The sequence below is a fragment of the Caenorhabditis remanei genome, chromosome III (assembly GCF_010183535.1).
Source record: "Caenorhabditis remanei strain PX506 chromosome III, whole genome shotgun sequence".
NCBI lineage: Eukaryota > Metazoa > Nematoda > Chromadorea > Rhabditida > Rhabditidae > Caenorhabditis > Caenorhabditis remanei.
The window spans coordinates 60,187-178,116 of record NC_071330.1 but is presented as its reverse complement, the minus strand read 5'-3'; the positions used below and the strand labels follow the sequence as shown (position 1 = coordinate 178,116).

Genomic DNA, 117,930 nt, shown 5'->3' with positions numbered 1-117,930 from the left:
GCGATTGTTGATGATAGACAAGTCACGATTTACCTGTGCCACGCGGGCCACGGGAAATGCAAGCAGGAACGAGGAAAGAAGAGACGACGCTTTGCCGACCGTCTCTCCCTCTCTTTTCCGTATTTCATTCCCCTATGCTTTATCAGTGTTTCTGTCTCAGAAGACGTCACTTTGAGAATTTTGAAAAAAAAAGACGGGCATCAAGTGGTGAAAATTTCTGATCTTTTGGTCCAAATTTGAAGAAAATTGGTGCAGTAGGAAGGGCGGTAGGATCGGCGACAGACAGACAAACAGACAGCCGTTTGCGTTTGTTAATAGTAAAGATTTATGAGTTTCTCAAAAAACGTGAAAGCTTCTTTATGCTTTTCTAATTCAAAACCCTAATAACAAAAGAGATGGATATGAACCATTTTATTTAAAATTGAGTAAAAAATAACCAAGACAGGAGAAAAAACAAATATAAATGCACCAGAAACAATTTAATAAAGAATAAAACTAAGAAATTATATTAAGTTTTCTGATAATTAACCAAAAATGTTTTTCTTTGTAATGACCGAGAGACCCTGCAACTCTTCAACTATTGTCATCTTGCTTCTATGTTCCATAGTAATGTGTTGAACACATTCATCAACAAGTCCTTCCATTCCGTGTTTGTCAGCAAGTAGAAGAACTTCGTTGAAAGTCAAATGAGTTTCACGTCGAAGTAGCTGCTCGATGATACGGAAAATGGATGGCATCGACAAGTAATCGGCAAGTTCAAGAATACCATCGTAGAACTCTTCTGAAAAAGATTTATTCAAACAAAAGAATAGATAATGATTGAGTTTACCTGAAGGAAGAATTACATTTGGATGGATCATGGCTAGAAGTCTTGCGAACACTTCATAACGTACAGTCGGCATTGAGATGACTTCCATTGAATACTCTTTAAATTTTGAAGAGAGCAGACGTTTGAAATAATCCGAATGAATCTTGAGAATCTGCAAAAAATAGAAGTTTATGTGTTTCGAAAAAACTTAAAAACCTACATGAGAATTCACGTTCAAATGATAATTTTCAATTTCCAACGTGACATCCGTATCGTCGCGAGCGAAGAATTGAGTATCAATACCCAAACATCGACTAGCCAGACAATAAGGTTGAAGTGCCATCTCATATTTTAACTTATATCTGACAGAACCACCACGCCAGTACAAATCCGAAACCGCACCAATTTGTCTTGACACCAAATTGATATCAGATGTCAGCTCAACTGCATACTTGTGAGACGGCGTTGTCATCTGCGCGTCGAGAAGTGAGACAGTGATGCATCCGGTGAATCCATCCACTTCTTTTTCCGCCAGCTTCTTCCAATCAAATGCCCACGTCAAGTATACACAATCGACTAGTTTCGTGGATATAGCCAATTCGTGACTATACGACACCGTCCTGAAAAATATGGTTTTGTTTCACACTTTATCAAACCCGTCTTACCAATTCAATCCACATTTTTCTTGAGGCTCAAAAACAATGGTTCTCAGTAGATCGTTAAACTCACTACTGTATTCCACAGCTTGATTGTCCATTTACGTCGATCTAAAGTTTCTGAAAAACTTTTAACTCTTTTGAATATAGAAAGTAACCATAATAGCAAATACTAATCACAGAATGAATACTTTTAGAAACAAACATTAAATCAAATATTACTATAAATGGATTCATTCATTAAAAACGTTATACAAAACATAAAGAGAGACTTAGATGAAGAAAGAGATCTTAAAACCAGTAATGTTCATGAATAAATTAAGCATTTTGGATTTCCAGATATTTTCCAAGAATCTTTTTCGAACAACCAGCCGACAGAAGCTTGATGCTTTCCATGTTCTTCATTCTCTGCAGATGGTCCTTGGTACTGATGTAAGACAGACAATGGTCCACCAGTTCATCCAATCGATGCTTATCAGCAAATGTCAGGACTTGGTAGAAGTTGAGATGCGTTCCACGGAGAATCATCTGAGTGATGATACGGGAAGCTGCTGGCATCGACAACTGGTTGGCAAGTTCAAGGATGCTATCATAGAATTCTTCTGAAAAGAATTGTGTAGAGAGGGGATGCAGAAGAAGCAAGTTTACCTGAAGGAAGAATTGCATTTGGGGAAATCATTGACACAAGTCTAGCAAATGCTTCATAGCGAACTCCAGGAAGATTGAGGGTTGGCAAGAAAACGTCCATCACATACGCAGCTAGCTTATTCGAGAAGTATTTTGAGTGAAATTTGAGGAACTGAAAAAAGGAAGCTTAATCGTTTTACTTTTTATCTCAAACGAACCTGAGAATTCAAATGTAGCTGAAATCTTTCGACGTTAAGTGTGAGATCCGAATCTGCACTTTGGTTGAATTGAGTATCGATCTCAAGACAACGACTCAGCAAGCTGAAGGACTGGAGCGTCACTTCATAGTTCAATCCACATCTCTGCCATGTGCTGTGTTGTTGCAATTCAGCAACGGAACCAATCCGTCTTGTAAGTGATTTCACATCACGGGTGACCTCGAAGACATACTTCTGATGTACAGTTGCCATGTTCTTCTGTCGAACCGATACGATGATGCATCCTGTGAATCCATCAACACCTTTTTTCTCGAGCTCATCCCAATCAAACATCCACGTCAAGTAACTGCTTTCTTCAAGTCTTAGAGCCATTTCCAACTCGTGAGTGTATGACACTTTCCTGAAAATAAGACAATTAATTTTTGACTTAACCTAGACACTTTCTTACAATCTCAATTCTTTGTCAACCTGATCTTCAAAATCTCGGTTTTCCTTTAGATGAATTTCTCCAATATCGTTCTCAAAGTGGAACTGGTTTTCTATTTTTGGTTCTTGGTTTTCCATCTTTGGTATTTTGATAACCTAAATTTTTGGAGGAATTAAGTGTTTACCTAGGTACAAACAAAACGGAAGCGAGTAACGTTCGATTAAAGATGAAATTTGGACTAACTAGGGAAGGCCTCCAGGTGACAATGGAGTTAATTTCAATTTTTTTTGCAATTTCGGCGTGTTCAAAAGATAACATTTCTCTGTTTTTCCGAACTTTGACATTGTTTTTCTCGAATACCAGGCCTCGAGGAAAGAAACTGAATATACATTTGGAATCAACGTTTTCTCAGCTTTCTAATGATATAGGTCCCGCTCCATAACTCCACGGTCACTCGGAGGCCTTTCCTAGTAAGCTGAACTCTAGTTTCAGTGAAAACACTGAACAGTTTATGGGACTATTCACGAGGTAGCAAAAACAGTGTTCTTGTTACTGCTATCTTGTGAATAGTCTCATTAGGCCAGAAAGTTTATTTAAAAATATTTTTTTCTTTGTTTAATCTATCAAAAAAAAACCCACATAAAACAGATTCTCTTCACACTTTCTATTTGTATTTTTTGAATAGTCTGAACCAATGATTACAGCAAAGCTAGATGCAAAATTCTGGTAACCACGTAATCCAGCCAATCAGAAACTACAAACAAAAAACATTCGTAGAAGCTATTTCACATGTTCCTTCTCTTTTGATATTTCAAAAAAAAGTAATGAAATAACAAAAGCCTGCTGCCTTCCTTGGACGTGGTAGCCGTTTCTAAGGCTCCCTCTCCGGAGTCGAACCCTTATTCTCCGTTACCCGTAACAACCATGGTAGTCCAATGAACTACCATCTAGTTGAAAGGGCAGACACCCTTTTCGGATAGAGTCGATCGAAACCGACAGTAAACTGCTTTATTCAGAGTCAACAAACAACGTCCGAAAACGTTTGGTCTGTTCTAATAATTGCACCCCGCCTTACGTTGGGGCTTAGTTGCATGTATTAGCTCCAGTATTTCCGCAGTTATCCATATAGGATTCCGAACAAGGTGATATCTGCTCTAATGAGCCGTACGCAATTTCATTGATGAATCAAAGCATGCATGGCTTAATCTTTTACTTGAGCATATCGCGCTGACAGAATCAATCAGGTATTACGCAGACAAAAGTCTTGCGAGAAAGGTTTCCATGCCCATGGCCTTGCTTTCCGGTGCTCGGCATTTTCATGGCGACACTTTCTTTGCGAAGGTTTGACAATCGTTTATTCTCGTAAACTCTTCCCACGTAAGAGAGACCGATACCGCAACAACATTTCGTACTGAAACAGTAGAGATGCAAAAACGAAACCTTCCATTGGTGATCCTCAAACCGCAGTAATCAGACCTACGCAACTTCCAGAATCGCCGCAGTGATGATCTGAACTCGCTACCGCAAGCACGCCACCACCGCTCTTCATTCGGGTTTAAACGTAGCGGGCCGTGCCCACAGTCGATGTACATAAGCACACCGACCACAGACACAGACTCGAGACGCACGCGCCTCTTACCGACTACCACCCCCCTGACACATATAGGTCTTATCGGGGGGGGGACAACTATGCGCAGAGGGGTATGCCAATGTCCGCGACCACAGGGAGGGGAAAGACGTATGCAGTACGGGAACGCCACTTTTTCGGGAACAAAGCGGAGACACCCCCCCCCCCCCCGAAAAAGAAATTTTCGGGACAAAGCGGAGACACCCCCAAAATTTTTTCGGGAACAAAGCGGAGACACCCCCCTCCCCGAAAAAATTTTTTTCGGGAACAAAGCGGAGACACCCCCCCCCCCCCCGAAAAAAAACAGGAAAACTAGTTTTCATCATACATAAGAGAAAACGATTTTATGAACTTTTCTGCCAAAAAATACTTTTTCGAATTTTTCGAAAAAAAATTTCACTTTCTTCGTAAAATTTTCAATATTTTTTCTCTTGTTCAAAGACGCATTTTTAGCTTTCATTAGCTAGTTTAGTGATTGAAAGTGTCTTTCGAGCACCCCCGAGAAAAAAAAAGTTGTCTATAGCGGTCTGGGCGATGGGATACTGGTCGGTAGTGGTCCATACGATTCGTGGTCTCTCGATAGCTGTCGGTGTAGGTCTATGTGATGTGGGAAGTCTCGAAAGCAGTCGCCACCGGTTGAATCAAGTATATGGCTCTGTAGCAGTGAAATTCTCAATAAAGTTTGCTAAGATTCAATGCTTTTAAAAAACTAAGTTTGTTTTGAACTTTTAAACACCTTTTTATGTAAAAAAAACATCGTCTGCAGCTACGAAAGTTTTATAAAATTTGATTTCGCACAAATGGGGAAACGGGAAAAAGAAAAGCAAGAGAGTTTTACGAACGATTAAAATAGTTGGTGCTAAATAGTTATAGTGACAGTTTTTAGTATATAAAGAAAAACAGAGATCCTGGCCATTGGTGCAATTAATAAGCATGGTTGGCGACGAAGAGGGATTGAGATGCTGCGGCGTCAGCTGAAGCGTCTCCAGTGTATTTTCCTACTGAAGCAAGAGAGTTGACTTGAGCACGATGAAGAAGCACTTCTTGGGCGGCAGCGATGTTCTCGTCCTTTCCAGCCCATTTGGCAAGGCATGATGCTTGAAGAGCACGACCGTATGAGAAGGTTAGAGCCCATGGCTTCTTTCCGGAGACCTGAAAGATATAGACGCATTTTTGTTATCGGCAATAGAAGAATTCACAACATTTTCAAAGAACCTAGAAATTTACACGGATGATATACCATTACTGGGATTAACTAGATTGTTATCATAAGAAAGAAAACGAGAAATTAAAATGGCGGTCTAATACACGTCCGTTTTTCAAGCCAACCGATAGAACGTTATTTTGAGAACAACCAGTGGAAGCGGTCAACCGTAATAGAGCGCATTCACAAAATAATAGAGAACACTTTTACCTGGTTGATAGCATTCAAATTTTTTGTAGCATCTTCCTCGGATTGTCCTCCTGACAAGAAGACAACTCCTGGCACTGCAGATGGAACTCCACGTTGAAGAGCAGTGACAGTGGCCAATCCGATATCAGCATTTGATGGTTTCTCACCGGTGAATGACTGTCCAGATGTGACCATGTTTGGCTTGAGAAGAGTCCCCTCAAGGAAAACGTGGTGCTCGTTGAGAGCATGGTAGACGTACGAAAGAACGGTCTCGGTGATCTTTTGTCCACGAGCCAAATCGTGTTCTCCGTCAGGAAGGATCTGAAAAAAACATATTTAATCAGTTGTTATAATGTGTTATAGTTTACCTCCGGCTCAACAATTGGGACCAACCCGTTTTGTTGGCAGATCGATGCATAGCGAGCCAACACCTGAGCGACCTCCTTCAGAGCAGTGACCGATGGAGTGGTGGATGAGATCTTGTGAACACATCTCCACTTGGCGAACTGTGCGCCATCCTTTTTGTATTGGGCACAACGAGCGTTCAAGTCATCCAATCCTTGGGTGGTACCCTCTCCAATAGTTCCAGCCAATGGGATAACACCCTTATCAACCTTGATTCCTGGAATGATTCCTTGCTCCTGGAGCAGAGCAGTGAATGGCTTTCCGTCGTCGGTCTTTTGGTAGAAGGTCTCGTGAAACATAATCACACCAGAGATGTACTTGTTAAGATCAGCTCCGGCGGTGAAGAGAAGTTGACGGTACTTGCGACGGTTTTCCTCGTTATTCTCAAGTCCGATGCTGGTGAGACGCTTTTCCATAGATCCGGTTGACTCGTCAGCGGCTAAAAATACTCCTTTCTTTTTTTGTATTCTTTTATAATTAAAGCGTTGGCCCAATTCGTCTTAACCCTATGGTTTTATCTAATTTTTTGTAGAGCGCATTCGTACTTCTCGATTATGATACTAATTTAATTTGAGGCAAGCACTTAATTTTCGCATTCGATAAGCGCATTTTCAAAAAAACGACATAAGCAATTGGCTCATAATTCAGATTTCAACTCACCGAGGATTCCCTTTCCTGGAGAGACAATGGCATTGGCGATAGAGCGAAGCTCATCCTCCTGAGCCTTGGTCAAGTATTGCGAGTAGGAAGCCATCGTTTTTGAAAAAAAGTATTACCTGAAAGTAATTCAAATAATATTGAGAATCATAAACGAGAAATCTCTCGAAAAGTACATAAAGTATCATGCATGAAGAATTTTGCCAAAAAACTAGTCGAAATAGACTGGCAAAAAGAGCCGCCCAAGTGTCCAACAAAAAAATTGTTTTGCTCTCTCTTTTTCTCTCTTTCTCACTGATAAAATTGAGAAATGGCGGAGAAGAAGGAGCCGGAGCACGAGAGCTCCCCTGCCGGAGGGGAGTTTTCTCTAGCACTCTCTCTGCTGCCCTATGGACCAGAAGAATCAATACGGAAAAGTGGAAAAAATGAGAGAAGCGAGAAGGGGCCAGGACGGCACGTTTACGTGATTTGCAGAAGACTTTGTGAGAAGCGAAAAGTGAGAAGAGGAGGAGGGGAAGGGGTCCTGATGGAGTCAAAAACAAGTGATAGATTGAAATAATAAGTGAAGTGAAATCGCTCAGAGAGATATATATATATATAGAACTTTTCATCGTATAAGTTGGTCGGCACAAGATCTGGTTCTTTGGGTTCTGATTGATTTATGCTATACAATGTAGAGAAGAGAGTTACTTCGAAGATGTGAGTTAAATTGGCAAGACGGGCACAAAAAGACATTTGCCACGAAAACATTGATAACCTAATACAACTACGGTTGAATTGACATAAAATATTGGGAAAACAACATACATATTATTCAAAACCTCACGTTGACTACATTTTCAAACAACATGATTCATTGTGCAGCTTCACGAGTAAAGATTCACTAAGTCAGAAAGCGTTAAATGATACAAAAGTAATACAAGAGCAATTCAATTCTCATGATTTAGATTTTTGAAATAAAATTGAAATTATCTTGTGGTTCAATTTAGGCAGCAAATTCTGATTATATTCCCAAGTTGTTTAGCCATCACTGGCAAATCTCAAAACTCTTACAAAAACTGAGAAATAAAAAAACAAGCCAGCATGATGCAAAATCACGGAGAATGAGAAAAAGAAGTCGACGACAGAAAAGTGAATGTGATGTGCCTCGAAAGTGAGTTAAGGAAAAAGAGGATGCATGATGCAATAGAATGGGAGGAGTTTCCTCGGAAGATTATGAAATTGGTTCTCGCTTTCTTCTTGAAATTTGATTTTCCTGGAATGGGATTAGATATTCGGAAGCATTGATAGAAGGATTAGTAGAGCTATGCTATGCTTACTAGAGAATAGTCTAAACTGGCCGTTGAGTTCAGATACGAGACCTGGGAGAATCGAGAAACAACCGAATTCTGATGGGAAATCAAATTTTAAAAGTTTCTAAATGGCCTTCAGAATCCAGATATTCTTGTCTGAAAAGGTCTGGTCAGGAATCTTATGGAGAGCATTAAAAATAGTGACTACAAATCGGTGCACAGGTTGGCAAAAAATACAGATTTCGTTATAACACAATTTTCAGGGAAACAGTTGCCATCAAATAGAAAGTAACTTGACACTTGTCTAGCTCAAGTCGGAACGTTTCAATCTCACGTGAAATACTTGTGAAATCATGTTGACCAAACTCATTGGCAGTTGTTCCCCCTCTTTCTGTTGAAATGCCCCCGTTTCTCCCTGTCAGAGAAAGAGACGCAGAGAAAAGTTCAGAGAAAAGAGAGTGTTTTATTGTTTGAAGAAGTAGAGAAAAGAAAAAGAGGGAAGTTGAGGCAAAGGGAAAACAGTTTTGAGCAGAAAAAAGGAGGAAAAATGAAGGAAAATCTTAGGGTGTTCAAAAGGCGGTTCTCTCGACTCGACTCGAGTCCTCTGTCCGAGTTGTGCCTGGATTTCGATTGTTGTCGAGAAGAAGTAGAGAGTGCGTAGAGCCTATTGAAGAGGAAGAACGTGTTGAAGAGGAAGAGACGCATAAGACAAAGATGATTAGTTGGAGAACCAATAGCAGAAGTGACACCACTGCACACCCGTTTAGTAGCACTATTCTGGAATTATTACTGATGCTTACAATTAGTTGAAAAATATTGAACCTAATTCCTTTTTTTTTCGTGAACAAATTAGTTCAAAATGGGGTACAGCATCGGTCAAAAAGATATGGACTTTGGCCTTTTTTAGTTGAGATTGTGAAATTATACAGATTAAAAGTAGAGCTTCATTTTTGTAGTTGACAATTTTTTTGTACCCGCACTCCCTAGAGAGTTATGGTTACTTTGAAACGACATTTCAAAAACCGTATTTTGCATTGAAATTGATAAAAGATTTGAAAGAGGAATAACTTTGTCGATACGTAACTTGCTGCTAAGGAGTGTCCGTACAAAAAAGGTGTCAACTACAAAAATGGAGCTTCATATTTGATCTTTATGATTCATTAAAAACTTACTGGGTGTGACAAATAGAATTACCATGACACACTCTCAAAGCTGGACAATTTCAACTGAAAACGGCCAAAGTTCATATTTTTTTAACAGGTACTGTCAAATACAAAAAATATTTTACTGTCCAAACAAAAATCTTGCCCTATTAAAATTGAGATTATGCGACAATCAGAAAATTCTTGAAACACTTTCCAAATCTATATTTATTTTTAATATGGAAAATTGCAATAGCTTAAAATTTTTGTAAGATGTTATATATTTCACTGCCTTGTGCACCCCAACAAACCCTATCTCAATAGTAGATCCGGCCGTTTCAAAACTTTTAAGTTCGTTGAAAATTGTTGAGATTCGATCTGAAGTGAATAGCTCGCTCGATATTGATAATATACATATTCTGAAATCAATTGTCTTGCTTTGGAAGCAGTGTTAATCTTACCCCTGCCCTATTATTGCGGCCAACATCATTTGAGAGTTGTTTTGTGTTGAAACAAAGAGTGAGAATATTGCAACGATCACAACAAAAACAAAAATAATCGTCTCTTTCAGGCCGTATGCGTACATTTCTGAACTTTCGGATCTGAAATAAAAACAATAAAAATATTCTGAGAATAAATTACACAGTTTTCAAAACTTACAAATTTTTTTCCCCGGTCAAGTTTGCCTGCGCCATAAAAACACCAACTGTCAATGTTGCCAGTGCAAATAATACCGTTCCCAATGAAACCGATATCGCTGTCAATGATTTCTCAATCCTTTTCGCCAATAAGAAAATATTGAAAACAGTTACAGTCAGCGTGACAGCTGATAAAACCACAGTCGCAAAGTAAATGAAACATGCGATAATCAAATTGATCACAAATTTCTCATCAGTCGTCTTTGGCGGAGATTGGAGCACATGTTCCATGGAAATTTTGTAGAATAAGTCGTACATTGCATTAAACCACAATACTATGCCAATGGAATTGAACATGATATGAAGAAATTGAGCAGATCGTCGGAGTGATGAAGGGAAGAGTGGCCAAAAACCAAAAAAAGAACTAATTATTTGAAAGAACGCAGGAAGTATTGTAGACAGAGCATTTTGGATGGATAGAGTTCTGACTGCTTCAGTTGCAAGGGAAGAATCCGATACTTCAGGTTTTGTGACGGGATGAGTCTAGAAAGTATTGAAGTATGTTGGAGAAGATTTAAAACCCAATAATTCGAAATATAAAGTGGTTACTAAGCTTCAGTGGGCTAATTTTACATTCTTATAAAACTGTATCTAAAAATTTACTAACAACTATACTTGCCAGGGACTATACCAAAATCAACTTTATGTTGATCCAGGTTTGGAACATCAAAGAAAAACTTTTAAAATTGAAACAGTTTCAGAAAAAGTTTCTTGAAAATAATGACCAACTAAAATTTGGGGTGAGCAAGTGTTTTCCAGTTTAAAAAAACATTTCTGCAAACAACTACCTCCCAATTCCTCCTGTCTGTCAGAAATGCGGTGGCAGTTATTGCAATGGCTGCTAGTAGTTGAAGACATGGTAGAAGACAATATATTATCATGGCTGGTCGCCTCTTGCTTCGTCCTTTTCTGGAAAATGGTTGATTTTATGATGAGAAAAGGTTTTTGTAGGATCATGGTTGACTTTTTGCACATCATCGTACACGAACTTTATTTTGTGAAAGTGTTTATGAACGTTTGCATTAATTTAATATTTGAATAACGTTCACACTGTAATTCATATTCTTAATTTAATAATCAATTGAATAAAAATCTCACCCAATTTTCTGTTTTTCTTTAAAATTAATCATTAATTAATTAATTAATTAATCTTCTATCAAACTTCACTAACTTCATATTCGATGCCATAATTGGCCGTGAACTATTGACAGAAGTTGGTGTCTGCGCCGCGGTGTGCGGCTCTTCTGACTCATCCAGAAACTTGAATTGGTCATAAATCTGAATATATATTTGCATTTGTTTGTACAACGTGTCTCGTTTCAATACATTTGTCATTGTTGGCTTACCGTTTCAAGCGCATTTTCTCCGAATGTATCGAAACGACGGGATGTTGGACGACTACTCTGAATAGGAAAAAGAATATCAAGGATTTTTTAAAAGAATCCAATACCTCTCCCACTGAATTGTTATTTGCTTGTTTTTGAAATGTTTTAATCGGTTTAACACGTGGAATTGCTTGACCAATATAAGGGGGCGGAGCCGGCCGAGAAACTTGCTCAATTTCTTCCTTTCGTCGGATGTATCGGATCTGATATATTTAACTTTTCGAATTCAAAATTTTCAAAAACTGACCGTATCAGATGTTTCCATATTGGTGTGAGATTTGCGCATTATATGAGTTGTACTCGAGTCGGGCGAGTATTTCTTGTTTTCGATCTCTTGGCTCATTTTGGTGCCTTCATGATTGGAAAGTTAGATTGAGTAAAGAGAAGAGATGTATTGAGGTTGTATTAGGATACGTTCGATTACACTGAAAAATTAGAAAGTTTAAGTAAAAAAAAAGAGGGAGAAGTATCAATTAGGAAGATGGCAAAGTTTATCTCATTCAAACGTTCAAAATTATTTATTTAATTTCCTTTAAAAACGCATTCGGTTAGAAGAAAGATTGGTCGGCATTTAAACACACTGACGCAGTAACTTTATTTTTCGTTTAAAGGGAAAAGTTATAAGACCTTGTTACACAGTCATATACCCATATTTGAAAATAATGTAAATCATCGAGCTATATTCCTGTAGTTGACTATGTTTTTGCGATCAATGTCTAGAGAGCACAAGAACATGATTTCTCGAGTTTTTTATTTCAGCAGAAAGTTAATTTTTTTTATTTGTTGAACGTTAAATATACAGAAAAGTGAGGAAAACTGGAAATTAATAATGAGAAGAGCATAATGAAATCTTGCATTGGGAAGAGGGAGAGAGAACAGAGTAACTATATATAGTTATCCACATCGGGTTATGTTATTTACAAGAAGGGACATAAATTCGGAGGGATTTTACTGTGAATTTTAGTTTAAATTCAAAAACCACAAATATTTTCTTAAATTGATCTTTCTACAAAATTTGAGGCACATAATTTTGTATTTTCAAAGTAGGCCAGTTTCAACGGAAATCACTAATATGATTTTGGCTATTTTTCCAAAAAAAAATCAGAAAACATCTCCCAATCATTGAAATACATTTTTTAAATAACTGGAAAAACAAAAAAGGACACCTAACTAAAAAAGTTCGATTGAAAAATGGAATCCAATATAGCTGTTCTGTTCTTTTTTTTCGTATGTCCTAAACAAGACAAAAAAGTGTCCGTTGCTTACTTTTCCTCTTTCTCTTTCGTGTAAATAGATCGATTCCGGACGGAATATAAGAGTGATCGAAAAGACAAACAAATGGGGGGTCCTATTGGTATGTGCTTCTTCTTCAAAGTAGGTGCGACCCCGCAGGTGTTTCCGCGAGGATTAGGTGACAAACTGTGTAAGCGATATTCTGGATTTGGGAGAGAGTTTCTCCTATACAAAAACATTATGCACTGAAAATCTTGAATACAAAAAGTTAAAGGACAAAAGGAAAATAAATTATAAAAAGTGCAATTCAACTACCGAAAGAGAACTGTGTTAGAGTACTAAAATACTGAAATTGAGAAGATTGATATTCAGACAATACGAGGTACAGAACTTTTGAATCGCAGACATTAAAACATCCAGAAACCCGTTTCCTATGTCTGAACTAGAGAAACCGATAGAATTAAACTTTCTCAAAAAGTGACAAGATTGCAACACAGGAATGAAGCTTCCATCTTCTCCGTCTACTTTTTTTTCTCATTCAATCATCTCAATCGTAAATTGTGTCTCCTTTCCGAAAACGACAACTTTCATAAAATCTTCTAGACTACACAGACACACCAAATAAAAAAGTTCTTGGTAAGTTATTGTAATAGTTTAATAGTTGGTGAAAAAGGGGGACATAACTAGAAAAGGAAAGACAAGTTCACTCCTTCCCCTGCTTCCCCGCAACATTCAGCCGCCCAGATTACGGTATTATTGCATCGTCCTCAATTCCGAATATGTCTGCGTCTCGTGGATTCATATTATATTTTGTCAATGCACGATTTGCATTTTGCGACCACCAGACGACCGATTATAACGCTTTTCAGAGTAATGGAGGCAAGAGAGATAGAGAAAGAGAATAACGAATTGAAATCGTGGATGACGATGCTGTGAGGTGAATTTTTGAAAAGTGAAAACTTCCAGAGTTTCGATTGGATTATTTTATAATATGCAATGAGTAACAGTAAATGAGACGTCTTGCATTTTATTTTGAAAATAGAGGGAACAAGGTTAATTGAAGAAATACAAATCATATACGAGTGCTCAATTTAGTTGCAATCTGGTTGTCTTGTCTAACACGCATTTAATCATTGAGAATATTTGTAATTTTTTTGCTAAAAAGACTCCATGAACTTGACATTTTCATAATTTATTTTAAAATAAAACTTTTGAAGGTAACTGTAGCTGTCTAAACGGAAGCAAGTTTTCACAACTTTGAGAGGATGTCGTGGTATCACTGATTGTCCCACTAAATAAATTTTTAGTGAATCATGCTGGTCAAAAGTAAAATTATATTTTTGTAGTTGACAAAGTTTTTGTACAGACACTCTCTAGAGAGTTATGGTCCTTTAAAATGCCAGCAAAAAAGTTTTCAACTACAAAAATGAAGTTTTAATGTTGATATACATCATTCATTAAAAACTTATTTACGGATAACATGGATTAAAATTTATGATAAAATTGGGCTGGATTGGACTGAGTTACGGTTTCCGAATGAGTGCTAACTTAGTTTCTTAGAAAATTAAAAATGGATTCTCCGCTTGGTGAAACCTGAGAGAGCGTCACTAAAACTTTCAAATTAAAAAGTGTCTAAAAGCTTTTTTGGTAGTCATGTCGAGTACTATCTAATTTTTTAACATCAATTGAAAGCTGAGTCTCACAACCCGGGTCATTCTTATGACAGTGAAACAACGGTTGTTAAATTTACGCAACAGCTTTTTGACTTTCGGTTTTTATTCATCAGATTTCTCTCCATTCACTTCACACATTGGGTATCAGATCCTTCACCTTCTCAGTTTTATCGCTTCTCTACATCACTCATTTCCTCTTTTTTGTGCTCCCTTTTAAAATAAAAGTAATTAGAGCTCTTCAGAGGAAATGTGACGAAGAAGAAACGAAGAAGTGTCTACTATTCTCTTTCCTCTTCCTCTAATTAGTGTCATTTTCCATTTCCACGTTGTGTAGTCCCACTTTTGATTATGATGTGTTTCTGAACTGCCGTGTAAGAAATCTAGGAATAAATATAGAACCCATTAAGAGTTGGCACATTGGGAGGATAAACAGTTTTTCAAAAAGTCCAGATAAGACCTTTCATTAATTGTTTAAAATTTGTTGTACTAACTTTTCTAAATAGTTAATAATTACAAACTTTGAAATTCTTCTTGTTATTCGTCTTGTTTTGCCAATAATTCTTCTTGTTTTGCCGATATGTAACACTTTAGAAAATGTCTGTATAACAGTAATGTACATTAAAACATAATCCTTTTAAAAATTGACTTTAGAAAACTAACCAACAGCAAGCTAAATGATCAGCTAAGTTATTGGTCGAACAAAATTATCTACACTGAATTTTTTGATATCCATTTAGCTGTAATACTAATTTGACAAATCTGAAGATTGTTCTGTGTACTTCCTTCTATTATTTTCAGTCCATCATCAAATAAATACGACTCCTCGTCCCTCAAAATCTTCTGTCTTCTCCATCCCGTTCCCCCGTTTCCTTTCGAAAATCCAATTCCGAAATTCTGAGGAAAAAGGAAGAAAGTCAAGTCTTCTCCCTTCTTTTTTTCTCCGTACATATATTTGTATCCAAAAGAAAATAGAAGACTCTCTTCTTCTTCTTTTTTTCGGAAGAAACCAACGGACTGGACCCTACCAATTTGTGGTGCCAAAAAGAAACAAAATTGATTTTCTGCCTTGTTTTTAGACATTATACAATTTCTTTTCGCTCTTTTCGTTTGACTGTTACCAGAAGTTTTTTTTCTAAAAAAGCAACTTACAGAGGTTTTTGAATACATAAGTTCCTATAAAGTGTTCAACAAAAACCAGAATAGACCGAAGTGCATATTTTAGTTTAAAAGCATGTCTTTTAATAATTCATGCGTCTTGCTTTGGAATCCTAGATGCTATAAAACATCCAATGAAATTTTGAGTTTTTTTTCTCACAAACACACAAAAAATATTATTTTTGAAGTTCCCACACTTGTGATTATTCATTCTGTCCACCTTCCCTCTCACTACCTTCTTGGCGTCAACTTTCATTTACTTTTATTTTTTTATTCCATTGATTGGAATAGAATGAATAGATATATCGGGGAAATGTATTATTTTATAACTAAACGGTTTTTCTACCTACACAATCAACAGATATTTTTTTTCCGTTTAAGTAAAGCACACTGTACAAAAATATTTTTCAAGCGGAATTGAAATCAAGTTTTTCATTATATCGTAGAATTTAAGAAATTCTTTTAGAAGCTCTGATCTCTCTTTCTTTTCTCGTAAAAATCAAAAATTCCGTACTCATTTCTGCGCCTCCCCTCTCTTCTCCCGATACACCATTTTTCTTCAACATTCAGTGGTGAAGACCAAAACGTAAAATCTGCTATTTTCACTAGGATATCTTCTTCGTCTGCTTTTTCGGCACTTCCCGCCCATCTTTCCTCTTTTTGCTTCGTGAGCTCTCTTTCTTCTGCTCTCTTCCTTTTTGCGGCCTTCTTTGGTTTCCCCGGGGAACACGAGAAGAAGAAGAAGAATAAGAAGAGAGAGGATCTTTTTATTTTTCTTTCTGTTTTGTTGTACTTGATATTTTAGGTTTGAAGAAGGGAACACGGGAATTAAACCTTAAGCTCTCATGGCTGAACGGAGCCTATAATAACATTGTTTTATTTTTTGTTTCTGTAAAAAAAAATTCCAATATAAGAAAATATATTAATAGTATTGATGACAACAAAAATCTATTAAAATTAGACGATTTCGGATGCAAAAAAAGCTTTAAAAAAGGCTATGAAGCCTAGTTTCTTCGAAAGGTTCTAAGGTTTTCGGCATCACTTTGAAACGCATTGTAGTTGAGTTTCTGCCTCAAAAAATTGAAAAAGCCTGCTTATTTTGCTGGTTTACCTTTTGGCAACCCAAAATATGAATCTGTTAACAATTCACGTTTGAAACATGAATGTTTCTAAAACCTCCTGAATAAAACTCTTTAATAGAGCGACTGACTCTATTGAAAAGGCAAAACAGTTTTAGAAAGCCACTCTACTTTTTACTGGGTCGCCCTTTTATCATAAAGATTACAGTACATATTCATTCAGATCATCTAAACTTGGACCCCTCTAAAAAAATGGGATAATGAAATCTACTTCAATCGTTTTATGTGTTCTTGTCTCAACAGTTGGAACACTTCTGAGAAGTTTAGATGAAGAGAGTCATGAGTGGTGAGAGTTTCTGAGCTCAGCATTATCCTCATTCTTTCATTTCAGCTTATTCAATTGCCCAAAACGAACACGAAATGTCAGTGTTCCGAAGACGGAAAAAGCATGTATGGGAGACGACGCAATTATTGGTTTGTGAGGACTAGAGATAATAACTGGTTTGTTTTTTTCTCCAGCTCAAATATTGGATGGATACAATAAATTGGATCTTCCTGGGGGTGGACACGTCGAGGTTTCTATTGAGGTAAGATTCTTTCGATGCGTCATTGATAGATTTTATTGGCTTCCGATATACCCTTTTAAAAAATTCTACGACATTAAGAGGAACTCGGTCACTGAATTCCTAGTTTCAGGCATCCTCAAATCATACATATATTTTTTACGAAAAATGGAATTTTGAACTGATAGTCATGATGACTAATTACTATCTCGAAATTTCAGATCTGGGTTCAAGAAGTCTCAAAAATTATCGAGATCACATCTGAGTTTGAACTGGACATATATGTGACAGAACGATGGACAGACCCGTCACTCGCTTATGCTCATCTGAATCCGTGTAAAAGGTACCTATCTCTGAGTGAAATTATCAAAATGTCTTAATTTTTCAGCAACATGTCAGTAGACGGCGCAACAATTCTTAACAAGATCTGGAATCCTCATGCGTGTTTTGTTAACAGCAAACTCGCGAATATCCACGAGTCGCCGTTCAAAAACATATTTCTGCAAATCTATAGTAATGGGTCAATATGGCACAACTACCGTATCAAGTTGACGGGTCCTTGCTCAAGTACTTTGCGGTGAGCTTTTGATGTCCGTGTATTATTGTTGATGATAGAACCAATCACTTTTGAGCAATTATAAAACGTGAAATACCTAAAACAAGTAATATCAGATTTTGAGAAAGTGAAAAGATTCTGAACTCAGTGTTACTTTTTTCAAATCAACTATTTTTGTATGAGTTAAATCATTTAGTCTTGTCAAAAACCGGGCAGGTCCGACTTGGCTCGATTTTTGATGGGCACTCACTTTTTACCAAATTTTTTTTTAATTCAGAGAAAAAGTGCTTAAATCATCATACATATTATCCTCTTGGTTAAATTTAAAACTTTTAGACGAAAACTTGACTTTTTCAAAAAACAATTTCAAAAAATTCAAATTTTGGTTCAAAACGGGCCGAGAAGAATTTTGGTTTCGGTCCGGCCCGGCCCGGCACGTGATAAGTTTGAAATGTCATCAATTTGGTTTCAGAACGTTTCAAGTTTTTCACTATCCATCAAAGTATTTTTTAGAACCTTCCCAATTGATCAACAAAGATGTATGCTATTCTACGAAAGTTTTACCCACAATAGCGATCAAGTGAAAATGGACTGGATAACTACTGTACCACCAATAACAATTCTCAAAGGAAATATAACATTGCCTGATTATGTTCTGGTTGATTTTTCAGCGAGTAGCGAGTTGAGAGTAAGTTTTCTTAATATTGATTTTAGAAAAAGCTTTTTATCTCTTGTTCCAGCTTTACCCACCAGGTATATTCAACGAACTAATCGCCACGTTTACCTTCCAACGACTATACGGTTTTTATATTCTCCAAGTCTATGTTCCTGCCTACATTTCTGTATTCATCTCATGGGTATCATTCACGTTGGGTGCTGAACAAATACCATCAAGGACTACTGTAGGAGTTAATTCTTTGCTGGCACTGACGTAAATACTTTTAAAAACCTTTGAATACAAAAAAGGAGCTAAAGTATTGCAGATTCCAATTTGGAGCAGTCGTTAACAATCTACCAAAAACTTCTGATGTCAAAGCTATAGATGTCTGGATATTGAGTTCTATGGCATTCATTTTTGCGTCATTGATAGAATTGGCTGTAGTTGGGTACTTATCAAGAGATGGTCAACATGGATCTATAAAGTTAGTATTTTTGGGAAAAAAAGTATATTATTTTTAATTTTGCAGGTTTTCACGGTGTCGCTGCTCATGGTTATGTATGAACTGTAAAGATTGGACAGCGCTTAAAATTGATCAGGTATTCGATTTATTTTAATATTTTAATTAATTGCAGGAAGCGAGGTTTCGGCCTGTATTTGAAGAAATATTTTAAAAGCTGAGAAAGAAAATTCACGGTTATCTAAAAATTTGAGAGTTTGAAAACTGCTCCGTTTAATTTTTTGCTAAAAATATGAAAACTTTTGGTTTGCTACCTTTTATTAAATAAAAAAAGAATATAACATGTTGACGTTGTCAGAATTTGAACACACTTAGAACACGCCTAGGTTTAATAAAACCCAGTCAATTCTTAGAAAATTAAAATCTTTTTCAAATAACCTTTTTAATGAATTTGATTTCAAAAGTTTAGTTCTCAAAAACTAAACCATCAAATCAATATTTCCAGATGTCCTCTATCGTATTTCCTGTCAGCTTTTTCGCATTCAATATCTGGTACTGGTTCATATTTCTCGGGTACGTGTTTTCACATTTTCTTCTTTCCGTCTATTTCAGATGAACCCCTGGCACCCTTTAGAAACAAATGTCTTGTTGGCATGTCCAAAGTCTTTCCAAACATGTCCCCGTTTCTTTTCTCTTTACAGTTTTCTTTTCTCCAAAAATGTGTCATCTGATGAAACATCGACATGAAGCATGTGTAGAGGAAACCATCCAAAACATAAGAGTATGAACTCCTTGCTATACTTTTGGGTCATTTTTTGATTTTTTGAGTTTCTTTTCTGTGTTTCGCGCGCTTTTCCTTACTTGGTTATCTTCATGTGTTTATGGAATAATGGTGAAATTACATTCTTTAAAAAAAATCTCTTTAACAAAACCTTCCATTTGATTTTAAATCTGTTATTGAATTTTTGGTGACATTTCCCAAATTTGAATTTGCAATTTTAGATCTCATAAAAGTTTCGAAAAATTTATAACTGCAGAAACGAAACCTAGATAGAGAAATTTATTGAAACTCCATGACAATTTATACAAAATGACCGTTATTCCCTTGTCAATGCTTTTTAAACTTTAACTCCTGTAAAAAAAATGAACAGACGGAGATCCTGTCGCTGATACAATAAACATTTTCCTAACATAAAATATTCAACAAAATTCAAATTATTTGTATTTTTCAGCAAACTGTTGGTTAGAACGATCTGAACGTGTCCTTTGTCCACTTTCTCTCCACTTCTCTTGTGTTCTTGTCCATGTCCACTCTGTTTCAACATACTATTTCTCTATATCTATCGCTTATTCCACACCACACTTTTATCGGACGAAACAGTCACATCACCCGCACCGCTTCTATTCTGCTTCTTGTGCACTTCTATTCTTCGGGCAAGGCTTTTATCATTTTTATTTATAAGACAACAGTTTTAATATAATTCAACCTTCAGGTGGAAAGACTGTTCTATTGCACTAGTGTTTATTTACACTCGTTCAGTGGAGCACGGTTTCCTTTTTTTTTGGTTTAGTAGTCAAAATTTTTATAAATCATAAAACGTTAAGTTACAGCTGCAAATGCGCTCTACCGGCATTTCTCCGTTAGAGCGCAATTGTGTTTGAGCTTTCAGCATTTAATATGTGGTAAACACTGTTTTTTTTTCAGGAAAGTTACTCGGACGCACAATTGGTGAAATATGATCGGAATAATTTAATGTTATTATTTATTTGTATGTTTTTGAGTTTTCTTTTGACTTGCAATAAAAAATTGTATTCTGTCGTAACCGAGTGATTTTTATCATCCGAAAAAACTAATTCAACGCCTATATTTACAGAATCGCTCAAAATATTAGAAACATTTGTTTTTCTTAGTGGGAAAATGATGCATTTTGAAAGTGTGTGTGTCGTAATTGGTTGTATCCTTACAAGTTTTGCAAGATTTTTAAGAGATTAAGTCTAAAACTTCCTTTTTGTAGTTGACAACTTTTTTGTTCGGGCACTTGTTCCGGCAAGTTACATACCAATTTTAGTGAAAAACAAAGAAATTTAGGAACTGATCACTTTGGTGTTCTATAACATAGCGTGTGAACCAATTGAAATGTTTGAATCGGTTCTGGCGAACCCAGTGATCTTTGTCATTTCTCCAGTTTTGTACCTTCTCAAAAATCTCTATTTAGGTATAAACTTTTAAAGTATGCATGACATTTCACTCCACTGTACCTCTCGAAAAGTAACAGCTGTTTGGATTACTCGTGGTTTTTCTCAAGTTGATACTTTCGAAACGTTCAAACCACTGAAAATTCCAAATTAGACATATGTAGAAAATTCGTCACTTCTATGAAGTGGATATATTTGAAAAGGTAAGAGCTTCGGTTCAACCGAACTGGTATCATCAGCATCTTTTTCACTTTTTCAGTCACCGGTCGCTTGCGGTTATAGTCTGTGTGGCCGTTCTGGTGGATGGTAGGGATAGATATGAGGCGGCCTATGAGAATTTGGAAATTTTGATTATTTGTTTGTATATACGTGTATTTCACAGTAGAGACCAAACATATCCCGGTTATTCAGTGATTCAAAATAAGGTTATTAAAAAAATCATAAGTTAAAACCCCTTACCTGTTAAAATGTTATTTTTTCTACTCTTCGAATAGCGAACTACGTAACAATTCAATTCCATTTTTTGCCACAGAATAAATAGAAAATAAAATTTACAAAAAAAACCGGTTATATAAACTTCATCAAAGAACCTATAAAAAATGGGGACCTCATGAAATCGAAGTGTATTTTTTTCGAAAAAATATGAAAAGATGATTCCCTCGCGAGCGAAAATTCGATTCATCGCCACAACAATAGCACACGCTGTTGCTCTTCTGAAGACCATTTTGGATGACGTCCTCCTGTGAGTTCAGAATACGAGACCAGAACATGATTTCTTGAATAAAAAATTTTTTCTGGAAATTTATGTTACGCTTCTCCTAAAACCTCGTGACTTTATTTATTTCTCACCGGTGTCCTGAATTTGAGAAAACGATCCCCAGGGGCCACTTTTGTCGGTCTTTTTGAAATATTCGACGTAAAATTTACAAAGCACTTTGCTCCCAAGGGCCTACGGGGAGGCTCCAGAAATCACCTGTTAGAAAACACAAAAACATTTGCAGTGTTGAACGAGAATTTGTGAGTGATCCGAATGTTCTTTTAAAAAAACTAGTCACAAACGTCCAAAAGAATGTTTGCATCGGTATAGGTGCTCACATAAATTTGGCATCATAGTAACCACAGGTGAATTTCAATTATATTGAAAAGCTCTCTTCATCCATTTATATCTGTTTCCATCACGTGTTCTCTGGTTGATATTGAAAATCCATGTTCCTTTCTTACTTTTCCTCAAATGAAAAATGCATTGACGCCAAAAAGATGCCTACCCAAAAAAGACAACAGTTGTGTTTTTTCATCTCTTAATTGTTGTCTCATTCTCTCCCTTTTCTTTTTTTGATTAAATGAGGGACGTATGCAATTTTCACTTTTCTCTACTGGACCAGCTCAAAACCAGAAATCCAGCATAAAGAAAACAATGAATGAGTAATCTAGCATATTTAGTGTTGATTTTTCATATATAGATGGTGTTCTTTATATCTAATTAGTCTTCTCTTGATTGTTCGCTTCAAATGAACCCAATTCTCATCACAAAAACGAAGTTTTCGTACTGTCAAAACTACAGTAACCAGCCCAAATCACCTATTTTTGATCTGCTGCTTCAAACTATCAGAACGTTTTAGATTCTCCTCTCAGACAATGTCTCTGACCAGAGAATTCCTTTTATGCTGCTATCCGAGTCAGATGTTCTAGACGGGATGGGATAGGAGAAAGCAGATGTTTTCCGGAGAACAAAAAGCAAGAAAAAACAAAACTGAGAAGATGGACTCAGGTCTTCGAAGGAAATTGTCTAGAATAAAAATTAAAAGTCAGTTTTCCTATTTGGTTAAGTTGTCCTTTTTATGTCAAAACTATGAAACATGTCAAACTAATCAAATTGAAAATACAACTTATCTGGCTATCCTTGTGTTTTAAATTACAGAATCTCATATTTGACATTTAATCCTTATAAATGAGTTAAAATTCGAAATCGAATGTTGTATCACTAGAAATGGTTAAAAGATGACAAACATTATTTTTGTTAAGTTTTAAAAATGACTGAAACCGAGAAAGATTTTGGTTACGATAGTTCTAGGATTTCACGTTTGGTATTTGTGTTTTTTCAACTAAGAAACAAAAAATTACCGAATATAACCCTCCAAATTTTAATTTCCTCTAAAAAAGGTTGGAACCAATTAGTCAGAGTCCTCACCATTGTCTGACCCACCCCATTCTCTCTGCTACTTGTCAAATTGAGCTCTATCTCCCTCTCTCTTTTTTCGTGTTTGAAGCAAGTTTCAATGAATTATTTATGTTTGGATTGTCGTCTTCTCGATTCTCTTTCTTTATTCCTTTTTGTTTTTGTATTCTTTGAGAATGTTCCACTTTTTTGTCTTGGTTCGAAGTTTTTTCTACATTTCTGTTTTTTTTCCAATCATTCGAAATGTATGGTTAGAAAGTCACCGGTCTCTGTGAGTGTGTTTGTCATTTCCCTAGAGTTTTATCTATCTTTTTTTCCGAGTTTCCCCTTTTTTGAGGTGCGGTGTGTAAAAATAGGAAACAGGGATGTATAGACGAAGAGAGCATCAATCTTCAGAAGACCAGACATGTACCAGATTTTTAGCATTCTTGAGAATACTTTCAAAAAGCTAGGAGAGTCGAGCTGTATAGTTTTTGAATCATGCGCTGAACAAGTTATTTCATATTTTTTAACTGATAAAACTTTTATAGGAATTTCCATACTTGTCAAACTCCGGAAGGTCCCAAAGGCTCGGGCCGGGCCGGAGGAAAATTCAGGAGGTCCGGAAATGAGCAGGAGGTCCGGAAATGAACATTTTTTCAATTTTTCATCGAAAATGCAAATTTTTTAAATGATTTTTCAGGATTATTCAGAACCATAGTCGAAAAGTTGACTTTTTTGTGTGACCTATTGTGTTGTAGTCCACTGAACTCATTCAATATTTTTAAGTTTCTCCTCGCAAATACAACTTCCATCTATTCAGGTGACAACTTTCTTCCAATTTTATTCCCCAGAGATAATAATATTTCACGCTGTTTTTCTTCTTTCTTTTTAAAGAGATAGGAGTAGAAATAAGATTACAGAAACATTTATCTTCCGGGTAGACTCCATGTACATTTCAGTTATTTTTTCTTGATAGTAGCGCAACTAAAACCTGACTAAAACCATCCTTTTATAAAGACACGTTCGATTCCCATCACCATCTTAGCACTTTCCTAATCTGCGTGAGCTCTCTTGATTTATGAGCTCTTGATGAGCCGGGCACATCTAGAAAGTTTCGCTATATATGCAAATTAGTGGTTGTGGAAGTTCTCTTCCCAAGTCCATTTCATTTTTTTTTCATTCCTCGTTTTGCTTGTCTCAAAAAATTATACTATTCTTCCTGGGATCACTTTTAAATAATTTATCAGCCGGAATTACCCGGATCTAGATATCCTATTTCGTTTTTAAAACTTTGCTCTGTTGCTTTTTAACAGGTTTTAGAGAAACCGACTAATCTTCAAAATCAATCATTTTGTTAGTTTTGCCCACTAAACACCTTTGCTATTTGCATTTTTAGAATAATATTTAATTTTCAAGGGACTAAAATCTAGGGTGATCTCTCGATCCCTTACCAATGGTTTCCGTTTGATTAATAATTACAATGGAATAAAAATGGGAGTAGGTGGATTGTGGGAATCGAACATGTTTTTATGTTTTTTTGTCAATGCAATTTGATATTATGGAATGGTGGGTAGAAAGAAATGAAAATAATATTTCATAAAGAATTACTCGGAGTTTTGTTTACTAGTATCCGGTAGTCTATAGCAGAAAGTTCTTCAGAACATCCTGTCAAAATTGTTATGTTTTCTGTCATTCATGAGTTCTCGCACCAATTTTAAAAGCTTTTCAACCTCATTTCATATACTTTTACTTTATGCGGAAAAACAAAACAACGAGTCTAAAAAATAAGAGGAAGTGAAGGCATATACCGAGAGAATACACCACGTGTAGAATTGAAAAAACGAGGAAATTCATTATCTCTACATATTTCATTTGAAAAAAAACTGCATCATAATAATGTCTAAAGGTGAAAGTAAGTTAGATTCGATTGTTTCGACTTAGAATACCGTAAATACTGTATTATAACTGCATGCCGGTATATTTTTCAACTGCCTCTCAAAATAATTTTGTGATTTAAGAAACTCCTTGGAGTTAAACGGAAAACACCTTTTTGTGCGTTCTATTTTATGATCTAAAAGTAACTATGTATGCTGCTTTTAATCAGAACAAAGAAAATACACAGGAATAATCATATTCTTGGATTCTGAGTATAGATGGAGTGCCGTTATAATACAGTTTTTAGAAAGACATCATTTATTATAGCAGTCATGTCCCTCAGACAAATGTAGATTCAAAGTGTCTTCGACTTTTAAATTTAGATTCAAAAAGTTTTCAACTTTTTGTTTTCCCGCCGCAGATCTTAGACACCAATACTCCTCCCGTGATGCTTTTTTATCGTGATCTCCTCATAACCACCAATCGTTTTGTTTCTTGATTTTCATATATCTACTTTTCTCTTCTCCTGTCTTAATATTCCCTGTGTCAGATCTCCTTTCTCCAGATTCTTTCCCTCTAGGGGATTGTTCGTCTCGGGGAAAGCGGTGAGCAGCAAGAAGGAAAGACCAAGATTAGACATACATCATCTATGCATGAATGATGACCCGCCCCTCTTTTTCACCCAAAAAGTAACACTTCGGGGATAGGAGGGACTGGCGCATTTTATAGTTTGTTTGAAAAAAGCTTTTAGAACGACATCGGGTGACTGCCTTCGACAGGACCTAGTTTGGACAATGTTCGGACTCCGCAACATTTTCCAGTCCTCACCTAAGGCACATAGCTATTCCGGATTATATATATATATATATATATATATATATTCCTATCCCTAAAACTACAGTAACCCAGATAACATTTCCATCAACCCTCGATTTTAGACACCATACCAATGCATGCCTATTTCCGCAACCCTATCAATAAGCCGAAATATTTCATCTAAAAATAAAATAATTTTGCGCACGTTTTCTCCTCCCTCTCAATCTTTTAACTAGTTAGGCTTATTTCATGTTTGTTATGAGTTCACCCACTAAAATAGGGTCTTCATTATTTGATCTCAGATTTCGGGTTTTTAATCTTTCAATATTGTTTTGTTGATTTTCAACATATTAATTTTGTAAAGTATAACCGTTAATTATGAATCTCGATGTTTGAGTTCTGATAGAAACGGATGATTCTCTGGGTTCATTTGTCGTATTTCACGTTTTAAAATCAGATCTGTCTCTCTTTTCTTGAAATATCCTGAATTTTCCTATTGTTGGTTTGGTTACAGTACTGACATGCCAGAGTTATTTTTCCTCTAAACTTCCCAACACCAATAGTTTGTTTATTTCAAACATTTTTGTTGATCTCTTGCTGCTCATCCCCATTCCTGTGTCCCCACAGAAGAACATACTGCCCACTTCAACAAAAAGTTGAGTTTGTCAGTAAAAGTGAATTAAATTACTCGCATCCCAGAGCCAAAAATCAGAACTAGAGTGAACTTTTTTTCGAACAAGCTTGACTAGACTTTTGGAATGCGTTTTGTAAAAATATGACATTCGGGCATGTGGTTGGATTTTTTTAATTTACCTTTTTGAAATAGAGATTATCAAAAACATGGAGAATTGGAAAATGAGAGGTCAGTATTCACAAAATCAAAATTTTAGATCTTAGAATCTGTGGAACAAGGCTATCAGAAGTATAAACCATGACTGCAAAGGTTTAGGGTTTTTGTTGATAAAAGTTTAGAAACAATTGTTCAAGGAATGTTGAACCTCGTTTCAATTTACTATTAGATTGTACCTTGAGGTATTGACATTCGTAATATATCTGATCATATGGAAATCTGTATATCCGGACATTACAAAATAAACTTTGATAATTTTGAAAATATTCAAAAATCAACATCTTTTTCTCTTAGTCATCTCATCTGAATAAAAAAACAATTAGCCTAATGTACTACTCCCTCTTGATTACACTTGTTGTTTGGTCTTTCTCCTCTTTTGTCCTTTTTATTGTACCATAATTTGTAAAGTACCCTCTTTCATCTTTTCTCTCAATCCATCATCCAATTTGTGTCCGTTCCTATTTGTGTTTACCTTCCGTTTTCATCACAGACGCTTTATTTTTGGGTTTTGGAGAGAGAGGGTAGTCATTATTATGTTTTTTTGGGTTTCTTTTTTTATGCCTTCCGATGAAAAATCGTATAGTTTTTGTAGATTGTAGGTATCTTTTAACTTTCTATTTTCCTATTTTCATTCTCAAATTTTAAATTTCATACCTTCCAGGGGCGTTATTGGCGTCATCGGTTTAGAAAAGTAATCTCAGCTTTTGTTACAGTGTTTCCGTGTCGAATTTGGTTTTTTTAATCGAAATTTCTGTACCAGTTCACCAAAAAAGTTTGTTGAAAATTCCACAAAAAGATGAGTCGAAATAAAAAAGTAGTAAGCGTTTTCCCTTTTTTCTTCCACATGAATGATTCGAAACTAGAGAATCGAGAGTGGAAGCATTTTTTAGGGTCAAACTTTTCTTTAAAATCTAAACTTTTCTGAAACACAAGGGCATTTGAAAATAACACGAAAAAGATGCAATCTTTCCAACCTCCATAGAGTTTATGCAAATTTTTATGTAAAAAAACATGCATATGACCAGGGGGCGGCTGCGAGCATTTCCGCGTTCATTTTTGTTTGTCTTCGGGAAAATGTGTGTATTTTTTTATTGAGTTCATACTATAAATAGGGGATAGTTCAAAAAAAAACCCCTCCACCTCAGTAGGGCCCCCACGTTGAAAACAACCATTTTTATCGGATTTGTTCATTAGGTTAATGCTATAAATAGTGTTTGTGTGTTCAAACTGAAGACTTCTTTCAGTCGGAAACTAAGATATTTCAAAAGCGGTATAGTTTATGTGAAAAAAAAACTCAAGTTGGCTTCTACATTTAAGTTTTCCGAATAGTCCGTTTTGAAAGTTTTCCACTGTTTCTGTTCTCTCCTCCAAAAACTAATGACTTCTGTCATAATAAAAACGTTTTTTTTCTTCTACTCATCATCTTTTCTCTTTTCTTCATCTTTTTTTTTCGGCGGTGCCAATCAGAGTATCCATATTAGGTTCCGTTTCTCTTTTTTCTTCTATCTGTGTTATGCTCTTTTCTCTCCGTACTCTATTCACTTCTTCCCACCCTCACATATCTTTTTTTTCTTTTCTTCTGTTCCGAATATTTTCTAGAAAAAAACTTGCGGGAGAAAGGGAGCAGGAGAGTAATTGTATCCAAGTACACCTGACACCCGCGACGTTATTGTTGTCAATCACTTTGTCACATTCTTTTTTCTTTTGTTGCGTTTTGAGATGTCAGTGAGTAAGAATTTGGGTTCAAAGGTTGAACCTTCAAGTTTCTAGAATTTTTGAATTTGGGAAATTCCAACTAAACGAATGTTTGTACCTGTTCTGAAAATAAAACTTGTGTAGCTCAAAAAAGATTGAAATAATTCTGTATTCAGTATCCAGTATCCAGTATCCAGTTTTTAAATTTAAAACAGTGTATTCAATTACTACCATCGAAAAGGGGCGGAGTTACTTAACTCAAAAATTCACATTGTAAGACTAGGCGTAATATTATTTGAAACCTTGAACGAACAATTTCAAACATATTTGAAGTTTTTGAAAATACTTCATTATAAAAATTAATCTTTCATGCTTCGAATCGATATCGAAATGCTTACTCAAAGCATGTATTTTTAGAAAAAAAACAGCATTTTCCGGAAAAAAATGTTAAAGTCTAATTTTTCAAGTGTTGAAGTTTTTTTGGACAAGTGCATACATCTTGAGATCCCAACTTTTCTTCCAATTTTTTAAACAGAAGTTTCCAAAAAAACTCTCTATTGACAAACGTATCTACGTTCTCTATTGTCATTATTCCGGTCACTCCCCCACCTAACCATCCGGACCCTTTTTTGCACCCTCTCTTCCTCCTACGTTCTTTGTACTCGTGCAGTGTGTAAATGCAATTCTGGAAGGCATGTGTATGTATGTCTGGTGTTATTCAAAATAGAAATTTCGAACAATTTTCAGAATACTCTTCCAAGAACTTGTTCTCTATCGAATTAAACTTCCTTATTTAAGAAAAAGTTAGAGAGTATTTTAACTTCCTGATTTTTTATTCCGTCTTTTATTATAAAATTCTGAGAAAATTTTTGACAAACCTGCAATTTCTTGTCGAAAAAGTCTAGTTTTCGATTTTGTTGCTTTGTTATTATTATTACCAAAAAAAGATTCAAGAACCTTTTCAAAGAAACCAATCGTCATACCTATGATTGGTTCTAATCACAAGTGTTATGAACTTTTGAAGTTCTACAAATTAGCTTGCAAATCATACTCTAAGTAATTGAAATTTTGCTGTTCAGACTCGTGTATACGTTTGGTTTTCTGTTTAACATACATAAATATTGTTAAGATGACGATGATTACAAGTTTTAAAACATATCATAAACTCGAGTCAAAAATGCGGCAATTTCGTTTTAAAACACTTCAGAGAGTAACTATTTTAGTAAGTTTTCACTCGTCAGGTTTTAGAATTTCTGTTTTTTCTTTTTTTTTTCTAGATTCAAATTGCCTAGTTTTGAAGCTTTTCAGTTACAACTCTCTTTGGCATCCGGGTCTCATCTTGAAATATTCATCACAAATTTTACTACTCTTATCTTTGTTAAATCCCCCCACAATTTCGCTGGAAAAAATCAAAAAGCTCTCCATCAAAATCAAACCAAACACCGTATCATAAAATTCCTACGTTCTTACTAGAGGAACTTTGATGTGAATGTCTAAATAGCCAGTTCACCGCCCCCAATTTCTTTGCTCTTCTACATTTCTCAATTAATTTACGTCCTAGAATGACGTTTAGCATTTTGCAGAGTAAAAAATTAAAAATAGTTCATTGTGAAACTTCATAGTTTAATTTAAGTGAAGCGTCAGAAAACATCAGAACGTTTTATTTTTAAAGCATTCGATTCTCTTTCTACCAATGCAATCATTAAGTTATCTATTATCTTCAAATGCTATTTCATAGCTAGACAGGTGCTTCCGTCTTTGGACCTCAAAGCACAAAAGAAGCGGAGCCTAGTGGTAAGAAAGATCAAGTATTTAATGTTCCGAAATTTATTAATATTTCAATTATACAAAACTTCAAATCTGTAAACTTTTGTTTTATTATCATTTGAAATCAATTATATTTTCAAAAAATTGTCGAAAATCTTCTAGATTTAAGTTAATGGATATTTCAAACAAATTATATCTAAATTAGACATTATATTACTATTTTTTCGGGATTTATTCCTGGATCCACCCAATTCCGTGCAAACCAAAAAACCTTACGTCACAAAAAACTTTTACCAAAAAAACGCATTAATTGTCATCTTCATTCTCTGCTCTATTGTTCTTCTCACTTTCATCTCTTGTTCAATTATCCTCCTCCCTTCTTCCTTTTCTCTGCTCCCATTTTTTCGACTCGTCTAGTTGAAAAAAAGGAAGAAGCTATTAAAATGAGATGGGGTCGCTACAAAGAGGAGCACTTTTGCTTTCTTACCCTCTCTGCTTATAAACTTTGAACTTGTTCCGAAGAAGTCAAAAAAGTATGCGACATGAAGAACGCTTTTGCAGAAAAATAAAGAATGCAGAATTTTTATTTGACAATTTTTTTACTTTTGAAAAAAGTTGCCTTTCTTTTGAAACCCTACCACAATATAAATAAAAATAAAGAATTTCGATTATTTAATCTACACTCCGATTTTTAAAATGCTGAAAAGTTTGATTTTTTGTATGTAGTATTTTATGTTTCTAGAACTGCAATAATCTGTTAGTAAACGTTTTTTTTAATTTCAAGAATACCTAGCGTTTTTTTCCTCCGAAAAAAGTTTGTCTCAAGATATAAGCAATCCCGTTCTCTCTATTTTTTTTTTTTTAATAGGTCAAATTACAAACATACATACCAACAAATAGTTGTCATGTCTATCTCTTGTGGACTCACCTGCAAAAAAGTTTTTAAACTTTTGGGAAGCGATTTTTGAAAAAAAAAAAAGAAAGGTCTGCAGTTTTTGTGCTCTCCCATTGTTCTGAAATTCCCATAGAATTCTAATTTTCAAATCACTCTTTTTTAATTTTGGGTGGGTTGAATGAAGGTGCACTTTTTCCAAGTCTCGAATTCGTACCCAAAGATTTATTCTTTGAACTTGCTCGCTGCCGAAACCCATAATTTATGAACAATTTTTGAAAAATAAAAAATAATTTACGACTTTCCCATTTCGTGCGTCTAGGCGGCACCATTTCATCTTCGTTTTTACTACTTATTCGTTTTTTCCTTCTTACTTGACGTCTGTCGTAAAACTTTTACTCTTATGAAATATAAACATTTATGTTTTCGTCTGTTTGTGTGCCCTCCAGAAGACATGAATCTCCTTTTTCCGGTCCCTTCTCCCCCATAATGTAGACCATTAGTACATGAAGGATTAACGACTAGACCTTAGACCCCCCCCCCCTATACACGATTTTTACTAAGATTTTATTTTTCGTTTGTAAAAAAGTTGTGTTATCTTATCGTTTTCTTAAACTGGAAATTGTTTAATGAGGCGGGATACAGCAGTTGAAAAACAATGAACCGGAAGCAATCTTTGAATTTTTGAATGCCAGAACGAAACAACTTATTTGAGAAGTCGCTTTGAACATCAAAGTTAAATTCTTAAAATGTGATGTTTCTGAAAGAGTCAGTGTTCATTTTTTTGTTCAATATTTTTGTAACACCTATTTGTAATTTTGCTTTTCTGGCCCTGGTTTTTGAACTAATTTTCTATGCGTAAGATAGCTACTGTTTCCCTCAATTTCAGTTTCAGCTGTTTTCTTTATCTACGTATTCATTCATTCATTTCTGATACCACCTGTTCATAGTCTACTATCCGTCCATTCATCAGCTGACTGACTAAAATAACGAAGTATCAAAGAACTTCTCATAATTTAGAACTTTCTAAATGTGGATATCGTAATTTTTCGTTCGTTCTGTTATTTGTAAATTACAACACATCAAAGAACATATTGTAATTATCGTGACGGTTTCTTAAAATCTGAAAAAAGTTATATTTTTTAAAGAATTCGCCCACCTCCACCTCATCTAACTCTAAAACATATGCTCGCAACTTCCGTCAACAATGTATTTTCCAGGAGTATCGAAAGAATTTTTAGGCATTAAGTGGGTATCATAAGTTATAAAATAACATTTTGAAATGCTTTTAGATTTTTGATATTTTAGAAAAGTTTTTTTTTGAAATTTAGATTGGTTAGTTTCTGTTTAAAGGTTTACAATCTCATATTTGAGGTTTTGGGAAGAAAAAGAGCTTCAAATGACTTGACTTTGACTATTCGGATATTGTAAAGACTAGTTTTTCAATTTGTTACAACAAAAACTAAGCACAAAAAATGGCTCATAGGCGTAACAACACTTTATTATAAAACTCTTTTTTCTTAACTGAAGAATGTTGTCTGTCGTCTTGACCTGTTCTCTCTCAAAAACATGTCACCTCCTAATGTTTTTGCAGAAGCTATTTTCTCACCTACTTATATAATTCGTTCCTGTCAAGTTGTCATTGCGAAACATCGTTTAACTTTGAAATGCCTCGTTTTTCTCCTATTTTGCTCTCTTCCTTTTTTGAGTGGGCACCTGGAACACACTTATGTATACTTTTTTACTCAGGCATCTAGATTTTTAGGAAGTCACATAATGTGGAAAATCTTTGAAATCTTTTTGTCGAAAATGTGAATCGGTATTTTAAAATGTTATGTTTTTTACCAACCATTTTCTGTTTTGTCAGCGTTCATCTCCTTTTCGGTTTTCTAAACTCAGCACCTTATATTTCTAATTCCAGGAATGCTCTGAACAAACTATGTGCACACAGGATTTACCGTTGTTCGATTTGGAGAACAACAGTACCATTTTCTTCTTTGATCAGCTTATAGCTTTTAATCAGTGAGTTTCAATTGAAAGTTTTCAAATACAAAATGTTTCAAAATTTTCAGAGTCTACACAGTACTCCATCGTTATCTATGTCTACTTGTGTGTTTTTTCGGTGTCCTTCTCAACAGTCTTCATTTCTATGTGTTAACGTGAGTTTTTCGACAAATTGTTCATTTATAGAACTAGCTTGAGCTAGAACGTTTCAAAATTCAAAATTTATAACTTTCAGAAGGAAAACAATGCGAGTATACATAATAAACGCTCTACTGTGTGCCATGTCAATATGTGATATTATCACAATGACTTCCTACTTTATCTATATTCTACGTTTCCGAATATTTGACTCTCCATCCACTACAATTGGCTATTCATATCCTTGGCTGATATTTCTGATAACTCATGTGACGTCATCAATCGCTCTTCATACAACTTCACTATATCTGTCTGTAATTATGGCCTATATCCGATGGACAGCGTTGGATCGATTAGATGCAAAGTGGATTAATCATGGAGCATTAAAACAGATTTTAATCTTTACTGCATTAATTGTCTCTATTATTTCGATTCCTACAGTAATGGTACACAAAATTGTACCGGTTATGGAAGTGCTAGGAGTCAATGAAACGGATGCAGTTGGTGGAGGACTTAAGGTATATTTTTGTTGCAAATGTTTTCAAGACGTGACTTATTTGAAAAATGTTTTTAACAATTTTTTGCTCATTATAGCTCGAAGGTCTGTACACCGTCCAACTCGATGAAACGAAGATAAACGGATGTGCACTCTTTCGCGTGAATCTTTGGATTACAGGAGTTATGTTCAAGGTGAGATTTTTTAGATATTAGTTGTTGTTATTACGTGTTGAGTATATTGTTTTTCACTGAAAATCACCTTCAGATCATATCATAAGTTAATATTAATCAAACTTGTCCCGGGCCGAATTCGGAATTTTTCTCGGCCCTGGGTTTGAAATTCAACCTTTTTTGAACTAAATTTTGAACTAAACTTTGAAACTTTTTGAAATTTTTTGAATTTTCCGAAAATTTCGAATTTTTGATTATACCACAGAATTTAATCAAAGCTAGTTATGTATCAAGAAATTAAATTTTTTAGATATTCAAAAAATTTGGTAAAAATAGATACTTTTTCTTCGATCCTAGGTGGGCCGACAGGCCGAGGCGAGCCGATCCGGGCCGGGCCAAAATATGACAAGTTTAATATTAATATTTTCAGGCTCTGCCTTGCCTTCTAATCCTCTGGTTCACAATTGCTCTAATTTACAAACTGATTCAAATGAGCGAGAAAAGAAAAATTCTACGAGGAGAAAAAAGGGAAAAAGAGGAATTTCAACTATTGGCAACTTCATCAACACCAACGAATACAACAAGAGATGAACCGTCACCGTGAGTTATTTACAATGATTGCTCTATGAAACTACTGAAATATTTTCAGAAGGATTCGAAAAGTTTCGCAATGTCGTAATGTCTCCATCGACCGAACGACTCTAATGCTTATCATAATGTTGGTCGTTTTTCTATGCACTGAAATGCCACAAGGTCTGCTGGCGATACTGTCAGCTATTTATCCGACACATGTCCATACAATGATTTATGTCAATGTTGGAGAGGTGAGATTTTGAGATTGCAATTTTTGTCATTCTCAGTTTGAAGATAATAGGATTTAATACATAAAGAATGTTTCCAGGTTCTCGATTTGATGTCTCTCATCAACTGCCTTACATCATTCATTGTCTACTGTGTGATGAGTACTACGTACAGAGCCACAGTAAAATCTGTTTTGTGTCGTCCCAGTAATCGAGGAACTGTTTTCAAAAATACCCATCTTCTGCTCAATTCCTATAGAATACAGGTCTCTTAGAATCTCATTTGTCTCTATTTTTGTCTGGTCTTTTTTCTTGGTATTTTATTTCAAATTTTCAAAATTTGGCAATAAATTCATTGATTGGTTAGTTTTCTTTTTTTTTGATAGTCAGGATATTTGGAAAGTTTGTATTTTCTGTTGTGGGTTCGGCACATTTTTGCTGAAACTTTAAAGTGCCTTGATAACACGATATTCAGAACGGTCCGCAATTATTTCATTAAAATTTCCTAATTTTTTGATTTTCTAAAGCAAATCCAAAGTATTTTTAAGACAATAGTTCCTTAACTTTCCAGAAAATTTCCACATACAAATGGTCTTTGTTGCATTATCTCCCGTGTTAAAATCCATAATTTCCATTTCCCTGGAGTTGGTTAAATTTTCAGAGCTAGAACACCAGCAAATTGCCCAATAGTTTTTTTGCAGTTATTTCTCGGAAATCTATCTGTTATCTGAATATCATTCTCGTAGTTATGCCCTAAGCGTGATTCAAAAAGTCCGAAATTTTTAAACCCTTAGTCACATGGTTCTGCAAAAGAACAACATCATACTAGTTCATAGAATATGGAAAAAATTATATAGAATTTAAAATCGGAATAACTGGAAAATTTTTGCGGAGGAGGAGGGAAAAGTTACTAATTATTTACCTAAATTAGTTAGTTGATGACTTCCTGAGAATAGGAGGACAATACGCAAGTTGGTAATTTCAGACTAGTTTGAAAATTTCTTAAAAACTTAAAACTTTTTTGAGATAATGTTTTGCAGATTCATGTTTTTTCGCTTGAGTTTTTATTTTAAATACAGATAAGTTTACTACCCAAAACTTTTCGGATCAATTCTGAAAGTTTGAACAACAAGAACTTCAATTACAAAATCGTAGACAGCCAAGTATCTCAAATAAACAAGTTCCTTAAAATAAAGGTCTGAAACAGACACAGATAGTTCTTTAAGTCACCGGCAAGGGTTTTTATTGGTGTTTCAAATGTTTTTTATCCTAAAGTGTGCAGATTTGTTACAGAAGTCGAATTCGTAGAACAAACGCATCATGACTGTAGGCTATTCTGACTTGTAAGCCTAAAAACCACCTTTATCTGTGGTTATCGAAAACTGACACGATCTCTCTGGAACAGATAATCTGAAGTTTCGAATTTCAAGGTTTCAAGATGAGAGACCGTAATCTTCTTAGAAAAAGAGTCACCAAAGATTGTTAGCAGCGCCATGGGCTAAACCATACTAAGCTAGAAAGGTTTTCGGTTATTCCTTGGCCGAGAATAGCATTTCCTCAAAAAATGTATGAAAACCCAATTTCCCATATGTGAATAACTGCCCTTTTCCTCTATCCATTTCCAAAAACCGCTATCAATGGTAACCATCTCTAGCGACCTTTTGCTATCCATCTATCCTTAGCTATCGTAAGGGTTTCATCTCTCTTTTTCCTCTTCCCGATTGTCGTCGGATCGTTGCGTCAAATAGGAGGAGGAACTGAGCGAGGGACAGCGCCATGGATGCCGTAATCGTTTTTCGGAAGAATAAGAAGAGGATTCAACTAGGTTAAATCGAGAGTTGCGCAATCCCCATCTCCTCGTCTCTCTTCTCCCTCGTTCTTGGTTTCTAATACATAATAATGTTTATTTTCAACCCCCGAACTATTCGGCTATTCCGACGGCTACGATTGCGTGCTTCTCATCTTTTCCTTCATCCCGACCTGTTGGCCCCATTTCCCCGTCTCTCCCGGATCATCCGGAGAATTGAATAGGGATCACGTCATACGTCAAGGTATCTCGGCTTGTTATCTGTTCGTCGCGATTCAGAGTTTTCACATTTTCAATTCGCTAGTTGTTCTGGAGTTGAAAGTTTCAGTTTCTCTTTTTTTCTATGTAGAAACTCCATGAATATCTCCGCTCGGTAATAATTTCCGGGAAAATGTCTTGCAGATCTTATATTTATTGTGAGAGTTTACTTACCTCATCAGTGCTAGTATTTTTTGACTTATTTTTTCAAAAAGTTTATTCCCTCCATTTTTCTTACACGAATGCCAAATTTGAGTATTGATGCCGCTTTCTCGCGAAGGGTCATTTGATTGAAAAAGTGCAACATATCTCTCAGCAAGATAATGACCGGTTTTAGGGTTGCGCGATTTTGGCCGAAAAGTGACGGAGTGTTGTCGAGTAAAGGGGCTAAATGTTTGTGGTCATAGGATTTTCATGAGAGATAGATAGGGAGGTGGTTTTTTGACAAGATAAAGTATCAAAGTATACATAAAATTAGTAAATGTGATCATTATGCCAACTTGCATATGTCAGCCCATGTAAAGTTAAATGGCTAAAAAACTAAGAAAAATAACTATTTTCTGATAAAATCCAATACCGTCTGCTCAAGAACAAGTATATAAAGAGTCCAAACCTAAAAAACTAGGAATCTTTGATAAAACCGACATTAAAATTTGGTCGCAGGGTTACAGGCTTACGCAGTTTGCTCTAAACACAAATTAGTAGCTGGAACGTATCACATGACTGCTTACTCATCCGGATCATTAACTGTTAAAAAAATACTTATTCAAAGAACATCAAAAACCTGTTTCAAAAATTATCGAACCTGCAATCATATGGTTTACCCTTTGCCGCAATCATGTGTTCACTTGCAAAATATTTGTTTTTTTAATCGTTTTCCAAAAATCAATCTGTAGAACCCCTTTTCCTACTTATTAGCACTAATATTTTATCTGTCTCCTTTTTAATGTTTTGTTGTTTCTGACCTACCGTAGTCTTTTCTTCTGAACTTCACCTATCTTTCAAGTGGTGATGCAAGACTCCAAAAATAACCAACTTCGGTATTCTCCCGGACAGGTTAACTCCATGCAAACTAGCTTTTCGCATATCAGATTACTATCAGATTTGTAGCGTCGTTGTTTTTCGAATTTGCTAAGTGGAAGATTTTGAGGAGACTTATATGAGTAATCTCTAATAACGGAGGGTCAATCGAGCTCTGACGTTTACGATGGCTAACGAAATATCTAGCGAATATCCTAGTTTCGCAATGGAATGTTTTGTGTGAATGCTCAAACCTCAAGTAAGATTAGAAGCGTCGATGTGGGATCATTTGAAATCTTTCGATTTATCCTTTCCTTAAAATTGTTTTCATTTTAGTTTGTGATGTGCGGTTTCAATTTTTCTCATTTTTAGAAATGGGTTTTATGTGAAGTATTGTAAGTTTGAGGATTTCAAAACTTCTAGAATGATCTATACCTATTTTTCGGTTGAAATTCAAAATTCATCTAGATATCAAATATTCGAGCACTGGTCAACCAGAAACCGGATGAGTCAAGTGTTTCCAATTCTGAAATCTTTCCTTCGAAAACAATAAGTTTTTAATTTGAACAACAATCCCCTCGTCAACCAATCTACTTATTTTTGTTTTAAAAAAACTTTTGACGCAACAAGCAGACAAATGAAACCCCGCCCTTCCATGATCCTTCATTCGGTGTCGTAACTCTATCCCCTATTTATCAACACGTTGCTTCTTTCACTCTGCACATATTAACGACACGAACAAGGAGGAGGAGCTTCTGATCGCCTTATGTGCTCATCAAATCCCCGTATGGAGGCCTCGGCTTAAAACCAATTGAAAACGAGGATCATCCTAAGGAGGGTACCAGCGGATCCGCCTAAGAGCATCTACCATTGCGTTCTTGCATTCGTTCTTATATTTCCTTTATGGTTGTCAGGTTTTCCAATCTCAAAAGACAATCAATGTACGTCCTGGGTTAGGTATGTATAAGTTGAGCGATTCACTAGCTCGGATGTAGAACTTTCCAACAAATTTTTCTGAAAATTGAGTTTCCACTTCTTCCTAAGCGTTGATTAAGGCTTGACATGTGAACTCAACTACTTCAAATAGAGGGATCATAGTTCGGTTCGCAACCAATTTTGAAAACTTGTAGCTTACGTCAGCACAATAATTATAGGCTAATTCTAATATGACGCCTATACGGGTAGTCAAGGTGCTCACGCGGTTTGCACTACTTCTATCAGGTTTTCGTCAAATTTTAATAACGAGAAAGATGTTCTAATGGCCATGCGCACAGATGATATCTTTCTGACGTTGTGCTGAAAAAGTTGAAAAAAGTGCAAAGTTTTTGGAAACACCTTAATAATTATTTAGCTCGCCTATTCTATCAACTTATGTTTGCTTTTACATAAGAAAAACTCTGCAATTTTTTCCTCTCAAACCGTGAATTTTTTCTTCCACTTCATCTCACCTTCCTCCTGAAGCGAAGAAATCTTACGTCATCCCTCTCCGACGACGTTCATCTCTCAGAATCACGCACACTATTTTGCCGCCTCCTCCCCGGTTTTGACCTAGTCTTTGCCTATTGACACTTTCTTCACATATTCCTTTCCTACCCCGTTTTGCCGCACATTGCATCTATCTCTCTCTGTCTGTTTTCCGACTAGCCGAAAACGGTGGTCGACGGATAATTAGCGGAGAGAAAGAGAGAGGGGATACAGAAATAAGAAGATGAAAACATTGACATCGTTTGACCTTGTCTCTGTCTTCCGAAGAGTATTGGGGGCGGAGTGGATAGTCCAAATGAGATGCAACATTTGCCACATCCTTAACGGCTTATTATAATTACCATGTCAATTTGGTCATCGATCTTCTCGTTTTATTGTTTTGTCATCTTCGGTAAGTCTCCGTTGGAGACTATTTCCCAGATTACTTAGAGCCAAAAACCATCATTCAAGTCTTCCCGAACAGAAAATAATTTTCTTTGATTGAAAGCAGGCTCCCAAGCATAATCTGCTTTCAAGGCTCTGCGAACCCCCGCCAAATTCTATCCCGTCTCATTTATCATGCCCCCAAGTGCTAGTTATGTACTCTAAGTTTATTCATGGATTGGTTTGATTAAAATTTTAAAAAAAATTAGACAAGATTTTACTGATATTGAAACAAACAGAGCTCTCCTCCACCCGCGCCAACTCTTATCGTCAGATAAACTCCCATCCGCCTGCTCAAGTAGCATAATCCAAAACAAACCGTCTTGAAAATGTTCCAGTAAGTTTTTCTACTTTTTCATTCTATTTTCGACAAAAAGTGATTCAGAATTATTCATATGATCTGGAATTCGGATCACAGAAGATTCTACATGAAATATATATTTTATGAGCGTCACTGATCTAGATAACCCTTGGGATGGGAGTTAAGCAGCCGCTAATCGGGGCATGTTATCTGGAAGGGGCGGCGCTCCACTATTTCAGGTCCCCACTCTCCCCGGTTTTCAGTTGAATTTCACTCAGCTCCCGCTGATCCACCACGTGTGTTTAAGCTGAGAAAAGAAAGATGTTTGAATCTCAACTTATGTCTTTCGAATAATATCAATAAAACGTTGCCACGTCATAAAGTCTCTCCCTATTTTTTATGACTTTTTGCTTCTTTTTTCTTCCTTCTTCACTCCGTCATCATAATGGCTTTTTGCTTTCTTTTTCTTTTCCCGCCTTTTCTTTTTCTTCTTTTTTTGCTTCGCTGTTCGATTTGAAATGTGGCTGAGCCCACACATCTATTGCTCTTTTTCAATCACCACTTCCTCGTTCTTTCTGTCTTTTTCTTATTGCAAATTTTTAGAACCTGCAAGACGATGCATCTCGAAACAGTTTGTTTGAAACACGAAGAGGAGGAGAAGGTCCACTCGCCTACCAACACCGAAGAGGAGGGTTACAGTAGTGGAGATGACAAGGATATGATGATGGATATCGATTCTGGAAATGAGAATAATGGAGGATCAAAAGGGACAAATGGTGAATTGAAGAGACCCGATTTGAAAGGTAATTTAGTTTATTTGTATCAGACGGTCCTAATATGTGTTTTGTTTATTCCAGGTTCATTCCGTTGCTCAATTTGCTCCAAAGTATTCTGCCATTCTTCCAGTCTTTCCCGCCATCGCATGCAAGCTCATTTCAAAAGCTACAAGTGTACTGTATGCCGTAAAGACATTTCAAGTGAGTCCTCTCTTCTTTTTTGCAGAACTGTCATAATCTTTGGGAGATCTTACAAGCTGCTTTAGCCCTATCAAAGTTTTAGACAATATGTATATGCAGGGAAAGATTATCCTAGATATCTTTCTAGATATCTTTCTGGTGTGAGCTGAGAATGAGTTGTGTCGTTGAGCGGGAAGGATAATGCCTTTTTTGAGAATTTTTGAAATAGAAAAAGCAAACTTCGTTCGATCACTAAATCACCTAAAAATAAGCTGAAAGACATAAAGTGGAACTTATCGTTTTGTAGTTCTAAAGTTTTGTAGGAAAGACTAGAGCTACAGTAACCCCAATATTATTTATCACACTGTTCAATAACCCGTTTTCTCTCCGGATTGTTGTTATTGCCGACTGTCAATATTTCATAAGCATAAGAGAAATGAATAATATGCCTTGTTGTTTACCGACTCCTCTTGATCCCATTCTCTCTCATCCGGAGAACCGATGACATACCTACACAACAGTTCGGAGAGGCGCAATGAGGTCATCCGGAGACAATGAAGCAAGAAGGGGGGAGAATTCTCACTTTTCTTCCTAGGAAAAGATTTTGAGAGAGAGAGAGAGAAATGAGGTTGCGCAATGGGCGAAAATTGGGGAGAGAGGAAATTATATTGGGGAAAAAGATCTGTTGGGTGTACTGTAGGTGTTTTTTTCAGGCAGTGAATCTCTCCGAACCCACATGTTCAAACAACACCATATCTCTCGTATGTACATGTGCCGCTGCTGTAATTGGGCATTCCCCGACAAGTCCCTTCTTCATATTCATCTGCAATCAGCCAACAACAACAACAATAATTTGGAAGTCATGCCGCACTCGGTGATCAATCGTAGTTGCCACGTCATACCAGATCCCTTCCAATGTGAGTTGGAAATCTGAAACATGGCATAATAAAACAGGCGCTTTCAGTGATTCGGAGCCCACTTCTCAACCTGAAGACACCCTCAAACATCGATTGTTCAATCGCATCACTTCCAGTCCCAACCCTCCCCATCCCAGCTCTTCAGTCACCTATCGCAATGCAGACACCACCACAGACACCATCATGGATGGCCACCCTTCCAAAACCAATTCCAAGTGAGTTGATCGAGATATTAGGTTATGACACATACCATTTTTTCAGCAACAACTCCAATTTTTGTCGCGGAATCACCGAAAAAAGTGAAGGAAGAGGAGAAGCATGATGTATACATCTCACAAGTACCAACATGCTCGTTCAAGTCTGATCAGAGTGCTTTCCACCAGTTGGTTAGTTTTTTTTCTAAATAAAATCAAGATTAAACGTTGAAACTTCCAGAGTTCCGATCGAACCCTCCTCGCATCTCCCCTCATTGACATCGCTTCTCCTTCATCGTCATCTTCATCGTCCAGAATCAGCCCACGACACGATTGTTTCGACTGTCATATCAACAAGACAAAGCTGTCGCTTGCTGAAACTGCACTGAAATTTTTGGAAGCACAAATGGTGTCTATGCGACAGGAGAATCTGGAGGCCAATGCGCAGATGAATGGGTTGGAGCAGACAGTGTTGAGATTAAAAATGGAAGCTCACGTGCTCAGAGAGCACAATGAGTTGTTTCAAAGAAAATTGTTGGAATGCCAGGTAAGGATAAAAACTGAACCTATTTGAATACTAAAACTAATTTTTCCAAATTTCCAGACGCTCTCCGTCAAATTCCTGCAGTCCGACAAGTGCCACGAGTCATCAGAAGTTAACGCATTCCTCCGTCTTCTCATAAATAACACAATTCTCTCAAACTCCAATTAGTCCCCTCATTTTCCCACTCAGTTCACTTTCAACACACTTTTTCTTTACCAAAATATTGAACCCCCCAGAGCTTTATCTTTTTCTGAACCTCCTTCCTTTTCACTATGTAGATAACATCCTGTGTTTTTGTGCATTTTTTTTAAAATTTGCATTTATTCAAAACTCACACATTTCACATTTCTCCCAGTTTGTTTTCGCGGGCTCCGTTGCTCCGTTTCTCGAAAAAATCAAAATTTTCTTCATTTCCTCGAGCTCTCAGTTTTTTAAATTTATAATCGAATATGTTTTCGTGCAATGTGTATTTTAATAACACTCTCATAATAATATTAATAATATTGATAATAAAACAGTTTCAAATCAAAATCTATTGTCTATGGGATCTCATCCACTGTTTTGTGACTAGAAAGAGGACTATAAGGACACTGGTTTAGTGTTCAAGAGCTACAAACTCAATTTTTAACGGTTTCGCAACATTTTAATCTTTTTTTTCACTTTTAATTATTTTAAAACGAATGAAATCATAATAAAACGTTTATTCTTTTCTAATATCAAGTGACGCACGAAAAACGAGAATCCAGATCAAGTAGAGACCTGATTCGAATCAAATCACTTAAAATAGATTTAGCTGAAAGAAAACACGTGTTATTGATATGCTCAACTATTATAATCTACAGGATTTTAAGTAAGTACTGACGCACAAAACACGGGGAAAGCCGGATGAAAAAGAATGAGGTTCTTTAAAATATCCAAAGCGTTTTAGACAAGTCTGAGTGTTTATTTAACCATTAAAAAAAGAAAATTTTGACAAAAAAGGGAACCAATAACACTTTACACAAACACCTTATAATACGATACAATTCCTGTGTAAATTTGGCAGGAAATAATTTTTGAATGAAGTTTAGATTAAAAATTTCAAGAAAAATGTTGTAAAAATCCCGTCATGAAAACCAAATACTGCAAGGACACGATAAAAAGTTATTAATGATGTTCCTCGATAACTTCTGGTTGTGGAGTGACAAGAACCCATGATTCGGTGAACTTCAGAGCTGGCTCTGACCACTCTTTAAGCTTGTCGATTCCGTTGGTAGTGATGGAGAGGAACAAGCCGGTCTTGGCAAAGTAGTAGAAGGGGACTCCTGGAAGGGCTGAGAAGTCGAAAAGGGAGACGATGGCGTAGAGAATCCAGTAGAGAAGAATGTTGTCGGATGGCTTTTGTTGTTGACGAAGGATCTGACAGGAGAAAAAGGTTTAGGTGAAAATCAAAACTTTATTTTAATAGTCTCTATTCAATTTGTCTCTTCCTTAGTAAGATAACTTTCAATCGTTAAGTTGGCGTGGCACCTCGTGTGACTAATTTTTTCAAATAATTCAGTTACACAAACATTACTTGAATTTTTTTCAAAAATTTAAATTTCTTTATTTTTGATAATGCTGAAACTCTCGACTCTCATAAATTACCGTAAAACCTCTAATAGAGGTTTCTCAAGCAAGAGCTATTAAACACGGTATATCTTTTTTTTACTTTGAACTCATACACTTGTTGATACTTTTTTTTTAATTTCAAATAATTTGGTCAATTAATTAACCCAGCCATGAACAGGAGATTATATATCGATGCGCAGTTCGACATTTATTATCCCTATTTCACGTGCGTCATGACTTGTTGGAAACTTATCAGATTATAAAATTTAAGTCAATCTCAAACACGTGTTTTCTCCCAGTTCAATCTAGTGACTTGATTCAGATCATTCCTCTATTTGATCTAGATTTGCAGTTCTCGTGCGTCATTACTGATCTGGATACTGGATTAGAACCCGATAATTTCGAATCAAAACGTGTTGTTTTGATTTTATTTTTTACGAATGATGTATCAAATGAATTGAAGTTAAGGTAGAAGGCATGGAAAACTAAATAGAATGGTGGGGGATCAAACCAAGGTCATCAAGTTAATTAGCTTTTTTCTAGATATCGAAGAAAACTGACTCACCTTGAAGCTTTCCTTAACTGGCCAGAAGATGCAGATGACGTGAGAGAACAATGGAAGAAAGTTTCCGAGGAGTACGTAGATCGCGAGCATCAGGATAGACATGGAGACAATCTGCAAATTAGAAAAATTGCTTTAGACATACATTTTCAATGAGAAACTTACTCTTTCTCTCGGAACACCGGAGAACTTCTCGGCTTGGGTGAAGGTTTTCTCCTTCCAGTCCTCCTTGTTCTTCGTCTGCAAATAGTCGTTGATTTTCGACTCGATTGTGGCAACAATCGCAGACATTTTTGGTTGGAGTTGAGTAAGCTGGAAAAAATTTTAATTTTCAGAAAGTAAAAGAAATACTTTTGAGCGCCAAGTAATGGTAAAAGATAAAATTCTATTGTTGGTTGGGCAATTGAAACCAATTTAGAAAATTATAAGATTTGTTTTTTCCAGTTTGAGAAAAAAGTCTTGAACATGTTATTATGTTTGTTAGTCATATCAGTTCGGCCCAGTTCTTACAATTGTGCTCCACCGAAACACCCTTGATGAATATATATTTTTTTCTGAGTCTCTCAACTTCGCACATAATTTTCTACGGTTTTGGTAGAGCGCGGTAGTGAGAAGCCTGTCGTGCTAATAATAGAACTCGATTTCAAGATACGATATACTGCATCTATTACTCAGTTTCCATAAGAACTGTATTAAAACAGGGATAAAAATTGAACATTTCCATTGGAATTTCCAGGAAAGCAAAAAATCGAAACTAAAAATCTACGTTGTCGGTTGTTGGAACACATAAAACTATCGATAAAATCGCGACAAAAAATGAGGGAAGGAAAAGCCAACAGTGTGAGCGACAGGAAGCGATTCGGAATATTCATGAGAACGGGAAAATACAATGGTTTTTTAGAAAGATTGTGCGATTGGATTTTTGCGCTCTTCATTATGGGTCCACATTCAAATTATCTCAGTTGATTATCTAGATCAAAGGTTTTGAAACAATTGAAAACAAACTGTTGCGAAAGAAAAATTTGAAAAAATAAACACAAACTATACTTTTTTATCATCACCATCTCACACTTCAACTACGACCGCCGCGGCCGGTCAGTTTATTATTTTGATGGAAGTGGAGGGGGGAATCGAACTATATGAAAAGAGAGCACATTGTTTGTTTTAGATCAAAAGTATGGGCGTCTATTTTTCAACGTCCTTCTTTAACTGAAGGAAAATACAGAAAGTAAATGATCTCAATGAGGAATAACATCACTGATTGTATCACGAAGTCAATTTTTAATGGATCGTACAGATCAAAAGTAGAACTTCATTTTTGTAGTTGACAACTTTTTTGTACGGACACTCCCTAGCAAGTTACGTATCGTCAAAGTAATATCTCTATCAAGTCGACCAATTTCAGTGCGAATTTTGAGATGTCGTCTTAAAATAACCATAACTCTTTAGGGAGTGTCCGTACAGAAGAATTGTCAACTACAAAAATGAAGCTCTTCCTTTGTTCTGTACGATCCATTAAAAATTTACTTAGTATGACACTCAGTAATATCGTAACACATTCTCAAAGATTGGCATTTTCAGCTGAATACGCCACATGTTGTTATAGAAAATCCCGCTATAATTTGAAAATCTGGAAATGTTTATAGCAATTGGTGGTAAATAGAGCAGTACTGTCATTGAAATGGAAGAAATACTACTTTAGTGGAGGAAAATGTAAACGTGGACTTGGGTATTTCGTAAGTCTGTCACATTTCGATAATTCGACGAATAGTACAAAAAATTGAGAACACCTTAGATACAAGATTCCATAGCTGTTGGCTAATTAGCCTACACATAGCCTCCTTTATTCTTAACGGTGAAGGGCGAGTCAATACAGACCCAGGGCCTCCAGTGGAGGCCCTCTCAATGCACTGCGCACAGTACTTCGAGAGAGCCTATGCAGGAGGCCGTGCAGACCGTTCTACGAATGGGCTGGTGAGACCTAAGCGATAGAAAAAGGTAATTCGTATGGAAGGGAGAGAAAAGAAGAAATCCAGAAATTGGCCTTCTACAGGCCGGTAGCAAGAAATGTTCAATATAAGAAATTTGCATCACAAACGTGTCTATCAATTGAACAAACAGGACCCAATAACATTAAAAACTAAAGATTTACAGTCATTTAAGCTTTTTATTTTCCGAGGACCAATTGATTCAAAGATACATTCAAGGTATCTGAGAGTAAATTGGTTTCGAAAACTCAACGAACATGGAAAATTACGTTCTCAAAACTAACGGTAATTTTTAATCTGGTTTTGTCATTATACAGGAAAATCAAGAACAGTAAAAGGTTTTGTTCTGATTCAAAGCGCAGTCCTCAAAAAATGTGAAAAAGAATGACAACCTTCGGAGACGAATACACAACGACTCTCCCAAGCAACGTTGCCCAATGAGACTGCGAGAGCAGATGCGCATTCTTACATCATCTACCTGAACCGTTCTACGCTTCTCTGTACTCTCTCGTTTCGTCACGGCCTTTCCCTGACTGCTGCTCGCTTGCCAACCGTTATGGGGTCAGATGGCCCGTTATTTGAATTAGATAGGAGGAGAGAGTGGGAAAATAGGGGCAAAGAGGTGCTTTGTGCGGATCGATATAAGTACTAATTGATGATTCGAGAAGATTGTTTTTTAAGGAAAACTCATGGGCTACTTATCGATACTTACTCGGCTTTTGGGATGAGAAGACTCAGATACAGTTTTCAGGTGAAAATGTGCAACTTCACAATTAATTGCACGAATCCTTTCAATAGGCGCCTCTTTTCTTCCTATCCGCTCCACGTTGCTTGTGATCCGACTTGTGACGTTCCTTCATCTGTCGGTCACGTCTACCGGTGTATCCTTCTGAAGACATCATTGTCGAAGCTCCAGAAGTCGTCGTTTCACCACATATACCGCCTCCTCGACCACGTCCACCACGGTGTCCTCCAGATGACACTCCTCTACTTTGATTTCCACTCTTCGGTTGTCCTGGAAGTCCCGGTAACTGAATTCTAATCGGCTCGTCATCTTCGGATGATGTTTCCAGTTCTTGCCTGAAAAATATAGAAGTTAACGCGTCAACAGCACGCCATCATCACTATTCGGTGTCTCATATCGATATTTTTCACTGATTTTCAGCGAATTCAACGCCGAATACTTTTTCGAAGTGGCCATCGGAACGAGATTCTCTTTGGAGAGAAGAGTGGCTTCCTAATCGTAGGAGAAATGGCGGAGAGTGAGCTAGAAATGATGTATTCTATGAAATCTTCACGCGCCAAACGACACGCCAGCATTTACATGAATTATTTCCTCGAAAAGTTGGCTTTGAGAAAAATGGGCGGAGACTAAGTTTCTGAAGGCGTGGCTTAGGTATTTTATATAAATTTAACGGAATGGTAAGAGACACCACCCTTTGATTCCAAATCGACTGGATAAGGCCATGGTAAGCTTTAATATTTTTTGCTTCGTTAACTGTTACGGCCGCTTCGGGAATAGGCGAAAATCGAAAATTCGGGGATAGGCAAAAGCTTAAATAATTTTCTAGACTGCATTAGTGAAGACCTGAATTTCGTTCGTATCCAGTATAGCAACCGATACCATTCGTAGCCAATAAAAAGTTATGTACATGTACAAAAAATCGGCACCCAATTTCCTATGAAAAAGAAGTTATCTTTCGGAATAGGCAAAGTTTTGAAAATTTTGACCAAGTGCAGTTGTGAAGATTCCGTTTTTATGGTATCTGGTTGTGTTAGAGACGCCGATTTGGAATCAAAGGGTGGTGTCTCTTACCATTACGGTACGGTTCTAAGTTTTATGATCCCAAATCTCTTCATTTGATACGCCCCGTTTAAACCACTATTTGAAAATTCCCGTTCAGTTCTAATTGCGCGCAGTGCATCAAAGGTTTTATTAAAACGTAGATTCTTTAACAAAATATTTTATTGAATTATTCCATAAATATTGAATCCATAAACAAAAAGCATTAATACAAGAAAATAGGGATTTAAGTTCAAGTAGGGAGTAAAATTGATCGATCACGGAAACGTAGATGCACGAAGCATCTCATATTTTGCAAGTGCGGCTTGATCGACCAAAATTTTCGTTGCATCAAAATCGATTAGGTGCAGTCCCGTCATGGTTTTCACTCGAGACGCGCCGACATACATTTGAGAATTCGCAAAGATGGAGCTGCAAAAAACCAATTATGTGTAAATAATGTAATTTCGAGAGGGTACCTTGTTTTCATAATGACATTGTCCAAAGTGAGACCTTGCGCTTTATGGATGGTGACTGCTGCAGCTGGTTCCAAAGGGAATTGTGTTCGACTTTTCATTCTCCGTCGATTGTCCGTGTACATTACAGTCACTCGGGTGACCCAAATAATTTCATCGGGTAATCGGTCAAATCTGAAAATTGCCTATAACCATCATAAGGGGTAAGTTGATACCTACCTACCTCCGAGTTTTTGAACTTGTCCGGCATGTATGGATCCTTTTTGCTTTGTTCCAGATGATATCTCGCTGCATCTTCAATGACCTCTGAATTTCCTGTACATGATATGACTCTTGATGCCAACTGAGAAACGTCTTCTGGCAGGAGTTCTCCAACGCGCATTCTACCTGAAAAAAATAAATGTTGAATAGAATATAAGGAGTTTTCAAATAATGTGTAAATAATGCAATTTCAAAGGGTACCTTGTTTTCATTATTACATTATCCAGTGTCAGACCTTGAGCATTATAGATAGTAACCGCGGCAGCTGGTTCCAAAGGAAACTGGGTGCGGCTTCTCATTCTTCGTCGATTGTCAGTATACATGACAGTTACTCGGCTAATCCAAATAACTTCATCAGGTAATCGATCAAATCTGAAAGTTGCCTATCACCATCATAAGGGGTAATTTGATACTTACCTGACTCCAAGTTTTTGAACTTGTCCGGTCACCACATCGATTTCTTCAAGAACTCCGGTGAGTCCATTAACAAGTCCTTTCACTTGGTCAATTGCTCGTCTTAGAAGGACACGACAATTCAACGTGAACTTTAACTCTGAACAAAATCCTCCGGCCGTAGAATCCATGTCAAGGCGGTCAGAACTGGAGCTGGTGAGTGGGAGGTTTGAGTGAAGAGTTGAGTATTCTGAAAAACTGTAAACTTATAAATCTATGAGATTTGAAGTCACAAACTCACGTTTTTGTTGCCAGGGACGAGCCTTGAGGAAACGGAAGATCCCGAGACGTTTTCAGTTGCAGACAGTGATATGACTTCTGTTCCCATCAGAGCAATCACACGATCGGTGAACTTATCCACTTCAGTGACTCGTGGAAGCACAGTCATAATATATCGATCCGTTTTGCTTAGTTTCAGGTGATATCGTGCGGCAGTTTCTATAACATCCGAACTTCCTGTGCATGATATTACGCTGGACGCCAACTGAAATTCGATAATCGATAATGTCGTTGTATGAGTCACTCGACGATTTCTTAAGGTCATCCATGAAACTCAAAAAGGTCTCAAAATACGTTGGTTTTCCATGGGCAAGCAGTATCTCTGATTCTTTCCTCCAGAGAATGAAAAGGAGGCACATCCTCCTGTAGAAATCTTCACACTGACAAGCATCTGATTCATCATATCGAGGGATGAAGAACCGGGCCAGCTATAAAATAAATAATATTTTCCCATTTTCCCCTTTCTATAAGTTACCGTACCCTAGGTTTCACCAAATGGAGTAGTGACCGGATTCCAGGCACTTGGTTTCATGTTTGGCTCACCAGGTCTTTCTGAATATATAGAAATTCATTTGATTTTTCTATTTTTCCAACCTACCTCTCCCAACTTTATAATTGACTGCTATATTGTACAGACTGAAGTTTTCCAACTCTGCTGATCGATTCGGGTAATAGAAGTCAAGGAAATTCGGCAGAAAAGGATGGTTTGGGTCCTTGGACTTCGGATCTACCATTCGTGGCCGATTTTCCCAAGAATCCTAAATCATCCCTTTTACATAGGTTTACTCAAGACTGCACCCTACCGTCGGAATCCAAACGTCTGCTTGATCAAACATAAATGCGGGGTGACCCAATAGGTTGTCGATCATTTCCAGTGCTCCGACTTCCCGCGAATTTAACTCATCTATTCCACTTGCATGAATAGCAGCACTTCTAGTCATTTGTCTTCCCTCCTTATCGATGGCTTCTGCTTTCTTGGCAATTTCGCCTTTTGTGGCATATGCCGTGATGTAATTAATAACGTCTTTATTTGCTCCAACAAACTGCACATCCACGTTACCACGCCATGCTAACAGTAACGCCGGATTGTAGTCATTCACCATTGTCTCATTAGGACCTCTTGCTAATTCGTACATTTTTCCAGCCTTTCCATCCCCAATGTCTTCATTGATGTGGACTGCGGTCTTAGATCGAACTGTTCGTGGAAAGTGAAACCGGCAAGTCGTGTACAACTTTCCCCGATACTTTTTCAGCCGTTTACACGTCGCTGAGTGCTGGGGGAAGTGCATTTGACACGTTTGTACTAGGTGCCTCAATTCTGATTCAGAGTCCTCCGGCAGTCTGCAAGTGAGATGACGGTCGAGGTACTTCCGGATTTCCTCAGGGTTGCTGAGATCTTGAGGTCTCTCCTTGCACCAAAACAAACAATGCACGTGCTGAGTACCTCTGTGTTGGTACTCAGTTCGAATGTAGTAGTGTTCGACTGTTCCCAACGGCCCATTCTCAGCCAAAATGACGTTCTTCAAGACGCTTTTGACTCTTTTCTGCCAATATCTGCTGAAAACCGCTGGATCCTTCTCGATGAGCTCTCGGATATTATCCTTAGTGGCGGGTGTACCTAGCAGTTCAGTATAGTGCTGATGCAGGTCAGTCCACTCTCTCTCATTAGGATTGAGTGTGACGAACCACGTTGGTGGTCCGTGAATTGCACAGTAGAATTTCAATCTATTCTTTACCACGTTCCAGTACCCTTTGAATCCAGCAACTTTTTGGAAAACAGCAGTAAGCCCCTTGATAACGTCAGGGTCGGTAATATCAAACTTCTCGCTATTCTTCTTCTGTCGAGATTGGATGCCCTGACACGAAGCTATAACTTTTTGCATTTTCAGAGCATAATGATAGGCCAGAAGTTGCATATTTGTACCTAATGTTCGAACTTTGTTGAGTATGACGGATCTAATATATTGGGACGGATTCAATTTATGCTCTCTGGCTGAAAACATTCCTCCCGTTCCTCTTGGAAACAATTGAGCAAACGCCCAAATGTCTGCTTTCGGATCATCTTTAGTGAATGGTGCATAAGGCAATTTTCTTAATTGAAACTGTTTGAGGGGAGTCAACGATCCCGACACAGGTTGGTTAACCGGTTGAGTCGGCTGCACTATCGGGTCTTCTTCAAACAGATTACCTCCTTGAGCTGACAATCGACGGATTAAATTGTCTGCATTGGATTTTACATAAAGGATTTTCAAAGATAATGTCCCGTCCGAATTGAAAATTGAAGTCTGGGTTCAGCGAAATATTGGCATATTCGGGATTATTGCGTTTCAGCCATTTCAAAGCGTCTAAAGTAAGACCCTATCCATACAAACGAGATATTTCTTCTCCCAATTTGTCGATACCGGAATTTTCATATGAGCAGGTAACGGGAGCGAAGATAAAACGGTGTTGATTGTTCCCTCAATATTTGTTGGGACCACAACCATCGCGCCACTACATGCTTTCATTCCAATGGGTCGGTTTCCGACATCTCTCAGACAAACAACTGATTGTAACACTCTCGCTCGTTGAATTATGCAGTTCAGCTTTTTCAGCTCTGGAGGGACAGGATGAATTTTGAAGCCGTTTTTTTCAGCCAACGGCGGAAGTCTGTTTTCATTTATATTGCGAACACAAACACGGCACACGTTCAATCTCCGGTGACGACAAGAGAGACAAAGGTTGTCTTGAGTACAACCGGGACAACAATTAATCAGCGCAAACGCTATATCCTCTTTCCCAACCATCATCTTATCATAATCATGCAGAACTTGAGGTTGTTTGTGATGTTCGAACTGAGTGCAAATACCGAATTCTTCCCAAATTGAGTCTTTCACAGTTTGTGGAATCTCCAGACCATTTATCAAGGCTTCGGTGCATAACCCACTAGTATGTCTCCCGAGAACGCCGAGAACCCGGGAAAGCCTATCAATGGACGACAACCGAGTCCGAATAGAGCGCAACCCTTGGAAACAATCGGAAAATTTCACAATCTTATCCATCACCTCCCGGCTCAATTTCCCATTACTTTGACTAACGTAGTCACAGAGAGCTTTGTGGATGCGCGAAGCAGTACTGGAAATATACTAGATATGCGTGGGTTCCTCTCAAAAAATGAACTAACGTATCGTCGAATACCTCACACTCCTTATCGCAATATCGTGCAAATGTGTTATGAGCGAAAACATGTCTTTTTAATTCATCAAATCCAGTCTCCCTGGAACTCATTGACAGAAGCTGAACGTATTCATCATCATTGCAATTCTGTATGTCATCGCCTTGATGTTCAACAGACGGTGCATCTAAATAAAAATTTCTGTCAAGATTAATAGGTACAATTTTTTACCTTTGATAAATGCTCTGAAAATTGCGGGGAATAATTGCACAATCGGGTGCACCAGATTGCTACTGCTCACTCCACTGTCTGTCTTATCTTGCAAATGAAAACGAAATCGACAAAGTTGCCGTCTTTGATGAGCTTCGTTAGTAATACCCGGTGGTCGCATAACCTGATCACTTAATTGTCTCTTGATTTGAGATTTTTCTTTGGTGATGAGTGCTTCGACAACTTGAACCGCCCTACTCAACATCTTATCGTTGGAGGATAACAACTAAACAAATACTGGTATCAAAGGAAGCATTTCATGTTAACTTACTGTCTTGTTTCCGAATCTTTGCGCCACTCTGGCTTTTCTTTTTCCGTGGTTTTTCTCGGCTTCAGTGCATTTTTTCTTCTTCGGACTGGGTGCACGTGATCCTCCGTTTTGCGTTAAAACTCTGAAAATGTGTTTCGTCTACATCACCCAAATTGTAGCATTCTAGCTTTAACCCTAAGATAGCTCTGAGTAAAATATCTCCACTACACGGAGTCGAACCCCTGACCCTCGAAACCCAAAAAAAAGTACAAGGGAAAAAAGCAAAAAAGATTTGCCACCCTTGGGAATCGAACCCCTGACCCTACGATCCTCGGGCGACACGTGTCGGAGTACTCCTCACAGGTGAACTTATGGGGCTGGGTACAACTTATCATGCGAATAATTAATGATTTATTCGTAAGTGAGGTATAATCACAAATAATTCGTGAATTATACTCATTTCGCGAAAAGTTCATGTATAATAGGTGAGTCGCGAACTGATTTTCGCCACTCTTCTTTAGTTCATCTATTGTAGATAAGCCATTCGCGACTTTCCAAAAAATTCACCTGTGCTAACCACTAGACTACACACGCAGTTGAAAAGGGGGAGGTCGAGGGCCAAGATATGCGCGTTGTTCGAAAACAAGGAATTTCGGAAAGTCCAGAAAACGGGCAACATAGTCCCTTAGTATGCACCATATCCCAAATTTTTTCGGCATATGCCACCTAGCTCAGATGATTGTAAAACTTATTTTACGTCTCTGCTCAATTTTATTTGACAAGTTTCAGGATTAATTTTCTAGAAAAGTGAACATCAAGTATTTCAATCAAGTTTCAACCACTTCGATCCTAAATGAGCTAACTCAGTGAGACAAAAACTCACCGCTTATTTGGCGGAATAGCTGGAATTCAGATACCGGTGACAGCACAGTTCATGAGCAACCACAATAGGAGACGGCGTCTCGTAAAAAGTGTCGAAACCCACATTTTCGAGAAGGTAAAATTTAATTTTTTCCAGAAATAATTGTTTTCGTTGGTCCACGTGGCGTTTTTTTGAATGAATTACTTCCACTTTAAAGTTCACGCGTTAAATATTTTCACTTTTAACGCCACCAAAACAATTGCGAACACCGCGCATATCTTGCCCCTCAACATTCCCTCTTTATGGTGCTCGAGTAGCGTAGTGGTTAATATATATCTATAGTTCCAGCAAAGGATCGCAGGGTCAGTGGTTCGAATCCCACCAGTGCCAAACCGGTTTTGCATTTTTCCCTTGTACATTTTTATGGTTTCGAGGGTCAATGGATCGCATCAGGTTATTCGCGCTATTTATTGGAACCCCATTTCTTTTTGGAAAAATCTGGAAAAATAGAAGTATCTATAAAAACGAGAATAATCATTAATTTGTTTATTTGAGATCAGTCAAGTACAAAGAACCATGCAAATCACACTTATCAACGATAATACAACAAGTAGATGGAACCTCAGAGTAGATGGAGCCTGTAGATGGAGTCTCAAATCTGCTGATAGATGGCGAAGTACCAACGAGCCGTAGATGGCAGTGGTTCTGCATTGGCTCTCCAGTCAACTACAACCATTCCTCCTTGTTTGGATACAACCACTAGAATGAATGAATTATTGTTAATTTTTCTGGTTTACAATAGATTGACTCGTTCTCTAGTGATGATTTCAGTCGATTTCTAGTATACTCTCGAGGAGCGAAGCGTGTAAGCAATGGGATAACGAATTTGAATGGTGAAGAATACACTGGAGACGTCGTTGTCTGAAAATCTGAAACTCTGAAAACAAAAACAATTTTCTACTTCGCGGCTTCATTCAAAAACACTATCCGTCACCACTTTTTTTCATTAGTTGATAGTGTAGTTTTTGAATACATTCTTCATTTAAAATCTTATCAGAAACACCCTGGAAAAAAAACCCAACAAAAGAACATAATTATCACAATTAATTGCACTACTCTTCTCAATAGGCGCCTCTTTTCTTCCTATCCGCTCCACGTTGTTTGTGATCCGACTTGTGACGTTCCTTCATCTGTCGATCACGTCCACCGGTGTATCCTTCTGATGACGTCATTGTCGAAGCTCCAGAAGTCGTCGTTCCTCCACGAAGAGATTCTGCAAAAAGAAAAATGTTTGTGTTTAAAATTTATGCTTTGATTTCCTAAATAATGATCCTTTTTATTAGGAAACATTCAATAATTTCCCATTTTCGTCTCATTCTTCTTCCATACTTGTCAAGGCGCGTATCTCTATTCAAAATGAATTTTATCAGCTGAAAAATATACCAAAATGCAGATCTCGGCGAGCTCTATATCCGTGATATACTACGAGTCAGATGGTTATTCGTTAATGTGTTGAGGGCCGAGCTAGAATGGGTTTTTCGGCCGTTTTCGCGTTTTTGGCACTTTATCTCGGCACAATTTTTCACGAATTTTATCGAAATTTTTCGAAATTTTTATAAAAAACACGCCAGCCACTTACATGAATGATTTCCGACGAGAAATGTGGTAATATCTCTCGTATCGACTCGATTTGCGCCCTAACCAATTCGTCTAACGGTGTTCCGAGATTCTCTAAATATCCCGATCGACGAAGACGTTCAACCGTCTCCACTTCAAGACGTCTTCTGGAATCATCGATTGATTTTGAGATTTTCGGAGAAAACGAGTTGAGTAGATCACAGTGACCGAGTTCTGCAGCGTATCCAACGAATCTGAAAATGAAGGAAATGGTTTTAATTTCAGTTGAATTTGATAACTTTACCTCGACGGTTTTTCCAATTCCTGTCTGACTCGTTCTCTAACTTTATACTTTGTTTCCGGTGCCATCTCAATGAATACTTCCAGCATTGACTGAAGTGCGAATCGACGAGCTAAGAACACTTTTCTGGAAAAAGTTAAATTGTTTTCAAAATTCTCTCTTTTTCGGAATCACTGACATCCGGACACCTAGAGACACATCCTACCTCAATGGAAATCCATCCAGTGCCATCGCCACGTCAAAACACGTCGGATAATCGTATGCAATCGTTACTTTTTCGAAAATCTCCGGAATTCGAGTCATCCAAATTTTCGAAACTTTCAAATTTTGCGAATCGAAAAACGTGGTGATTTTCTGAACATTTTTAACGGCAGCTCCAATTGCGACGAGTACTTCAACACAGAGATTCGCGTATTTCGAACGAGTTGAGTCATCAAGTGAAGTTTCGAATTGTGGTTTTCCGTAGTTCAGGAGACGATCGAATTTCTGGAAAAACCGAATAAAGATCTTGATCTCAAGACATCTGGACACACAGCCAACCGATATTATCTGTTGCGTTACAATGAAAATCGGTTTTGTTTCCGATAGATAATTATGGATAATCTTTTTTGTTATCTTTAAGTATGCTGGGATAATCTAGTCAAGCATGCTTATCTCAATAAGCACTTTCAGCTGATAAATCGGATTGGGGAAAATCAGTCAGTTATCATACCAGGATATAGCTGAATTATCCGCGCTTACATGCAGTTAAAAAGGAATAAGAATTCTCATTACTACGTAGCAGATAATACAATTTTTGAGAACATAACGGAACTTGGAAATGCGATGAGTGGGGAAAAACATATTTGCAAAAAAAAAATATATATATATTCAGATTTTTGTTTAAAAAATCTCAAATCGGCTTTCCAAGAAGAAATCTATCTGTCTTTCGAGTTGCTGAGCATTCTTAAGTACTATTTTCCCTTGGTTATTATTTCGAGTAGTTTTATTGAGAAAGAAGCAAAGAAAGTAAGGAAAAAGATGCAAAATAAAATGCGAATAAAAAGAAAATACGGTGCAAGCGCGCTCCATTGACAACACTTTTAGTGGGAAATTGAAATATAGTTTTTAATTTTTCTTTGCGTTGTTCGTTGTTTTTCTTATTATTTTGAACATATTTAAAGTGATTTCCTTTTAAATAAATATAGAAAATACGAATAATGAAAAGATTTTCAACAAGAATGGGACTCGATTCATTCTGTGAGAAAATAGTGAGGCTGAAGCGACAGAAATTAAAATAAATGTCTTTATCAATTGTATATTTAGGAAATCTGCCAATTCAATTAGCATTGGCAATTAATGTTAATTAAACATAATTTATTAGTTGTCCTGTCTAACAGATTACAGATTTTTTATTTATAATTTACAATTTTTATTGCAATAAAATCTGTACAATAATATCACTTCATGCTCACTTGATGCATGTTATTTCACGACACTTCTTATTGTATTTTTTTCGGCTAAATATTCTTAATTTTGAAAGAATTTCAGTTGAAAATGTCGAAATTTGTGGAAATTCCGTATCAACTTGCCACTCCAATGTATCTTCATGCCGAGTCGTTGGGTTATATTCTGGAGGAGGTGAGTTTACAGGAGAAAACACGAATTTAGAAAGAAAATAAACCTTTTTCTTCAGTTCCGAGCCGATCTGGAAGTTGTCGACAATGAAGACGTCGACAACGGACAAAATGTGAAATTCATGCAAAAAATGTTCGATAAATCGGGGTATAAACTTCGTAAGTTAAACTTTATCGCAAAAATTTCAAAAATGAATTTTTGCAAAATTATTCTTTCAGGAATGTATGGATCAGCTCAGGAACTGGCCGAAAACGTGCGAATTTTTTCAAATTTCTCGCAAAATCACACGTATTTCAATGTGGAGGAGGAACACTATCAGGTTTGCAACAAAAATAATCATTTTTTACTACGAAAATTCATATTTTTCAGAAGGCGCCGATTCTGTACAAAAGCCTGAAGAGCAACGAGAAATACATTCTGAAATCGGATCTCTTCGTGTTTCTTCAGAATATGGTTTTGGAATTCACTCATCCCAATCGATGGAATTATGTCTCGTTGATTGCGTACTGTTTGAAAGCACAAGAAGATAAACTTACTGAATGTTTGGAATTTGTGAAATTCAATGAGGAAGTTGCCGATGATTTGGAGAAGAAATTGAAACACGAGTTGAAGAAAAAACCGTTCACTGTAAGAAAAAATACAGCAAAAAACTCTAAAAATGGCTTTTATCACGATTTTCTCAATTGCCCTATCGACTTTCTCTCTGTTAACTTCCAGCACAATATTTATTAGCCGAGCATTTTTATTACAACTCCGCTCCACCGCAAACTAGAGAGCATCGGCGAGAGAACCGCAGAGTTTTTTCTCGCGCCGACTCAGATTTTCACAGTTTTTGACCTATTTTCGCTGGTTTTCATAACAGTTTACCGAAAAATTATCTAAAAACAGCTAAAATAGGACAAAAACTGCAGTTAACTGTGAAATCTATGTCGGCGCGATAAAAAAAAAACTCTGCGTCTCTCTCGCTGATGCTCTCTCGTTTGCAGTAGGGCGCAGTTGTAAGAGGGATGGCCTGCTAATATCAGTTTCGACAGAGCGTAATTGTGAGAACCGTCTTGTGTTGATCAGCATTTCAAAAACGGAGAAAAATCGAAAATTTTCAGAACGTGATATTCGAACAACTGGAGGTAGAACTGTCGCGTCTCAACATGGATCAAATGACCGAAAAATTCAAGAATCTGGCGCCAAAAGTGAATTGGGACTCCAATATTTGGAAATCCATTCGAATCCACTCACTTCTCACTGATCTCAACGAGATTTGGCCAATCAGAGAAATTCCGAGAGTGATGGCTGCAACTTTCATGAGATATGGTCTGACACTTCGTTCTCTCCAAGATGTTATCGATGAAAATCCGAAAATGTTCCGCCCAAGTGACACTAAGACTGTGCCAACTGTGGTTCGAGTTTTCGAAGATGAAGATCGATCGAGATATGTGATGAAAGCGGAACTTTCTGGAGAAGTTGAAACGGATACTGGAGATTCTCAAATTTTGCACACTATGAGTATGGAAAGTGTGATTGAAACTAAAGATATTGAGGTAAGACTCAAAAAAATGGTTTAAACACCCATTTTAGGTCAGACAAGTCAGCAGTGCTGTCACTTCGTATAAGTATAAATTTTTGTGAGAAAAATTCGTTCAAAAGTGAATTTTGGGACAAAAATTAATGATATTTACGAAATTAAGCACAAAAATGAGCAAATTTTGGCGATTTTCGTACAACTATAAGCTTTTTTCTACATATCCTTCAAAAATTTGCTAGAAGAGCTTGAAAATCAAAGTATTTTGAACAATTTAATACTTATTAGCACGGCACGCTTCTTTGTATTTATTTATTGTAGGAGGGAACATGCCACTTATGCTACACCAGTAAAAGGGAGATAACCGGAGAAATACATGAGTAGAGGTGAAGGGGCTAAGAGGAGTGTAAACTGTAAGATAATTATAGCAGATTTAACAGATAGGAAGAAGAATGAAGGTATGGTAGAAGATACATAATATAGGAAGTGAGGAGGCGTAGATAAAGAGCAATTGGGCCAGACCACCAGTTAATGAGATTGTATGGAGAAGAAATAGGGCGATTTTACCGGAGGAAGGTAAGACAACGTCTGAGACAATCATTTCACTCGTTGGTAGGGGAAGCCTGGCAGCGGCCGACCCAACAACAGAGCTACTTTGAGAGATATTATGCCTTCGCTTTTGGGTGCTCAGAGCCTTAGACAAGGTGTCCAAGTGGATTGCTGTGAGAATCCTAAAGCTACTTCGCATTCCTACTCCGATCACCTTTGAGGTTTAAGTTGGGTGGTGGATGGTCGGGAACAATTGCAGAAGATAATAATACAAGGAATAGAGTAAGAAGGATAAGTAGAAGAGACCGGGCTGTTTTGTTGGGTAATGAGGCAAGAAAACGGAATGTGATGAGTGGTGAATACAATACGGTGGGAGAGAGGGTATGAGACAAGGGTAGAGAGCTGAGCAGATAAGAACTAGTAATTAAGATCGCTAAGAGTGAGATAATTTTGTAAAGGAAGGGCACGAAGCCGAGTTCTAAAGCATTCAGGTGAAGGGATAGAGATAAAAATACTCTCAGGAAGAGAATTCCAACAAGCAAGGGATCGAATGGATAGATATTGGGAAAAACATTTTTTTTTCTTACAACCGCGCTCCACCGAAATGCCCTTTAAAAATGTCTCTTTTTCTCTGAGTCTCTCAATTTCGCACACAATTTTCTTCGGTTTCAGTAGAGCGCGGTTGTAAGAAGCGTGCCGTTCTAATAGGCGCTTTACACAAAAAAAAATGTCAAAAACTGGTTTTTTTGGAGAAAAATTGGTGTTAAAAACAGGAAAAATTATTTTTTATTTCATTTTTCACAATTTCTTTACATTTTCCTCTATTTCAGTTCATTCTTCATCGGATTACGAGAGCGAAACACAGAGCTGCCCCAATCAAAGGACCAAACAAATCAAAGAGTTTCTACATTCTCGCCGTCGACGCCTTCTTCGAATTGATGAAGGATCTGATTTTCGGAATTAAAATATATCAAAAAGTTCAATGGAATTCGATGAATTTGGAGAGTTTTGACAATTTTTTCAATCCGGAAATCGTAAGTTTTTGATTTTTATCAATTTTAAGAACATATGTTGTAGGAGACTCCATACTTCCTCAAAACAGACACCGTGAAGAAAATCAAAGAATCGGTGTGCTTATCTCTTGGAAAAGATGCGAGTCGTCCAGCGAAAGAAGTGAGAAATGCGAAATCCGATGGATTCACTCTCCAGAATCTCAAAAACGAGCTGAAACATCTGGGACTCACTGAAACATTCACAGAGATCCAAGATTATGCAAAAGATGTTTATGTGGATGTGTATGCAGTGAAGAAGAAGTACAATTTGAGAACTTGTGACTTGTTCGATGCAATTGAGCAGTGCCAGCTGATTTGTGTGCTCAATCGAAGTGAGAAACTCAAAAAATTCGTTCACAATCAGAGAGGATGTGAAAGAGTTCCAGGGCTAAACTGTGCGGATTGTGCCGAGAAGGATTGTGTGGAGACGACTTGTGCTGTTTCATAATAATGGTGCGCTTTAAATTCAGATTTCCATTTCTTTTGTCAATTTAAAACTTCATTTTCGAATTGCCATCAATTCATCTTTCCCCGTTTTCTTTTCTAGTGTTTTTTCCTTATAATGTTACGTTTTTCCCTACTTTTCCATTTCTCTTGTCCCAATCAATTCTCTTGTCTCATTAGTTCACAATTCAATTTCTGCTTTTGAATTTTTGATTTTCCGTGTTTTTCTCTGTTTCTCTGTTTCACTGCCTCCAAATGTGGTGCGTCTTTTTTCAAGCTGCATTTTTTAAAAGCACGTTTGAAATTTTGAATCGTTTTTCCCCGTTTGTTTTTCTAATGTTTTCCTAATAATGTTGTGTTTTTCTCTACTTCCCCACATCTTCTGTTCAGTCAACCCATCCGTCTCTTGTTTCATTTGTGTAGTTTTAATGTAATGTTTGAATAATTTCTATATTTTTAATATTATCAGCCTGACCGGGAAAAAACCCAACAAAAGAACATAATTATCACAGAAACATTGCACGATTCCTCTCAATAGGCGCCTCTTTTCTTCCTATCCGCTCCACGTTGTTTGTGATCCGACTTGTGACGTTCCTTCATCTGACGGTCACGTCCACCGGTGTATCCTTCTGATGACGTCATTGTCGAAGCTCCAGAAGTCGTCGTTCCTCCACGTCCACCGCCTCCTGGACCACGTCCACCACGGTGTCCTCCAGATGATACTCCTCTACTTTGATTTCCACTTTTCGGTTGTCCTGAAAGTCCCGGTGGTCCAGATGAAGCTCCAATCGTATCGTCATCGTCGGATGATGTTTCCAGTTCTTGGCTGAAAAAAGTAGAAGTTAACGCGCCAATATCACGCCAGACAACTCACTTCAACCTCTCCATTTTGAATTCTCTTCCATCGAATTCATCATCGTATTCATCATCATAAATCCCTCTTCCATTCCCTTCTTCATCACTATTCGGTGTCTCATATCGATATTTATCATACGTCGGTCGAATTGCCACCTTATCAGCTTCACTGATTTTCAGCGAATTCAACGCCGAATACTTTTTCGAAGTGGCCATCGGAACGAGATTCTCCGCGTCGACGGCGATTTTACCCGATGCGTCTGTAGATGACGTGGGATTCTGGGCGGAACGAATATTCTGGAGTTTAGATAGGACGGATGATCGATAGGCAAGAGCGCGAGCACGTAGTTCAGCTTGTTCATCGACAGGGGGTGATGGCGGCCGATCGGAGAGAATGGGGGCCAACGAGAAGAGATTCTGCAAAAACAAAAATGTTTGTGTTTAAAATTTATGCTTTGATTTCCTAAATAATGATCCTTTTTATTAGGAAACATTCAAGAATTTCCCATATTTGTCTCATTCTCCTTCCATACTTGTCAAGGCGCGTATCTCTATTCAAAATGAATTTTATCAGCTGAAAAATATACCAAAATGCAAATCTCTGTTAATGTGTTGAGGGCCGAGCTAGAATGGGTTTTTCGGCCATTTTCGCGTTTTTGGCACTTTATCTCGGCACAATTTTTCACGAATTTTATCGAAATTTTTATAAAAAACAGTCGAAATTCTCTCATATGCACCAGTTTTTATCGATAGTCAAAAACATAGCTCGCGCATTATTAATGAAACGGCCCGTTGACAAGTACGGATTCTCTAATTATAATCCTTTTTATGAAGAAACGAAGACATTTTTTCATCCGCTTCTCCTCACCATCGCCGCCTTCTTCTCATTGTTCTTTCTCATCTCCTCATCCTTCGCCTCTTTCTCTTTTCTTGCAGTTTTCTCGATTTCATCTGATGCTGTGAAGTCTAGAGGAGGCCATTCACCAGATCCAACACCCGCTTTTATCTCAACATTCTCAATACGAAGTAGCTCTAATGGGAGGTTCTCTCTGGAGAGAAGACTGGCCAGAGTGGCTTCCGAATCGTAGGAGAAATGACGGAGAGTGAGCTGAAAATGATGTATTCTATGAAATCTTCACGCGCCAAACGACACGCCAGCTACTTACATGAATGATTTCCGACGAGAAATGTGGCAATATCTCTCGTATCGACTCGATTTGCGCCCTAACCAATTCGTCTAACGGTGTTCCGAGATTCTCTAAATATCCCGATCGACGAAGACGTTCAACCGTCTCCACTTCAAGACGTCTTCTGGAATCATCGATTGGTTTTGAGATTTTCGGAGAAAACGAGTTGAGTAGATCACAGTGACCGAGTTCTGCAGCGTATCCAACGAATCTGAAAATGAAGGAATTGATTTTAATTTTAGTTGAATTTGATAACTTTACCTCGACGGTTTTTCCAATTCCTGTCTGACTCGTTCTCTAACTTTATACTTTGTTTCCGGTGCCATCTCAATGAATACTTCGAGCATTGACTGAAGTGCGAATCGACGAGCTAAGAACACTTTTCTGGAAAAATTTAAATTGTTTTCAAAATTCTTTCTTTTTCGGAATCACTGACATCCGGACACCTGGATACACATCCTACCTCAATGGAAATCCATCCAGTGCCATCGCCACGTCAAAACACGTCGGATAATCGTATGCATTCGTTATTTTTTCGAAAATCTCCGGAATTCGAGTCATCCAAATTTTCGAAACTTTCAAATTTTGCGAATCGAAAAATGCGGTGATTTTCTGAGCATTTTTAACGGCAGCTCCAATTGCGACGAGTACTTCAACACAGAGATTCGCGTATTTCGAACGAGTTGAGTCATCAAGTGAAGTTTCGAATTGTGGTTTTCCGTAGTTCAGGAGACGATCGAATTTCTGGAAAAACCGAATAAAGATCTTGATCTCAAGACATCTGGACACACAGCCAACCGATATTATCTGTTGCGTTACAATGAAAATCGGTTTTGTTTCCGATAGATAATTATGGATAATCTTTTTTGTTATCTTTAAGTATGCTCAGATAATCTAGTCAAGCATGCTTATCTCAATACTCACTTTCAGCTGATAAATCGGATTTGGGAAAATCAGTCAGTTATCATACCAGGATATAGCTGAATTATCCGCGCTTACATGCAGTTAAAAAGGAATAAGAATTCTCATTTCTACGTAGCAGATAATACAATTTTTGAGAACATAACGGAGCTTGGAAATGCGATGAGTGGGGAAAAACAGAATTGCAAAAAATATATATATATATTCAGATTTTTGTTTAAAAAATCTCAAATCGGCTTTCCAAGAAGAAATCTATCTGTCTTTCGAGTTGTTGAGCATTCTTAAGTACTATTTTCCCTTGGTTATTATTTCGAGACCATCGAATGTCAATCTGTTTGACTTCTTTTAAATTTACCTTATCAAACAACACGAAATACTCATCCACGTCATCTTCTGTAATCGTCCGACTCTCCTGTGCCTTCTGGAATATCTTGACGGCTTCAGACTCTTCTAGAAGCGAAAAACAATCGATAAGACTATTCTTCTGATAGTCGGGACTCTTCTTCCATCCACTTTCTACCAAAATCGGTATTATTTCTGAGATCTTCTCAATTAATTTCTGATGAGCCTTCTCCAAATTCTGTTTCGATTGAATCGCCGAATATCGGAAGACGTCGGATTTTCTGGGAAGCGAGGCGACGACGGCATTGAATATTTCCATGAGTCCGCCTTCTTTTCGAGCCAATTTCAGTGAAATTTGATGAGCGATAGTCTCACAACTGGCTTCCCAAAGCGAGAGATCCGAGTCATCCGGCAGAGCACCAATTTCGACGAGACGCATCTTTCAGACAGCTGCAATATTGTTGTAATTGGAGTTTCTTTTTACTCAAAACATTGAAAATAGAGAGAGAAACCTGAGTAAGACAGTTGATGAAAGGTGAAAAAGAGATAAACGGGCACAATGTTGGGAACGATTTCGCAATATTTGAATTAACAGTTTTTAACACCATGGCTCAAAATTTTTTCTCATTAATAATTGTTGTTTTTAGTGTAGTTTTATTGAGAAAAAAGCAAAGAAAGTAAGGAAAAAGATGCAAAATAAAATGCGAGTAAAAAGAAAATACGGTGCAAGCGCGCTCCATTGACAACATTTTTAGTGGGAAATTGAAATATAGTTTTTAATTTTTCTTTGCGTTGTTCGTTGTTTTTCTTATTATTTTGAACATATTTATTGTCGCAACAAAAAAGTTCCGACATTTTTTCCCCCTCGGTGTTTGCGGACTCAAGCCAAAATTTGATAATTTTGGCTTGAGTCCGCAAACACCGACGAGTAAAAAATGTCGGAACTTTTTTATTTCGATAATAAAGTGATTTCCTTTTAAATAAATATAGAAAATACGAATAATGAAAAGATTTTCAACAAGAATGGGACTTGATTCATTCTGTGAGAAAATAGTGAGGCTGAAGCGACAGAAATTAAAAGAAATGTCTTTATCAATATTTTTGCAATTATCAATTTTCCAGGTTTTTTTCCCGATTTTTCGCGTAGTTTTGAGAGTATTTCTCCATATTTTACCGATGTTTTATTACAATTCCGGTGTTATTTTCGGGAGATTTATTTACTTCTAAATAAATCTAAAAAATACGAAAAATGAAACGTTTTTCAGCTGCGAATGGGTCTCAATTCGGCGATAAAATGGTGGAACAATGAAGCTGAAAATAAAGAAAAAGGCTGGGACATAACTGGAAGATTGGGTAGTGCTGCTTCGGTATGCTTCTTTTCCGAGTTTCTTTTCAAATCTTGCTTACTTTCAGACAGTAAAAAGCTATTCCATCTCGGCAGCAACGTCCGTCGGAAGTACAGCTTCTGAAACTGTGGCATCCACATCATCTGTTAGTTTGCTCGGAAAAACAAGAAAACATTTAAAGTTTTTAGGCAATTAAAAATTCCACTGTCTCTGCTGCATCGTCAATCGGTCACTCTGCCAAAGATTTCTCGATTTCCGCAGCGACATCGATTGGAAATGGAGCAAAGTCAGCCGTCGCTTCCACATCATCTGTATTTTACTGAAAAAAACTTGAATTTTAACATTGTAAATGTTTCAGGTCATCAAAGAATCCACCGTGTCAGCTGCCTGTTCGATCGGAGATTCTGCAAAATCTTCATTCATTTCCACGTCAACGGTTGGTGATGTCGGTTGGATATTTTGCACGAATTTACATTTTCGAGAAAGAAAAATGCAGAAATAAGCTATCAAAACTTTAGTTTTCACAATATTTCACTTATTTTATGCCTTGTTATTCCGATTTTTATGTATATTTCAGACCGTCGCAAAAGGGGATTGGGTTCGGCGAGTAGTGGAGTGTGGAATTGGTGGAATGGAGAGAAAGAAAAAGAGCCTAAAAGAATTAGATGGATTGTTAGTGAAAAAGAACCCGAATTTAGCATTATTATAAAATTTCAATTGTTTAGTTCAGAGGTGGGCGCGATTTCCCCACTCAACATTTTGAAGGGATAGGGCGTGGAAAAATAAAAATTTCTTTCGTTTTGAATGAAATTTCGCTCTGAAAAGTGTTAAAGCTATCAGAAGAGAACATTCTCTTTCGATTTATGTAAAATTTATTAATATTTTAATATGAAATATTCTCAAAAAAGAATTTTCTGTGATTCTTCCGCCAATTTTCGTTTCTCGTCTTTTTTTGAGAAAATTTCTCATTAAAGTAGTTATAAATTTTACATGAATCGAAAGAGAATCTCCTCTTCTATTAGTTTACACAAAAATTAGCACTAATATTAGCAGTTTCCCCACCCCACTTCCACCTCTTCCCTTTTCTCCGAATAAATCAATATTTTCAGCCCAATTCGTGGCGAAACGACTCGGATTCAATGGAAAAAGACAACGAGAACACCAGCGGATGGGGTTATTTGGGTTCGGCAGCCTCAGTATGTTTGTATTTTTCGATTTCACTTTTCTCGGATTTCTCGCAGTTTTTATAAATTTTAAAATGATGAATCTCCAGACTGTGAGAGACTACTCCGTGTCCGCCGCCTCCACAATCGGATCGACCGCGAATAGCGCCTGGAATTCCGATGCCGTTCAATCCACATCAAAAGTAAATTCTTCATAATAATTCAGGCTCGATATGTTTTCATTGTGTTATTCTGAATATTTTTTGAACTATTTCGTACCATCATAAGAAAGTGTAACCAAAAGGGTTTCAGGTTATCAAAGAATCTACAGTTTCGGTTGCTTCTTCAATCGGAAACTCAGCAAAATCTGCATGGAATTCTGATATTGTTGCGTCAACATCATCGGTAAGCCTGGCGCTGTCCATTTTTGCAGTTTTCTGTTTTTAAAAATGTCCAATTTGTTATTAAATGACAGCTTGAGAAAAATAAGTGGAAAACTGAATTATGTGTTAAAATTTCGATTTTCAGACAGTTTCCAGTGGATTGAGTTCGGCGGCGAGCGGTGTCAAAACTTGGTGGTATAAGGAAGATCAGAAAAATGAAGAGGTTTCTATTTTCCGTCTCCAGATATAGAAAACCACCAATTTTCAGACAGAACATTCCAGAGACTCATTACGTGGTGGGATTGCAGCGATGAGCAAAAACGCGAGCAAATATGTGATTCAAACATCGGGAAGAGCATCGAATATTCTGAATATCTTCGACAAAACTAACAGATCATCGTTAGGAAATCCGAGATGGTGGATTCGATTCGATCGACCACACGGAAATGTCAATTATCCACATATTAATATCAACAAAGCTGTAACTGGTATTAAAGTGCGTACAAATGTTTGAAAATGTTTTATTTTTTTGCAAAAAAGTCGAATTTTCTATAATTTTGTTTTAATATCAATGGAAATTCAAGCGTATGTAGGATTTTTAACTATTTTTGCTGAAAATTTTCGAAAATGTTAAAAAATTTTGCACATTTCTGACTCCGGGCCGAAATTCTGCAAGTCTACTGCATATTAATTTGAAATTTCCCACCCAATCTACTAATTCCAGGACCCCCACATTCAAATCTCTCCGACCACCGCCAAAACTGTCGGATATTTCGGAAAAGTGGCTGAGAAGGCCAATGATTACGCACCGATTCTGACGACGGCAGCAGTGATTTATGAATCGTATCAAATCGGAAAAGAAGTCAAAAAAGATTATGAATACGGAACAACGAGAAATACGATCAAGAGGGTAGCAACTACTACGGCCACTTATACGAGTGGATCGATTGGAGCGTGTGCAGGTTCGTTTTGATGTCGAAGTACCATTAGCACGGAACGCTTCTTACAACTGCGCTCCACCGAAATGCCCTTGAAAAATGTCACTTTTTCTCTAAATCTCTCAATTTCGCACGCAATTTTCGTCAGTTTCTGTAGAGCGCGGTTGTAAAAAGCGTGCCGTGCTAATATGTACGCTCGAGTTTTTATTGATAGTTGGAAACATAGTCGAAAATTTAACTTTTTTGCACAAAAATCAAAAAATTTCAATTTTCAAATTTTTGTTAAATTCAAAGAATCGTCTGATTTTGTTCTAGGTGCCACAATCGGATCGTCTATCTTTCCCGGAATCGGAACAATTTTCGGTGGAATTGTGGGTGGAGTTCTCGGCGGATACTATGGAGGACACTATAGCCACGTGGCTTCTGAAAAGGCTCTCAATCACATCGAATGGGACGTCGCCGTGTTGGAATGTAATGGTTGTCGGGAAGAATATACGTGGAAGAAATATCAAGAGATACAAGGAGTTTGTTGTGAGTTTTGATTGATTCATTGCTGCTGAAAACAAATATTTAATGTTCAGGTTCTCCCTTCAATAGCAAGCGACAGGGATCCGTCCACTTCTGGTACGACAAACTACACAGCAACCACGATTTCTAATTTAATAACGAATTTCCACTTTTTACGTGTAATTTGCCATACATTCCTACTTTTCTCATCAAAAATTACAGTTTTAACGCTTTGAAATAATAAAACAAGTTATTTCTATATTTTCAAAATGTCAACAAACAATGAGCAAAGTGGTAGTTCAGAGAATAGTTCGAGTTGTTCAAAGAAGAAAAAACGGAAAGATAAAGATGGGAATTGGGTAAGCTTACTGTATAGACATTTTAATTTTTTTCAATCGCATCGCGGTTTTCATTGAAAGATAGATAAATAAGCTTAACATTAGAATTTGTCACCGTGCCAATTATAGTGCAACGGAGCGTGTTTCCTTACCTCTCCGCTTTCAGATAACCGACGATCCAGCTGGCAAAGCAGTGCACATTTCCGCCGCAGGTGCTCAATCGGCTGGGAAAATCGGTGGTGAGGGTCTCGCCACGATTGGACAAGCGGCTCCGGTACTTCAAGTGGCGGCAGTTGCTTATGATGCATATCAAATTGGGAGAAATGTAGAGAAGGATAAGAGAAAGGGAACTAGTAGGAATACGGTAAAGAAATTGACGACTACGGTAGCCACGTATGGTGTAGGTTTTGGAGGCGCGTTGGCAGGTGGGTATACTGTAGCCTTGTGCGCATAATCTAACAGAGTGCATTCCAGGAGCCGCCATCGGAACAGCAATCTGCCCAGGCATCGGTACTATTGTTGGTGGAATTGTGGGCGGAGTCACTGGCGGAGTTAGCGGAGGATTCGGAAGTGGGAAGGCGGCGGAAGCAATTATGGATAAAGTTGAATATGACACCTACAGAGCCATATGTGCAACGTGCCATCGACCTTTTTTGTGCCGGAAGTATCAGTCGGAAGATGTGATGAATTGTGAGGAGTGTCAGGAAAGAGAAGAGTGAATATTTATTTTATTTTCTTTGTTTCACTGATAAAAATACACTTTTTTTGAAAAATGAATTATCTCAAAGTTTTGATCTGATTTTCAGCCACCCCGGCATCACCAACTCCTTGAGTTCAGGAATACGCGGAATGTCATCTGGAGTGCGACATGTTTCGCACTTCTTCACATCACCAATCTCGTATTTACGGCACTCGAATACTTTCTGACATTCAGTGCATTCTACCTCCAGAATATCGAGTTTTATATCATCGAGTATAATTCCAAGGAGAGGGTCCAAGATGTAAACACCTCCAGCGCCACCAGCAATGCTACCAGCAAGACCACCAATGATAGTTCCGATACCAGGACAAGCCAATGTACCTCCTGCGGCGCCTGGAAATATGGACATGTAAATAATATTCATGTTTTATGAAAACGTCAAAACCAGAGTCATCTCATTTTATTATCTAGGCACAGTTCTTACAACTGCGCTCCACCGAAATGTCCTTGAGAAATGCCTCTTTTGCTCTGAATCTCTCAATTCCACATTCCATTTTCTTCGGGTTCGATAGAGCGCGGTTGTTGGAAGCGTCCCGTACTAATAACTATTTTAATAGTTATTACTTTGGTTTATGTGTAACATGGCCTGGTGGCTTGAGCGAGACATTGTCTCTTAAATTGCAAGGACAAAACACATCTCACCTAAAGCTAATCCTCCTTTCCCTCCGACAAGACTTATAACAATTCTGGCAACCTCTTTCAATGTGTTTCTTGTTGTTCCATTATTCAAATCAACAATTACATTATTTCCCAACAGATATAAATTGCAAGCATACGCGAGTACTTCCAGATGAAAAGACATTCTGTTAACCATTTCGAGACCTTGCCCTGCAAGACCAGCCGCCTTTGCAGCAGTTGCAGATATGGGAATATGTGGATCCTTGACACCAGTGATTGCCTTGTTCACATTGATGTGAGGATATTGCACATTACCATGCGGCATATCTACCCGAGCGTACCATTTGGAATTTCCAAGAGAGCTTTTGACATTTTTGTAGTATATATTGACTACGTTTGAAGATCTACCACCGAGTTGAATAGCAAAATCAGCAGCGTTACGAGCGGCCCCAAGAGCTGCACCAGTGAGAACAGAAATCGAGATAGGATCAGTGACTGAAAAAACACGTTATAGTCTTGATTAATATACTTGCTTATTATCCATTCGTAGCCTGACCGCTCACTCTAAATTTGGCTGTGCGTTTCGTTGCGACTACCGTACTTTTAAAACTTTCTATGAGTGAAGTACGGTAGAGAGCCGCGAAACCCACACCTTGTCCCCGGAGCAATCGGTCAGCCACCGGCAAATGTAAATAATAACGAATTCTCACCAGCTTCAAGTACTGCCTCTTTCGCTTTCTCTCCATATTCGTTGGCTTTCTCCAACACATTCGATGCGTGTTCAGATAGTTTTTTGGTAATGCCCTCTTTTTTCTGAAATTTTTTATAAGAAAAAAAACCAAGTCGAATAGAAAATACCTGTTTATTCATTTTTTGGGAATTCAATAGAGTAATGAGTAGAATGATTAGTTCGCAGCTAGGTGTTTATCAGTATAAAATGTCACTGTCGTATGTTATCAGTGGTCTTCGAGAACCGTAAAAATGGAAAAAGTTACTTGGTGGAAGAAAATGACTCACTTTGTGACTAGATTATTTCTAAAAACAAACCAATTATTAAATGTGTGGTGTTTGACTTCAAACTTAAAATTTTAATTAATTGGTTATTATTAAAGTTACGTGGCAAAGCAGGTATGCCATTTACCGTAAAACCAGTGACAGATATACACCCAGCGAAGTCCGTTCAAAGCGATTTACCTCGGTGTCGAATAGAGATATCAAAGAATGGCCAATTAAACAATATAGCTCAATACTTAGAAAATATGTCTTCAGTTGAAAAAAAGATATGTATTTTTACAGCCAGTCGAGATAGGATGCTCCAAACTTTTGCTAAAACCTGTACCACAATTTTGACGGTGTGCAACAAGAAAATATATGAAACAAACTTCAATACTTTTATACTTTTGAAATTCATGCCTACAACACCAAAATAGAAGCCACGACGTCTCCACCGATTCCTCCACCCATTCCTCCAAGTACACCACCAATCAGCCCTCCGAGTAAAGTACCGACACCCGGGAAAATAATTGATCCAATCGAAGCACCTGTGAATTTTGAACATTATATTTCTAAATTAAGCAAGTGTTCTCTCCTAACCTGTTCCCGCTCCATAACTTGCGCCAATATATGTCGAGGCTTTAGCAACAACTTTTCGCTTAGACTCTGCAATTTTTCCATTCTGATAGTCATCCAAAATCTCATATCCATCATAAGCAAATGACAAAATCATTGCTGCAGGTGCTATCTTGTTGACTATACTCAATACTCGTCCAGTAATCCCTGCTGCTTTTGCAGTGACACCCCAAATCCGATAGTGTGGATCCTTGACACCAGTGATTGCCTGATTAACATTGATATGATAGTAGGGCACGTTGCCGTGTGGCATATCAATACGTGCAAACCATCTTGCATTTCCCAGTGAACTGACAGATGTCTTATCGAATATATTCAGGATGTTTGAAGATCTTCCACCGACTTGGATCACATAATTTGCAGCGTTCCGTGAGGCTCCCATAATTGCTCCAGTTTTCATGTCTTTGCTCCGACTGTCAGATAAGTAACCCAGTGACTCTGCAACTAATAAAAACATGTCATTTATTATCAATGCTATAATCCCTCCACAAACCTTTCCCATAATCTGTAATTTTTTCGAACCATGTTTTTTCAGGGGGTGGATAGTTCAGTAAATATTTGGCTGTAATACTGACATTGAAAATGCTGACAGTTACTTTCACATACCATAATTAGTTAACTTTCCAATTAAACTAAATTCATTATCCACTGAATTGTTGGCTCTATAACTCTGAAAAATATTAATTGTGAGTTATGGTATAGTTTGATATTACATAGAATTTCCAAAATTAAATAACTCGATTTTATTAAGTGCTCCAAGAAACACTTCCGCATTCCATTCTTCAAAAGACTCACAGATATGAAATATACAATACTTATAATACTTAGAAACCACAGTATCCGACCCATCTTTCTTTTGAAGCTATTCCGATCAGAACGAGAAAAAAACTTCATTCGAAAATAAATGAGTATTTGTATAACACACTTTGAACTGATACGTTTGCTTTATCAATTGCACAAACCATAAGTATTGGTCATGCGTGTGTCAATATGAAAGTTATTTTTATTCTTTGTAACAAAATCAAAATCCAACAATACACTGTTGCTCATTCGTCCACAGTCCAAAAAATTCATCTTTTTTGGTATCGAACTCCGGATCTGAAACCAATATAACAAAAATGGAGACATTAATTCAGAAAAAATAAACATACAGCATGTATTTTGTCGATATATTTCCCAAAAATCTGATGCATAGTTGTAAGCATCTTCCAAAGTATCCGAGAAACAATCTCCGAATTCCCCACCGTAGGCTCCACCCATAATTGATCCAGTCAAAGTTCCAATACCAGGGAAAAACATTGTTCCGATGGAGGCGCCTGAAAAACGAGATGTATGGAGCTATTCTCTAGCAGTATCCATGAATCTTAAATATAATAAAACACTCACCAATCGATGACCCTATATATCCACCTGCACTTGTCGATGTCCCACTAATCACTTTCTTTGTCATAACTCCTCCATCTTCACTATTCACAATATCATATGCATCATACGCAGTGCTCAGAACCATCACAGCAGGTGCCACTCTATTGATAAATTTCAGTGCACTTCCTGTAACTCCTGCTGCTTTTGCGGTGAATTCAGATATTCTGGTATGCGGATCTTTGACTCCAGTGAACGCCTTGTTAACATTGATATGAGGAAATGGCACTTTGCCATGTGGCATGTCGACTCGTGCAAAAAGTTTAGGGTTTCCTTTAGCGTTTCGGATGGAATTGTCAAAGACGGAAACGATGTTTGATCGGCGACCTCCATGTCTGATTTTGTAGCGGAGAGAATTTCGAATCGCACCGATGAGTCCTCCGGCCAGCATAGTTTTGTAGGAGATGTCTGAAAACGTATACTATTGTAAGAATGCACACTAAAATCATACCTTTGTTAGAAGACAGTTTTCCCAGGATACAATCGAATGGATTCATGCGATTTCTTCGAATTTCTCACTCTGATCTCTTCAACTTTATTAACATACTCTTGCAGCTCTCCCATATAATCACTCAATGTCTCTGATAGGTGCTCCCCATGAAATTTAGCTGTTGCGTACAATTCATTTGCAAGCTTCTGTGTATTTGAGCCTTGGTAGTTTTTGTGAACTTCTGTGGCTAAAACAAATCTGTTAGATGATTACTGAATTTATTGTTCATGGGATTTCTGTCATCAGTAGCAAGTAGATTTGCCAACTTGTTACACCGTTGCATCATCTCATCCCAATACTCAAAAAACAAATATTGCTCACCATGAACTTGAACTGTTTCATACATCTCATTTACTGCCTTTTGTAGATCAGACCCTTCGTAGTTCTTTTTTATTTCGCTGCCTCAAAAAAAATGGTAGAATCATACAAGCCAATTGCCGAAAAACGTACAATAGTAACTCAGTTTCTCCTTCAACACTTCTCCATGCTCTTCTGTCTTCGCTATCAGTTTTTCTGCGTATTCCGGAACATGTTTTTCAACGAACTTCTGTAATTTTGATCCTTCGTAATTTTTGCTCAGTTTGTCTGCTGAAAGAAACATCTCATAAGATTGCTGTTCATTGTATTTTCCGACCGTAATCCTCAAGCGTGTCCGTAAATATTTCTCCATGTTCTTGAACTTTTTCGTGTAGCGTGTTAGCCACCTTCTGGAACTCCGATCCTTGGTAGCTCTTGTGAACATCATCAGCTGAAAATGAATAGTTACACTTAAGCAGACACCGAAATGCGATAACCTCAACCTACCATATTTTTCCACGGCCTTCTTCATCTTTATACTGTTCTCCTTCGCAGTTTTATAAATTTCTGCGGTGTGCTCTGGCAAGTTATCGACAATACCCTGAAGTTTGGACCCTTTGTAGCTCTTCTGAACTTCTTCAGCTGAAAATAACATTTTGGCAGATTTTTTGTTTGGTAAAGTACCACAACTACTCAAAGTGTCCTTCAACTTTTCACCATGTTCCTGTGCTGTTTTGTACAAGTTTTCGGCATATTCTGGAAGATTTTCAGATATTACATTGATTGTTGAGTGAACAGAATCCAGAAGATTCCAACTATCATGGTTTTGTTTGCATTGAACGATCTGGAAAGTTAAAGTTTGGTATAGCATGATTTTAATTTTAATCTAGAAGTGCAAATCTTGAAATATTAGAATTATTTCGAAACTCACCAACACAATGCACATAGAAATCGCGACACTTGTCCCATTCAATCCAAATTTTGAACAAAACGATTTCCGGTTCATTTTTACCTGAAAACTCGAGAACATATCATTAAATTACTTCAAATGCGGAATAGATCATTGTCAGCGTGAAACAAAATAAACTGAACTGATAAACATCAACCTCCAAAGTTGTGACACCTGCGCCTCTTACTATCTCTTCCATCTATTATATCAATAAGAGAAAGTTGTTCTTCATGGAAAGGGAAGATAACATTATATGTCTCAAAAAGTTTTGTTGACTTCTTATAGGTGAACAAATAATTATTGAACAGAAGTTGTTGAAATGTTTGGTTTACATAGAAAAAAAACAAAAAAAGTGTGAGATATTTCACAACACCTATTATCGAAATAAAAAAGTTCCGACATTTTTTACCGACTCGTAGTGCAAAATTATTAAATTTTGCATAAGCCCGCAAACACGCGTCTGTAAAAAATGTCGGAACTTTTTTATTTCGATAATATCACACGCAACAAAAAAAAACTTAAGACTGAAAAACTGAAATTTGGTTTCAATGAACAAGTATAGAACACTGTTAGTATATCCACATACCGTAAAAACTGTATTAGAGCGACACCTTTAATAGAGCGACACCTTTAATAGAACGACACCCATCTATACTCAGGATTCATGAATATGATTATCTAAGTGTATTTTCTTGGTTCTGATTAGAAGCAGCGTGAATAGTAACCTCTAGTTCAACAAATAGAACTTTCAAAAAGTGTTTTTCCGTTTAACTTTAGTGAGTTTCTGAAACTACAAAATTGTTCTGAAAGGCGGTTGAAAAATAGAGCGACATGTCGCTCTAATACAGTTTTTACGGTATTTAATTTACCACTTGTGTATTCGTATTACAAACAGAATCAGAAAACCGTTTTTAATCCTTTGAATCAAAATTGGTTGCCATTGCTCATTGTAAACGAAAAAGTTCCACGGTGGATGTGTTTTTAAATATCGGATTAGGCCACCGTCATGAAATATTATTTTCGTTGAGTGTCCACTGGAGATCCAACTTTTCTCGTTCTTTTTTGTCGCATTTTTTATTCTCTTAAAATTCTATTTTTTAGAAAAACGATTAATCTATTGATTGCAAACGTTTTTCTGCTCATTTTAATAAGTGCTATTTTGACTAAACACGCTGACAGTGAGATGAGTCATATTCGGTCAGGTACAGACCTTGTGTCATTTCAGAACAACTAAATTGTTTTAAATCTCAGATGCTGCATGGATCATATTCACTGGAGCAGTTTTTGGTGCTGCAAAAAACGCTGCAATGTACGTCGTGAAGGTTGGCGGCAGGTCTTGAAACATAGTGTATGCTAAAGATGTTATTAGTTCTTTTGGCAATCCGACATCGTACGCTAGAATTGATTCACCACACGGAAAAGTTGATTTCTATCATATTAATCCGACAGTTCAAGTAATCGTAGTTCTTGTGGATACTGCTGAAGTAGCTGAAGAATATCTGAATGGAAACACGGATGCTAAGAAAACCAATAACTATGCTGTCTACTTATGCTACCGTTGGAGCAAGCGCAGGCAAGTGTTATTGTTTTTTTATCAATTGATCTTCCCAAAAGCAAGTTTGGTTAATATTGATGTTCAGCATGAGTCAAAAGCCATTTGTTGAAAATAACGGATATCTTCAATACAACTTTACTGAGATTATTTATTACTGTTTAGATACTGCCGCCGGAAATTATGCGTTCCCTGGTGTCGGAGGGTTAGTCGGTGGAATAGTCGGTGGAGCGTTTGGTGGAGTTATTGGTGGTGCTGTTGGTAGATATTATGGTGTGGATGATGGTGGAACGATAGTTAAAAACCTGGATTTGCGTAGACATGTTTGATTGTTTTATACAACAATTTCAATAAATATTCAATACCGATTTCAATCATTGCTGGAGTTCTGTGAATAATAGAACATCGGAAATTAGTATAACATCGTTGAATTCTGAAAGATCTCGTTTTCCGTAACGGTATCCTCTGCATACACACCCACACCCTTCTAGGTTTTGAGAATTACGGATACATGCGGAACAAAGTAATGTTCAAAAAAACTATGCAAACATAGTTGTCACAAGTTTTTCTATTTCTCTTCTTTAGTTATCACGGCGTTTTCTCAGGCCCTGCTGATGTATAATCACTGCGTATACACGCTAATTGTGTCCTAAATTTTACATTTAACTTTGTTTAAATCATATATATGATTTTTAAAATCTTTTTTGCCCAAATTTGTCCTTGCTCAACGAATAATGTCAAACTGTTTGATGAATTTTAATTTATTTTATTTTAGAGAAGGGGTTTTCTAGTTCCAGACAATTGCAAGAATATAGTTTAACAATAATACACAAAGAAGAATTCAACAATTAAGTAATATGCAATTAGAATCGTTCGTTTTTACAATCTCAAGATTTCTACAATAACGTCGCCACCAAGTCCTCCAAAAACTCCGCCGAATATTCCACCAAGAATCGCTCCAATCGCTGTTCCAACAACTGGGAAGACCAGTGTTCCAAGAACGGATCCTGCAATCAACATGTCCTGACTAATAATTCAGGTGTTACAAGTAGTTGATTAATATACCTAATAGGTTCACCGTTAAAATCAAAGAAAAATGAATTATAAATGTAACCCCTGAATATTGTTAAACTCAGTAATTACCTAATTACGTTTCTATCCCCAGTTATCTAAGATTACCTGCAGCTGCTCCATAGAATCCTCCGAGATATGCGGATCCTTTCGTGACAACCTTTCTTGTAGCTTCTCCCCGATTTCCTTCTTTGACATCATCAAAAATCTCCCAAGCATCATATGCAACTGATGCTGCCATCACGGCTGGTGCGACTTTGTTCAAAAAATTCATTGCTGGTGAAGAAGCTACGTGTTGAATGTTTGTTTTTGTCACTCTAACAACTGCGTTGTTCATGACGGCATCAGGGTACGGTACTTTGAGATTTCCGAGATCCCCAATGGTGTTGAATTTTGGGTAAGTTTGTGCAGAAACAATGACTTTTTCGATGACCCCAGCCGATGCTTTCGCACCGTTTTGAATGACATTATAAGCAGAGTTCAAGATTCCACCGACAGCTGCTCCAGAAGCCATGTTCCGTTGTGGAGAAGAGAATTTCATGTTTTCATGCTTTCTAATCCGTTGAGTTTCTAAAATTTAAAATTTTCGCAGGCACTAAATTTCTAGACCTCCGATTCTCACCTTGCTGACTTTCCTTAGCGGATGCCGACGTAAGAAAGAGTAGGAGACCGAGGAAGCAAAGAGTGATTGAGACCTTCATTTTCTGAAAAACCGAATTGTTGGGAAGTCTGGTAAAAAAGACTAAATCAGAAGGCGTAGTCTTAGCAGTTTAGCGTGTGCTTTATACTGAAGGTTAATGCAACGTTGCATTGCTCATAGTAATTTCTGTTCAGTAAAAAATAGTGGAATAGAGTGAGAGAGAAAAAAAAATAGGGTGAGCAATGTTGTGGAGATGTTCAAGATGGAAAGCAAAATCTGATAAACAACGTTGTATTGCTCATTTTTATTTTTGCTCGAAAGAAAATGATTCGGTCTCCAGAAGATACTTCAACTTTCTTAAAATGGCAATGGTCCAGCTCTTCAAACATGTCACGGGCCGGGCCGAACTCGGAATTTTTTTCGGTCCGGCGTTTGAAATTCAAACATTTTACGCACTTCGCCTTGAACGAAATTTAAAAATTTTTTGAAATTTTTTTACAATGTCAAGGAATTGGGTTTTTAATGTAAAATTTTATCAAAATTTGAAAAAATGGATAAAAAAAGGTACCTTGGCCGAAATTTGACAAGTTTGCGGAACTCAATTGTTGCTTTAGTCAAATTCAGTATTTGATAATTCTCACCTTATTTTATGCTGCATGAAATAATTATAGGTAAAAGTTGCATTCCAACAAGACATTCTATGTGAACCCAATTTATTTTTTGTTACTTTTGAAAACACCTGATAAAGCACACAGTAAAGCAAATAGGAAAAAAATCTCGTAGAAAGGGGGAGAGGCACAACAAAATAAGAGGAACCATTTTATACTTGTTCATTATCTAATCATTTCAGCAACGACGTCTCCTCCGATTCCTCCAAAAACTCCACCGAATAAACCTCCAACCACTCCACCAATCAATGTTCCAACACCCGGAAAGATCGCTGATCCGTATGCAGCTCCTGGAATTGTTTAATTAAACATAACGTGTTGTTGAGAATGGGTTTAAAGGAAAATACGATCTAAAGTTTAATTCTCACCAGCGGTTGCTCCGTAGGCTCCTCCAAAATATGATGATGTTTTAGATATGACCTTCCTTTGCACTTCCTCAGTTCTTCCCTTATTATAATCGTCCGCTATTTCGACAGCATCTAAAATAACAGACGCAATCAGTGCGGCTGGCGCAACTTTGTTTACGGCATTCAATACTTTCCCAGCAGCACCAGCGGCATGTGCAGTTGCTCCGGAAATTCGAATATGGGGATCCTTGAGTCCAGTAATTGCTTTGTTCACATTAATATGATGGTATGGCACGTTGGCGTGTGGCATATCAACTCTAGCGTACCACTTTGGATTTCCAAGAGAGCTCACGGCTGCCTTGTCGAATACATTGACAATATTTGAAGCTCTTCCACCGTTTTCAATCGCATAGCGTGCAGCGTTCATGCTTCCACCAACAATTGCTCCAGATGCCATATTACGATGAGGAGAGGAAAACTGGATGTTTTGGTGTTTTGTAATCCCATTGTTGTCTGAATTAAAAAGTTCTGACAAAAATTATTAAACTCCCGATTTTCAAGGACACGATCTCTTCCTTTGATTATTTAAATCTGAACAAACAAGAAGAAATTTACCTTTCTCCTGAGAATCTTCAGCAGCCGCACTGTGTAAATTGATCACCAGGGCAAAAATCAGGAAGGTCAGTATGTTCCGCATAGTCTGAAAATTATAAATATGAGATCCTAGACAACTGGATATACTAGAAAACGAAAAGATGAAAAATACAAAGAGAACGATAAAAATGAAGGTCTATTGGGGAGCGGAAAATAGAAAAGCTGATTGTGAGGGAAATTTTCTTTATAAGAGTTGGCTACTCAGTTGACTCCTGCAAAAAAGGAAGGCGAGGTCTTACTATTCTTTGAACCCTGGCTTAATAGAAATAAGAACAATTTCGAAAACAAAGACATCGAAGGAATCAAGGTTCATGGTTAAGAAAATAAACCAAAAACCTTTTTATCTTTGTTTCTAGCGCTGAGCTGTTTAGACAACGTCGATTTGCTCATGTTTATTCTCGTTCGAGAGGCGGAGATAGGGAAAGAAAAAACAGAAAAAGAGAGAGGTGACCTTCAAAAGAAGCGCTGGTGAAGAGACTTAGAAAGGACGAGGAATTTTCTGTTGTTAGAGTAAGAAGGGAGGGGTAATGTTTCAAAGATATATATCACTGTGCGGTTTCACTATGGTCCAATTTTGAACAAATTTTTTAAAGTCTTCTAGAATGATTGAAACTATCTTTACAAAATGAAGGTAAAACGAATTTTGATGATCGCTATTCCTTTCCGGTTATGTAACGTGTTCAACACTCATGGATACAAGACAAAAATAAGGAGTCAAGAGGTACATACAGTACCGCCCAAAATGAAAGCCCTTTTCAGTTGAAAATGTCAAACTTTGAGAATGTGTCATAGTAAAACAATTTTCCCCACGAAGTATTTTTTATGGATAATACTGATCACAAATAGAGCTCGTTTTTAAAATCTTTGGGTTACGTAACAAAAAAAACCAATACTCAACGAATATGGAAAATTAAAACTACGGTTTTTGTTCTCAAAACTAATAAGAAAAAATTTACCTAAATTTTTGCCTCAAAATTAGAATTATCTTTATTCTTTTCGATGAGATTAGAGACTTTCTTTTCAAGAGAGTCTTTCAGCAGACAAATGATGTGAGTTGTCTCAGGAGTTTCAGATATACATTTTATATGGAAGACATTGTACTCTTCCATTAGTGACGAGATTCATTTTTGATCCGTCTCTTCTTTAACTATACCTTCTTTAATCTCATTGACTTTGATTGAACCCATATTCCCACAAAGATCTTTTTCGTTTTGGAAATCAAATTCAGGACGATTAACATTTTATATTCGTTCAATTTATGTTCGTACCAAAAGCAAGCAAATCATCAAGACCCCCAGAGTTCGAACTGAATACCTAAGTACCTAAGGGTCTTCAACTAGTACGCATGACTAACAGAAAATAAAAATCAAATAAAAATTATGGGCGAGGCATGACCAAACGAGAAGTCGGGAAATCTTCCATTGGGATAGAATTTGAAATCTTCCAGATGGTTTCCCAGATAACCAATCCAGCAAGAGCGCCATAACTTCCTGTGGTTCCTGTGCTCCACTCTGAAAATAATAATAATTGGAAACGTACACTACAGCGTTTGTTAACTGTCTTTTTTGAGTTTGAGAAAGAAATATAATGATTTAAAAAAAGAATCTTTAAAACTTACTTGATTGCTTCTGCAGCATTGCCACAAACACGCCGAGATTTGCCATTCCATACACAAAGACTTTCGACATGAGAGTGTTAACAAAATGGCCCAGAGTGCCTTCTTGCAATCCTCTCATCTCGCAGACATCAATGAACATGTTGCAAAAAAACAATAAACGGTAGAAATATCTATTCTTTTCTCCTGTATTTCTTTTCGTCTCAGAATCAAACTCGTTCGCTGCACCAGCCATGAGCAGGCCAATCATGAGAACTCGGAGGAATTCTGGAATACTGTCTTACAAATTTTAGGTTTTCTCGACTAACTAATTTCTTTGAAGTCGGTAAGCCAAGCTCCATAACAGAATGCGACTAGACAGCAATGGAAAATGACCCATTTCAGATAACACCACTTTGCTTCCTTCTTTTCCTGGTTGCTATCTGTCTCCTCCTAAAAATGCAACAAATATTATGTTTTAAAGATCTTTAAAACATATTATTATAAGCCAGTTGTGCAATTGACAAACGCCACAAAAAAATTGCGTGTATACTAACGGAAACTGATATGTGATTTTAAGAAGAAAAACAAGTTGTAATGAAGGACATATTGCCACTGACACAATGCAGAAATAGGTCAATAAAAGGCGTCTTAGTAGTTATGAGGATATTTATCAAGGTTTAGTAGAAGTAAGTTAGAAAAGTGACAGGAGGCAATGAATTTGAACGATTTAATAACCGGTGGGTAAATATTGAGCACCAGGTTTAGTTGTATTAGGAAAGGTAGGTTTAATGTAGTAAATATGTCTTCTTAGCGATACAAACTTTGGAAGTATAGTAAATAATGCATAAGGATTAAAAATTTCTTAGAAGCTATAGTTTTATAAATCAAAATCACATAAGAAAGTCCAACTAACCTGGAATCCGTCCTTTTCATAGAAAGTCCACCATAATGCACCCTGATCGTCTCCTTTGTGATCCATATTCTTCTGACTTGGAATCTTCTGAAAAACTTTAAGATCATAAAATATGCACTGTGAGCTTCAAACCTTTATTTTCTCTTTTCTGAACGCATTCTTTTTGGCTTCCTCGTGTTGCATGTTCCAGATTAACCCAATTTTGCGACCCGAGCCTGATTTGATTTTGACCATCTGGAAATGAATTGAAACAGAGAGGCTAAAAGCACTTGCCTAGATGAAACGAAAGAAACTGGAATGGTAATCAAAATAAAGCCCGCATTCCTGAGTGTAAGGGAACAAAGGAACCACTATGCCAAAAAATAAAAGAGGGGGCGTTTCTGAGGGAAATAATGGAGGAGCCGCACGTTTTGATAAATGGCTCTCCATTAAACGAACGCTTCGTGTTTTAAAACAATAGCATGGCTCAAAAGACCATTAAGAAGCATATTATCTTGAGGATTTATGATGGTGGCAAGTGGCGAAATTCTTAGAAAATATGAGAATTGATTTGTGAGAGCTTAGAAAGAGATAGGTTATGACTGGGAAACAAAACAAATGATTCCAAGGAATGTCAGAGATTTCGAAATAGCTGAAACTCGAGAAAAACTATTGAAAAAGGGAAACGTTTCAATTTGGAAGATGCCGGTTGTTCTAGTCTTGGAAATTTCAGTTTTGGTAGAGAAAATGTTTAAATAAAATATAGTTCTTCATGTTTGTTTCTAGCCTCGAGGCAAACGGGCAAAGCAATATTCAAAGTTCGAATGTGTTATAATACCCCCATTCACATACTCTTGAAAGAATGTCGTGTGACATTTACGAGCTGTGAAAGTTCTATACAATTCATGATTTTTGTTAAAGTTTATTTCAATAAAGAAATTGAACATTTTGAAATTATATATCACAAGCAAAACTTTCAAGCTATTGATTTAAATTCAGAATAAACAATGATTATTGAAGAGTCATCGTAGAGTTTGAGATAGATGGTAATTGAGTAAAAGTCATTTCAAAAAGTTTGCAGAAGGTTTCCCATAGAACCAGACCGATAGTAGCGCCAATGACTCCACCACCGCTCTCGCTCCAATCTGAAGAGCAAAAATTTTGTGATTTTAACTTTATGTTCAAACATACTTAATTGTTTCTCAAATGTTGCCACTTGAACTCCAAAATATGCCATGATATACACAAAAAGTCTGGCTAAAAACAATACAACTCGCCCTTCTTCATCCGTTGGAATCTCTTTTATTTCCGCAAAGTCGACTAATGCGTTGAGTAACCACAACAACCACGAATAATCATCGTTGTTCTTTTTTGTTCCTTTTTTGGAAAATTTAGATCTCCATTCCATAACACAAAAAGCGACAAGGAGACCAGTGTTCAAAGATCGCAGAAATTCTGAAATGCGGGAACGTTGTCAGTTCTAATTCAACGCTACACTCACCAATTTCTTTAAATTGGGTTTTCCAAATAATAACATTTATGATAATTAGACAGTGATAAAAGATGAGCCATTTTGTATTACTGTATTCAACAGCTGCTTTTTTCGGATTGTACGTTTCTTTTTCCTGAAAGTTTCTTAATTAAAAATGGAGATTGGAATAGTCGGACTTTGTACATATATTAAAAAATGCTATATTATGAATTCACAGTCTGCCGCCGGGTTGTGTTAAAGGCGCATGGAATTTGCTCGGATGGATCTCGTAGTTAAAATAGGTGGAAAACCTTACTCTGCTACGGTTTTAAAAATTTTTATTACGGTTTTCATCCATTTCAACTACGAGCCATCCGAGAAAGTTCCATGCGCCTTTAACACACCCCGCCGGCGGACTGTGAATTTATAATATCTTTAGGTGACGCTTGCATCCCATCGAAAATTTTGGGATCGTGGAAAATTTGAGAATTTAAATTTTTTTAATTTACAGTATTTTTTATCTGTTATCACTATTTAATCTCTGTTAAAAAATTTATTAAAATACAAACCTGTGAAACACTGAAAAAACTCCAGAGATCGGTATTTTCGTCATCCTCCGCATAATTAGTATTATGCCTGCGTTTTCTGCCGGTAGACGTTTTCTAAATTGATTACTATGTATGTACACACTATTTCAGGTCAGCTTTCGTACCTTCCTAATCTCTTTTCTGGGAGCATTTCTCTTTCTTGCTCTTTGTTTTGGTTTTCTGTGCGATTGGGGATCGGTTCCTTCAGATTTCTCGTTCTCGTTCATCTCGATGCTCTTTTGTGTAATAATAAATTAGGGGGCACAGAAGTGCAAGGCGTAAGGTCCCGGAAACCAGTTCCGTCGCACAACGGTTGGTACAGTGCCAAAAAAACTTGACCGAGTTCCCAATTCAGATTTTGTGTATATTGGGACATTTCAATAAAAACCGCAACGCGCACACAACGAAAAATTCACATTTGCGGACCTTACGCCTCACACTGTTGTTTAATTATGCGTCCTACCAAAACTCACAAAAAGTTGAACTATTTCATTGGATCATTTTTTTCTTTTCTAAAAATAGTTGTGTTTACGGTTTTTTTTTTGCCAACGTAAACCAAAAAATGTTATGTATTAAAACCGATTACCTCATAAATTTTTTCTTTGAAAGCATTGTCCCTCTTTCGATTCCGTTTTCTATTTCTGTTCTCGACCATCTGGAATATTTATAAAATAATCCAATTTATAAAATAAAAAGAATCGAAACAAAAAAAAAACTGAATGCAACGTTGCCTTGCTAGTGGGTATACGAAAACATGAGACTCAGAAAGAGGAGAAGAAGATAGAAAAATTCTGAGAGAAATAGAAGGCAAATGATAGAGGATCCGAACGTTTTATTTGTAATACTGAGAAGAAGAGCCAATTCTCACGGTCAAAAAATACTTTCACTGAACATTTGAAACAGGTCTGATAAAAACAGCAAATATTCATTATTTTTGTTAAATAACAGTACATTATATATAAGTTTTAAAGGATTATCAAAAACAGAAATGATATAATGTACCAACAACTCCTCCACCAATTACTCCGCCGTAAATTGTGCCCACTAGAGTTCCAATTCCTGGGAAAATGAATGTTCCAATTTTACCTCCTGAAAATACAGAGAATTTTATTTCCGTTTCCAACAAAAACGTTCTTCAAAAGATGGAAGTGATTCGTTCGTTTAAAAAACTTGAAACTAACCTAACCAAGAGCTAGAGAAACCTCCAACACCAATCGATAACATCTCGCGGTACCATCCTTCTTTTGGCTGATTATTCTTGTGTTTCAAAAAAATAGCAATGAGTAGAAGTAACGTTACAAGCACCACATTATTTTGAATACACTTCAAGAATCTTGCTATTATTGTTGCAAGTCCAGTCTCCCATCCTGGTAATGAAATATGTGGATCTGGCACACCAGTGATTCTCGAATTCACATTAATATGATGGTAGTTCACCTTCCCATGAGAGCTATCAACTCTCGCAAACCATTCATTATTTCCACGAAAGCCCCTCCGTGTCTTACTGAATACATTGACAATATTTGATGGGCGGCTTCCACCAACTTGTACTGAAAACAGATACCAGTTCATCAAACATCCAACTGCTCCACAAATAAACGAGTTTATCATTATATCTGAAAATGAATTTTTTCCTGCCGGGTGGAAATTCTCAGGCAAACCTTTATTTCCCAAAATAACTGGCACTATCCAAAAAAGAACCAGAATTGATAAAGCGCTAGAAATCCAGCGAATGTGTTTTTGATCCATTTCTGTAATGGGACAAGTAAAATTGTATTTGCTTACGTTTTTCCTTATTCACGATCGTCGAGAAATTTCTTTTTTACAGATTTAATTAAATGTCTCCAAAAAACGAGATACAGCATACTTGAAAATGTTCCTCACAAAGCAATTTTGAGTGAAAAATGAGAAGGGACAAGAAAGGTAGAAAGCGAGGTAATGTAGACAGTTTAAAACGGAGGGTATAATGTTTTAAAGTCTTAATTGCAAGGGGGAATCAATAGATCTCTGTTTAGCGTTGACCTTATCTTCTATTCTGCATTTTTCGACATGCGTATGTAAAAAAATGGGAAAATGACTGTCAAAAATGGGAGAAATGTAGAAGACTGGGAAAACAATATGTTTAAAAAACATTTTCCGCAGTTCGCGAATAAGGAGAAGACTGTATTAAAGTACAGTTTTACATGCCATGAATATATAAAAAAGAAAACATTCTAAAAGTAAGATGGTGAACAGAGACCCTTTATAAAGATGTTATACGACGAGATCTTGCTCATCGCTGTTTTATCAACAAAAGAGACACAGAGATACATGGAAAAGTGTGAGAGATGCAAGTGGTTGAGGAGAAAAGAAACATTTTTCTATTTTATGGAAGCTGTGTTTGTGTATCCGGATCAGGGCTGTGCGAAAAATTTTTCGGACGAAAAATTTTTTCGGTTTTTTCGGTGGTTTTCGAAAAATTTTGAGGCGAAAAATTTTTCGGGCCAAATTTTCCGAAAAATTTTACGGCGAAAAATTTTTCGGTCTAAACTTTTCGAAAAAGTTTTTCGGACGAAAAATTTTCGGATAATTTTCGAAAAAAACGTTCGAAAAATTTTGGAAATTTCTCCTGAAATTTCAAAATTTAAGTTACAAAAATAGTGATTTTTAGATTTTTCCTGAAATTCTGTACTCAAAAACAGGTTTCTATCAGTCTTTCTTCGAAATACACACAGTTTTCACACAAATTCAAGATTTTTGGCCCCGAAAAACACATTTTTCAGACAGTTTTCTGGAAACTTTTTTTTTCGAATTTTTCGGTTTTTTCGGTCAAAATTTTTCGAAAAAAAACGTTTTTCGATTTCTTTCGGCCCGAAGTTTTCGAAAAAAAATAAGTTTTTCGGTTTTTTCGGTACCAAGATTTCGAAAAAAAAGTTTTTCGAAAATTTTTCGGAAACTTTTTTTTCGCACAGCCCTGATCCGGATGATGCCTCTAAAAATGCTGCAGTTTTTTTTCAGAGAATGTTTATTGGCTATACGAAATTTTAATTCTATATTAACAGATAAAATAATTTCCGAATACAAAAACAAAACAAAACAGAGAACAGTATTATTTCTTTTTCGGTCTCTTCTCCTCACACTCAGGACAGAAATCCTTCGCACCGTCAGCCTCTGTCCACAGAAAATCTTCGTCACACCATTTACATGTATTCATTTCTTTTCTTATTGTAACGCAGTTCGGGTTGAGATTATCAGAATCCCTGGTCTTCTGCTCAAGAATATCATTTGCATCGTTATCCCGACAAGTCTTGCAGAGTATCAAATGTTCTTCTGAAGTTTTGAAAAAGTCTGACTTCATGTCATATCCACATCGTTTACAATTCCAGAATTCTGAAGATTCGGGTTTCGGTTTCCCCGTTTTTTCAAGTTCCGCTAGAACTTCTTTCTTCAAAACTTCCAAACACGTACTGCACAGCTTAACCATGCCCTCTTCCAGATTTACAGTCTCTAGGGCGTCCGATTCCGAATCATCCGACTTCATCGTTCCACACCAACTACACTTCTCACTGCATTTATCACAGATACTTCTGGCTCCTGTTTCGAATTTTCGGCACTCAAAAATTCTCCGACAAATTGTGCATTTCGGGTAACAAATATCGTACTCCAGTTTGTCCATGGCAGCGTCTGCAACCGCATTGCTAGCCACGTTTCCACCAATTCCTCCCGCTACTCCACCGATTATTGCACCAATGAGGGTTCCTACTCCGGGAAACAGCGAAGTTCCGATGGCTCCACCTGGAAAATAAACATCAGTAAAGAAAATATATCAGTGAGTTTCTACCTGTAGCAGCCCCACCATATCCACCACCCCATGTCGCCGCCGTGGTCACCACTTTTTTCGTGGTATTCCTGGTTGATCCTTTCTCTCTATCATCCATCGCATTCTTCCCAATCTGATATCCATCATAAGCTACTGCCATTACAGTAAGTACCGGAGCCGCCTTGTTCAGAAAGTTCAAAACTGTTCCAGCTGTTGCAGCGTTTTGAGCAGTGGTTGTTGATATAGCCATGTGAGGGTCCTGGACGTTAATATGATGTAGAGTAACGTTTATAGGTGAATATACCTCTGTTTTATTTTTGAATTGGACCCTACGATTTGTTGAATCAAAAGTGTTGAGCAACGCTCATTAAAACAAAATAAAGTGTTGAAATGTTTTTGCGTATCTTGAACACTTTGCGTAAATCGGTCAGAATTCGTTGCAAAGTGCAGGAAAAATGCATATTATATCTATCAAAATTGTTACAATTGAAAATCAGGATATTGAAAAAAAATTTATTTTTTGAATTTTTTCACTCAAAAAACTTTGCTTTCCAACTTTTACTAAATTTTCACGTTTTTTAATTATGAAACAACTGCAATTAACTGAAAAAGGTCGAAATTTATAAGGGGAGCTTGAGAGTTGTTTCTGTTTTACAATTAAAAAATACCTTTAGCCCAGTAACTGCTTTGTTGACATTAATGTGCGCCTGTGGATTTTTGACCGTCGGCATATCAATTCTAGCAAACCATTTCGGATATCCTTTTGCATTTCTGACGGTTTTATCAAATATATTCACTCCATTATACCAGCGAGTTCCGCCTTGTTTTATTATGTATTGTGCAGCGTTCTTTGCCGCTCCAGCGACACCTCCGGTAATTCCTCCTTTTGTGGTTCCGGCCTAAAATGTTCAGTGAATTTTTGAAATAATAAGATGTATGACTTTTAAACTGACTAAAAACTGACCCGAAATTCACAAATAATATTAACACGACTCGCTTCTTACAACCGCGCTCTACCGAAACCGAAAAACTTTTGTGTGAAGTTGAGAGAAGCGCATTTTGGTGGAGCGCAGTTGAACGAAATGTAACTTTCTAATAAAACATAATCACTTACCGACGCTGATTTTTTAAAATCTCTTCTTCGAGAAGGTTCTTCCATGTTTTATTTATTTGCGGGCTGGAAAATAAGAATGAAAAAAAAACTAATGCTGAATTCAAACGTCTTTTTCTTAAATCTATTTTAACAACTGGACGAAAAGATTTGAAAGAAAAGTTGAACGAAAAGATTTGAATTCAAGACAGTTTCACAGGGATGCGAAACGCAAGACCGCGTAAACGCGCTCCTTCGCACAGCGGCTTGCATGATGCCAAAAAAGGACTTGAGTGCTAAATTTAACTTTAGCGTGTATCTTTCAATAAAAAAACGCAACGCCACTCGGGAGGTAAATTCAAAACTTTTCGTTGCGGACCTTACGCCTCGCACCCCTGGGAAGTTTCCAGAATTTAAAAATCTTGCATGTGTTTAAAATGGTAAAGGAAAATGTCGGGTTTAAACGAGAAAAAAAGTGGCAGAAACGAGAAAGAAAAGTGAAAACAACAACTCTTTCGAATAGAAGTTTCCCTCAGTCTCTCTTCTTCTATCTGCGTCTCTTCAATCCAGTACTATTGTTTTGGTGGTCTGACATCCCTACTCTCTCCTTCTTCTTATCTATTTTGATTTTTCAAATGGAGAGAAAGAAATGAATGTAAACAGAATGAAAACTTGGACGAATTGAGTTTTTAAGTAAAACTATTCGGCACCAAATGACTTAGAAAGTTAAGAATTGAATTTCACATCGAAAATGTATTTTTAAATAACTTCAGATGAAAAAAGCTCATTGGTATTAAAGCTACAGCTATCACAAGAAAAACAGAGTTTCGTTAAAAACAAACATTTTTCCCAAACTTAAACTTATGATATTTTATGATAAAATGAGTACAGAACAGGGGCCAGTCTAAAACTAGAGGAAGGGAATGCAGTGACATTTTGGGAACTGTGGAGAAGTCCTCGACCCGGCCCGAATACAAAAAATGTTCACAACTTTTTCATTAAAAAACCAATTTCCTGAAATTTTTTCAATTTTTTATCGAAAAAATTAACCTTTTTCATGATTTTTCAGAATTTCTTCTAATTCTGAATCATGGTCGAAAATTCGTATTTTATGCGAAAATGTGCATTTTAAATTTCAAAAAATTCGATTGAATTTGAATTTTGAATTTTGGCGCCAATTATCCGGGCGGGCTTCAATTTTGCTGACATGGCCCGGCACGGTCCGGGCCTTGGCAAGTGTGAGAAATCCATTTTACATTCGGATTCTATCGAAACTTGAAAGCATAGTCGAAAATTCAGATTATTTGCAGAAAATACAAAAAACAATTTTTAATGTCGAAATCATCAATTTTTGTACTGAAATCCGGGCCGGAGAACGTTTTCAAATCGGCCCGACCCGTTGCAAGTGTGGAAAAGTTCGTGTGTTAAATCTGAGCCAAACTTTTAGAGCCCATAACTCGGAGCAAAGAGTCGAGCGTGTTCCAATTATTTGTGTCAATACACTATTGGAGCTGTTCTTGCAACCTTCCAGCAAAGTTTCATCGAGTTCCAAACTTCCAGGTGTTTGAGGTTCCTTGTCAGATTTATATTTTCCTTGTTTCAGTTTGCTTACTGTACCCTACCCCTTATAATTCCCATCTTCCCGTGATTCACACTTAAGAAAACCCATACACACATATCCTCCACGCCGCACTTATCGCCTGAAAATATCAAATTGTTGAAAATACGTCGGCCGTCTTCTTCAATCGTCTCTCTTATCCGCCCGCCGCTCATTTTAATTAATTGTGTTGCGGCAAATTGGACACCTCCTTTTCCCTCTTCTATATCCTCTTTTAATATCAATTCCCTCAATCTTTCGTTTGACACAATTAAAATACCTATTCTTCGATTGGAGCGGTACGTGTGAAGATTCTCATTAGTCGGGCCGAATCGAAGACGACGTCTTCTGAGAATTCAGATGAATATCTATTAAATGGTCATGGACCTTTATGGGAAATGATTGATGAGTGATACGTTTAAATGAGAGAACATATTTGACATGAAGTTGCGCAATGTTTACGTTGAGCTAATGGTCATGACAAGCCTTATTGACAGATTGGATAGGATTTCTGGTAACGGCGGACATCCGGATTTGCAGGAAAACATGGTTAAATGGAAACAAAGACTGGCATTCGGATTTTTTGTAAACAGGTCAATTCTGGAGCTTCAGATGATAGAGAGAAAAACAAACTGGAAAGTTAACTTAATCACACTGATCTTCCATCAAAATTATAATTGAACAAAAATTTCTATGATAAGATTCCGAAAAGACTCAATTAAATATTTTTCCAGTTTTCACATTTTAAAGAATGTTGTTAGAAATAAAACACCATCTTTGGTTTTCAAGCAATTCAATAAGATTACGATACCGTATTCGGTCAAACATACAGAGTAAGTGAAGACATTTTACAGCAAAAAAAACATTACTTTTTTAACATGCGTCGAAACAGATGTTCCTACAATGTCGGCCAAAAGTCTAGAAATTTTTACAGATCAAAAGTAGATCTTTTTTTTGTAGTTAATCATTTTTATGTACGCGCACTCCCCAGAAAGTGACAGTTAATTGAAGTAAACCGATCAACTGTCGCACTACTTTGCACTGAAACATGTTAATTCGAGAAAGAAATATATTCGCCGGTCTGTCACTTGCTAGAGAGTTCTCGACCCGAAAAATGGCCAACTGCAAAGATGAAGCTCTACATTTGATCTGTATAGGTCATACAAATTTTTTTGAGGATCCTCTCAAAGTTAGTGTTTTTCCACGGAAAACAGCTATAATGTATAATCTTGGGTCGGCACTGTACAATGTGCAAGACTGGCAGACATCTGTACACATAGACACACTTACTGACGGATGACCGATAACGATATTTCTGCACAGTAACCATGCATCTTGCGAGGATTAGCCAGATCACAAAATCAAATAGTAACTGGAATGTGGGATAACGGATGTTTAACTGTTTCTGTTTGTATGTTCAGGAAATTCCCAGAAACGCAAACTCTCGAAATTTATTCTTATTTTTAGGAAAAACGGAACCTTGTTTCAATTTCTCTTTGTTATCTAGGCACCAACTTTCCTTCCTCTCCTTCCATGCCTATCCCTCATGTATTCCATATTTACATATCCCCTCCCCGCCTATCTCCCTTATAATATCTTGTCATCCTCATCATCTTTACCCCTCCTAGTAAATGATGAATAACGGTTACGTGTCACTCTCTCACCCGGTTGCGTAACCTTGTCTTGACCCTTCCCGTTCCTTATTTATTGGCATAACATTGACTGGTTTATGCCCCTTGTTCCCTTTTCAGGATTTACAGCTGATTGGCAGAGAGGATTAAAATAATCGGGTAATGATGAGTATGACGATAGTGTCGATTAGCGAGATGCGCGAAATTTAGTACCTTGTTATCAGAAATGTGTGAGATTGGGTTACTGTATTTTAGATGAAATGCATTCACTTTGCAAAATGTTTGCAATTTCGACGCACAGTTCTATGAACCCACCTACCGTAACCTTGTCTCGTTATCCGATTAACTCAAAAGACGCGCCAATTTGCTGTACATGACACCCGACGCGTCTCTTTCTCTATCAAAACTAATTAAGGGAAGGAAAGAGAAACGAAAGTGACTTGCCTCCTCAAAATGTTGAATACTATTCTTATACAAAATATCATTAAGAAATGAGATAGATGAGAGAAGATTCTAATCTCGAAAACGCCCGCGCGGGGGCTCGACATCTCTCCGTCTCTCCCACCGACACACTATTTCTTCGGGTTCCCCCTGTCAAAGGGAAGTGTTGAAATGGCCAATTTCAGATGACAATCTCTCAATTCCCTCGTTTTCTCCCTCTCTTTCTTTCATCAATTTTCTTTCTTAGTTTTTTGTTTTTACCGCGTTTTCGGTTGATTGAAGGTAACGGGTAATTGACTGATTTTCAGTTTAATTATAAAGGAGTACGGTAGCGATATTACTGTAATATTACTGTTTTCCTCTCCCAACTTTTATCACTCCATCCACTTTCATTTATGCCCTCTTACCCATAGCCACAATGTGCAGTCATGTCCGAGTGGTTAAGGAGATTGACTCGAAATCAATTGGGCTCTGCCCGCGTAGGTTCGAATCCTGCTGACTGCGAATCCTTTTTCTTTTTCTATCCTAAAACTTCCTATCCACCCTCATCAAAGGTGTCGCTTGTTGTCTTCATCTAATGTCAATTAGGCGTCAAATTAAAGTGGGCCGCCCATCTCCATCAGATAGAGAGCAACCCAATTTTAATTTTAAAGCAGTCCCCCTTCTCCTTGCCGCCTTACATGTCAAGATGACACGGTCAATTAGTTTGGTGCATTTAGGAGGAAGGAGAGGGGGATTACTAAGAACTTCAGTTCGGTTGTTGTTAGGACAATCGTATGAACAGACACCCAGACAGATTTGGCATCTCGATAAGTAAATCATTTTTAGTAGCATTGAAGTATGTTTTTAATTGATAGAAATAAAGTGTTAAAGCTTTGTTACTCCTATTCTTTTTGAAAATTAGCATGCTTTGAGCAACTTTATGTTATCAGACATCGGGACATACAGGCCTACACATGGACTTGGACATCACAGACAGAAACCAATTAAGTTGATTACATAACTTCTAATTTCAATAAATATTACGTAAGCTTCTCCTCCCCATGTTATCCATTTAATCCATCAAAACCATCCCCCATAATCAACTTTGACTCCTCCCCCTTTTTTCACTCTCGTCAGCCGTAATTAGGTGTGAAGGCGGCAAGGGGGCGTGGCTTGAGACGATTGGAGCGCACCGCCCGTCTTCGTTCATTCTGAATGAACGGCACCTTGCCACTTAATTTAACTTGTGAATTCTTTCCGTAATGTACTCTTAACTTTTTGTTTAGTTACAGTGATTCCGCAATGATTCTGAAATTCGGTATTGACCGTATCCTTGCTCCCACATTCCCCTGCTCACCTCCATCACCTGCCATCTCAACACCGGCTACCAGCCCGTCAAGTATCTCACCAACGTTCGCTTCACCCAATGGTAATCAGAATGTGGTGTCGAATATGTTCCCGGCGTGGGTGTTTTGTACGAGGTACTCGGATAGACCTTCTGCAGGTGAGGAAGATTAGTGGAAAGGGGTTCGGCTAGATTAGGTTTATATTTTGGGTCAGTTTTTAAGATTTGGGTTTTCAAGCATAATTACAGTAAAACCTGTAATAGAGGCGCACCCGGTAAGAAAAAGTTTCAAGCATCCAATCTCGGCAGTCTTTGATGATATGAAATTTTTTTCAACTAAAGAAATATTCTGCGAATATTGAGCCGTATTTTGTCAGTTAACATCTTTTTGATATTTCCTTTGGCAACCGAGGTATACCGTTACGAACATGCACCGCTCTATTTTTCTTTAGTTAAAAAACTTGCGGTACGCTAAAAACAAAACGTCAAAACTTTAGGAAACCCGCATTCAAAAAACACTCCTTTTTCTGACTTTTCCAATTCCTCCCTACTAATAATTTATAGTTTTAGGACCCCGTCACCGTAAACCACGGAAACGGGAATCAACTGGAAGTAGCGGAAGTTCTGAAGAAGAGAAGAGGCCGAGGACTGCATTCACATCGGAGCAGTTGGATAGGCTGAAGCAGGAATTCAGGGATAACAGGTACGAAATAGTCTAGACGCGGGTTTCGAGATTATCTAGTTTCTTCCAACATTTCATGTCTTTAGATACCTAACCGAGAAGCGAAGACAAGAACTCGCCCATGAGCTCGGCCTCAACGAGTCTCAGATCAAGATTTGGTTCCAGGTATGTTCAAATATTCCCAAGTGGCGGTGTGTAAAGAGATAATATGCGAGAAAAGGATATGTTATTATGAGTAATCGGGTGTGTGGGAAGATAAGGAGAAGATGTTCCCACCGCCAAAGAACAAGTAATAATTGTGGGGTGTTAGAAAAAAGGGCGAGAAGAGCGATTAGTGTTAGATTAGTTACATGATAGGCGGATGGTACATATGTACAGAGTTGTAAAGATTGGGAAAGGGTAAATCACACCGTGAGTTTATTGAAGGACAAAACGACACACAGACCAAAAAATTCATTGTCAAAAAATAGTCACGAGTTGAAATCTGATCAAAAGATTATGCATATTAATTTTGAAACTATGATGTTTAGATTTTTTATGATTTCTGGTATTTTATAAAATTACAAGGGGTATTTTTTAAAATATTTTTTTTAATTGAAGATCAAACTTATCATATACAGTGCCGTCCAAAAGTTTAAAGCTGTTTTCAGTTAAAAATGATCTTTGAGAGGATGTCTCGGTATTTCTGATTGATCCACAAGGAGAATTGTGTATAAACCAGACATAACAAAGGTAAAACTTTATTTTTGTAGTTGAGACCTTTTTCGTTAAAGTAAAACTTTCGTTAAAGTTAAATTTAAAGTAAAATTAAAGTAAAACGGGCACTTCCTTGCAAGTTACAGGTCGAATTAACATATTTAAGAGCAAAGTTGTGCGATTTTGACCGGTTTACTTTAATTGCATGTAGCTTGTTGGAGAGTGCTCGTACAAAAAAATGGTTACAAAAATGAAGATCTACTTTTGATATGTAAAATCCAAAAAAAATTTCTTGGTGGTCTTTCAGGAATACCGAGATATCCTCTAAAAATTGGCCATTTTCAACTGAAAAAAGCTAACATTTTAAAACTTTTGGTCGACACTGTAGCTGACTTGGGAAGGACATGGAGTCAGATTAGTGTTACCAAACGTGACTTGTATTATTGGAAAGCTCAAAAAACGCCAATTCCAATTATATATCCAGTTTTTGCCCTCGAGGCCTAGTATTCGAGAAAACGAGATCAAAGTTCGGGAAAAAACAGAAAGGTAATACTTTGACTTTTTCCTAACTTTGACCTTCCTTTTCTCGAATACCAGGCCTTGAGGGCAAAAATAGGATATATATTTTGATTCAGCGTAATTTCAGCTTTCCAATGGTGCAGGTCACGTCCCATAAGTCCAAACTGACTCTATGGCCTTTCCTAGTGAGTCAGTATAAAGTTTTCCTTATTGAAAAACGCGTTCAACCCACCCCTACCTTTAAACCATTCCGTCCCCTCTCTTGACCCTTGTAACTTACAATGCCGCCTATCAGATAACTGTCACCTCTCTCTCTAATTACCCAACTATTGCGCATCTTTTCGTGTACCTCTTTCCCTCTCCACATAACCTAATAAATCATCACTCTCCCGAATACTAATTCGAGACGACACTATCGATAGGTTAGATCTGGAAAACTTTTCTATAACGTTCAAAACTTTTTCTCATCCTCATCGTCCTTGACGTGAAACCGTTTGAAATTAAACGGGAAGGGGGTTCCAGTTTTCAAGATACTGTAGAGACGAAATAATCAATCAAAATGTCGGAACGAGGGAGTAGACAAAGACAAACATTTCGACAAGTTCCAATGTTCTCCGAATTTCAAATTTTTCGCGCTTTTTAGTACTGCCCGGGGTGTCATCAATCGTCGGAAGGGAGAAAGGTGTGATAGTTTAAATTTGAACCGGTACAGGTGTCACTATGTTTGGAACTTATATTCTGAATAAAGGAGAGAGGTGAATAGGGTTACGGTAGTAAAGCGCAAAACAGAAAAGAGAAACGTTTCGATTTAAAGTCTATGGAATACACAGAGCTCAGGTTTCTACTTCTGTAGTTGACGTTTTTTCTGTATTAATCTCACCTAGATACGATCCACTGTACTCTGTTGAAAATATTGAAGTTTATAAGAGTGCCACCGCCTAGCGGATTATCTCACAATGCCAAGCTTTTATGAAATTTGTACAACAAAAGTAGATCTTTATTTTTGTAGTTGACAACTTTTTTGTACGGACACTCCCTAGAGAGTTATAGATTGTCAAAGAAATTTCTCGCGATTGTTGCCGTTTTTCAGTGCTAAAAAGAGAAACTTTTTAGCGATGTACATTGACTGCCTGTAACTTCTTATGATGTACTTGTACAAAAAAGTTGTCAACTACAAAAATGAAGCTCAACTTGTGATCCACACACTCCATAAACAATCGATATTGTGACACAATCAGGGAATCACACTCCCAAAGTTGACCATTTTCAACTAAAATTGCGAGTGCCGCTTTCTTTGATAGACTGTAACTTTCCAGATTTTCATAACAAAGTTGTTAATTAGAAACTTGAAGCACTGCATTTGAACTACATTGTAAAATAATTATTAATTAATTCGTGGCACACTCATAAAGTTCACCAAGTACTGTACACTCTTTCAAAGTCAATGGCTAGTTTTCGAATTTTCAAATTTTTCCAATCACCGTACCTCTGCCGATTTAAAAAACTCTCATGGAGGTCTTTTTTATGCGGAGAATGGGTAATTAGTCTCATTGTCAAAAAAACACGTTTTTTCGTTTTTTCCTGTCAATGAGTTTTTGTTTCAACTCAAAAATCGGCACGCGACATAAAGAGACAGAGATTAAAATCTACACTTTTTTATTGGGGCAAAATGAGAAGAAGGTGAAGTGACAGGTGGTCGACAAACGAAAAGAAAAAGGTGGAACATTTGAATATTTGAATTTCGAATTTTCAGAACAAACGTGCCAAACTGAAAAAGGCGACCGGAGACCGTTCGCCACCAACTCCGAATCCTCAATTCCAAATGATGGCTCAATTTGCTCAAGCTCAGACTCACTTCAGGCAGTAATCCGCTCTACAGTACCCACCCTCCCCGAATCCCGGTCCATTGTTCTAGTTGTGTGACTTTTCAATAGTGATATAGATTTCAACCTAGTCCTTGTTATTTTTATTTTTATCTGTTACACTTGATGCCACCATCAAACCTTCTCTCTTCCCCCGATCCTCTATAACTCTGAATACCTCACTTTTCTCTCCAAATAACAAATATTTTCTTTCAAACGAGTTTTTTGACCTCCACCTACCTTTTACTATCACATGACGATTTTTTTAAACTGATGTTTTTTGTTGATGTATCACCCTTATATATGAAAACGTATATTTGAAGAATCGTGGGATTCTGAATGACCCAAAGTCCCGCCCACAGCTAATCATTATAAAACTGCATATCAAATTCCAACAGTCGACGGAAAACTTTCAGCGCCGCCTCCTTCCACTGATATCATCAAGAAGAAAGGCATGTCGTGGAGGTGATCTCGGTGGCGCAGTCGGTTGCGCGAAAGACTGTCAGTCGGAGAGTCGTTGGTTCAATTCCCGATACTTACACCCAGTTTTCAAAGCATTACATGTTTAGAAGGATTGTTTTTGAAGTTTTTGATGTTCTTAAAACTACATATTCAAATATCTTTAATTTTTGTTAAATCTGTTTCTGACATTGTTACAACCACCCAAAATTCACTTTTCACTATAATTCTTAGTTTATTGTTCTCAATCGTCTAACGATTTGTTAGTGTTGGTGTTGTTTTTATCAGTGAAATACTCAGAACATCTGCTAATTCTTAATGGTAACAAGTAACAAATAATTATGCTAGAACTCTTTTCAGTGACTCTCTTTCACAAGTAGAAAGTAATAATTCATTGAACAAGTATAGAAATGAACTATTTGAAAAAAGTTCAATTTCATTCACGAGACGGACGGAGAATCTGAAAAAAAAAGAGTTGCGCTGGCAGAAGAAGTTTTACAACAGAAAATGAGATAAAATCAATGAAAACGTCATCCAAGTACACGAACACACTTGTACTCACCGTAAACGAGCAAACCAAATTCTTATCCACATTCATCATGGCCGCCGCATTGTTGAACTCTCCACAATAGTGTGGAGCCGAGAAGACAGTGACCAATCTCTTGTTACAAAAGAATTCATAGCCATCCTGAACGACTTGATGTGCTCTTACAATCAATTGAACACCCAGTCGATCCATGACTTCAATCAATGCACTCTCTCCGAACACATGGCCAACACCTCGGGTATTGTTCAGGAATCCAGAGATATTCTGTTCGGGATCCGACCATAAAATGTCCGTTTCGAGCGATGGATTGGGAACCTCTAGGACTGGTCGGGCGAGACGTCGCAGTTGATCCAATGACGTCATTTTCTTGCTGATTCCACCGTGCATACAGAGAATCCGTCCGGAGACGAGAGCCGTGTAAGGCATGCATGCGAAACAGTTCTGCAATTGGCGGATGATAAAATTTTTCTGCTGCAGAGACGCAGAGAAGTCAGATACTCTAGAACCTCTAGACCTCTTTCTCTTGCCGCCAATCTTTAATGACGCATATCTCACAAGCTAAAAAAGCTATAAACAAGTTATCAACTACAAAAATGAAGATCTAGGTTTGATCTACATTTTTGTATTTGGCAACTTTTTGATAGCTATTAAGAGACAATCTCTGACTGCCTCGAGCATAGGCCTACAGGCCATGTTACACAAAAACCAAAATGATCCGTTTCAGCTGATTTTTTGATATGTTACTACCCTAAGAATTCTAAGATTTTTATACCATATCAGATTTGGCTCCGCCCCCTTTGGCCTACCGAAACGATCGATTGAAGTTGAAAAATGAAAATTTTTCTTTCGAAAGATAGTATCAAGATTTCTTCAGAAATGAGTTGCCAGCCTTATTTTGTGCATTTTACAAAATAACATCTTTTTTCTAACTCTCCTGCATCATATAGAAAAAATCACTTTTTTGAAAAAATTGTCAATTTTTTCATGTTTTTTGGATTTTTCGGGGTGACGAAGTACTGCGGTCCGAAGTAAATTTATAATGGTAAGATACATATTTGTGTTGGCTATTTGAAAATACAAAGATTTTCCCCAGATTCCACTGTCTAGGTGAGTTATGATCAAAAAAGTGACGAATTTGATTCATTTTAACGTACCCCCCTCCATGGTAAAAAAACGGTCGGGTGACGAAAATCAAAAATATTTTTGATTTGAGTTATTTGAAGCTAAAATAGTATTCACACAAATTTTCAGACAGTTTTAGCCATGTTTCAGTAAGTTTCAGACACCTCCTCCATTTTTTCGACTCAAAAAGTTTGAGCTCGCGTAACTTTCCAGATTATGACTCAAAGTTTATGAAACTTTGGGAAAGAAGTGAAATATACTTTAAAAACACAAACATTTAAATAAATGTCAAGTTTTGCCATTTTGTTCAACTTTCGTTTCTTTTTTTATCTGATAGCTTCATGGGTCTACGATAGGAAGATATTCTGACGCATAAAACGCCAGCATTCTTTTTTATAATCACTTTTAGCTATTCATTCGTGTTTTCAAAATATATTTCACTTCTTTCCTAAAGTTTCATAAACTTTGAGTCATAATCTGGAAAGTTACGAGATCTCAAACTTTTTGGCTCGAAAAAATGGAGGAGGTGTCTGAAACTTACTGAAACATGGCTAAAACTGTCTGAAAATTTGTGTGAATACTATTTTAGCTTCAAATAACTCAAATCAAAAATATTTTTGATTTTCGTCACCCGACCGTTTTTTTACCATGGAGGGGGGTACGTTAAAATGAATCAAATTTCGTCACTTTTTTGACCATAACTCACCTAGACAGTGGAATCTGGGGAAAATCTTTGTATTTTCAAATAGCCAACACAAATATGTATCTTACCATCATAAATTTACTTCGGACCACAGTACTTCGACCACCCGAAAAATCCAAAAAACATGAAAAAAAAGAGAAAATTTAAAAAAAAGAGATTTTTTCTATATGATGCAGGAGAGCTAGAAAAAAGTAGGTATCTCATAAAATGCACAAAATAAGACTGGCAATCCATTTCTAAAAAGATTTTGATCCTATCTTTCGAGAGAAAAATTTTCATTTTTCAACTTCAATCGATCGTTTCGGTAGGTCAAAGGGGGCGGAGCCTAATCTGGTATAGTATAAAATTCTTAGAATTCCTGGGGTACTAACATATCGAAAAATCAGCCAAAACGGATCACTTTGGTTTATGTGTACCATGGCCTGGTGGCTTGAGCGAGACATTGTCTCTTAAAGCTTTTGAGATACGCACTTTTAAAGTTAAACCAACGCGAGAGAGGAGGAAAAACGAACCTGATAACAATTCCACAAAGCCATGCCCGTCTTTGACCCGTACTTCCTACTAATCTCATCCAAGAACCCATAAACTCTATTGATAGATCCACACTCGTGATTTCCTCTCAACATGAAGAAGTTGACTGGAAACTTGACTTTGTACGCCAGAAATAGTGTGACGACTTCAAGACTCTGAGGTCCACGATCCACGTAATCTCCGAGAAAAAGATAGTTGGCGAGTGGTGGGAAGCAGCCGTTATCGAATAGTCGGAGTACATCTCCATACTGTCCGTGCACATCTCCACAAATTTTGACGGGAGCCTCCACTTCCAACATGGCTCCTTGTCTCATGAAGATATCTCTGAAAGTGTGTATACAGATATCCGTCTCTCTATTAGCCCGGCACAGTTCTTACAACTGCGCTTTACCGAACTACCCTTAGAAAAATATATCTTTTTCTGTGAGTCTCTCAATTTTCTTCGGTTTCGGTAGAGCGCGGTTGTAAAGAGCGTGAAACTCACTTCGCCTTTTCCAACAAAGCCATACATGTCTTAGAAGTGAACAAAGTGTCGAATGAGCTTTTCGTTGATCCAATATTCAATAACTTCACTATCACCTCATCAACCATTGGATCAGCTGGAACATACAGTAACCCACAGTAACCTAAGGGAGTGGGACTTACTCGAATTTTTACAGCAGCTAGCTCCTCCGAAAAACATCATTCTATTTTAGTTTTGTTTTTGGTAATTTGAAAAAATAAAAGCGAGGGAAATGTGTACTAGAAGTGAGAGTTCAGGGGGCAAGGGCTGGGACAGGAGGTTGTGTTTAAGAGGGTGCTGGGTTTCAGAAATTGAACAACTTCTTTATAAAACTCTGTAACTCCGTTTGTCCGGATGTCGTCAATAACAATTTCCAAAATAACTTGTTTCATAAACGAAATAAGGTCACGGGAACGAGTTCCGTCGCACAACGTTTGCCACGGTGTCAAAAAAGACTTGGCTGAGAATTCTTCGCACTGTAACAAATTCAAATTTAAACCGCGACGCGTACACAAAGCGACTCAGAAAAAATGTTTCTTTAAAGGTATATTTTATTCAATCTATGAACAAAAAAATGTGGACGTAAAATAAGGTGTTGAAGTCAGTGAGGGAAAAAATTAATTGAATCACGGAAGCGTAGATGCCCAAAGCCTCTCATATTCTGGCAATGCCTCTTGATCTACTTGAACTTTTGTTGGATCAAAGTCAATTAAATGCAGTCCCATCATCGTTTTCACTCTAGATGCTCCAACGTAGAATTGTGCATTTGTAAAGATTGAACTGCAAAAAACAAATTATGGGTAAATAATGCAATTTCCAAGAGTACCTTGTATGACATTGTCCAGTGCAGTCCTTGAGCTTTATGGACAGTGACCGCGGCAGCTGGTTCCAGAGGGAATTGAGTGCGGCTTCTCATTCTTCGCCGATTGTCAGTGTACATTACTGACTCCAAGTTTTTGAACTTGTCCGGTCACCACATCGATTTCTTCTAGAACCCCGGTGAGGCCATTGACAAGTCCTTTCACTTGGTCAATTGCTCGTCTTAGAAGGACACGACAGTTCACCGTGAACTTTAACTCTGAACAAGGTCCTCCGGCCGTAGAATCCATGTCAAGGCGGTCAGAACTGGAGCCGATAAGTGGGAGGTTTGAGTGGATAAGGGAGTACTCTGAAAAATGGTAAACTTATAAATCTGAGATTTAAGGTCACGAACTCACCTTTTCTTTGCCACGTGCAAGCTTTCACAAATACAGAAGATCCCGAAACGTTTTCAATTGCAGACAGTTCTGTTCCCATCAAAGCAATTACACGGTCGTTGAACTGATCGACTTCTGTGACTCTTGGAAGCACTGTCATAATGTATCGATCCGTTTTGCTTTGTCCCATGATATCACTCTGGACGCCAACTGAAATACATAGTCTGGCTGGAGGTCATCAACACGCATTTGACCTGAAACAATGAAACGTTGAATAGGATTGGGCGCTTTCTTATTACCTATTATCGAAATAAAAAAGTTCCGACATTTTCTACCGACGCGTGTTTGCGGCCTCAGTGCAAAATTTCATAATTTACCACTAAGTCCGCAAACACGCGTCGGTAAAAAATGTCGGAACTTTTTTGTCGCAACAATAGTATGCCCGCATAAATTGTGTCAAGTGCTTGTCAAACGTTTTTTGTCAACTCGAAGAAGGTAAAAAGCTTCCACAGACTTATCCCAGTTCCCATGCCACCAAAGTACCTCCGAATAATGTAGCCATACGCTGGTTGGGCTTTCACAGGAGGCAATTGGAAAAAATCCCCAAAGAGTACCACATTCAATCCTCCAAATGGGGTCGGTTTTCGGTTATTTCACACAACCTATTAGAGATTGTCGCAAGCATTATGGAGCTAACCATTGATGCTTCATCCACTATCAGCAGCTTCACGTTTTCGAATAACACTCGCCGTATGTCGCGATCTTCATCCGATAAATTTTAGTACGTAGTTTCACCATCTCTGGCTACCTTCAGACCGAGCAGGCTGTGCAGCAACTGCAATACAGAAGTAGCGATTTCGTGCCATTCTGAAAATTTTTATTGTTTTCGAAGTGATGCATTGTATTGGTTTCTCACCAAACTGTTATAGATACCCTCCATAATCATATCAAAAAGCACTTTTTGCTCGTCGTTCAAGGAGCCAACGGCTATGTCATGATCACTCTCATTTACGATGCGCGCCTGCACTTGCAATTCGTCTCTATCTTGCTCCACGTCGAGCGTGCTCAGAGCGGCCTAAATTAGAATAAGCTTTAAAGGAGGACTGAAGTCATATTTTTTATTTCAGATTCGGTTACTTCAGCAAATTCTGAACAACTTTCATCATTGGAGCATGTGCTAAAAATCCCTCTAAACGCCCTAAATTCACGTTTTCCCGGCTCAAAAGGAGCCTAGGTGGAAGAGTTTTCCCACGCGTATTTTCGCCCCCGTGTAGTCCTCTCGGACAAAATTATTTCTTTTTATTTCTCGATTTTTCGTTTTCTTGCTTTTTTCAACAAAATTTCGTGTTTTTTTTTCAATTTATATCGTAAAAAAGAAGAAAAAACACGAAAATTTGTTGAAAAAAACAAAAAAACGAGAAATCGAAAAATTAAAAGAAATAATTTTGTCCGAGAGGATTACACGAAGGCAAAAATTCGCGTGGGAAAACTCTTCCACCTAGGCTCCTTTTGAGCCGGGAAAACGTGAATTTAGGGCGTTTAGAGCGATTTTTAGCACATGCTCCAATGATGAAAGTTGTTCAGAATTTGCTGAAGTAACAGAATCTGAAATAAAAAAATATGACTTCAGTCCTCCTTTAAGCAGTTCAATGAAATCATGGTTTACCTGAATTTGGTCGGCTTTCAATTTTGCTCTTTGTACGTCCTTTTTGAATCCTGATATATTTCAACCATCCCAACAATTTTTTTGTATGCGTTACTCGACGAATTTTTAAGTTCATTCATGAAACTTAAGAATATCTCAAAATACGTTGATTGTTTATGGGCGAGCGGAATCTCTGATTCTTTTCTCTATGGAATGAATAGGAGGCACATCCTCCTTTAGAAGTCTTCGCACTGGCAAGCATCTGATTCATCATATGAAGAACCGAGCTAGCTATAAAATTAATAATAGTTTCCCATTTCTCCCTTACTGTAAGTTACCGTACCCTAGGCTTTACCAAATGGAGTAGTGACCGGGTTCTAGCTATCGAGTGACGAGGGACAGTGTGACGATAGTGGGGTGACAAAACATCAGTGTTTAGACGTGTCGCACTAGGTTTCAAGATTGGCTCACCAGGTCTTTCTGAATTTATAGAAATTCAATTGATTTTTCTATTTTTCAGCCTACCTTTACCAACTTTATAATTCACTGCTATATTGTACACACTAAAATTACACACTATTGTACACACTAAAGACGATTTCTTAAGGTCATCCATGCAACTCAAAAATGTCTCAAAGTATGTTGGTTTTCCATGGGAGAGCAATATCTCTGACTCTTTTCTCCAGGGAATGTATAGAAGACACATCCTCCTTTTCAATAACAAGAATCCGATTCATCATATCGAGGGATGAAGAACCTCATGAGCTATAAAATATACATAAAGTTAGCACCGAAAAATTTTCGCCGTAAACTTTTTCGAATGATTAGGACCGAAAAATTTTTCAAAAACCGCAAAAAATTTTCGCACAGCCCTGGTGACGATACAGTGGCAACGAGACATCAGTATTTAAAGTTGTAACACTGGGTTTCAATGTTTAAGAGAGTTTCCATTCCAGGCAGGCTAAAACTCACCGCTTTTTAGCTGGTACTCCAATTCCTGCACACTTTCCTGCAGACGGCACATGATAAGAGAAGCATCAGTAGATGACGGCGCTTGGTGAATAAGGTTGACACCCACATTTTCCAATTGGTGATATTAAATTCTCTTCAGAAAATTTTATTTTCGTTGATCCACGTGGCGTTTTTTGGAATGAATTACTTTTAATTTAAAGTTCACGCTTAAAATAATTTCACTTTTTTCCCTCTAAAAATTTCGAACACCACGCATATCTTGGCCCTCGCTTTTACCATTCTCGACTGCATGTATAGCACACAGGTAAAACGCCAGAATGTCAACAATGGGTCATCAATGGGTACCCCAATGGGCTAAGGTAGAACACAAAATTATGTCAAAACTGACCCATTGATTCCGGTATGGTTCTAATTTACGGTACTGTTCTAATTTCCGGTACGGTACCATTCCGGCACGGTTCTAGTTTTAGTGATCACAAAAACTCTTCATTTGATACGACTCGTTTAAACCACTATTCGAAAAAATCTCGTTCGGTACTAAATGCGTCTAGTGCATTAAAACTGTTCTTTAAACGTTTATTTATTCAATCCATGAACGACAAAAATATGGACACAAGTAAATACATAACATACTATGAAAAGGAGGTCAAGTGAAAAAATGGTAAGGTAAATGCGAGATCAATTGGAAATTGGGAGCAGCTACGAATTTCGCCTTGCTTTGTGTACGTTGCCATCATTCTATCGACCATATCAGTTTTTTGGCAACCGGTCGAATCTGAAACACAACAGTAATTAGATGTCAACGCGATAAGTGTGAACTACCTGGTTTCCAACTTCGCCGCATGCTTTCATACAGACTGTACACTTTCCAGGACGCCAGTTTGTCCATGACCAGTCCTTTTACACGATCCATGTTTCTCTTGTCGAGAGTTTATCTCGTCCATCCCCATTCGATGAATGGCTTGATCTCTCGTCATTGACACGCCCGTTTCCTCTCGTTGCGCTATCTCTAAGCTGTGATGTAACTGATCACATCTTTGCTTTGTCCAACATACTAAACATCGATATTTCCTTTCCAAGCTAGCAACAACGATGGACAATAATCGTTGATGAAGGTTTCTTCCAGTGATCGTGCCAACTCGTACATATTGCCTCGTTTTGCTTCGTCGAACGCTGTTTCAGGATGGACTACGGTTTTCAGTCGAGGGAAACGCGGAAAGTTGAATCGACACACAACGTGACACTTTCCTCGTAACTTTTTGATTCGGCGACAGGTGGCTGAATGTGTAGAGAAATGAGTTTGACATTGAACAACCAACTCCTTCAATTCCGCTTCGTCATCTCTAGGAAGTCGAGTCGTTATGCACTTGTCGATGTACGCGCGAATCTCTTCGACGTTGGCGTCCTTGCCGGGTTTATCAGCACACCAAAACACACAATGAATGTGTTGAGTTCCGCGGTGTTGATACTCGGTTCGAACAAACCAGTGTTCGACTGTTCCGAATGGTCCATCTTTATGAAGAATCACTTTCTTCATAATACTCTTCACCCTCACGAGCCAGTTTGGACTGAACAGAACTGGATCCCGTTCGATCTCGGCACGTATGTTATCCTCGTTCACCACTCTCCAAAGAAGTCTCGCGTAGTGCGCGTGAAGATCTTTCCAGTGTCGGTCGTTTGGATTTAGAGTAACGAACCATGTCGGCGGTCCATAGTTAGCCACATGGAACTTGAGTCTCGTTTTCACAACTTGCCAATACGGCCGGAATCCTCGAACTTTGTTGAACAAACAGGACAAGCTTTTGATGACTTCTGGATCGTTCATATTCAACTCCTCTCCTTTATCAAGGTACAACGGGGATCGAACTCCTTGGCATGCTGATATCTGAAGTTGAATTTTTCGAGCGTACGTGATAGCACGTCCAGTGCATCGACAACGCAATTCCTCGATATTCATTCAATAGAACTGCACGGATGTACTGCGAAGCGCTCAGCTTTTTAGCTCTTTCCGCATTGAATCCACCGTTTCCATTCGGAAAGAGATCCGTGAACGCGATGAGATCCAAGTTGGGCACATCTTTGTTGAACGGCTGAGCTTTGATACGCTGCAGCTGGAACTGTTGAGCCGGCAGACGTGAGTTGCCTGTTGGTTGATTTACCGGCATCAGTGCTTGAACGCGAGACACTTCTTCGAGCAGAATTGATCCTTGAATCGGTTGTCTCCGGATAAGATTGTCAGCATCCGCTTGACTTGCTCCAGACTTCTCAAATAGAACGTCTTCTCCGAACTTGAAGCGGAAGTTAGGATCCAATTGAATACTCGCGTATTCGGGATGATTCCTCTTCAAGTATGTCAACGCTTTCAAGACACGATCCATGCAAACCACATACTGAGTACTCCAATTTGAGTCAACCAGAATCGTGGGCTGCTGATGGCAACGTCTTAAGCACCAGGTTAATGGATCCTTCGACTGAAGTTGGAACTACAACCATTGCTCCTGCACAAGCCTTCATTCCGGTTGGTCGGTTGCCGATGTCCCGAAGATTGACGATGGTCTGCACGACGCGTCCTTGTTGAATCAACATCCGTTCGATGGAATTCAGACATTGTAACTCGCGAACAGGAGAATCGACGATCAGCATATTCGCTTTCGCTAGCTTCGGCATCTCGTTCCGCCGCATACTGTTCGTGCATATTCGGCACATGTCGAGACGTTCGACTTCTTTTCCACTTGAGATTCAAACGCAGCGATGAACGATCCATACCGTTCTTTTGTTGAGATGTCCGTGTGTTGACTGTCAGCACGTCCAACTCCAAACTCATTCCAAAGTTGATCGTTTATTTTTTGAGCGATTTTCAAGCCATTCACTGTCCCTTCAACTTGAGCAACATTGATGGATTCATCGAGAACTTGGAGGCTTTCCTCGCAATGTTTGATCTCCTTCAAACGTTGAATGATAGTTCTCAGACCTTGAAAGCATCCAGCATGTTGATCGAGGAAATCTTCTGTTCTCACATCAATTGAGTTCGAGCGGATGGAGGCAAATGCGACGAGCTCCCGATAAGCATGTGAGCTTTCCCTGTAAATAATGGATTCAGATAATGTTTCTTGTTGCTTATACTTACGTAAAACCATTCAACTGCGGGCACTCGTCGTCGCAAGTTCTCCCCATTCGATGATGAATCACGCGTGCGCGCCGGTATTCATCCGCTTCATCGTAATCTTCCATCTCAAATCTGGTCACCGCCTCAAGTTCGTCGTACAAATCGTCTCCCGAAACTCTCCGAAATCTGAAAATAGAGCAAATTATTTGTTAGGTGACGAATATCTTACATCTCATGAAACTATTGAAGACATTTTCGAAGATGTTTAGAAGCGGTTCATACTCCTTGCCCTCGTCCGTTTTGATATGGAAATTGAGTCTGGTCAACTGACGAAACTTGGGATGCTCATCATCAATTCTTTCTGGACGATACACGTTTGCTTCCAGCTGCCTTACGATGGCCTCTTTCACCCGTGCTATTTCGTATTGAATGAGCTCAATGGCTCTTTCTTTCATACACGCGTTTACACGTAACGGAGCATTTTTGCCAATAAAGCGGAATTGGTCTCTTTTTTTTATGGTCTTCCACGTGGCCGAGAAGCTGACCGCTTTAGAGGTGATGACATCTGAAATAAAACTGATTAGCTTGATAGCAAGAAAAATTGGGCTGGGGCCAATCCTTGAGAAGGCCACACAACACCCTAAACGATAAAAAATGTACGACATTAAGCGGAAAAGCGTGAGAAAGACTGTTGCGATCAACTGAGTTTTTTGAAAGCCTAAAACCGAATATGAACTTCAACCTCTTATAGGCTACTCTAGTAACTAACTAACCTTTAGCTTATTAAAGTTCAAAGATTATTCAATTAAAAGAGGGACCGGTATTTCTAAAATATAAATTTTTTATATGAATCAACTTAGAATTTCGTAGAAAAGGGAAAAGTGTCTTGAAGCCAGGTCCGAACAAAAACTGCTATTTTCGGTTAATTTTTCTGAACAGTTATCAGATTTCTGTCGAAAAATGATGATTGTAACACCCAAAACGCGCGAAAAGTAAGATTTTACTTTGTAAAAGGAAGGCAAAAGACGCATCCAGGTGACAGAAGAGATTGGTACTGAAACGAAACAACATTATACTTTCGATGATTTCCTAAAAACACCTTTTCAGGTCATCTTATTATATTTATTGTTCCTTTTAGTGTTTTTGATATCTAAAACAATCTGAAAAGTTCCATTCCTTCTCGTTCATTACTCCCCTTTCAAGTCATTCAGGTACTTCCATTTTCTCTTCCTTTTCTCTTCTATTTTTCCCATTTCGGATTATTTTTCGTGGCGCAGACTCGCCACGAACAGTTCCGATTCCAATATTTTCCACACAAACTGAACTATGGCAAAGCTAGTATTATTGTAACGAGTGATATTATTTGAAAAAATATAGAAATTATGAAAGAATTTGATTAATTTCCGCACAAATCTAGTCGTATAGAGGTTTTTGGTGGAAAGTTGGCAATGTTTTATTCAAAACTGAAAAGTTTCCCGAAAAATTGTACAGAATGCAACTTTTTTGAGTTAAGAGCAGAATAATCAACTGATTAATTCGAATATAATTAACTGTATTCTTTTAACGAAAAATTGGATTCCGACAAGACTCAATCCGTTTTCGAACGAAAACTGCCACTTTCGATTAATTTTTCTGAAAAGTAATCGGATTTTTCTCAAAAAATGATAATAATTTCATCCAAAATACGCTATTCCGCAAATTCTGTAGATGAAAGTAATCGATTACGATGAAAACTAACAAGTATATCGCTAACTAGTTGAAATTCTCTTACCTAATTATTGTACCAAACCAAATCACAGTTGAAGAGAAATTCAGAAAACAATGAAAATATTGTTTCTAGCTCTGCCGTAGTTCAATTAATTATAAATAACTATTAAAAAAGAGAAAATTTTGTGAAAAATAAAAGAAAAACGGAAGAGAACAAATGGAAATTAATTTTGAAATTTCAGCCTGATGGTCGTGTCTCTGCGTCTCCACTCTCTCGCGCGTGTCAATGGAGCGCGTTTGCGGCATTTGTAATTTATTATTTTTATAATTTTATGCGAAATCCATGAAAAACTTCGTTTTAAAAACTGTTTTTGTTATAAAATGAAGATTTTTAGCTCGTTAAGAAGTCCGTCCAAATTTGAACAAAACGAAAGAAGTGGAGACGAAATTTCTGAAGCCTACAAGGTAATTCTTGCAAAGAAAACGACGTTTTGACATAAACACCACAAAAAACTTTGTTGAAACTTTCGAAACTTGTCAATAATCAACAAACACTGCTTAATCTTGCTCAGCAATCTAAAACGCATATTCCAGGTGCTCTCCGATGACACAAAACGACAAGAATACGATGCATATGGCAGTGGCGGCGGACCGACGGGTGCTGGAAGAGCCGGCGGAGCTGGAGGAGGATTTCATTATCACGGAAACGTTGATGTCAATGAAATCTTTAGGAGAGCTTTCGGTGGTGGTGCTGGTGGCGGTGGAATGGTGAGTTTTGGTGGCTTTCTTGAATTTTTACCCCGCAAAACATTAGAAATCATCCAAAATTGAGCTGCTTTTCTAAATTTTCCATTTTCAGGGCGGTTTCAATTTCGACAACTTTGCACAAAGCACATTCGGACACTCGGCTGCTCAAGAAATGGTAATGGATATTCTCTATGGCGGATTCTTCTATCAGACGACGATGAGTAGTGGACATTATAATAAGGTGACATTTTTATTCTAGAAATGCTATTTTTAACCATTTTCTCTGTATTTTACACCAAAATATCTCTTTTTTCCAGAATCCATGCCAAGAATGCGAAGGAGAAGGTCAAACAGTGCAACGTCGTCAAGTGTCATTCAACGTTCCCGCCGGTACGAATAACGGAGATAGTCTCAAGTTCCAAGTTGGCAAAAATCAAGTATTCGTTCGCTTCAATGTTGCGCCATCGCTGAAATTCCGACGAGAAAAAGATGATATTCATTGTGTCACAGGCCAGTCTCTGACCTGTCTCTACTCTCTTTTCCTCGGGTTCTCTCTCGACTGAGATGACGTATTGCTCTCGGCTCAGCGGGGCGTAAACAACCCAGCGGCCGGCCGAGAGTCCCCTTTTCTCCTCTTTACATTTTAGTTTCTATACTGGTGCGGGTGAAGGACGGCAAGTCCTTCTCCTTGCTATACCGGGAAATAAATGATTGCAATCATAAATTAAATGTGTACCTAAAACAGACGGAAATGTAAAATACAGAGCAGGCGCAATCTGGTATTTTACATGGAAGTCCCACCTCGAGTAGGGTGATAAAGTTGGCGCCTATTATTCAACTTTATCATCTGCGAACTCAGGTCGTCGCAGGATTCAAATCTGTCCTGAAGTGCTACCACTACACCGCTACACCCATGGAACCCACCACTCCCATTTGAACCCCACTACCCACCCATTTCTACTATTCATTCTATAATGGACCTATTCTCGGGTAGCAAAAAATAGTTTTTTGCTTATTTTTTGCTATTCAGAAAGAAGCAAAAAAAGCAAAAAACTCCTGGTTTGGAGGCATTTTTTGCTTGACCTTTTCTAGGCCAGCAGTGGGATTTCTAGGCCATGTGTCGATTTACGGGAGAGATTTTTTTGCGATTTTTTCAGCTTCTATGTACTTTTCTGCTATTTATAAACTGAATTCGTAATTTTATTGAATTATTTCATGATTTATAATCGTTAAGTGACATTTTTGTTTTGTTTCAGCAAATTTTTGTTCACGTCGTGTGCCGAATGTATGAATTCGACGAAAACCACGTCATCGACGACGAATTCGATTTAGCTGCTAGAAATGTGACGATTACTGGAAGGGGTCTGATTGAGAAGAAAAATGGGATATTAGGGAAGAAAGATGTGAGAGAAACAAAACAGATCAAAAGGAAGTATGAAACAGTTGGAGACGACGATTACGATATGGAAGATGAAACAGAAATGGCTACTGGAAGATACTTGAATGGGAGAAGTGAAGAAAGATCGGGGAAGAAGCTTGGAAGAAAGCCCAAACCAAAAAATAACGATTCTTATGAGAAAGTGGGTGAATTAGAATTCAGGTTTTCAGATAAATGTGCCGTTTTAGTATGAACAAGACGACGTAATCACTTTTATTAAAAAAGTGGAAGATAAAAAAGTGTTATGGGATGCATCCTTGAAGGGTTATCATAGAACTGATACGAATCTCAAATTGTTCGATGAAATTGAGAAGGAATGCTCGCGTTTTATGCCGAGAGGAAAAAATCATGGTACATTTACTTGGATTTAGCAATTGCTAAGTGGTGGTATTTCAGGAAGTTGTGCCATGAAATTGTGGAAAGAATTGAGCAACGACTACAAAATATTCGTTAAGAAATATCAAAAAGCCGTCAGTGGATCGGGAGTGTCAGAACTTCCCTCTTTTCGATATGCCTCGTACATGTCATTTTTGGATGTTGCTGCCGAAAAGCGACAGGTTAAAAAGTGAGTATTATTTTTTGAAAAAAGTTCCATTGTGAATGTTTCCAGCGCTTTTATCATCGGATCCAGCGGCCACTACACAGCTGAAAGTGATAATGATTTCGGCGATGACAAAAAAGCAGAAGAAGAAGAAGATGTTTTGAACGAGAATTCGATGGATGGGTTGAAGCTGGAAACGCCAAAACGGAAACGGTCTTATGCCGAAATGAGCACCCCGAAAAAGCCCCGTCGTCAGACACAAGTCGACGAATTGTTGAAGAAATTGGATGAGTCGAACTGCTCGATTATGACCGCTGTTAATGATATGAAAAAGGAAAGCAGCTGTAATACTGAACGGCTCTGTAAAACATTTCAAAAACACGTCGAAGGATGGGAGGAAGTGGACCAATTCTCTGCGGAAGCCGAGGTTCTGAGATTCATTAAGTCCTTGAAGCCATCTGAAGTTCCATCGAACTTCCACCACAGAGCTGTGCGGAAGTAAAATTTTTGAAAAGGGAAGAAGGAAGAAGGAAGAAGGAAGTAACTTTTTCAAAAGGGAAGAAGGAAGAAGGAAGAAAAAAGTGAAAAAAGCCCGGAAGAAGGAAGAAGGAAGGAAGAAGGAAGGAAGAAGGAAGTTGAGTTCCGAACCGGGAAATCGGAAGATAATTTTGAAAATGACAAATTGGAGGAAACTTTTTTCTAGTCATCTCTGAAAACGAATTTTGATGTTGTTACATACAAAATTCCGTCAAAAACCACCAAAATTCCGCCAAAATTCCGTCGAAAATTACAAAATTTTAGTAAACTTTTCAACGGAAGAAGGAACAAGGAAGAAGGAAGTAAAATTTTTGAAAAGGAAGAAGGAAGACGGAAGAAGGAAGAGAAATTTTCAAAAAGGAAGACGGAAGAAGGAATAAAAACGTGAAAAAAGCCCGGAAGAAGGAAGAAGGAAGTCGAAGGAAGGAATTCCGCACAGCTCTGTTCCACCACCACCAAAACCTGCCTCCACAGCGATTCTTCTCAAATGGTTCTTCTTCTCAAATGCTGCCGATGATGCCACGAATGGATCCAACTTCGCCATCGCCGTTTTCCACTGATTTATCATTCTATGGGTATAATAACAACTTGTTCGATTAGTTAATTTTTATATTAAAAACTCACTACTTTTTGTTGATTTTTGTTTACAGTTATTTGTAATTGAATAAATTATATAACGTATACAATCTCATTGAAAAAAAAGATACATTCCGGCTGCTGATTTTTGCGAAACATACTTCGGTGTCTTTCTAGAAAAAGGAGAACAACAGAATTTTCAGAACAATGGCGCCAGCGATGAGTCGAGACAGTAGAGCAAGTAGAGCATCCCGCATTGTAAGACAACATGTCCATCAGAGACATTATCATGCATATACAACTTTTTAGCTACCGAATCTGCTGCAACAGCGAAAAGAAATCGTAGAATCGCTTGTCAAAATTTTGGTTGAAGAACAGTTGAGAGGAGAGACTAGAAAAACGACGAGAAACGCGACATACCGATTTTTTTGCGGGAAAATTGATTATTTGATGCGGAATGGACATATTTCAGTAAATAATAGCATTCCATATGAATTTTTTTTCAATTTTATTGCAGGATGTAGTCGGTGTTCCAACCGATACTTTTCTGAAATTGCTCACCATGTGTAAACCGAGGAACACAAAAATTCCCAATATTATCCGCGTCGCAGTGTTTTTAAAATTCTGTAGAGAAGGGATGTCAGAAACAGCACTATCCCGAGATGTCGGTTTGAGCCAGCCCACCGTTTCGCGCATCATCATTTCTTGTATTCGAGACATTGTTGAAAAAGCCAAGGATTTCATCAAGCTGCCAACAACAAGACGAGAAATCACAGCTATGGAAGCGGGGTTTGCGAAAAGAAGGAACGCTTATGGAAAAGTTTGTGGGGTACCGTGTTATGGAGTGATCGATGGCAAACATTGGCGTATTAATCATCCTCCTAACACTGGTTCCCTCAACTTTAACTATAAGGCCTTCTTTTCGTTTAACTCGCTTTTCATTGCTGATTCGGAATCGCGCATCATGTATATCCAGATGTCGAAATTGGGGACAAACTCGGATGCTCAAATTTTCAACAGCGGTCCGCTCAACCAACTGCTAGGAGAAATCGGTGACATTGGTGGTTTCCGTATTCTAGATGACTCGAAAACGGTTATGCCGTACTTCATTCTCGCAGATAATGGATTCGGATTATCTAAGCACGTTATGACTCCTTTTCGTGCGAACCAGATGTCTTCATCCAATCACATTCGTTGCAACGAGATCATTTCCGCGAGCAGAGTGAAAATCGAAAACTTGTTTGGGATTTTGACCTCCAAGTTCCAAACTTTCGGCAGAAATTTGAGACTAGACCCAAAAAATTCCAGAAAGTTGATCATCGCATGCGCTGTTATTCATAACATGTCGCTTCCTCCTCTCGATTTATCTGCAGGCAATGATGATGACAACTCGGGTCTTTTTGATCCATATTCATCACCGGAACAACAGCGAACTGCTCTCATGAGTTACTTACTTAATCGTTGATTTCTTATTAAAACTATTGTTCTGAAACTGTTAATAAAACAAGATGCAAAAGCAAGATATACACAAATTTCATTAAATCAATAACACAAGCAAGGGATGACATGCAAAACTAAGGAATAAGGCGTGGGGGGGGGGGAAGTTGACAGAGAAAATGAAGTGAAAACAAAACAAAAATGTCACTTAACGATTATAAATCATGAAATAATTCAATAAAATTACGAATTCAGTTTATAAATAGCAGAAAAGTACATAGAAGCTGAAAAAATCGCAAAAAAATCTCTCCCGTAAATCGACACATGGCCTAGAAATCCCACTGCTGGCCTAGAAAAGGTCAAGCAAAAAATGCCTCCAAACCAGGAGTTTTTTGCTTTTTTTGCTTCTTTCTGAATAGCAAAAAATAAGCAAAAAACTATTTTTTGCTACCCGAGAATAGGTCCATAACTTCTATTATATTACTCTAATATTCATCGTCGTCAGTCTCAGTGCAATGCAGTTGCGATGTTCTCGATTTCAATCGATCGCGGATTTTGATTTGGATTGTTTTGGCCTCAATCACTGGAAAAGGATTGGCCTGATGTGAAAAGCTGTCAAGGGATCTTCAATGCCGGAAAGGAAAGTCAATATAATTATAATTTTTTTTAATACCATTTTGAGAAATTTCCCACCCCTAGTTGAGACAAAAAGTCACTAGAGTGAGTGTAGGATAATGAGCGGATGAGCACATGCGCGGAAGCGCATGGTTATTAAGTAATTGACTGTTCAAAAATTCAACAGCTAAAATGAGTCTGATTTGAATAGAACCAATAATTGAGAAGATTGTCCCCCAAATTTTAATTAAATTGTATGACACAGCTTAAAATTTTTTTATTTTTAGAATGTTTGATTTTCTTCTTGTAGATACTCGCCTCAAAACATCATAGTTATTATTGTATGTTACCGCAACTTCCTAACGCCGCCAGTTTGACAAAACTTCGGTCACTAGATAAGATTAGGGCAATAAGATGCTATGAGAATCTGATTTTTGTATTTGAGACCTTGATGACGATTGTTTATTTTTGTGTATTTTATGTTGTTTTATAGTCTGATTCACTGTTTTAGGCTCTTTTGAACTGTTTCGGCCGCAAGTTCTCAACCACTTTTAATTCCAAGTTGGTTGACTCTTCGGGACGAAGCAGTTCTCGAGAGGAGGGGAGAGCCTTAGGGAAACCCTTCGGAAAGTGGTCTCTAACTTGATCTCTTACATAGAGTTTCGAGGACGAAACCTTCTTTCCAAAGAGGGGAGGATGTCACAGGCCAGTCTCTGACCTGTCTCTACTCTCTTTTCCTCGGGTTCTCTCTCGACTGAGATGACGTATTGCTCTCGG

General features: G+C 37.5%; 32 protein-coding genes across 32 annotated transcripts; 8 read left to right on the top strand and 24 right to left on the bottom strand.

Annotated features, from left to right (window-relative positions):
* Positions 1 to 524: 524 nt before the first annotated feature.
* Positions 525 to 1,565, bottom strand: GCK72_008191 (uncharacterized protein; the record flags this gene model as incomplete). The annotated part of the gene is made up of 4 exons (XM_053726690.1): positions 525 to 781; positions 830 to 980; positions 1,029 to 1,428; positions 1,474 to 1,565. 4 exons carry the CDS (start codon positions 1,563 to 1,565, stop codon positions 525 to 527), a joined length of 900 nt encoding a protein of 299 aa, XP_053586267.1.
* A 217-nt stretch (positions 1,566 to 1,782) lies between these two features.
* On the bottom strand, positions 1,783 to 2,873 carry GCK72_008190 (uncharacterized protein; the record flags this gene model as incomplete). Its single annotated transcript, XM_003102105.2, has 4 exons — positions 1,783 to 2,066; positions 2,113 to 2,263; positions 2,310 to 2,709; positions 2,758 to 2,873. 4 exons carry the CDS (start codon positions 2,871 to 2,873, stop codon positions 1,783 to 1,785), a joined length of 951 nt encoding a protein of 316 aa, XP_003102153.2.
* A 2,414-nt stretch (positions 2,874 to 5,287) lies between these two features.
* Positions 5,288 to 6,915, bottom strand: GCK72_008189 (uncharacterized protein; the record flags this gene model as incomplete). The annotated part of the gene is made up of 4 exons (XM_003102081.1): positions 5,288 to 5,515; positions 5,778 to 6,077; positions 6,125 to 6,600; positions 6,822 to 6,915. 4 exons carry the CDS (start codon positions 6,913 to 6,915, stop codon positions 5,288 to 5,290), a joined length of 1,098 nt encoding a protein of 365 aa, XP_003102129.1.
* A 4,172-nt stretch (positions 6,916 to 11,087) lies between these two features.
* Positions 11,088 to 11,678, bottom strand: GCK72_008188 (uncharacterized protein; the record flags this gene model as incomplete). Its single annotated transcript, XM_003102121.2, has 4 exons — positions 11,088 to 11,228; positions 11,297 to 11,353; positions 11,401 to 11,538; positions 11,583 to 11,678. 4 exons carry the CDS (start codon positions 11,676 to 11,678, stop codon positions 11,088 to 11,090), a joined length of 432 nt encoding a protein of 143 aa, XP_003102169.2.
* Positions 11,679 to 16,735: 5,057 nt separating this feature from the next.
* On the top strand, positions 16,736 to 19,459 carry GCK72_008187 (uncharacterized protein; the record flags this gene model as incomplete). The annotated part of the gene is made up of 11 exons (XM_053726689.1): positions 16,736 to 16,821; positions 16,867 to 16,949; positions 16,995 to 17,062; positions 17,260 to 17,381; positions 17,427 to 17,615; positions 18,108 to 18,282; positions 18,335 to 18,525; positions 18,578 to 18,736; positions 18,782 to 18,851; positions 19,218 to 19,285; positions 19,414 to 19,459. 11 exons carry the CDS (start codon positions 16,736 to 16,738, stop codon positions 19,457 to 19,459), a joined length of 1,257 nt encoding a protein of 418 aa, XP_053586266.1.
* Positions 19,460 to 32,900: 13,441 nt separating this feature from the next.
* On the top strand, positions 32,901 to 34,847 carry GCK72_008186 (uncharacterized protein; the record flags this gene model as incomplete). Its single annotated transcript, XM_003102122.1, has 7 exons — positions 32,901 to 32,983; positions 33,034 to 33,120; positions 33,201 to 33,621; positions 33,698 to 33,793; positions 34,203 to 34,372; positions 34,422 to 34,596; positions 34,674 to 34,847. 7 exons carry the CDS (start codon positions 32,901 to 32,903, stop codon positions 34,845 to 34,847), a joined length of 1,206 nt encoding a protein of 401 aa, XP_003102170.1.
* Positions 34,848 to 40,482: 5,635 nt separating this feature from the next.
* On the top strand, positions 40,483 to 42,645 carry GCK72_008185 (uncharacterized protein; the record flags this gene model as incomplete). The annotated part of the gene is made up of 7 exons (XM_003102073.2): positions 40,483 to 40,669; positions 40,724 to 40,843; positions 41,536 to 41,739; positions 41,787 to 41,954; positions 42,001 to 42,125; positions 42,175 to 42,480; positions 42,538 to 42,645. The coding sequence occupies 7 exons, from the start codon at positions 40,483 to 40,485 to the stop codon at positions 42,643 to 42,645; spliced, it is 1,218 nt and encodes a 405-aa protein (XP_003102121.2).
* A 978-nt stretch (positions 42,646 to 43,623) lies between these two features.
* GCK72_008184 (uncharacterized protein) lies at positions 43,624 to 44,920 on the bottom strand (the record flags this gene model as incomplete). The annotated part of the gene is made up of 3 exons (XM_003102077.2): positions 43,624 to 43,875; positions 44,633 to 44,743; positions 44,795 to 44,920. 3 exons carry the CDS (start codon positions 44,918 to 44,920, stop codon positions 43,624 to 43,626), a joined length of 489 nt encoding a protein of 162 aa, XP_003102125.2.
* A 2,488-nt stretch (positions 44,921 to 47,408) lies between these two features.
* On the bottom strand, positions 47,409 to 47,818 carry GCK72_008183 (uncharacterized protein; the record flags this gene model as incomplete). Its single annotated transcript, XM_053726688.1, has 2 exons — positions 47,409 to 47,697; positions 47,802 to 47,818. 2 exons carry the CDS (start codon positions 47,816 to 47,818, stop codon positions 47,409 to 47,411), a joined length of 306 nt encoding a protein of 101 aa, XP_053586265.1.
* Positions 47,819 to 48,678: 860 nt separating this feature from the next.
* Positions 48,679 to 50,134, bottom strand: GCK72_008182 (uncharacterized protein; the record flags this gene model as incomplete). The annotated part of the gene is made up of 6 exons (XM_053726687.1): positions 48,679 to 48,832; positions 48,880 to 49,050; positions 49,100 to 49,263; positions 49,356 to 49,509; positions 49,555 to 49,780; positions 49,828 to 50,134. 6 exons carry the CDS (start codon positions 50,132 to 50,134, stop codon positions 48,679 to 48,681), a joined length of 1,176 nt encoding a protein of 391 aa, XP_053586264.1.
* A 5,392-nt stretch (positions 50,135 to 55,526) lies between these two features.
* Positions 55,527 to 56,412, bottom strand: GCK72_008181 (uncharacterized protein; the record flags this gene model as incomplete). The annotated part of the gene is made up of 3 exons (XM_053726686.1): positions 55,527 to 55,678; positions 56,041 to 56,276; positions 56,327 to 56,412. The coding sequence occupies 3 exons, from the start codon at positions 56,410 to 56,412 to the stop codon at positions 55,527 to 55,529; spliced, it is 474 nt and encodes a 157-aa protein (XP_053586263.1).
* A 112-nt stretch (positions 56,413 to 56,524) lies between these two features.
* On the bottom strand, positions 56,525 to 57,166 carry GCK72_008180 (uncharacterized protein; the record flags this gene model as incomplete). The annotated part of the gene is made up of 2 exons (XM_053726685.1): positions 56,525 to 56,809; positions 57,101 to 57,166. The coding sequence occupies 2 exons, from the start codon at positions 57,164 to 57,166 to the stop codon at positions 56,525 to 56,527; spliced, it is 351 nt and encodes a 116-aa protein (XP_053586262.1).
* A 693-nt stretch (positions 57,167 to 57,859) lies between these two features.
* On the top strand, positions 57,860 to 61,508 carry GCK72_008179 (uncharacterized protein; the record flags this gene model as incomplete). The annotated part of the gene is made up of 7 exons (XM_053726684.1): positions 57,860 to 57,943; positions 57,999 to 58,098; positions 58,159 to 58,259; positions 58,310 to 58,567; positions 59,044 to 59,478; positions 60,839 to 61,042; positions 61,086 to 61,508. 7 exons carry the CDS (start codon positions 57,860 to 57,862, stop codon positions 61,506 to 61,508), a joined length of 1,605 nt encoding a protein of 534 aa, XP_053586261.1.
* Positions 61,509 to 62,035: 527 nt separating this feature from the next.
* GCK72_008178 (uncharacterized protein) lies at positions 62,036 to 65,248 on the bottom strand (the record flags this gene model as incomplete). The annotated part of the gene is made up of 7 exons (XM_053726683.1): positions 62,036 to 62,330; positions 62,379 to 62,776; positions 63,228 to 63,467; positions 63,526 to 63,757; positions 63,808 to 63,930; positions 64,010 to 64,290; positions 64,823 to 65,248. 7 exons carry the CDS (start codon positions 65,246 to 65,248, stop codon positions 62,036 to 62,038), a joined length of 1,995 nt encoding a protein of 664 aa, XP_053586260.1.
* Positions 65,249 to 66,080: 832 nt separating this feature from the next.
* GCK72_008177 (uncharacterized protein) lies at positions 66,081 to 69,297 on the top strand (the record flags this gene model as incomplete). Its single annotated transcript, XM_053726682.1, has 14 exons — positions 66,081 to 66,176; positions 66,223 to 66,300; positions 66,344 to 66,466; positions 66,514 to 66,591; positions 66,733 to 66,827; positions 66,881 to 66,887; positions 67,265 to 67,351; positions 67,429 to 67,521; positions 67,631 to 67,723; positions 67,847 to 67,924; positions 67,970 to 68,197; positions 68,426 to 68,663; positions 68,955 to 69,170; positions 69,221 to 69,297. The coding sequence occupies 14 exons, from the start codon at positions 66,081 to 66,083 to the stop codon at positions 69,295 to 69,297; spliced, it is 1,587 nt and encodes a 528-aa protein (XP_053586259.1).
* A 118-nt stretch (positions 69,298 to 69,415) lies between these two features.
* Positions 69,416 to 70,203, top strand: GCK72_008176 (uncharacterized protein; the record flags this gene model as incomplete). Its single annotated transcript, XM_003102125.2, has 3 exons — positions 69,416 to 69,505; positions 69,651 to 69,909; positions 69,959 to 70,203. 3 exons carry the CDS (start codon positions 69,416 to 69,418, stop codon positions 70,201 to 70,203), a joined length of 594 nt encoding a protein of 197 aa, XP_003102173.2.
* A 63-nt stretch (positions 70,204 to 70,266) lies between these two features.
* Positions 70,267 to 71,732, bottom strand: GCK72_008175 (uncharacterized protein; the record flags this gene model as incomplete). Its single annotated transcript, XM_053726681.1, has 4 exons — positions 70,267 to 70,577; positions 70,887 to 71,357; positions 71,573 to 71,675; positions 71,721 to 71,732. 4 exons carry the CDS (start codon positions 71,730 to 71,732, stop codon positions 70,267 to 70,269), a joined length of 897 nt encoding a protein of 298 aa, XP_053586258.1.
* Positions 71,733 to 72,275: 543 nt separating this feature from the next.
* GCK72_008174 (uncharacterized protein) lies at positions 72,276 to 72,891 on the bottom strand (the record flags this gene model as incomplete). Its single annotated transcript, XM_053726680.1, has 2 exons — positions 72,276 to 72,403; positions 72,456 to 72,891. 2 exons carry the CDS (start codon positions 72,889 to 72,891, stop codon positions 72,276 to 72,278), a joined length of 564 nt encoding a protein of 187 aa, XP_053586257.1.
* A 621-nt stretch (positions 72,892 to 73,512) lies between these two features.
* Positions 73,513 to 75,706, bottom strand: GCK72_008173 (uncharacterized protein; the record flags this gene model as incomplete). Its single annotated transcript, XM_053726679.1, has 11 exons — positions 73,513 to 73,589; positions 73,643 to 73,807; positions 73,878 to 74,321; positions 74,365 to 74,417; positions 74,461 to 74,590; positions 74,725 to 74,805; positions 74,854 to 74,991; positions 75,038 to 75,151; positions 75,208 to 75,342; positions 75,385 to 75,544; positions 75,632 to 75,706. 11 exons carry the CDS (start codon positions 75,704 to 75,706, stop codon positions 73,513 to 73,515), a joined length of 1,572 nt encoding a protein of 523 aa, XP_053586256.1.
* A 1,194-nt stretch (positions 75,707 to 76,900) lies between these two features.
* GCK72_008172 (uncharacterized protein) lies at positions 76,901 to 77,530 on the top strand (the record flags this gene model as incomplete). Its single annotated transcript, XM_053726678.1, has 3 exons — positions 76,901 to 76,958; positions 77,009 to 77,228; positions 77,290 to 77,530. 3 exons carry the CDS (start codon positions 76,901 to 76,903, stop codon positions 77,528 to 77,530), a joined length of 519 nt encoding a protein of 172 aa, XP_053586255.1.
* Positions 77,531 to 78,080: 550 nt separating this feature from the next.
* Positions 78,081 to 78,973, bottom strand: GCK72_008171 (uncharacterized protein; the record flags this gene model as incomplete). The annotated part of the gene is made up of 3 exons (XM_003102087.1): positions 78,081 to 78,208; positions 78,381 to 78,842; positions 78,895 to 78,973. 3 exons carry the CDS (start codon positions 78,971 to 78,973, stop codon positions 78,081 to 78,083), a joined length of 669 nt encoding a protein of 222 aa, XP_003102135.1.
* A 772-nt stretch (positions 78,974 to 79,745) lies between these two features.
* GCK72_008170 (uncharacterized protein) lies at positions 79,746 to 80,624 on the bottom strand (the record flags this gene model as incomplete). Its single annotated transcript, XM_003102053.1, has 3 exons — positions 79,746 to 79,870; positions 79,949 to 80,440; positions 80,543 to 80,624. The coding sequence occupies 3 exons, from the start codon at positions 80,622 to 80,624 to the stop codon at positions 79,746 to 79,748; spliced, it is 699 nt and encodes a 232-aa protein (XP_003102101.1).
* A 1,334-nt stretch (positions 80,625 to 81,958) lies between these two features.
* Positions 81,959 to 82,338, bottom strand: GCK72_008169 (uncharacterized protein; the record flags this gene model as incomplete). The annotated part of the gene is made up of 2 exons (XM_053726677.1): positions 81,959 to 82,092; positions 82,200 to 82,338. 2 exons carry the CDS (start codon positions 82,336 to 82,338, stop codon positions 81,959 to 81,961), a joined length of 273 nt encoding a protein of 90 aa, XP_053586254.1.
* A 161-nt stretch (positions 82,339 to 82,499) lies between these two features.
* GCK72_008168 (uncharacterized protein) lies at positions 82,500 to 83,325 on the bottom strand (the record flags this gene model as incomplete). The annotated part of the gene is made up of 3 exons (XM_003102052.2): positions 82,500 to 82,628; positions 83,092 to 83,178; positions 83,224 to 83,325. The coding sequence occupies 3 exons, from the start codon at positions 83,323 to 83,325 to the stop codon at positions 82,500 to 82,502; spliced, it is 318 nt and encodes a 105-aa protein (XP_003102100.2).
* A 756-nt stretch (positions 83,326 to 84,081) lies between these two features.
* On the bottom strand, positions 84,082 to 86,877 carry GCK72_008167 (uncharacterized protein; the record flags this gene model as incomplete). Its single annotated transcript, XM_003102115.2, has 5 exons — positions 84,082 to 84,215; positions 84,262 to 84,525; positions 86,131 to 86,217; positions 86,310 to 86,744; positions 86,790 to 86,877. 5 exons carry the CDS (start codon positions 86,875 to 86,877, stop codon positions 84,082 to 84,084), a joined length of 1,008 nt encoding a protein of 335 aa, XP_003102163.2.
* A 1,339-nt stretch (positions 86,878 to 88,216) lies between these two features.
* On the bottom strand, positions 88,217 to 90,086 carry GCK72_008166 (uncharacterized protein; the record flags this gene model as incomplete). Its single annotated transcript, XM_053726676.1, has 4 exons — positions 88,217 to 88,902; positions 88,949 to 89,186; positions 89,596 to 89,826; positions 90,042 to 90,086. 4 exons carry the CDS (start codon positions 90,084 to 90,086, stop codon positions 88,217 to 88,219), a joined length of 1,200 nt encoding a protein of 399 aa, XP_053586253.1.
* Positions 90,087 to 94,970: 4,884 nt separating this feature from the next.
* Positions 94,971 to 98,777, top strand: GCK72_008165 (uncharacterized protein; the record flags this gene model as incomplete). The annotated part of the gene is made up of 4 exons (XM_003102117.1): positions 94,971 to 95,172; positions 95,584 to 95,716; positions 95,782 to 95,860; positions 98,664 to 98,777. The coding sequence occupies 4 exons, from the start codon at positions 94,971 to 94,973 to the stop codon at positions 98,775 to 98,777; spliced, it is 528 nt and encodes a 175-aa protein (XP_003102165.1).
* An 890-nt stretch (positions 98,778 to 99,667) lies between these two features.
* On the bottom strand, positions 99,668 to 102,725 carry GCK72_008164 (uncharacterized protein; the record flags this gene model as incomplete). The annotated part of the gene is made up of 4 exons (XM_053726675.1): positions 99,668 to 99,691; positions 99,794 to 100,219; positions 102,116 to 102,458; positions 102,619 to 102,725. 4 exons carry the CDS (start codon positions 102,723 to 102,725, stop codon positions 99,668 to 99,670), a joined length of 900 nt encoding a protein of 299 aa, XP_053586252.1.
* A 537-nt stretch (positions 102,726 to 103,262) lies between these two features.
* Positions 103,263 to 103,552, bottom strand: GCK72_008163 (uncharacterized protein; the record flags this gene model as incomplete). Its single annotated transcript, XM_053726674.1, has 2 exons — positions 103,263 to 103,416; positions 103,473 to 103,552. The coding sequence occupies 2 exons, from the start codon at positions 103,550 to 103,552 to the stop codon at positions 103,263 to 103,265; spliced, it is 234 nt and encodes a 77-aa protein (XP_053586251.1).
* Positions 103,553 to 103,565: 13 nt separating this feature from the next.
* Positions 103,566 to 104,698, bottom strand: GCK72_008162 (uncharacterized protein; the record flags this gene model as incomplete). Its single annotated transcript, XM_003102097.2, has 3 exons — positions 103,566 to 103,804; positions 103,854 to 104,042; positions 104,641 to 104,698. The coding sequence occupies 3 exons, from the start codon at positions 104,696 to 104,698 to the stop codon at positions 103,566 to 103,568; spliced, it is 486 nt and encodes a 161-aa protein (XP_003102145.2).
* A 3,595-nt stretch (positions 104,699 to 108,293) lies between these two features.
* Positions 108,294 to 108,827, bottom strand: GCK72_008161 (uncharacterized protein; the record flags this gene model as incomplete). Its single annotated transcript, XM_053726673.1, has 1 exon — positions 108,294 to 108,827. The coding sequence occupies one exon, from the start codon at positions 108,825 to 108,827 to the stop codon at positions 108,294 to 108,296; it is 534 nt and encodes a 177-aa protein (XP_053586250.1).
* Positions 108,828 to 108,858: 31 nt separating this feature from the next.
* On the bottom strand, positions 108,859 to 110,010 carry GCK72_008160 (uncharacterized protein; the record flags this gene model as incomplete). Its single annotated transcript, XM_053726672.1, has 4 exons — positions 108,859 to 109,005; positions 109,134 to 109,530; positions 109,577 to 109,741; positions 109,838 to 110,010. 4 exons carry the CDS (start codon positions 110,008 to 110,010, stop codon positions 108,859 to 108,861), a joined length of 882 nt encoding a protein of 293 aa, XP_053586249.1.
* Between the last annotated feature and the right edge of the window lie 7,920 nt (positions 110,011 to 117,930).